The sequence below is a fragment of the Euprymna scolopes genome, chromosome 6 (assembly GCF_053919585.1).
Source record: "Euprymna scolopes isolate OS-2025 chromosome 6, ASM5391958v1, whole genome shotgun sequence".
In the NCBI taxonomy this organism is placed as follows: Eukaryota; Metazoa; Mollusca; class Cephalopoda; order Sepiida; family Sepiolidae; genus Euprymna; species Euprymna scolopes.
This window is the reverse complement of record NC_136487.1, coordinates 156,790,243-156,934,421: the sequence shown is the minus strand read 5'-3', so window position 1 is coordinate 156,934,421 and position 144,179 is coordinate 156,790,243. Positions and strand designations below refer to the sequence as shown.

General features: G+C 34.0%; 1 protein-coding gene across 2 annotated transcripts; it reads right to left on the bottom strand.

The window, feature by feature from the left end:
- Positions 1 to 23,135: 23,135 nt before the first annotated feature.
- LOC145278075 (nicastrin-like) lies at positions 23,136 to 142,012 on the bottom strand. Of its 2 annotated transcripts, none has more exons than XM_080130328.1 (15): positions 141,865 to 142,012; positions 129,051 to 129,149; positions 112,813 to 112,936; positions 104,616 to 104,743; positions 102,723 to 102,865; positions 98,989 to 99,246; positions 97,026 to 97,178; positions 94,628 to 94,840; positions 86,803 to 86,972; positions 83,729 to 83,909; positions 79,318 to 79,405; positions 73,824 to 73,969; positions 64,580 to 64,688; positions 61,558 to 61,661; positions 23,136 to 23,406 (listed from the first exon to the last, which is right to left on the bottom strand). In XM_080130328.1, the coding sequence occupies exons 1-15, from the start codon at positions 141,926 to 141,928 to the stop codon at positions 23,293 to 23,295; spliced, it is 2,094 nt and encodes a 697-aa protein (XP_079986454.1). In that variant the 5' UTR covers positions 141,929 to 142,012; the 3' UTR covers positions 23,136 to 23,292. The 2 variants fall into 2 exon arrangements, with proteins under 2 accessions (XP_079986454.1, XP_079986453.1); XM_080130327.1 differs by lacking the exon at positions 23,136 to 23,406 and adding an exon at positions 30,712 to 30,970.
- Between the last annotated feature and the right edge of the window lie 2,167 nt (positions 142,013 to 144,179).

The following is a 144,179-nucleotide window of genomic DNA, read 5'->3' as shown; positions in this document are numbered from 1 at the left end:
TAGCTGTTTTGTCCGTTAGGGTAAACACGTATCATAAGTTTGCAAACACAATATCCAAGAAAAAAGTTGAGATGGCGAAAATCTATCTCTTCCTCGAATCTTAGTTCCAAAGAAGAATATATGAGTTCAATCGACAATACGATTGTATTTGAATGATAATCCGCAATTCAATTGATTCAAATCTCAATCTTCGATGAGGTCTGATTCTCGGAGATAATGTTTGTACACTGGGCTGTATCGCTTCTTTTCGCCAACTGTTTATTTCTTATTTTCAAATCCCTTCGTGGTCCGCTTTTCCCGCCACAAATGTTCGCTGTCTGGTTGCCATGACAACGTATTTCCGCTCATTACGGCGATATTCACACTCAACCTCTGCCCCACTTCCCTCAGCCAAGTGTCTGCCACGCCACATCATTTACAGAGAGAGGGGGTTGTCTGGCTCATTAGGTCTTAGCAAGAGAGAGAGATAACGAGATGTATATAGAGAGATTGAATGTTAGCTTTGCTCTGACGTCACAGTGTTCTGATTAACTCATCACACTTGTACCCCCTCGACGTACATACCACCGACAAATCCATCTCGTAGCAAACTCTTATATTTTAAATCCTTCAAAAAATTAATTAAAAAATAATTAACCAAAAAGAGTTTTGCAAATACATGATTTTTCTTAAAAACAGTTAAAGTGATTTATTTTTTCATATTGATTTTGTTAATTTAACAAAAAAAAGTTAGAAAATCTTTATAAAAATGTGACTGACATGGTTGATGCCAAATTGTCTCTCTGCCGAATCGGTGATGCTGTCAAATCGGCTGAGCTGAATTGGCCAAGCCGAAACGTCCCATTCCCCAAAACAAGACTTGTCAAAGATTTAACCAAAGTTCCAGCGGTTGTGTATATGACCTTAAACTATATCCATTGTGGGCTTTGGAGAGTGTGGAGCCATCCTTTAATTGCCATTGCTCCCAGGTCCACTCTGACCCGGAGTTGTAGTACCTGTTAGGGTTTCAACTATGGGTTAAATAGAAACCGACATAAAAATAAAAACAAATATACTCTATTAAAAAATTGTTCTTCAAAATCACTGGATTCAGCATTAAATAACCTGAAAAGGGTTGATATGCCGTAAAACAAAAACAACCAACCAACCAAAGATTCAGCAAATGCTAGTTATCTTGGGTTTCTTGTTGCTTTTGAATGTTACTCTTTTGTGGTGAAGAAATGCTGATGTGTAGTTTATAAACCGTGCTGCTATTTTAGAAAAGTCTTGGCTGTTCTTTGATTAGTTCATTCATATCACAGTTTAACGAATGAAACTGCAGCCAGTAGAAGGTGGAATGATAAAAGTGTTACCCTAGAAAAGACAACATAATTCCATTTCCGTTTGATGAAAACTAGCTTTCTTTCTTTGTTGCAGACCATCCACTAGTTGACCAGTTGTGTACAAATCGCAAGAACAATAGGAGGCTTCTATCATGTCTGAAAGTGACACAATGTTCAACGAGCAAGATCAGAAGTGTGCCACTGTACAACTCATGCTTTCTACCAATCCAAGTTATGACAACAGGACCATTGCCAGAACCCTCAAAATGTATCACTGGATTACCACGAATAACAGGAACATGGCCAGGATGATGAAAACAAAGTTTCTGACCACAGTTATGGTCTTTGGTGTGGTTTCAAGTGAGGGCCACATCATGCCACCTCACATCTTCGAAGTCGACTTGAAAGTCAACGCTGTTATATTATAAATAAGTGTATGGTGGCGAGAAGGAACCAGACAAACAATATAGGTTTAAATTTTAAATGATTGATTTCTCTATCGTTTATTCAAAAAACAAACTCAACGAGAAAGCAGAAACAAACAAAAGTGTTCAAAGTTCGCAAAGATGTGAGAATGTTCAGGAAAGAAGATTTTTGGCGTAAAGTTAATGTTTGTAACTTCTTAGGAGAGAAAAGTCGGGCGCTAATATGAAATTGTGATGAAATACGAAATATAAATGTTAATTCTTGCTTTTGGTGCTTCCATGTGGAGAAGTTGAAGAATGATGCGCGAAAGTGGTTTTTTAACGCCGGGAAGGAATCCGACGGAGCTGATGATTACTCCATACTGGTCGACTGACTGTCTCTCGGCTCGACTGACTCGTTTGTCACACAGGCTGACGTTTTTATAGTCATGACGCGAACGTAGGTGAAAGCAAAGAGAGGTTTGATCATTAGCTTGCGTTTGCCTTTTAATTGTATTTGTATTTTGTGTTTTAATGCGTTGTGGGGAATCGTCAGTTTGGTGTATGTATGCATGTGTTATATCGATTTAAAGCTAAGAAAGTTGTGAATGTAATCTAGACAGTGTTGTATTGTTGCAGTGTTTCATGGAATAGATATTTGCTTTTATATGCTGCATGAGTTGCGTTTACTGCGATGTTTGTATTTTGGCTTTTCTTTTGATATGCGGCTTTCTCTGGCGGTTTTCTTTGTTGAAGTGATGTGCGAGCTATTCTATTGATGTGTGTACATGAAAAAATGGGCTTTAAAGTTGTTGTGTGTATTTAGTCAGTTCATATGCATTGCATCGACGAACGGATTTTCCTTAGCGTTGCCATTATTGTCGCTGACGCAGCTGCTGCTGCTGCTGCTGCTGCTGGTTTTTAGTTTATTCATGTAAATATGGAGGGATATGCGAATATAACAACACCAAAGTGTACCTAGATGTGTTGAAGAGTGTGGTGATCCCCTGGTGCAATCAGGTAGCCGCTGGCAGACTCTGGATGTGGCAGCAGGACTCAGCGCTGGCCCACAAGTCTAAAAAGACTCAGGCTTGACTTCAGAAGTAGTGCTACGACTTTGTATGGTTCTCTCACTGGCACTCCTCCTCCCCCGACCTTATCCTACTGGACTACTTTGTTTGGTCTTATGTCGAAAACATGACCAACATGACCTCCCACAACACTATAGCCAACCTGATGGGTGCCATCCGCAGAGTATTTGCCAAGCCCCTGGCTGGTATTTTAAAAATCAAAGTCCCAGCAATTTTGGAACAACTTTATTGATTATTTTCGATAGTAGGCTTGTATAAAGAAATGGTTAGTCATGGAAAGAGTCAATATGTATAGACGTAGATAAAAGATTAGGCAGAGCTGTTGAAAGAGATGTGTGCTAGAAGTAGTTAGTAGTAGTGTGTGTTATATGTATGGACGGACACAAGAGATTAGACAGTCCTGTGAGAGAAGAGTTCGTGTATGTGCAGTTGAAGTTATCGTTTCCTGGTTGTGACGATGGATTCTTTGTCTCTTTGTTGTCATCAAACCCCAGGTCCAAAGGCTTAGGTGGGTTGTGTGGCATCCCAAGAGAGTAGTTGGGGATTAGTCCATGCCATGTGAAGATGTCTTCAGCCTGAGAACCAGAAAGAAAGAGAGAGAATTGCCGTGTGTTTAAACATTTATAAATTCAGTCATGTAGTCAGCTGGCCTGAGAGCTAGCCTCTGATTGGACAAGGCAGAAAGGAAGTTGACTGCTACAACCAATCGGCAATGATGTTACAAAACAAAACATTCAAAATCATATGTTGCAACTACATACATCGGTATGGACACCTTACTTTCATCTTAGTCATGCTAAGAGAAGGAAATAAAATTTTGGAAAATCAGTTTTTAACTATGACACTTGCATGATTTTCAAGATTACACATCATTCAATAAGTCCTAATGAATTGAACAACAACTTTTAGGCAAAAATTGACTTTATGAATCTCCTTCTAGGGTGATACATCGATTCCAATGTTTTACAATTTAATGCCTTTTTTTTTTAGAATGATTTGTCTCTGGCCTCAAAATATACCTCAGTTTCCGATATCACTTCTTCATTCACCTTGTTGGCAGGACCATGAATTCGTTGACTGTAACTTCATGAAGAGGGGCAACTAACCTTCCGATAGATAACCACTACTGCCACCCTAAAAATTTGGGTTTACCTGTAAGTAGAGACTTGTGATGCCTTTTTCTTTTAACTGTTTTTTTTTTTTACGTCAAACAAGGCACAGTGCCACTAAATTATAAGTGGCTACTACTTGGGACCAGACTTGTAGGAGTTGGGCAGTGAGATCACTGTTCGTATTAGATTTGAACTTCTGCAGTATGCAGTCAAGGAAGCAGGGGCCTGGGAAAGAATACCAGTTTGAGAAAAGAAGTTATTTGAGTAGAAAGGATTTTGCTGCTTGTCTGGTTTGTTGGAAGAATTTATGCCGAGGGGGTACTAGTGTTTGAGTTCGTCCAAGCAAAACAGGCACAGAGATATCACATTTCGGTGATGGGACAAAAGTTGGACAACAGTGCAGGATGTATCAGGTTGGCAATGAGAGACTAGTGGTAGATGTGGCAACAATATTCTATGCATGGATGAATAGTGGCTTGGTAGAGACACAGGATACTCTCAGGTGTGACTAACCTTTTAAAGATGGGATCCATTTTTCAATTTCAGTTCTTACTTCAGATATTTGAGAGATTAGAGACACTCGATCCAATCAACTGGCTGGTCATGTCATTGTGACGTTGCCAGTAGTTTAATGTCAGTCAAGAAAAAGAACTCGCAATAACAAATTGTTTGGGTATATTTGCTGATGACGCCACGCTCTATAACAGGCACAAGGGAAAAACAAATGAACTAATATCTAAGGAAATCGCAGAAACACTAGAGAAAGATCTCCAATCTGTAGTGGAATGGGGACAAAGATGGGTGGTCACATTCAATCCTACCAAGACTTAGCTTGTTTCCTTCAATAATTACAAGAAACCTTCTCGACCACCAATAGATATGACTAAAGATGTATTACCTGAAAGTACTTTTTTCAAACTCCTCACAGGGAACATGAGTTGGAACAGATACATTGATAGCATTGCCAGGTCTGCTGTGAGGAAGGTGGGCTCTCTCTACCATGCTAGAAAGTTACTTATGCCTGAAAGTATCCTGTACCTGTACAAGGCTACAATTCGTCCATGTATGGAGTATTATTGTCACATTTGGGATGTTGCAATGGTGCATCTGCTACTAATCTCTCACTCCTGGACAGGGTCCACAAGAGAGTCGCCAACCTAATAGGTCCTGAACTGTCACATAAGTTTCAGCCTCTGTCCCATTGATGAAGTGTTGCATCCCTCTGCGTGTTCTACAAGTAATGGTGGATGCTCCGACAAACTACAAGCACTTGTACCCCCCTCGACGTAAATACACCTGACAAGCAGCAAAATCCCACCCCTACACAGTAGAGATCCCTAGGTGTAAGAAAGCCTTCTACTCTACTAGTTCCTTTCCCAGAACTCCTAGACTTTGGAACTCCCTTCCGGGTTCCTGCTTTCCCGACTGTACTGATATGTAGAAGTTCAAGTATAATGTGAACAGAGATGTTGCTGCTCAACTCCTTACATAGTATCCCTGCAACTTATGTCCCTGATAGTAATCCCCCCCCCCTACAATAAAGTGGCACTGTGCCTTGTTTGGGGTGAAAATAGAATTTTAAAAAATATATAAAATATTTTTTTATTTTTTGCTTCGTGTTGCGCGCTTCAGTCAGGAGACAAGAGGGGGAGAGCAGGAGGTGGGCAGATTTCAGTGACACAGCAGACGTGCATCTCATGGCTAATAGAGCACTCTGACTGACTCCTCTTTCTTGCCTCGCATGTTTATATTGACCTGTTCTCTCGCAGATGTTTAATCCCAGCAGTTGTAAGTTTAACCTCCAGCGACATCAATCGGTACTGCAGACTGCCAGCATGTGTGTGTGTGTGTGTGTGTGTGTGTGCAGTTTCAATACACAACATCATGCCCTAGTATCTATAAATTCATCCCATTCAGTTTAATTCTAAAAAAATAAATAAATAAATAAATTAAAAATAAAAATCTTATGTCTCCTTTCTACTTTCTACCCAAATAGATGGGTATAGGTCGCTGATAGTTAATCATGTTGATGAAAACTGTTTTCTGAAAATAATGCCCCTACCCTCTTTCCAAGATTTCCTTCGAAGATTAATTCTTTTTGGGAGCAATGTCTTCTAAGATCAATGTTTCCACTCTCACTGGGAAATGTCATTCTACAAGTCACGTTTTCTAAGAGCAATGTATTTTTTTCTTTTAATAGGAATCGTTCTAGACAACGCATGAAGCCACTTCATGGAAGGAGCTAAAAAAAATAAAATAATAATAATAATAATAAAAAATAATGCTCGAAGGTTAAAACTTGCCAACGGTAAGTGCTAGATGAAATCGGCTAACACTGGCATTTGCGGTGACTTCAATGTCCACAATGTGGAATGGCTGACCCACTCAAATAAGACAGCTGATGAGGGGAGGTTCTGTCATGATTTTGCCATTTGCTATGACCTCACTGAGATTGTTCACAGGCCCACCCGTGTGCCCGATACTACCGGTCAGTATACAAGCCTTCTAGACCTTTTTCTCTTAACTTCCCCTGAGCTATGTTCATGTTCCGTTCTATCTCCTCTGGGATCCTCCGACCACTCCGTTGTATCAGTTAAGATAAAAATGAAATGTAATAAGTCTTCAGACGTACCTCTTCACCGTACTGTATACCGATACGCTATGGCTGACTGGGATACTTTCCGTACATTCATATCTGATCTACCTCTGTATTCCATGTTTAAAAAGGATGTGTCCTCTACAGTATTAGACTTGGCCGAATGGTTAATTGTAGGCATAGACCAATTCATACCATCCAAAAATACCAACAAAAACCTAACAGCCAGCCATGGTTCTCCCCAGAATATGCTGCTGCCATCGCACACAGAAATCACTTTTTCCATAGCTACCAACGTAATAGATGCACTGAGACTAAAGCTGATTTAAGGACTGCCAGCAACCACTGTAAAAGAGTAATAAAAAAAGCAAGAGAGTTATATGCTCAGTCTGTTAAATCCAAAATAGCTGAGCAGTGGCTTGGTTCCCACCAGTTTTGGCAAATAACAAACAGGATCCTGAACAGAAGCGTGCGTTCTATCCCAACCATTATCAATGGACCAGAGGTCATCTCGTCAGCATCAGACAAGGCCAAACTATTTGCCAAGAACTTTGCAGCTAATTCTGCCCTATGCGACGAAGGCCATCAACTCACCGTATTTCCTCCTATAACACACAACACGCTATGCAACATACAAATATCTATGTGTGAGGTCGCTAAGCTAATCAAGGACCTTAATTCCAGTAAAGCAACTGGCCCTGACGGCATTCCAATTATCGTGTTAAAAAAGCTTCAATCAGAACTTGCTCCCATACTTACAAAACTGTTTAAACATTGCCTTAAGGAGAAATGCTTTCCAACACCCTGGAAAACCTCATCAGTATGCCCTGTATTTAAGAATTCAGGTGATAAGTCATCTCCCTCTCAGTACAGACCAATAAGTCTCCTGTGTGTCATGAGTAAGTTTCTGGAATCCATATTAAATAAAGAAGTAGTCAACAACCTCAGCAGAAATAACTTTCTTAGTGACACGCAATATGGTTTCCGTTCTGCTAGATCTACAGCAGATGTGCTAATGGTTATATCTCATAGGATTAGTGAATCTCTTGACACTAAAGGCTTCGTTTCTAGGGCAATTGCTTTGCTCTTGACATATCAAAGGCCTTCGACAAGGTATGGCATAAATGCCTATTTAAAAAGATTTCCAGCTACGGTATAACTGGAAATGTTTTCTCAATCATTAAATCATTTCTCTCTGATAGGCTCACAGAGGTAGTGGTTGATGGGCAAAAATCAGAGGCCCGCAGTATTAATGCTGAAGTCCCTCACGGGTCCATCCTGGGCCCAACTCTCTTTCTGATCTACATCAATGATCTCCCAAAACACATGCTTAGATCATTCGTTGACATCTATGCTGATGACACGATCATCTATGGCAACACATGAAAGGCCGCAAATGACGAAGTTCTCTCTGACTCTCTCTCCTCTGATCTTGAGTGTGTGGTACAGTGGTGGAAGAGGTGGCTGGTTATCTTTAATGCATCTAAAACCAAGCTCCTATCTTTACATCATCAATGCTCTCATCCCCATCTGGCATCAATTGAAATGGATGGCTCTTATCTAGGGGAGGCTCCATGTTTTTATAAGCTTCTGGGTTTGACCTTTACTCCTGATCTGAAATGGAACACGTACATCGAGTCTGTTGCCAAGGTAGCTGGAAAAATGGTGGGATCCTTCTACCACTCCAGAAGATATCTCATTATTGATGCAATTCTCCCATGCCAATCTTTCACGATAAACACCCGTCTAGCTGAAACCACTGTCAATAATTTTCTCCACTCTTTATCTGTGTCTAAATCAAAACGTAGATTCCATGAACAAAGCTTCTTTCTTAGAATTGCACGCATGTGGAACTCTCTACCGCTTGCCTGTTTCCCTCCTAACTTCAACATGGATGTCTTCAAGTCCAACATAAACAAATTCCTGATGAACCGCCCCCTTAAGTAATGACACTTTATCAAATCTCCAATACTAACGAATACTGCAACACTATCCCATTGATTACTGTACACACAATAACCCTTATCCCCGAGTGGCTTCTGGGCCTTGATAAGTGATGACCTGCATGGAAATAAAAAAAAAAGATTCTGATCAAGAAAAGAGCAACTTTTCCTAGTCAGAAACATCTCTCCTAGAATGTGAGAACTGAAGGACAAAATAAACCCAGGATCCACTTTTTAATCTTTTCAAATGACACATTCTTAAAGCAATTTTGGAATTTTTTTTTTTTTATATTACATTTTCACCCCAAACAAGGCAGATTGCCACTTTGGTGTAGGGGGCTACTATCAGGGGCAACAACTACTGGAGTACTATGTAGGGATTTGGGCAGCAAGATGTTGGTTCACGTTGCACTTGAACTTCTGCACGTCAGTACAGTTGGGGAAGCAGGGACCTGGAATGGAATTCTAAAGCCTAGCAGTTTTGGGGAAGAAACTACTGGAGTAGAAAGATCTTTTACATCTAGGGATCTCTACAGTGTGGGGGGTAGGATTTAACAGCCTGTCGGGTTTGTCAAGGGTGTTCACGTTGTGGGGGCACAAGTGCTTGCAGTTCGTCAGAGCATTCACCATTAAAATACTTGTAGAAAAGGCAGAGGGATGCAACATTTCGTCGATGGGACAGAGGCTGAAGCTTAGATGCCAGTTCAGGGCCTATCAGGTTTGCGACTCTCTTTTGAACCTTGTCAAGGAGCGAGAGACTAGTAGCAGATGCACCAGCCCAGATGTGACAGCAATACTCCATACATGGGCGAATGGTGGCCTTATAGAGGTACAGAATACTTTCGGATGTTAGTAGTTTTCTGGCACGGTAGAGAGAGCCCATCTTCCTTGCAGCGGCCCTGGCAATGCTTTCAATGTAATTGTTCCAACTCATGTTTCCTGTGAATGTTAGGCCAAAGAGTTTGTAAGATGTACTCTCAGATAAAGAGTCGTTGGCCATTGCTATAGGTGGTAGAGAAGGTTTCTTGTAATTATTGAATGAAACTAGTTTAGTCTTGGTGGCATTGAACGTGACCATCCATTTTTGCCCCATTCCACTACAGATTGGAGGTCATTCTCTAGTGTTTCTGACATTTCTTTAGATATGTGTTCATTTGTTTTCCTGTTGTGCCTGTTATAGAGTGTGGTGTCATCGGCATATATACCCATCTCAGAGGCAATTTTGTCGGGGAGGTCATTTATGAATATCAGGAACAGTAGAGGTCCAAGGATAGACTCTTGGGGAACTCCTGCATTTATATCATGTTGTTTTGATATACGACCGTCGAGGACAACCTGGATTTTTCTCTTATCTAAGAAGGATTTAATTATGTTAAGTATTCTCCCAGTGATACCGTATGATCTAATTTTCCTGAGGTGACCCTCATGCCATACTCTGTCAAAAGCCTAAGATATATTTAAAGCTACCGCTCTGCCCTCCCCTGCTTTGTCCAGTGAATGGTATATATGTTCAGAGATTACAGTTAGGATGTCTGCTGTGGAACGGGCTTGTCTAAATCCATATTGTTGGTCAGTCAGAAATTTAACATCTGTAAGATGATGAACTAGAGCATGGTTAATTAAGGTCTCAAATATTTTGGCACAAAGTGGGAGGAGGCTAATGGGGCGATAATTTACTGGGTCAGTTCTTTTACCAGAATTCTTGAATACTGGTACCAGAGAAGCAGTTTTCCAACAGCCTGGAAAGCAAGATTCATTAAGGCATTTGTTGTAGAGTTTGGAGAGAACTGGAGCTATTTCAGCTGAGCACTTTTTTAATAGCACAGCTGGGATGAAATCGGGTCCACATGCTTTTGAAGTGTCAAGGTTTTTTATGATAGCATGCACCTGAGCAGGGGTGATTTTCAGATCGTCTAGTGTGGTATCTGTCCGCATAGGAAATTCAGGTAGGTGGTGGTTGAAGGGGTCCAGTGTGGAGTTTAAGGCAAACCGACTGGCAAGCATGTTAGCCTTCTCGGTTGCTGAGGAAACAACCTTGTGATTTTTGGTTAGTGGGGGAATTGTTGATTGCCCATTATTTACTACACTGTTGTAGATTTTTCAGAAGTCACGAGTTCCTAGTTTTTGTGCTTCAATGCGTTTTTTAGTGGTTTCCGTAAATTCTCTCTTAGCTGTCGCTATTTCTTTCTTAACATTACTTCTAGCTTCTATGTACTTCTGTCTGTTTGAACTGGACTTATGTTGGTTAAATCTGCGGTATGCATGCTGCCTTTGAGCAATGGCAGTAGTGCAAGTTGAACTAAACCATTGGGGAGAGTGGGGCTTGCTATAAAATTTCCGCATGGGAACATGTGCTTTGATTGCAGTTTTGAACCATTCAATGGTCTCATTTGCACACTGTTCAGCAGGAAGAGAAAAAATATTTCCCCATGGGGCATCTCTGATAAGATCTCTGATGGCTTCCCAGTCAGCCTTTTTATAATATCTTGTTGTTTTGAGCACTGGCTCTTCAGTTTTAGCTCTAGAGTTTAGGGCAATTTCAACCATTATCACTGCATGATCAGTGCCCCCAAGTGGGCTGTCGGCATTAGTTATACAATCATCGGGAACTGGTAAAAAACAGATCTAGAAGTGATGCATGGTGTTCTTCCTGGTCAGGGAAAGGGGTTGGAAATGTAACAATTTGTGATAGGGAATGAGATATAGAGAAGCTATGAGGTGTGCTGCCCGTTGCATCTGTGTAAATAGAGAATCCAAGCCAGTTTTTGTGGTGGACATTAAAATCACCAAATACATGTACTTGTGCCCTAGTGTCGATGGAGAGTGCTGTGTCTATGCTGTCAGAGACATTGTTTATTATGGTGCAGTCTTGGGTCGAGGGAGAGCGGTAGAGGAAGTAAAAGTAGCTAATGTTGTGTTGCATGTTTAGTCTAAAGCACATAAAGGCTTCATCATTCGATTCTAGGTTTGTTTCTCTAGTCAAGGGAAGGGTATTATGAATGTAAACTCCAAGTCCGTGCATGTGTCTGTCAGAGTCCTTACGGCAGAGTGGGAGATATCCAGGCATGTTAAAGTAGTTAGAGGGGATGGAGGAGTGTAGGTTAGTCTGACTTAGCACTAAGATATCCGTGGTATTTGTTAGGAGAAATGCTTCAACATCAGCTAAATTAGTTCTAAGCCCATGGATATTTGTGAATGCAAGCCTCAAGGGAGGAGGCAAGTTGGATTTGTTTGACCCTAAGCCTGGTTTAAGCTTATTTTTAGATTGTACTGTCGTCATATTTTTTTAAGTTTCAGTTTAGGCAAGGGGAAGCTGAACAGGAGGTTATGCAGAGCATCAGACATGTATCACAAGTATACCATCAGTTGACCTTTCTTCAATTAGGATTGTGGCCTCAGGAAAGCCCCCCGGGGATGAGTGGAGGGTCCCTTTCCATCTTTCCATGCGCGACATGGCACTACAAACATCCCGATATTTTACAACTGTTAATGGAGCAGCCGCTCTAAGCGCTACCAAAGAGTTAGGGCTCCTGTACTACCAGTCGGAAACAGCAGTCAGGAACTGTCAATCCGGTACTCTCAATCCATCAGAGGAAGGTCAACCCAATCTAATTGCTCAAGCGTATATGGTACTCAAGCACTCTCAAGTGCCCAGTTTTAGGGGTGGGGTGTATCGGTAGTGGGAAAAACGGCGTTCATTGCCCTAGACAAGAAACAAGATCTACCACTGAGTGTTTCAGTCGAATCACTGTGATTCGATCTTTGTGCCTGACTAATAGGCAAAGAAGGAGTATGGAAGCCGGGCGATAGACAGAGCCTATCTACTCCTTAAGCAGTTTAGGTTTGCAAACCAGTAATTTGTTTGAGTCACCAGCTCTAGGAAGGTTGTCATCCAAGACTGAAGAAGCCTCCCTCCCCTTTGGTTTAGATTCAGAGTTTACTTTCTCCTAGACGGATGATCTGGGAAGATCTGTGTCCATCAGCACTGAGAGGGTTTGCTCCGCGCTTGGGTCCTAATCCAGGTATTTCTGCGACCCCGCGTGGTTAGTTAATGGTACTGGGTTAGTTTGTGGAGGTTATATCTATGCTGAATAGTTACACTCCTCAAAGTGATTTAGGGACTTTGCTACTTCATTGTTACTGGATAAAGGGGGTGAGTGGAGCTCATGCAGTGTAAGCAACTATGATTGTAAGAAGGCTTGTTAGAAAGGAGATAATGTGGTTTGAGGCTTTCCCTTTATATCTTATTTCATTTATGTTAGCTTAGGTCTAGAACAATGTAACAATATGAGTAGGTATTAAGAATTGAACTACGAGTTGTACCCAAACTATTTTAGATGACAGGAGGGTTGGGATGTGAGTGCAATATAGTACGGATAAAACAGTAAGTTTCGAGTCATGTATAATTAGGTAAATAGATATATAGGCAGGTTTTCAATTGATGCGAATAAAGTTGAAGTTGTAGGTATAAAGTGTGTTTCTATTATTGAGGGAAGATAATTTTAGCTTTCAAGTAAGAGTCATAGACATTTAGCATAACAAGGAGTATCGGTTCAGTTTTGTATTAATCGTTGCAAAACTATCTAGCAGGAGACATAGTTATGTAATGCAGATCGCTTTGCTTCCGAGTACATACTTTGGCTGTTAAATACCTAACTGAATGAACTCTAATGCATGTCTAAGAGGTAAAAATGTATAGATGTTTAGAGATGACTAAGCAGTTAGCATGTGAGGGTTAGGGGCTGGAAGTTAAAGATTCCACTACAAAGGCGTGTGCAATGTAGGAGTTAAGTGGCGGCTTGGTGAAGGAGCAGATTGTTAGCGTTCAAGAGACAGGGGTTATTTACTTACGAATAACAGTAGATCTCCATTAGGATTAGAGTTTCAGGTAAGGTTTAGTTTGAAGAAAAAAAAAATTTTTTTTTTTTTTTTTTGCATGCAGGTTAGACAGAGGTAGTTGTCATGGAGGTAAAATGTATATTGGGATTTCGTAGCTAGCCGTTAGGTGTTTTTTTTTCCAGTTATAAGAAGAACTAGTTCATATGGTGATTTAGAGTTCCTATTCTGTATTTATAGGCAGGTATTAAGACCAGGCACAGAGCATTGCATCTACTCAGAAAAATAGCCCTAGTATCACAGATAAGATACTGTATATTTCAGTTACAAATATAGTAAAAGTTAAATTATAAGCTATGTTCAGTGGTTTGGTATGGATATCATGGAGGCCATTTTATTAATACAAGCAAGCATATGGTAATTGCAGATATTAAGTATACTACTTAATAAAGTTCTGTCTTCTACAGTAGAAAAAAAAAAAAAAAAAAGAAAAAAGCCGGGTGTTTTGGAGTTCAGATAATATGCAAATTTGGGAAATGTTCAATTTCGTGGGAGACTTTTTTTTTTTTTTTCTCAGTTAATATAAGAAAAAGTGTTGAATAATAGTAGTATATTTGTCAAAAAGATTTAGGAAAGATATAAATAAGAAAACAAGACAAATATTCACGATAAAATCAATGCTGACAAACAGGCCCCCTCTTCCTGGTGTTTTGATGAAGTAACGGATCAAAAGCATAGACTTTATAACAAGGAAAACACACCCGGAATAGGTGTCCAGAAAGGAGATTGCAATGTGCGAGGGGAGGGCATTTGTTAAATTTGTCAATTTTTAATAAAAATTTTTTTTTTTGCGTCTTACCATGGCTGTTAATAAAGTTCTTCTGTCATCGAAATAAGCTAATATATAAGGATTCCCCTCCCCCTACTACCTCGATGTGACATGGCAAAAACAAGAATAAATTTAGTCAGGAAATTATTTTAAAATAAGGGAGTTAAGAATGGTTAAGATTTGTCTGAGAAATAAAAATAAAATAAAACTAAATAGAATGATATGAGCACAAACGAAAAAAAGAGGGTTAGATTTGATTGACGTTTCCAAAAAAGTGCGAAAAAAAAAAAAATAAAATAAAAAAAATAAAAAAATGTACTTAGCTAGAATTACATGCGTAAATTTTCCAGTCATCTTGCACTTCTCCTTGCCACTGGACTCAAACAGTGCTGATTAAGGAGAGGTGTGGTTGATGATTGCACAACGCTTGCCTCAGAATTTCACCTTTACAGGGAGTATTCACTGTCTCTCGAGACTGAACAGAGGCATTGATCATCTAGAACATAAAATATGACTTCCTATAAACATAACAATGAGTACATGCGATATATTTTAGAAATCAAGAATTACTATGCATTCAAGATAAAATTTACGCATTATGATAAGGAGCAAAGCAGTTCATACAAAGAGATGCATCACACTTTTGGCAATAAGTTAGTGGCTGACTATTGCAAGACTCATTTAATATCACCACATTTCGGCCAACCTATCCTCCGGCCCTCCCAAGGTGGTTAACCCCGACAATCCAGGAATGCTAAACCCTGCAACTGCATCCCCAGCAATTACCACCCTCCATAGTTGAAGATAGCAGTTTTATAGCAGGCCAGAGGATTACTTGACCAAAACATGGTAAAACAACAACTATGGAAGGCAGTAATTACTGGGGACACAAGAGATTCAGCACTCCTGTATTGTCATAGTTAACCAACCGAAGAAGGCCAGAGGACAACTTAGCCGAAACGTGGTGAAAAAACAACAACTATGAAGATGAGGGTAACAGTCTGCAAAAAATGAATACACAAACTATGAAGCCTCATTTCAAAGGATTCCAATTCCAAAAAATAAAAAAAATATATTTTTACCAAATATTAGGGCGAGCGAGGTAACATTATGACTATGTTCATGTAGGTAAAAAGTATTCCATCATTAATATATACAAGTGAATTAGATGTTTTAGCCGTTTAAAAATGTGCAAAATTTATAAACTGTTGACTTAGAGTGTTTATATCAATTTGATGGCTGAATATCGTTAAATTTGTGCTAAATTTTTGCATTAAATACTAATCTCTGTTCTCCTGTAAGAGATGTCTCCCTGATTCTACTTTTGCTTTTTCTTGCTCATTTTCCGGAATAGTCCCTAATCCGAATTCATAGCAGTGAGCCTACACCAGTGGACTTTTTTTTCCCTATCAAAACGGGCGTTAACAATGTTTGTGTTTTTTCAATGTTTAACAAATTTCAAACTATTAAGGAATAATATATATATATATATATATATACCAAATTTCAAACTGATATAAATTATTGCACAATAAAAATAATTAAATTGAAACAAAAATTTTCAACCTGTCAACTTACAAGAGAAAGTAATTAACTTCTAAACCAAATTTGGAAAGGAGGGAACATCGTCATTTCCAAGTTCAATGAAACCAAATTCTTGATGTTCTGCTCCCTTAAATAATCAAATTATATGATACGCTCTTGTCTCAATGACCACCTTACACTCATTAACCTTTATCCTCGAGTAGCCTTGCAAAGTAACGATTCTTTAAAAAAAAAAAAAAAAAAAAAAGTCTTAAAACTTTTGTCATATCATTTCAAGGACATCTTGTTCAGGTATTATTGATGAACACTTTCTGCTCCCCAAAGTCATTCTCTCTCGAAAATCAGAACATTGTCTCCTTTACAACTGTACTTTGATTTTTTTTATTTTCCATCTTTGTCATCCCTAAGAATCTATATTTATCCATCCCCACCTTCAATATTATCTTGTTTTTTCCCTATCATTTATTGTATTAACATCTCCAATTAATAAACAGACTTTTTTTTTATATATAATCCATTGTGTCATTGTTGTTCCTTCAGCATAATATGTTTATAGTCAACTTCTATGAAACCCAAAGTGGAGTTTGGGATGTATAACACTGGTCAACAACAAATTTGTTGTCTATGTTATGTTGTGAGCAAAACATTTTTTTTTCTCTTAAAAACATATTTAGGATGATATGCGTTGACAAAAAAATCAGCTGATAATACCGCAAAAATGTAATCAATTTTGTCAGCAAGGCCTAATTTTTTTCAAATCAACTTGGCACAAAAACCTGACCTGATGGAGAGAAACGGATGCCAATTCCTGACTCCGCAGTGTAAAAATACCTTCAATCAGTTGTAGAAACCTGGACAACATTCAAAAAGTAAAAAAAAAAAAAAATTGTTGCTCAGTGTTATCAGACTTTAGTCTCATTTTTCTTCAGTGCTTATCCAGTTTTGCCCGAATATTTAAAACTGCTCGTAAATAGAAACAAAAAAAAAAAAAAAAAAAAAAAATAGCACAAAAAAGTACTTATGTGTAAGGTTAAATTTAACAGTATACCAAAATTTATGCAAATTCCTCAAGTATATTTTTAAACAAGAAACAACACATTTTGATCACAAAATGTCTCACCCATCATTTTCTGCTTATATTAGTCAACAGCCAAAGACATAATTAAATAGTCATCATCATCATCATCATCATGATAATCATAACTAGAATTTTATTTTATACTAGCAGGCTACCCGGCATTGCTCACTTGTAAGATACGCTTAAATATAATTTTTTTAATCATGCAAATTACATATTTATTATTATATCACCTATTATACTGAAGCTAATATATAGTAGTGAGATCAAAACTAAAAAAATATATATATGACTTGGATGCCATCAGCTAGAATCAAAAGCAAAACATAAAACTCTCCACCCTCATTCCTTAACCTCTGATCCATGCCCATATATATATATCACCTATCATCCCTTTTTGAAAAGATGGAATCGTCTATCATCTAAGACAAGATTCAAGCAAGAGTGCACGGTCCACAGAGTTTTATAATCATAGATGAGTGGGTGGGGGGTAACCTTGCCCAGCTGTAAAATATGCTTAAATAGATTTTAATTCATGCAAATTTTCTATCTATTATTACAGGGCCAATTCTCTATTGAATTATATATACATTATATAAAAGTCACTGTGTGTGTGTGTGTGTGTGTGTGTGTGTGTGTGAGTTCTTTCCTCATAAGTTCCAAAACGGCTGAGCCTATCTTTTGCAAATTTCACACAAAGGTAATTTATATGTCTGGCAGTGTTCTTAGATATGTTTTGTACAGAAATTTATCCGATGAATATCAAAAATCAAAACTATCTGATCTTAAAAATAGCTTTTATCTATTAGATAAAAAGAGGAAAATATTTTATGTTACACCGGTCAAGGGAGATAATAACATTTCAGCAAATCATTTCTTAAAAAAAAATAAATAAATAAAAGAACATCTATTTTAATCTGGAGATATAGCTTACTGGCAGAGAATTTAACTACAGATTGAACGATCGCCTGTTCAAGTCTCAGTGTACGTCACATTTTTCTTATTAATGAATTCAATTTACGATAAAAAACGTATTATTTAAAATCATCGCAAGTCATTTCTTCGTTTGCATATTTTAAGATATTAAACATTAATTAAAAGTAACTTTTCCAGGGCATTCATCGTCAAACCCAAATATCAGCTGACATGATATTGTAAACAAACACAAAGGGAATTTGATGAACGACATTATCATTATTTCATTTTTTAGTTTTTTTGCGAATTAGTCCACTGGGCAAATTATTCCTCGTAATATATAATAATCAATAAAAGATTGATTCTACAATAATACATACGCAATCTGCATAAATGAACATGTTTAAGCGTATTGTACGACCGGGTAATGTCAGCTAGTGTGTGTGTGTGTGTGTATATATATATATATATATATATATATATATATATATAAGTACCGATTTCAAAAATTAAAAAAAAAAAAAAAATGACTTGAGTGTCATCAGCTAGAATCGAAACCAAAAACATTTATTGCTCGAGCCATGTTCCTTACCATTTGAGCTATCGACAAATAGATAAGAAAGATTTAAAATTACATCATTTAAAGCTATGAATGAGTTTGCGCGTGCAAAATAGAAATTGAAATGAACAGTTTGCATCTCATTCACATATTTTTGTATGCGTCATTAATCCATCCAAACAAAGATTTTACTCGTTATAAACCATCCTTGGTGTATGATTACTATTTCCTGTTAATTTTAATGTTATGTGATCTGTAGTTTACAAGTTTATTTTTGGTGTAAAGATAGTAGTTTACAAGTTTATTTTTGGTGTAAAGATAGTACACTGAAAATCACAAAATTATCAAGTATTTCTTTTTATTTTAACAAGAAAAAATACATTTTAACAACAAAATGTTTTGTCAACTTCTTACTGCTTACATTAGGGTCGACAACCAAGGGACATAATTCAGCATTTAAATATCACACAAATAATTCACAGTCAACATAATAATATCGGTTGCTGATTTTATTATATAAAAGCAAAAATATTGGATGAATTTGCATAAATTTTGGTGTAAAATTTTTTTACCTATTAAGTATGTTCATAAAGTTTTTATACAATTATAATATTTCAATATTGAAGTCAAACTGAATAAGTACAGTTTTTTTTTTTTTTTTTTTTTTTTTTTTTACACTCCTATTTGAATTTGTGAAAATATTTCATGTGCACTCTGTGATACATATAGCCAGTCCGTAATAGGTGTAAATTTGAAACAGAAAAAGGGCATAAGATGAAAGTACATAACTGGGTTATTCCCCTTTCTCCCTTCCCTCTTCAATGGAATGAAAGGCTGAATTTGTGCCAACTGTTTCCAATTGTTCATTGTGCAAACTAATTAACACACAAATTTGTCTTTGCTCATCTTCAAAAAATTCAGTTTAATTATTTTTTTTTTCGTTATAAAATTTTAACATTCTTTTACAATTCTGTTAACAATTAAAAATTTGGTCTCGTTTTTGGAGAAAAATTGCAAAAAGTACAAAGAATGAAATTAAAACTTAAAGCATCATTGGAAAAAGCTTCAGAACCACAAACTCGGATTTCTGAACATGCAATATTTATGCGGTTCTTCTACAGAATTCACCCTATATTCAAACAAAGAAGTACAATCTGTATGATTTACGTACATATCCGTGACAAAACAAAAATATCATATTCCAAAAATCATATAAAATCGATCAAGTACTTTTATTTTTAAATAAGAAAATAAAATTTTCTGAATAACTGAAGCACGACAGTCTTGTCTGCCATTTTGAAAACAATCTAAAAAAATAAACAATCCAAACTTGTAACATCTATATTGTAATGTCTATGTGTTGCCATTAATGGCTTAAAAATCATTTTCTTTACAAAAATAAAACTACTTGATCAGTTATGATTTTTTGAATATATTTTTGTTCTATCACAGGTATATACACCATAGATTTAATTTTTATTTTTGTTTTAATATGGGAGGAATTCTGAAAATAACATTTTCTCCTGATAAAATAAATAAATAAATAAATAAATACAAGAAACATTAAAACATTTTTTTAAAAAGAAATTTATTACATAATTTTTCTGTTCTCAATCAGATGAAAATTGTGACACGAACATAATTGTCCAATGTTTTTGTTATTCCTTGGAAATAATCATAAATTTATGAAATACCACGAAAAAAAAAAAATATGAGTATCTTTGTTATTATGAAATGACCATTGGTTTTTCTGGACTTTTTCAGGTCAAGCAGCAGCTGAATTGGGGGTGGAAAGAGATCTGGCATATTTTATGGCATATAAATCCTTTTCAGGGTTATTTTTATTTATTTATTTTTTTAAAAACTTTTTTCAACCCAAACAAGGCATATTGCCACTTGGAACGTAAAGGATTTGGGATTGTGCCTAACGGGGAACCAAAGGGGAGTTGAGCGGCGAGATGTCTTGTTCACATTACATACAAACTTTTGCAGATTAGTACAGTCAAGGAAGCAGGAAACAGGGAGGGAATTCCCAAGTGTAGCAGTTTGTAAGAAGAAACTATTACAGTAGAAGGCTTTCTGTCATCTAGAGACCTCAACAGGAAAGGCATAGCTATATTATATAGATGTTGGGGGTGAGTCACACTGTTATACCCTTTTCAATTGGATCGATGCATAATTGAATGCAATAGATTCAATAGAATTTGAACTGTGAGCCATTTCTGTTGTCTGAAATGGAATCCATGTAACTGCTCGCAATAAGGAAACTTTGTAGGATGTGTGGAAGGGATGAGGAGAATTTGTTGCATATTTTCAAGTTGAATAAAAGTTACGAGTGACCAAGTGTTTAATAAATAAAAATAAAGACCTCAGTTTGCGTCCAGAATTTCTCCGATATTAAAAAAAACAAAAATAAAAAAAAAATCTGTATGATGTATGTATTCGTGAAAATTTCATATTCCAAAATTTATGTGAATTAATCAAGTAGTTTTATTTTTAAGCGATTAATGGGAATTCGTAGGCATTACAACATAAATCTTGTAAATTTGGATTATTATTGATTTATCTTTCATTTTTTTATTTTTAAAGATTATTTTCAAAATTGCGGACAAGATAGCTGCTCTTTTGTTACACATAAAATTTGAATTTCTTTTTAAAAAATAAAGCTTACGTGATGTTTAGAACATGACATTTCCATTTCATCACAAGTACATACATCATACAGATTTTTCTTTAGGTTTGTTTTTATGTAAGAGTAATTCTAAATAAGCCCCACCCCAGCCCTCTCTCCGAAAAAAACAAAAACGAAAAAAAAACAAAAAACACAGATCAAGGGGGAAATATGATAAAATGAATGATAATGATTTTCTGCTGAAAATTTTATTCATCTTTGCCAATAAACTGACCCCTCCTACCCACCCCCTGAGTGTGTTTACCCATCCAGCTCCACAATGGCCACTTCAAGACCTATTTGGATGGCGGCTATTAAGTGAACATAGTTTACAGAAATGTATACTTCATTTTGTGTGTCAAACGCTCAGGATATTTAGTAGAAATACATTTTTTTTTCAAGTATTCCGATTCTGAAAGCCATATAGTAAGGAATTCATTACGACACGAGATACAAAGTGGGAAAGGAAGCAAAAAGAAAAAATAAATCTAGCAAAACTGGACCCCCACTTTGCATACAAGTTACCAGAGATAATTTCATGAAGTCATCATTAGAGCTATGACAAAAGAATATTCTTATTGTTTTGACTCTTGAGTATATATCCGACACAGTTAATCAATCGAGAACCACATCACTATCTAAAAACATAAGATATTAACTGATATATACTCGAGTCAAAATAATGAACAGAATATTCTCTTGTCATTGCCCTAGTCATCATATAAGCTTAATTTAATATAAGGCCGACATAGTATGAGGAAAGAAGGGTGTAATACGAAGGGTGGGAGATTAGAGTGTCTGTTTTTGGAAAAGTGTCAGGCAACTTAGAAACAGAAAAGAACGATTTTAGCCTCAAAATAAAAATAAAATAAAATAAAAAAAATAAAAACAAAATCTCAAAACTTTTTTTTTTTTTTTTTTAAATAAACCAGTTGCATAACTTCAGTAAAGCTAAGAAATCCATATTAAATTAGTAAACATGGCTTTTATCTGTTTAAATTTTTTTCATTTATTCTATTGAATCTTTAAGAATGAAATAGTGATGATCACATCAGAAAGGAAAAACAGTTAAAAAAAACAAAAACAAAAAAAAAAACACTAATAATGGAAGAAAAATTAACGTCTATCTCTCTCATATATATATATATGTGTGTGTGGACTGATGAAATGAAACTGACACTAATCCTAATGCGGGTTTAATTGGTTTCCCATTTCACGTCATAAATTTAAATTTATTGAATTACTAAAATTTGATATATATATATATATATATATATATATATATATATATATATTAAAGCAAGAAAAAATTGGTTGCATGGACTATGTAAGTTGTTTAAAATAATGTTTTTTTTTTCTATGCTTTTTAAACTTAACTAAAAATGCAGCAGAAACAATTTTGCCGACTTGCTTATCACGAATGAAACAATATTGTAACGTGTACCTTTTGAAAAACAATAAATTACCAACAGTGAAAACTCAATCTTTTGAAAAGTATTCTATTACACTATATATGCTCTGGAATCACAAAAGATATTCATGGAGCTTGGACTCTTCTACCTTTATATTAAATCTATTACGATTGGTATATACAAACTGATTGAAATTCCAAGTAAATGATCAACTCCTCTCTCTCATATATATATATATATATATATATATTAAATTTTTAATTATATTTCACTTTTTATTTATACCAATCCTTTAATTTATGAAGTTCAATATAATTACAGAACATATAACAAATAAATGACAAAAGCCTATATTGCAAATTTCAGGATTGGGGCCATCTTACAATTTATTCCTTTAAGTACGACTTGTGCATGTCAACGTACTTAAAGGAATAAATTGTAAGATGCTGGACATACTGAAATTTGGAATATTGACTTTTGTCATTTATATATATATATATATATATATAATTAACTATAACCAACACTCTGCAGCATTCTCACCAGGCCGACCTTTACATCGTTCAGGCAATGAGTCAAACCCATCTCCACGCGACATTCACACTAGGCAGGGAAAATATGTGGAATTTACGCCACAGATTCATACAAGAACTGTCTTTGCAATATTTTTATCAGAATGTTCAATGATGGTAGTTGATAATTTCAATCCAGATTTTAAATTTAATAAACAAAATAATTATAATTCTAAAATAAAGAAAAGAAAAAAAAGGAAGTGAAAAATAGTAAAATACCCCACCCCCTCCGCCTTCAAAATTTACATGCTTTGTTTCTTCGTTTTGCTTCCAGAAAAAAGAAGTCCATTTTTTTTTTTTGTTTTCATCAATATTTTTAACTTGAAGCATACACCTTTGGATATTCCTTGTCCAGAAGGATCCATAATTATTTGTGGAAAAGTTCAGGTGATCTGTGGCTGCAATTACTAGTAATAAGCATACCGCATGCCGCCAAAAAGAATATCAGACTTTTCTGCAACAATGTAGATGATCAGAAAAGAGACAATAAGCACAATAATTCCCAGCAGGAGAGTCAAAGTCTGTAAAATAAAAATAAAAAATATTTAAAAAAACAAAAAAAAACATAAGAATTTCTTGCGGTGTGGCGTGGGGGAGAATATTTATACATAAAATTATTAAGCAAACCAAATTTTTCTTTTTGTGTACGGCATTCATCCTAGACGGGTTGAACCAGCCTCCCGCAAAAGAGGAAGTGCAAAGGGAATATCAAATTCACAAGCGGTTACCAGTCACATGTATACCCTGGTCAGGGGAAGATGACGACATTAGGTTCTTGCATGTCTTGCAGTGTCGAAGTTTTTACAATTCTTGCAGTGGCAAGGTTTTTACAATTCTTGCAGTGGCAAGGTTTTTACAATTCTTGCAGTGGCAAGGTTTTTACAATTCTTGCAGTGGCAAGGTTTTTACAATTCTTGCAATGGCAAGGTTTTTATAATTCTTGCAATGGCAAGGTTTTTACAGTTCTTGAGTGTAGAAGTTCTACATGCAGTGTCTAATATTCCTAAATGGTCACTCATTTGGCACTGACCAAGCCCAATGTTGCCAAAAATAAACTCTTGACTGAAAGTTGGGACTAAATTTGCATTATTGTTTATTTCAATAATACTGCAAGAAATATTTATACTTGCTCTGACTGGCCCAGATTAGCTGAAAGCAGTTTACTTGAACGACGAACCAAAGTTGCTCGAATAGCGAATGAGCAATAGCAACAAGTAGTCGTATATGTCATGTTTAATTTAGTCACACAAATAACAAAACGCCTTTGAATGTTATTTTCATAAAGTTTCGGCCGATGTAACTTCCAATCTTCATTGAACTTGAGAATCTATGCAGAATACGGAAACAATTTGTAGTAGATAATGCCAGACACATTTTCAACACTTGAACGGCTGACCAAATTAAACTTCACTAAGTTTATAGAGGATAAATTGTTAATTTCATAGCCATATTTGATATTTTAATCATTAAAGTGAAGTAATTCAATGACAGATTTTAGGTATGTTTTCTGTTTTCTAAATTTTTAATGAATAAAAAAAAACATTCATAAAAAAAAAAAATGACGAATAATTTTTAGAAAAGTTTTAGAGTTATTTCCCTTTTCATTATTTCAGAATTATCTCCCTGTAAAAAAAGTAAATGTTTTTAAACGTTTTTTTTATTGACGTCTTTATTTACCCCCCCCCCCTCCCCCATGAGAGTACAGTGAGGCACAAGATCCTCTTTTTTTATGTGGGTGAAAATCAGTGTTCTCCAAAAGGAGGCATAAGAGTAAAAAACAAAAATGGGTTTCAGGAGTTGGAAGGAATAAAATCGGTGATACGAAATTTCACAACCAAACTTTAAGGAAATTTTTTTTTTATTTTTAAAGATCTTGATATGGAATGACTCTTTGTGATTCTCCAAAATTTGAATATTTCAAATAGACAATCATGTAAACTGGCTTAAAAATTCTTAACTTCTCATCTTTTAAAAGTGGGAAAGTTTTGGAAAAATTATATATTCGAGGGTTGTTCCAAAAGTACAGTTTTCTATTCATTTTTTTTTTTAACTCAAAAAGTTGAAAAGTTACAAAGATGGCATTTTTCTACATAGTCATCACCATTCTCAGTGACACATCCCTACTTCTGATGCACATCCATCATAGAGACTGCTTTTTTAGAGTCTCACATCGTCAATATCTGCAACAGAGAGATGAAATTTTCAGGTCATAAATGCATAAATTCAGTCATCAAAATAATGCAATTTGTAATCCTCTCTGATCCATTCAGGCAGAATAAAAAATAGGAGGCATTACTTTTGGACCACTCCTCGTAGAATCTTTATTTCGAACTTGAGAATCTGCATGGAATTTTGAACAGAACCCATTATTTAATCGATGAGGATCGCATGCTCTTGTTCTGTCAGCCATGACTAGGTAGAAATCCTAAATAAAGTTACACTCTTCTAGAGTTTAAAGGTTCAATTCTCAGTGTGAGCAACACTGAAAATATAATTGCAAATTATTTAAGACTATATGTAGCCCCTCACATGCAAGTGGCTATACGCCTTGTCTGGGGTGAAAAAAAAAAAAAAATATATACGGGATCATTTTTCATAATTTTTGGAATGCACAGGATGGAACGATAAAATTGTTGCCTGAAAGAAAACAACACTACAGATTTATTTTAAAACAACACTACAGATTTATTTTAAAACAACACTACAGATTTATTTTAAAACAACACTACAGATTTATTTTAAAACAACACTACAGATTTATTTTAAAACAACACTACAGATTTATCTTAAAACACCACTACAGATTTATCTTAAAACACCACTACAGATTTATTTTAAAACACCACTACAGATTTATTTTAAAACAACACTACAGATTTATTTTAAAACACCACTACAGATTTATTTTAAAACAACACTACAGATTTATTTTAAAACAACACTACAGATTTATTTTAAAACAACACTACAGATTTATTTTAAAACAACACTACAGATTTATTTTAAAACAACACTACAGATTTATTTTAAAACAACACTACAGATTTATTTTAAAACAACACTACAGATTTATTTTAAAACAACACTACAGATTTATTTTAAAACAACACTACAGATTTATTTTAAAACAACACTACAGATTTATTTTAAAACAACACTACAGATTTATTTTAAAACAACACTACAGATTTATTTTAAAACAACACTACAGATTTATTTTAAAACAACACTACAGATTTATTTTAAAACAACACTACAGATTTATTTTAAAACAACACTACAGATTTATTTTAAAACAACACTACAGCTTTATTTTAAAACAACACTACAGATTTATTTTAAAACAACACTACAGATTTATTTTAAAACAACACTACAGATTTATTTTAAAACAACACTACAGATTTATTTTAAAACAACACTACAGCTTTATTTTAAAACAACACTACAGATTTATTTTAAAACAACACTACAGATTTATTTTAAAACAACACTACAGCTTTATTTTAAAACAACACTACAGATTTATTTTAAAACAACACTACAGATTTATTTTAAAACAACACTACAGCTTTATTTTAAAACAACACTACAGCTTTATTTTAAAACAACACTACAGATTTATTTTAAAACAACACTACAGCTTTATTTTAAAACAACACTACAGATTTATTTTAAAACAACACTACAGATTTATTTTAAAACAACACTACAGATTTATTTTAAAACAACACTACAGATTTATTTTAAAACAACACTACAGATTTATTTTAAAACACTACAGATTTATTTTAAAACAACACTACAGCTTTATTTTAAAACAACACTACAGATTTATTTTAAAACAACACTACAGCTTTATTTTAAAACAACACTACAGCTTTATTTTAAAACAACACTACAGCTTTATTTTAAAACAACACTACAGCTTTATTTTAAAACAACACTACAGCTTTATTTTAAAACAACACTACAGCTTTATTTTAAAACAACACTACAGCTTTATTTTAAAACAACACTACAGATTTATTTTAAAACAACACTACAGATTTATTTTAAAACAACACTACAGATTTATTTTAAAACAACACTACAGATTTATTTTAAAACAACACTACAGCTTTATTTTAAAACAACACTACAGCTTTATTTTAAAACAACACTACAGCTTTATTTTAAAACAACACTACAGCTTTATTTTAAAACTACACTACAGCTTTATTTTAAAACAACACTACAGATTTATTTTAAAACAACACTACAGATTTATTTTAAAACAACACTACAGATTTATTTTAAAACAACACTACAGCTTTATTTTAAAACAACACTACAGCTTTATTTTAAAACAACACTACAGCTTTATTTTAAAACAACACTACAGCTTTATTTTAAAACAACACTACAGCTTTATTTTAAAACAACACTACAGATTTATTTTAAAACAACACTACAGCTTTATTTTAAAACAACACTACAGCTTTATTTTAAAACAACACTACAGCTTTATTTTAAAACAACACTACAGATTTATTTTAAAACAACACTACAGATTTATTTTAAAACAACACTACAGCTTTATTTTAAAACAACACTACAGCTTTATTTTAAAACAACACTACAGCTTTATTTTAAAACAACACTACAGCTTTATTTTAAAACAACACTACAGCTTTATTTTAAAACAACACTACAGATTTATTTTAAAACAACACTACAGATTTATTTTAAAACAACACTACAGATTTATTTTAAAACAACACTACAGATTTATTTTAAAACAACACTACAGATTTATTTTAAAACACTACAGATTTATTTTAAAACAACACTACAGCTTTATTTTAAAACAACACTACAGATTTATTTTAAAACAACACTACAGCTTTATTTTAAAACAACACTACAGCTTTATTTTAAAACAACACTACAGCTTTATTTTAAAACAACACTACAGCTTTATTTTAAAACAACACTACAGCTTTATTTTAAAACAACACTACAGATTTATTTTAAAACAACACTACAGATTTATTTTAAAACAACACTACAGATTTATTTTAAAACAACACTACAGATTTATTTTAAAACAACACTACAGATTTATTTTAAAACAACACTACAGCTTTATTTTAAAACAACACTACAGCTTTATTTTAAAACAACACTACAGCTTTATTTTAAAACAACACTACAGCTTTATTTTAAAACAACACTACAGCTTTATTTTAAAACAACACTACAGCTTTATTTTAAAACAACACTACAGATTTATTTTAAAACAACACTACAGATTTATTTTAAAACAACACTACAGATTTATTTTAAAACAACACTACAGCTTTATTTTAAAACAACACTACAGCTTTATTTTAAAACAACACTACAGCTTTATTTTAAAACAACACTACAGCTTTATTTTAAAACAACACTACAGCTTTATTTTAAAACAACACTACAGATTTATTTTAAAACAACACTACAGCTTTATTTTAAAACAACACTACAGCTTTATTTTAAAACAACACTACAGCTTTATTTTAAAACAACACTACAGATTTATTTTAAAACAACACTACAGATTTATTTTAAAACAACACTACAGCTTTATTTTAAAACAACACTACAGCTTTATTTTAAAACAACACTACAGCTTTATTTTAAAACAACACTACAGCTTTATTTTAAAACAACACTACAGCTTTATTTTAAAACAACACTACAGATTTATTTTAAAACAACACTACAGATTTATTTTAAAACAACACTACAGATTTATTTTAAAACACTACAGATTTATTTTAAAACAACACTACAGCTTTATTTTAAAACAACACTACAGCTTTATTTTAAAACAACACTACAGATTTATTTTAAAACAACACTACAGATTTATTTTAAAACAACACTACAGCTTTATTTTAAAACAACACTACAGCTTTATTTTAAAACAACACTACAGCTTTATTTTAAAACTTTTATTAAAAAAATCAATTCAGGTAACTTGATTATGGAGTAGAGCTAACATCCATTGAATATAGCCAATTATCACCTCGATATGGGTCCAGAACTGAAAGCATGGTTTTTCCACTAGCGATAACAGAAGCTTGGCGAATACTCGGTGATCAGGCTGACTTTGGTGTTGTGAGAGGTCATGTTGGTGGTGTTCTCGACATATGACAAAACAATGTAGTCCAGAGGATTCAGGTCAGGGGAGGAGGGGGGCAGTGAGAGAAGGATACAAAGTCGTAGCACTCTTTCTGAAGCCAAACCTGGGTCTCTTTGGACTTATGGGCCAGCGCCAAGTCCTGCTACTACACCCAGGGTCTGCCAGCGGCTACCTGATTGCACCAGGAGATCATCACACTCTTCAGCACATCCAGATACACTTTGGTGTTGATTTTCAAGCCAACTTTGAAGATGTGAGGTGGCATAATGTGGCCCTCACTTGAAACCACACAAAAGACCATAACTGTGGCCAGAAATCTCGTTGAGCTGTGCCCTCAAGTGTCGAACTGTCCAGATTTGCATTTTGAGGGTGCTGGCAATGGTCCTGTTGTCATAACTTGGATCAGTAGAGAGCATGAGTTGTACAGCACTGCATTTCCGATGTTGTTGAATACTGTGTCATTTTCATACATGATAGAAGGCCTCTACCACTCTTGGGATTTATACACAACTGGCCAACTAGTAGATGGTCTACAACACCAAAGGAAAACTAGTTTTGATCAAATGGAAATGGAATCATGCCATCTTTTCTATGACGACAATTTTATCGTTCCAGTACATAATGTTTTCACCTGAAATGTAATTATTTAAAAGATCACTAATCTATATAAGCACTCATTAAAAAAAATTTTTTTTAGTAACAATCATTTTGCTTTAATTTACATTTTTTTTTTTTCAATATCAAATATTGAGTACATTTTCTAGAAAAAACAAAAAGCAAAACATTGAATTGTTTTAAATATATATACACAATTTCTAGATTTAAAATTAAAAAAAAAAAAATTTATATTATACTTACCACATTTACTTGGCTTCTTTTTTTTCACACAAATATATATATATATATATATTTTTGCCGAATGGAAGGGATAGAAGAAATGAGTGGAAATTGGAGTGGGGTTTAATTTTTTTTGGGGGGGAGGGATGATTTTTTTTTGTTTTATTTTGTTATTACACTTGTTTTTTAACAATTTGTTAGATGTTTTCAATAGAAAAAAATTAAGAAAGGTATTTATAAGAATGAAGAGAGTAAGCGGGTTGATAAAGTTGCCAATGATGAAAGGTTCTGATGGAACAAATGAGAGAGAGAGAGAAAGGCATATATATAAAAAAGGGAAAGGTAGTTTGCTTGAAGCATTGCTGGTAAACAAATATATAAGTGTATATGTAGAATATCGAGCTAAGAGGTAAGAACAAAATAGACAAACAAAGGTTTATTAAGATTATAAATCTTCAAATATTTATTTTTCAAAATCAATCACATATAAAAATCAGTAAATCTTAACTTGTTGTATAATATAACCGAAATGGTGAAATGTCTTCGATATTTCGAGAACAAAACGTATTTAAAAAGAAAAATTAATTAAAAAAAAAAAAATAGCTGTGAGAATTAAACATTTACCAATTCGGTTATATTAAAACAACAAGTCCATATTTACTGATTTTTATGCGAATGATTTTGAAAAAGAAAAAAAAAAAAAAAAATGGACATACAAAAATCAACACCACCTTTGTTTGTCTGACTGTTTTTGTTCATAAGTCATGTCATTTCAATACCCCGGTATTCTACATTGCTACATCATTCCTATGCATATATATATATATATATATATATATATATATATATGTGTATGTGATAGAGGAAAAAAATTTAGTTTCAAATAAAAAAAAAAAATTTTAAAGAAAAAGAGTCAAAGATAGCTGGGTGGGAGTGTGAGGTGTGAAGTATAGTTTCTAGCCATCATAAGCCGGGCAAACTGGTGCCGCAGAGAAGACAACCTCTGCACGGCTGTTCAGAAAATAGACGATTCCCATAGCCAGACACAGGAGGAGGACACCGACAAACAGAGTAACTGCCTGGAAGTAAAATGAGCCAGCAAAGGTTTGCAATGAGAATTATTCTTAGATACATTATATATATATATATATATATATATATATATATACACACACACACACACATACATGTATATTTTAACCACATTTCGTTGAATATGAAATATTTTGTGTCTATTATATTTGCTAATCACTTTTAAAAATTCAATCATGGTCCTGCAATTTAGGTAAATAAAAATTTTCAAAAACCATTCTGTTTTCTGGGTACTTTCCTCACCTATGGAACTTTTGAATAGTTATCCTTTGATAGAACTATAAGATATGCTATCTAACGTGAAAGAAAATAAATCGAGAGATTTTTAGAAAAGTCACAAGATTTTGGAAAGGTTTTCATTTACCTTATACTTTCATTGGACTTTGTTACAATTTGGAAATAAGGATTAACACTCGATAGACACAAAATGTCTAGCATATTCAACTAAATAAGTCTGAAACAATCAATACTAACTACAGAAAATATGCAGGGTAACCCTCATCTTCCAAAAGGACAAAAAAAAAAAAAAAAATGCCATCCATAGAATCATTAATAAAATTCACAACTATTTCTGCAATCCAACCATATCTGGTACAAATAAACTTCAATTTATGTTTGATTTGTCCACCAAGTTTTACTCACGAAAGTCTTTGTTTTATCACTTTTCAATTAGACTAGCAGAGCTACCCGGCATTGCCCGGGGCAAAAGTATAATATATTTCTATTAAAACTTCTACATCTTTACCTTTCTCTCTCCATCTCTGTAGCTTTTTCTCTTTCACCCCCCTCCACCACCACCACCACCACTCTCCTTCTCATCCGTCCAGCCCATTCCTCTCTCTGGATGCACACACATTTATAGATTCCTCAAGGAATGAATCTACATAAGGGAAGTAATTCTTTGATTAAAAAAGAGTAACTACACATATATAACGGCTGAACAATGAGAACCACACTCACTGAACTTTAACCAAGTTTTTGCTTGTCAGGTTATTTCAAATCTAATATATATCAAAACATTATCCTTGAACTAAAGATGATGATCACAGGCAAATTAGGGCAGTGCTTAGTTCAACATGTGTCAGAGTTTATTAATTTTTTATGTTGCATCCACGTGTATTTATTATTAAACAGTGATAAAACAAAGACTGCTGTAGATTCTTGGCTGAAACTTGGTGGACAAGTCAATCGTAGACATAAGTTTATTTGTATCATGTATGATCGGATTTCACAAACAATTGTGCATTGTATTAATGATTTCATGAGCGCTTTTTTTTTAAGGGTCACTCATATATATATAAGACAGAAACAATACAAAAAAAAAAAAAAAAAAAAAAAAAAAAAAAAAAAAAAAAAAAAAAAAAAAAAAAAACAAGCAGGTGAGAATATCGATCGAATGGCAGCTGACACAACCCTGACTCAAAAAGCATCTAGAGTGTGGACAACACTAAACAACCAGAAAGAATGAAGATGCCCCCCCCCCCAAGTAATAGTATTAACACACTAATATTGTCAATCCATGATTGTTTTATTAACTGTTATCGTGTTTTATATATGTTATAGATTAAGGGATGTCAACCTCTGGCACGTGTACTGAGTGTGGCCCATAAAAAAAAAAAAAAAATTTTTGTTTGGCTTGCAAGCAAATAACATTTCATGCTAAGAATAGTTTTCTTAAAAAAAAAAATTAAAAAAAAAAAAATCTACAATATTTAACCTTTTTTTTTTGTTTTACTTAAATTCACTCCAAAACAAATCAAATTGCTACTGAGACATAAAGAGCAAATACGAATTAGGGATCCATACCTACAGGGACACTAAGTAAGGAGTTGAACAGCAAGAAGTCTGTTCATATTGCACTTAAACTCCTACACGTTAGTACAGTCAGGGAAACAGGGAAAGAATTCCAACGTCTAGAAGTTCAAGGAAATCTAAACTATCAGAGTAGAAGGGAAGGTTTCTCTGGTATCAATTGGCTTCTACAGTGAAGGCATCAAATTTTGCTGTGTGTCAGGTTAGTTGAGGGGTATAACACTGACGAGGGCACTAGTGTGACGAGTTCATTAGAAAAAAGTACTTGTAAAACATGATATCATCAATAAAATTCACAATACTTTCTGCAATCCATTGGAATTTTGTATGAACCTTTGCTAAGGTACAGCAAACTAAGTATTATGGTATTCCATCAATATACAGTTAATAAGAATTAATAGCGATTAATATTTTAATGCAAAAATGAGTACAAATTTAACCATATTCAACCATCAATTTGGTACAAATCACTCATTCTAAGTCAACAGGCCATAACTTTTTCCCCATTTCTAATGGACTAAAAAGTCTAGTAGCTCATAATACACAGCATACTATACTCTGAAGAAGTTCACATTAATTGAAACATCAGCTACAGGGTGACCCCCCCCCCCCTCCTCCTCAAAATACTACCCACCGATGGAAATAAAATATAATTTACAATCCTTTCTGCAATCCAACCATATTTGGTACAAATAAACTTTTGTTTGTGGAGGACTTGTCTACCAAGTTCCAATCATGAATATCCCACAGTCTTTGTTTTATCGTTGTTTGACGATAAGCACACGTGCAGAATTGTCTATAACTCTGACGCATTCCTATCTCAGCACTGCATGGATATAGAGCGATGGTGCTTTTTTATTTCAGGAACAGTCTGTGGACCGTTTTATTAGGCATTATCATTGGGATATCCCAGCAGTACTCACCCTACATGGATTGAATCGGCTTCCTCCAAAGAAGGAAATATCAAGGAGTATGAAATTCACAAGCGGTCATGGAAGATGATGATGTTAGGGTTTTACAGTTCTTGCAGGGAGGTGTTGACACCCTCCTACATACAGCGCCTGGTATTTTTAAATGGTTACCCATCTGATACTGACTAGGCTCAACATTGCTTAACTTTCATGATCTAACAAGAACAAGTGTGTCAATGTGACTGCGCCATACCTTTGTGCTGTATTTTGCGATATTCCATGGATAAAAAATCTGAAAGAGGAGGGGGTGTTGTTTAAGGTCTGATGAAACAGATTCTTGATCGCACCTCTTACTGCCGAGACACACAGCATTGAATGGCAATCTAACAAAGACTGTTGGATATTAATGACTGAACTTGGTGGACAAGTCAAGCATAGACTGAAGTTTATTTGTACCAAATATGGTTGGATTGAAGAAAAGATTGCAGATTTTATTAACGATTACATGGGTATTATGTCTTGGAGAGGGATGACAGGCACACTATATTAAGATGACAGGTTTCATACAGATTTTTAATGTCCATTTTCAAGGACTTTTCAAGGCCTTTTCCAGACAAAATTCAAGTTTTCAAAACAAAATTTGATAAACAGTGATAAACCAAAAATCTTAATTGACAGGAAAACTCATTTTCATATACAGACAAAAATAAGCCATTGTAGATTGCTCTACGTTGTCTTCATTTTACTTTTAATCTTGAATTTCCAATATTGTGGATACAAGAGCTTTGTCTCTTTATCACGAAACTACCAATATTATTACTAGGTCTATGACAACAGCATATTCTTTTCATTGTTTTAACTCTCGAGTATACATTAGACAGAGTTAATCAACCGAGAACCACATAACTCTATATAAAAGCATATAAGATATCAACGGATACCCACTCAAGAGTCAAAACAATGAAAAGAATATGCTGTTGTCATAGCCTTAGTTATCACATTGGAAAATATCAGTTTCGTGATAAAGGGACATAACTCTTCTATCCACCACAATACAATCTATTTTCAGAACAATGTATTTATTTTCAATATTTAAAAAATAGTTTAATGATATTTTTTATTGATATTTAAAAAATAATTTAATAGTATTTATTTCGATTTTATTTTTAATATTTCAACATAAATTTTTACTGGACATAAAGAATACAATTTTCAGGACATTTTCCAGATTTTCAAGGTAATATTAGAAATAAGGCCTTTTCAAGGCAGAAGTCAAAATTCAAGGACTTTTCAAGCTTGTGTGAACCTTGGATGACTTCATCTGAACAATCAAATTTGATGCAAAAAATCTACTTGACCAATTCAAAGTATCTTTTTGCAGCCGACTGGACACTATTTTCATGACAGAAAATTTAATATTTCAGCAAGCTTAATAAATGTCTCTTGCACCTTCCATATTTTGTACTAGCAGTGTTCAACTTGACCATTAACCTACCAAATGCAAACGGACAGTTCATCAATTTCAAAGAGTCAGCCTAATTTGATCCCTTTCCAGCATTTTTTTTCAAGATAGCCAATAAAGCAAGGGATGAAAAAATATACAACAAATAAATGTTACCAAAGGCAAGATAAGTTACTCTTCCACCTATGTGAACAAGTCTTTTGTGTTTTAACTTATTTTAAAGTGTTTTTAGTTAAAAATAAGTAATGTAAAGCCTGTTGAATTATCCAAAAAACAAAGTGATGGCCTAATTTGAGCCATACTGAACCATTGATAATCGCTCAAAAATCGAAAATTAAACGAAATACCGATTGAAACACATCCAATTAATGTCACCAATTGTGCAAAAAATGTAATGTTCTACCAATATTTGGTTTAATTTTCAATTTTTGAGTGATTACCAAAGCGCGACTATGTCTTTAATGATTAGTTTTTAATGAGACCACCATTTTTTTTTTCATTTTAACTCATCAGGCTTTATTTTTTAATAAAAAAACACACTTTAAAATAATTTTAATGATTAGTTTTTAATGAGACCACCATTTTTTTTTTCATTTTAACTCATCAGGCTTTATTTTTTAATAAAAAAAACACACTTTAAAATAAGTTCAACCACAAAAGGTAGATAGAATAACTTATCTGGACTTGGGCAACATTTATTGCATATTTATTTTCTACCTCCTTATTTTTGTTGGTTATTCTGAAAACATCACTGAAAACTCTTACCTTCCAATTACCACATATTCTTTATTTGATGAAAGAGTACAAATGTTTTTTTTTTGGGGGCAATATCTCAGCAGTAGTAAATATCTGAACGTAATAGCCGCTTTTAAAATTGATATTAAAAGAAAATGTTATACTTCAATACTCTATATATTCATAAAAGTGAGAATGTATGCGTGAGGACACTTCTCAACCTATATACGCACAAATTTTTGATCTACAGATTTGGTATAAATTTGGTATATAGGGTATTCAGACACGTGGAAAACTTTTTAATTGGTTTTCATTTGGAAAAAAAAGGCTGCTAAAGGGTTAAAATTAAAAAAATTAGTACTTGTGGGTAATCAGATTTTTATCTGTCTTTAACTGTTTCATGACCGCATATATGCAACTCATTCACATTACGTTAAAAATAAGTAGGTGTGAAAACACTGTAAACATTGTCAAGCTGGCCTAATGGTTATCGCACTTGACTCGCTGTCTTTAGGTTTTGGTTTCGATCTCAGCTCAAGTATTTAATTTTTTTTTTTTTTTTTACTTACAAAAAGTGAACTGTTTAGAAAAACAATACTTGCATACACCTGTTTCTTTCCATTTTTATTTTTACTTCATTTTTTCTTAAAGGAATTTAACATTAAGTTTGATACTGGGTAACGTTGAATACATCTAGTATTCATATAAAAAAACATCTGTGAAATTAAAAGTACAAAAAACGTATCAATCAATATTGATTGAAAAAAAAAAAAAATGAAAATGCCTCATTATGGAAATAGAGCAAAGGATTTCTAAGTTCAGGTTAAAAAATACAAGATTGCATGTCTGTATCCCAGCTTCAAACATTCTCATTTCAAAGCGAAACCAAAAGGTACACCTGAAATGTGTGAGAGAACGTTATTTGGACTGATGCATCATGGGATAGATTTCATTTCAGTGACGAGTCCAAGTTTAATATTTGATTCTGACAGCAAAACTTATGTCGTAGAACAAATAAAAAGCTGTTTTCTCAATGTGTCAAGAAAATGGTGAAGTGCAATGGTGTGAAGAATGGTGTAATCTGCAGGAGTTGGCTCTATTATCCGCATGCACAGTGATTTCAATGCCGAGATTTACAAAGGGTTTTTTTGGTAACATATGGCACCAAGATTACACCACAATCTTGATGAATCTTATTTCCATGCAGGACAATACACCTTGCCACAATAGTTACAAACAACTATTGAGAACTGAACAACACTGCATCATCCAACAAAACAGAAAGCAATCGAATAACAAAAACTGAGTCTAACAAATGCCGAAAATAATATCTACCTTCATAAACTTACTTCTGTCTCAATGAAAGAATTGGATATCATTTCTTATTGCCATTTTTGCCGGTTTTACTAAATATGTACGACCAAAATTATTCCCAATCATTATATGACTGACTTCTCCTGCTGTTTGTCATAGAAACGTGTAAAGTTGTGTGAATCAGTAGGGACCCAAATTGGACAATTTAGTTGTGCCGGATTTTGATCATACATATAAAATTCTACAACTAAATTGTACGATTATTTGCTACTGCTACTGTTTTTAAAGTAACTTTTACATGGACGAGCTACTATTGGGTTCTTCGATGCAAAAAATCTTGTATTGTTTACAAGAGATACAACAGATTTATTCAAGTTTCGGTCAAGGTTATTTTTGATAAGTATCTTTAGCATCATACCTTACAATATTTACAAAAAAATAAACTATTTTTTTTTTTTAAATATACTGTCTTAAGCCAGAAAGTAAACAAAGTAAATAGAAATACAACTATTTATGTGTTGAGAGATATTTCAAATTTTGTTACAAATTTTAATTTCAAAGATTTAGAATGTAGTTTTTGTTAAAAAAAAAAAATCAAAATTAAAGAAAAAAAAATCACTTGGGTTTATTTAAGATTTAGTTTGAACCTTTTTACTCTAGTTTAATTAAAAAAGCAAAAACAATTAGCAGTAGTCGATAATATAACTTAAAAACGTGTTGGAGAAAACTTAAAAAAAATGATTTCATTTGCTTTTTTTTTGAGGGGGTGGGTCAATGTGCGCTACTTGACCATCCTTCAAAAGGTGTTTATTCTGAAAGCCGTTCTTAACATGAGGAAGTTAGGCATATTTATTCTGAAAGCTGTTCTTAACATGGGAGGTTAGGGGTGTTTATTCTGAAAGCTGTTCTTAACATGAGGTTAGGGGTGCTTATTATGAAAGCCGTTCTTAATATGAGGTTAAGGGTGTTTATTCTGAAAGCTGTTCTTAACATAGGGAGATTGGGGATAGTAATTCTGAAATGTATTTTCTTATTTTCAATCTCCCCATGTCGAGAATGACTTTCGGAATAAACACCCTTTACAGGTTCGACAAGCAACACATATTGATCCTTTTTTTTTTTTTTGAGAGTCGCGTTATCATAAAAAAGAACTTTATGCAATATTATTTTAAATAAAAAAGAAAAAGAAAAGAAAAACAGAAAAAAAAAAAAAAAAAATAGTTATTTACTTGCCTCCCCATGAGAGCAGTTTTACACTAATGTTTTAAATGTGGGGAAAACTAGTTCCCTTAAAAGAGGCACACGGGATTGGAAACATTGCTTCAGTTTTCAGGGATTTATTCTACTTTTTAAGGAGATTTTCTAGTGTTACATTGCTATTGTGCTACAAAATTATTCAAATTACAAAAAAAAGATCACTTGTAAAATTTAATTTGAAAAAACAAAAAAAACAAAAAAACCAAAAAAAAAACCAAAAAAACAATAAAAAACTCTCGGCTGAAAGTTGTGACTGACTAAATTCGTTTTGTTTTTATTTCAATAAAGAAATAAACTTATTTATTTATTTTTTTACAAAGATTAAAAATAAAAAATGTGGCACACTGGGTTGAAAAAAAAAAGTCTCAATCTTTAAGAATTTGCCAAAAATAATTGCAACTGTGACTAAGTCATTTTTTATTTTCATAACATTTTTTGCGTTGATGGACTTAGTAGATCGCTTGTGTAAGGGGAAATATTTATTAAAAAGCGGGAGTTTTTTTTAGTAAATATTAAAAAATACTTAAAGATATTTGCCAAAAATAACCTCTTGAAACTTTTGAGTAAATTTGTTTTATTGTTTACTAGCGGGGGGGGGGTATCCAGCGTTGTTCGGGTATTTGTAGGTGTGTGTGTGTGTTTTTTTTGGGGGGGGGGGCACGTGGGCTCGAACCCGGAGCCTTGAGGCCTATAGAGTGAGCCTCAACACCTGCGCTATGGCGACAATGTTAATGTAAGAGCGATTAAAGTGATTCAAAGAGGTTTGATTGACAGGTGGATGCTGAATGAGGTCATCACAGGAGCGTTACGATGACGGGGCAGTTTTTTTGGCGTTTATTTACTTTGTTTCACTGCAGGACCGTTTTTTTTCATTTACTGCGGGGCAATTTGGGCTTCCACAAGATGATGGCAGAGGGGGGGGGGGAAACCAGCTCCCCATTGAAAGGGGATTGTCCAAATTGAATAGCAATTGTCTGATATAAGGAAAAAACCACATTGATCAAAGCTGATTGCTTTTGGACGTTCCCGGCGATCGTGCTGGGAACAATGCAACAATCTTCGTATTAGTTTCGCTTTCATTATACGAAAAAGGCGAATCTACATGTGCCAATCAAAAAATGTTGAATATTTAGCTTTTGAAAGTCGGGCAAATTAAATACACATGTGACCCCCGTTCGTAACTCGTAGATATTATGATTTCGATGTGATATAAAAAGTTTTAAAAATGAGCGACGGCCTCGAGAATCCGCTGGAAAAAATCCTTTTGCAGACATACACAAAAAGCGAACATACATACATACACACACACATTTTCACTTTTATATATATATATATATTACAAGAATGTTTTATGATATTTTATGCTGGTGGACCCACTCGATCGTCTGCGTCGAAGTTGCTTTGATCAGCAGCAGTGGCAACTAGTTGTACAATGATCGTACATCATTTTTAGTCATACATATTTAATAAAATCCTTGTTGCCATTGTCATTTGCCCGGAATTTTATGTAAACTTATTACAGTGTATAAAAAAAATGCGACAGAATAACATTTTTTTTTTTTAGAAGCCCATTCTTAACAAGGGAGGTGAAAGCTTTTTGTAACTATTCTGTACTTTCACTTAACATTTTAAGAAACAAAAAAGTACTGTATGAACTTAAATTTAACTTCAACATCATAAAAACATCATACCAAAAAAATAGCCTGATCCATATTCTGCCTAAGTACAATAACATATTTACACCAATGCAGCAAATCAGGATTGCGTAAATGAATAAAATGCTTCCTGCTTTGCTCAGGCTTGGAACAAAACATGACGTTTGATTGACAGTTGTTACGACAGCTAATGCTCACCAGTCACCACAAGTAAATGTCAATATCTGCAAGTAACTACCTCAAAACATCAGTAACCACCAATGACCATCCTTACCATGAAATAACAGTAACTATCTTAAAAGAGTACTGGCTATCAGTTACCGCCAATCACCATCATAACCACCAATGGCTGCCACTGGATGACAGTACCCAACAATTGAAGACAGGCGATTTGTCTGCCAGTGCCTGCTCCTGTCAAGAAGTGACAGTAACTACCTTAAAAGAGCATCGATCAATCACTGTCAATTATGACAGTGACCAACAGTGCTTGCCATTAGGTGACAGTACCCATTATTGGATGACAGGCATTTTCATTTCATAGTAGTATAATGGAGGCGCCGCACACACTGGTCATGATCAACAATGACCAATAGTTGCTGAGTGAGCCAGTGCCCACCAGTAAATGCAAGTGACTACCTCAAAATGTCAATGACCAGTAGTGCTCGCCATTAAAGACAATTTCATTTTGGAGAAGTCCGATGGAGGTCAATACTGGTCATGGCCACCAGTGACTGACAATGAACATCAGAAACCAACAGTAACAGCTTTAAATTCAGTCAGAGCCCAGCAGTAAATGTAAGTAACTGCCTCAAAACAGCACTAATCGGCAGCGACCATCAGTGTCCGCCACAGCCATCCAGTGACAGCCAGTGCACAACAATGCTCAATAGTTGAAGACAAACAATTTCTTTGGAGCAGTCCTGTGACTGCCAGTAAACGCTAGTACCCGCAAGTAACCACCCTAAACCACTCCTAATTGCCAGTAACCACCAGTTACTTCTGCTAGCTGCCACTGCCAGACAATGCCCAACAGTGGAAGCCAGGTGTTTTCATTTTGGTCATGGCTGCCAGTGCTTGCTATTTCCAAGGGCCAACAGTGGTCCCCACTAACAACTGTAGTTTTATTTGTTTTCAGAGGGTGGGGGTTCTTTACTGAATCTTGTTCTAGTTTTGTGTCATTTCCACTGAGCAACGCCATTACATGCTAGTATATATATATATATATATATATATATATATACATATTATATTAGTAATAAAATTAAGTTGAAAAATAAATTTTCAATGATAAGACATGTTGAAAAAGCTTTGACCAGAACTTGCCCCCATACTTACAAAACTGTTTAAGTGTTGCCTTAAGGAGAAGTGCTTTCCAATACCCTGGAAAACCTCATCAGTATGAATTTAAGAACTCAGGTGATAAGTCATCTCCCTCTCAGTACAGACCAATAAGTCTCTTGTGTGTCATGAGTAAGTTACTGGAATCCATATTAAATAAAGAAGCAATCATTAAATCATTTCTCTCTGATAGGCTCATAAGAGTAGTGGCTGATGGGCAAAAATCAGAGGCCTGCAGTATTAATGCTGGAGCCCCTCAAGGGTCCATCCTGGGCCCAACTCTCTGATCTACATCAATGATCTCCCAAAACACATATTTAAATCATTTGTTGACATCTATGCTGATGACACGATGATATAACTCAGCAAGGATGGCAACTGGAAGGCAACCTAACGGCTTGGCAATGATAGCAACTAAGAGGTAATCTATTGATTCAATAGGAATAGCAGCTGGGAGGCAACCTAACGGCTTGGCAAGGATGGCAGCTGGGAGTCAACCTAACGGCTTGGCAACGATAGCAACTAAGAGGCAACCTATTGGTTCAATAGGAATAGCAGCTGGGAGGCAACCTAACGGCTTGGCAAGGATGGCAACTGGGAGGCAACCTAACGGCTTGGCAATGATGGCAACTGGGAGGCAACCTAACGGCTTGGCAATGATAGCAACTAAGAGGCAACCTATTGGTTCAATAGGAATAGAAGCTGAGAGGCAACCTAATGGCTCGACAAACCAAATGTTGCTAAAAAAACAAAATGTTTTCATTTATAATGGGAAAAGGGTAAACTATTTTTAATATGTTTTATAAATCTCTTTATTAATAAAAGACTATGTCTTACATGTCTCTGTGTTTCTCACCTATATGTAACTTCAATGAATATACATTTTAAAAAATTTAGTTGAATATTTATCGAAATTAAATATTTGTTCTCTCTTACTGTAAGGATCTCAAGTCGTTTTCTTTTTTCTCCCGAATATATTTTCAACTTGGGCGGTGGGGGGGTGAAAGGGGGAAAATTGAATAAAGTTTAGTATTTTTTTGCCATGACATCAAATAGTTCTCCATGTAATGCTTATTTTTAACAATGTAAATCAAAATTCAGCCCCCCCCCAATACTACCATTAATCCTTTCCACAATCAGACCTTATTTAAGAAAAAAAATATCAGCTTATGCTTTAGGTATCCACCACGTTTTCATAAATGTTCAACATTCTTTGTTTTATCGTAGTTCAATTCGATGCAAGGACACTGTCGTGATCATCTTGTAAGTAGGGGGTAAATCATTAAATCACTAAAGTTAAGCAAGATTGAGTGATCAGTATCAGATGGGTGACCATTTGAAAATACCAGGTACTGTATGTAGGAAGACGGTAACACGTCCATGCAAGAATTGAAAAAAAAAAAAAATAGAAAAAAGTCTTCTACCCTGATCGGAATATAAATGCAACTGGGGACTGCCTATGAATTTAATATTCCCTTGACACTTCCTTCTTTGGAGGAAGTCAGTTCAAGCTTGCTAATATCATACATAAATCAGAACAGTGCCAAGATGAGCATAATAAAGTTATCAACAATTTTCACATATCAAGACATGCTTGTCACTGAATAGTGATCAAACAAAGACTGGTGAACATTCCTGACTGAAACTTGGTGGACAAGACAGAATAGACTCAAGTTTATTGCTATCAAATGTGGTTGGATTGCCAAACAAATTGTGAATTTTAATAACAATTTCATAGGAAGCATTTTTCAGACGTCATCACACACACACACACACACAAATATATAAATAAATGACAAAGAAAGTTTTTGACGTTTCAAATTTCAAGATATCCATCTTACCATTTATTTCTTTCAGCATGTTAAAATATTCAGTTCTTGACAGCACCTGTTTCATAGCACAGAATCATTCATGTAATTAATATGTCAATTTTTTCATTTATTCTGCCTTTAACTCATCAGAAAAACAGGAACTAGTTGAAAATAAAAGCAATATGGTCATGATTACAAAATCTGAAAAATTGGAAGAGAAGTTGCAATTGTGTTTTCTTTTAGGTACACCATCTTTGAATTCTCTTTTCTTCTAAAGTTGATGAATTCCTGTTCTTCTGATGAGTTAAAGGCAGAATAAATTAAAAAATTGGCAATAATTACATAAATGATTCTGCGCTATGAAACAGGTGTTTTCATGAATTGAACATTTTAACATGCTGAAAGAAAGACATCTTGAAATTTGAAATATAGACTTTATGTCATTTATTTTATATGCTTTGTAGTTACATTGAGCTTCATAAATTAAAGGATTGGTGTAAATAAACGGTGAAATATAATTGAATAAGCATATTTTCCCCATAAACACACATGCACATTATATATTAGTTTTGGGATGACTAAATTGGAATCAAGAATAAAAAAAATCTGATTTTACGGTGCATCATAATCAGAAAAATTTGTGCTCATTTTCCGATGCCAATAACGATTTTTTGTATCTTATTTTTCTTTGTTTAAAACTTCATTTTCAATTGCTAGGACTAATGCTGAAATGATATGTCGTGATTTTAAAATACCAATAAAACTAAACTCTATATATCCTCCCCACAAGTGTTTTCTTTTGCATTTACAAAAACAAATATTACAGGTGTTTTTATGGTAATCCGAAAAAAAAAAAAAAAAAAAATTTTTTTTTTTTTTTTTTTTTTAAATCTATAGCTAAATATTTAAGAGATTTTAAGAGAATTGGAATCAGGAATTTAGAACAGAATCGGCAATTGTATCAGAATTAGGAAAAATGTTGGAATTACCCTGTCACTAATATCGATGCTTTTAAAAATGTTATGCAACATTTTTAAATGCAAGGAAGTGTCAGCAAAAATGGTTCTAGGACAATTGTGCACTGAACATTTATGGCACAGGCATTTGCATCTCAATGCAAGCCTTTGATATTTTTTGAAGCTTAAAACAATTACCAAAAGTTTTCAGGAAAAAACAAAAAAAATATTAAAATTTTTTACAAAAAGAAAATAAATGAAATAAAATATTTAAAATTGTTTTTTTTTTGTTTTTTTTTGCGTAAAATGCAATGACAATATTTTTAATCTAGAGATAATATTTTTCAAATAGTTTAAGTTCTAAGTCGTTATGTCTGGAATTTGAATGTTTCAATTATATTGTCAGCCATTTTTTGTTTTTCTAACTTTTTAAAAATATCTTAATCTAATTACTTCATCATTATTAGGATCGTAAGGGATGGCTTATTACTTTGAATATTTCATAATCATATAATAAAATGTTCAGCCTATTTTATTAAAAAAAATTTCTTTTTTATTATAATTATATAATTATATCATAATTAGCGATAAAAACTTTAGTTCAAAAACAAAAAACACTGATTTGCTACAAGGCGTTTTTTCTTTAGAATAATAAAAGTTTGGTTTGTAATTAGCAACTATTTCAAGAAAAATAAAATGGTTGCCAATTAACAACTCTTCCAAAAAAAGTAGATGACTCTTAAAAAATGAAAGTAGTGTCACAAAATTATCAAAGATATGCAGTGATTCAGATGTGTATTTGTCTAGTATTCAAATGTTGGATCTATTAAAGTTTAAAGACGTCAGCAGGAGGGGGAAACATGAACAGCTTTCAGTGGATATTGATTGACCTTCACACGTCTTCTGTAAACAAATACAAGTTGTTAATTTTTTCGTCAACAAGATTTATTTGTTAACTAGCCCGAGTGACAACGTTGCTTGGGTGTTTGGAGGTGTGTGTTGAGCAAAAAAAAAAAAAAAAAAAAAAAAAAAAAAAAAAAAAAGTGGTAATAGGCAGGCAGGCTCAAACCCATACCACAAAGGAGGAAAAGAATGTAAAAAAAAAAAAAAAAAAAAAAAACATCTTTGCACCCATCGCCAAACTGGAAGTGACAAATGTTTAAATTAAGGCTAGTCAATCGAAAAGAGGGGATTACTTTAAAAAATATTAGCAAAAAAGCGATCCCTCCCTGTACAAAAATGCCCAGTTGAAGGTGAAGGAATTAATGTTTTTAGCCAATTTTTCGATATTTGTCGTTCGAAGGGTAGAGTTTCAAAACGATACCGATCTCGTGAAAATCTGTCGCCTCTGTTGAAAGTCTTAGGCATACATACATACATACATACATATATACATACATACATTTAAACAGACAGGTGAGATTTATATTATAGATGTACTTAACTTTTTAATTTAAAAAAAAAAATGTAGGGGGTTTATTTTTAACTTAAAAAAAAAAAATGTAGGGTGCATTTTTTCTTTAACTTAAATTTTAATTAAAGAAAAAAAAAAAAAAGAAAAAAAAAAGAGATTTTACTTTTTAATAGTGAATAGTAAAGGCCAACTGAAAGCTGTTCCAATTGTTTTCTCCTCCTGCTGAGGTCTGTAAACCCTAATTGATCCCAAATGTTCAGTATGCAAATGTCCACTCGCAAAAAAATACAATGAAAATAAAAAAGCTGCTGTCATTGAGCAAAAACAATAGCAAGCAATGAATCAAATTAAATAAGAATTATAATACATTTCATTCAATAAAAAAAAAGCAATGATAATAACAATAATAAAGGCATTCATTATTATTACAATAAGTCAATGTTAACAAAAGATTAAAAAAAAATGATAATATTATTAATCATAACAACATTAGTCGATGCTGATTATCGATCCAATCAAGTTAATATTTAAAATCAGACATAAACATTTATTTATGAAAATAAGACTTTAGCCTAAAGTTAAGCAATGTTCAGTCTGATCGGTATTACATGACTGACCATTTAGTAGATGCTATAAGTAAAGTTTACTCAGGTGTATTGATGGGTATCAGCCTTACTGGAAATATAATTGGCAACAGACAAGCAGTTTGTTGTGTGATTCTGTTTAACATTATAAAATAGAAAGAAACACTGGATCTAAGAACTTTTCACACTGATAAAGACACTACTACTACTACTATTACTATTACTAATAATAAAACTACCATAAAATTTCAAGTTAACTTCCCCCACTTCCAAAAGCAAAAAACTGTACTGACTGACACTACACCAAATCGCCACGAAAGGTCAAGGAGGACGATGAGGATGGAAAGACTGAGAGAAAGTACCAATCAGACCTCCATTGGATAAGTGAGAGCTGAATAGGACCTTGAGGAGACTTATTGCCATTCAAATTCCAGTGAAGACCAATGGTTGCTGCCAACGAGAAATCAATAATAAATGGCCATTGTGATAACGCAAACTAATGTGCAAAAGTTATCGTAAGATATGGTAGGTACTGGAAATCTAGGGAGACTTGTCACCCAGACTCTGGTTGCTGTCAGTAAGTAATCTCTGGTGTACAAATAATAATTAATACAACTATTAATAATAGTTAATACTACTACTACTAATAATAGTAGTCTTACTACTATTAATAACTTATAATTTTCTTGGATCTCCTGGACGCTAAATCAACCCAATCTTATTAAATAAGCAGTGACAATAGGCGTAGAATATAGATTTAAATAAGTGATGTGAAGACAGGTGTGTGCTAGATAGCAAAAAAAAAAAAAAAAAAAAGCATCAAAAGCAGCCAGCACCAGCATTTCTATAGAGAAAAACAAAAAAACTACAAATGAACACGTGAAAAAAAGTATACACATATATGTCATTGTTACTGCTGGTTTAATATTATTAGACTGGGTGGTATTCAGGAGAGTTGGAAAAATGTACAAGGTGTTGCATAACAAAAAAGTATAATTTTTCATAAATAAATGCTTGCGAGGATGTAGATAATTATAATAGGATGAAGGAGATTTTCCCCCAAAACATTCTATGGAATCTCTTTCAAATTGCATTGACAGCAATTAAGATTGTAATAAGAAAAAAAAAAAAAAGGAATAAGAAAAAAAATTATATTAATGAAAGATAAGAATTTGCATAACTTATTCCACTGTCGTTTTAATTTGCTTCAGGTTGTGCTTATTTGTTACACTTCTGCACTATATTGTCTTCTATAAATTATCTTTATAATAAGTTATTATACAAGTAAAATCCATGTTTGAAATGCTAAAATATTTACATAATCAAATTCTGTTATTCTAGTTATCATTTTCTATCCTCTAATAATATTCTTCATCATTTAACTGACAATTTATCCATCTTATTAACATTTTTCCATGAGTGGCTTTCTATTTAGATAAGTGGTGACCCATTAAAACAAAAATCTATTGGCAAATAAGGATTTAAAAAATTTGAAAAGGAGACAACAAATATTAAACACATTCTAAAGAAGGCCAAAGAATGTGTCTACCAAAATGCTAAAAATAACAAAAATGAAGATAACATATCAAATCAGCATTAACTAACACATTTTTATTCATTCAAATAAATATTTGCATAAAAATATGATGGAAAATTAGTAAGTTTCCATGGATACCAACAAGCTAGGTAGCAGAATTAGTATAATTATGAAGTGGGCGATATTCAAAAGTAGAGGAGAGTGTTAGGAACGGAGATGTATTTGAAAAGGATGCCGCTTGAGATCACGTCATAGTCAACAGTTATTTCCCTTGAACCATATTCAAGTTATCTCCCCTGCTAGACAACATAAGAATGAATTCTATTTGAAAAGGCAATAAATCATGTATGAGATCCATAAAGAGGTCACCAGTTCTGTATACTCAATAGTTATTTCCTTTGGGCCTTATATAAGCTATCCTCTCCGAATTAGACTACATAAGAGAAAGAGTCTTATTTGGGAGAAAAAAAAAAAAAAAAAAAAAAAAAAAAAAACTTGCATCACGAACGTGTGAAATCTGTAGAGTCTTACCCTCTTTCTGACGGTGGCTTTTGAGCTAAACGGATGTGCTTCTTCTGTCAAGACTCAAGCCCTACATTTTTACAGATCCCACAATGCTGATATCGTTTTTAGCAAATCTCAGTTCTGATTGTAGTCTAGACGAAACTTCCAGACAGCTAACCATCTTTTAGCATTGTCTTTGTCCCCTGGTTGCAGTATCTAGTCTTGTAATGGTTCCCAAATAATATCAAACTAAGTCCTATTCACTTTACATCACTGATTTGAGATTATGGTATAGTCAACAGTTATTTCCCTTGAACCATATCCAAGTTATTTCTCCTGCTAGATAATATGAGCACGAATTCTTTTATTTAGAAAAGAAAAAAAAGAAAGAAAAAAAAGAAAAGGAAAGAAAAAAAAAGAAAAGAAAAAAAAGAAAAAAGAAAAAAAAGGAAAAAAAAGAAAAAAAAAAGAAAACAAAAACTTGCATCAGTTGCATCACACATGTGAAATAAAAATTTTATGAGTAAGAGAAGAATGACTATCGCGTCACGCGTCACCATCTTAAAAATAATCTTAAGAAACATGGGAGATAGCTCAACAATAATTCTATCTTGTGAGATTTTTTGTTGTAATGCCTACGATTTTCCATTAATCACTTAAAAATGATTTCCTTTATAAAAATAAAACTATTTGCTCAATTTATGCGATTTTTGGAATATAACATTTTCGTTTTTTTCACAGATATGTACATCATACAGATTTGTCTTTATTTTTTTTTTTTTAATATAGGAGGAATTCTGGACAAGAATCAAATGAAACCTATTTCACACAACATGATCTGTTCCCGTAATCATATATATGATACTAATTTTCAACACTCATAATAAAAAATACAAGCAAAAACTAGTAAAATGAAATTAATTCATCATAATTTTTATTCTATATCAAAGAAGGACCAGGGTTTAAATCGCATATAAACATTTTACACTCCATAAAACCGTCGAAATTTGATTTGAACATCGCAAAACGAAAAAAAAAAAAAAAAAAAAAAAATCACAATGGCAGCAAATTTTTCCTAAATATAAGAAAAACAGCCAAATTAAACATTAAAAATATAGGGAGGGGAAAAAAAAAATCTTAGCACAAATATACATCTTACCTTGCTAATGTTTTGGTTCAATCATTAGTCAAGTGAAATATAACAGTAAAAGTTTTACATTTAGCTTGAAATTTGATGAAAAAGAAATTTAATTTTTGTATATATATAAAAAAAATTGTTACATCTGAAATGCATAAAACTTACAGTTATCTTTCGTTGACTATGGTAGCAGCTAACTGTAAACATTTTGTTTGTTAATAAATTAATAAAAATAAACATTATTGAAATACGTTAAGTAATGTTTTACATGAAATAAACTAAATTCCATTTTTTAAAAAAAATAAATGTATTTATTTCTAATCATAAGATTACAAAATAATTTTTACTTTTATTTATAGAAAAATATTTTCCATTTGACCAAACAGAAAGTGATGAAATGTCCTTGTTAACAATTTATTAATTTTCAATATCATAAATTGTAACAAAAAAAAAAGTAATATTTAAATCATTTCTATTAAATTCTTCTTTATTCTAAGAAATAATTATTTTTAATTCCTAAAACTAAGCATTATTTAAATTTTAACAGAATCTTTTGGAAACTTATTTCAATTCAAAATATTTGTATAGAATTATAAACTAAAAGCCACTTTTTTTATTTAATATTAACAGATTGTAAAATCAGCCGTAAACAAAGAAATTTAATTAACACTGAACTTAATTGTTTCAGTTACTTGGCTTAGAAATTATATGCTTGTTCTAACAATTAAAAAATGAGTAATATAGGTTATGCAACAATTTTAAAATTTTTAGATGCAAAGGTGAACAAATATTTTTCACTTGTTCATTGCTGAAAAATGGCATTGATTAAAAAAATTTTTCTTTTTAAATTATTAACAGTGGATTGTCTGTTTATTCATAATAAATTTTAAGAGGCAATTTCTATATTTTTTATGAACTCTGAAAAATTCAATCATTAAAAAAAATAAGAAATTATTTTGAAAATATTTTGAAATTTTGCAGGCGAAAATTATACAATGTAAATAATAAAATGTTTTGTAAAACATAAAAAAATATTTTTTATATATTTTCCAACTTTTTTTTTTTTTTTTTTTGAAAAATCAATAAAAATTGTATAAAGCGGCAATGATTGTGACACCAAGTTGAATATATTTTATTTCATCATTCTAGTATATTTTAATATGTAAAAAAAACTAAGATCCTCCACCAAACTTCTGATAAGATAGTTTTTTGGGTGAAAGGGGCAAAATATGAGAAGTTTTTTTGGATATCATTTTATTTCAGTTTATATATAGTTCAGCATTTTTTTTTTTAAGTAAGTCTGTAAAAAAATTAACAAAATTATAAATTATTTGATTTTTGAGAGAATTTTAAAAATCATGTGGTGTTCATCGTCTACGTCAAAATACGTAGAAATAAAATTGGGTTCCATTTTTCCGTTTTTAGTTTTTTGGGGAATTTTCAAAAATTCACTGGTTTTATGGCGAGTAAGAAAAAAAAATTGTTTTTTAGAATCTTTCTTTTTGAGATTACTGCAAAAAATATGATGAATCAATGTTATTTTACAAGTTTTTACTGCTATTATTTGTTATGGGAGAGGGGAGGTGTCGAAAAATCAGCCTTTATTAGTGTCTACATTATTTATATATCCTTTTCTTCCACCTCTTTAATATGTAATCCCTATTCTACAAATCAAAATTCACTAAAAAAAAAAAAAAAAAAAATTACTGCCACCAACCAATCATCTGTAAACGTACCCTACTACTTATTTCACCCCCTCCCACCCTGACACTATCTTTTCCCTTGCATTTTGGATCTTTTTTCTACTACTCCTCCTTTAAATATATTCAATTCTTTCATAATATTCATGATTCAACTGTCAATCTATTCATCTCATTAACTCTTATCCTCCAGTGGCTTTAAACCTGAAGTGGTGACTTATTAAAAAAAAATTTAAAAAATACACCTTCAACTTAAAATGTTTTAATTTCAAACTGAATAAAAGTGTAACTTAATCAGAAAAGAAAATATTTGTATAATTTTTTTTTTTTTAAATTGGTGATTTTTCAGAATAGTTAAACAACCATAAAAGAGACGAAAAAATAAATGTTACCAAAGGCAAGATAAGTTACTCTTCTACCTAATTAGATAATATTTTTGTTTTAACTTATTCTAAAGCATTTATTTAGTTACAAATATAGGCGACATAAAACGTATTGAATTAGAACGAAAAACAAATTGGTGTTTTCAGTCGAGCCTCAACAATTGCTAAAAAAAAAATTGAGAATTAAACAAAATTCTGATAAAAACACATTCAATAAATGTCAGCAATTGTGTTAAAATGTTATTTCTACCCGTGTTTTGTTTAATTTTTGATTTTTAAATGATTATCGAGGCTCAACCGAGATCACCATTTTGTTTTCATTCTAACTCAAAGTACCTTTATTTTTAACAAAAAGTCACTTCAAAAATAAGTTACAACATATAAAACTAATCCAGGTAGGTAGAAGAGTAACTTACCTTGCCTTTGGTAACGTTTATTTGTTGTGTATTTATTTTTTCACCATTTTATTTATTTTTTGGCTTTGTTGTTTATTCTTGAAAATCTTTGTTTCAATTGTGATATGACAGGTATAAGAAATGTTGTTATTCTTTTTTAAAAAGAACTTGTAGCGATAAACAAAACAAAAACAAATAAAAATAAATAGTTGCATACCAATTTTGTTCATGCAGTGCATTCCGTTAAAAACCAATACTTTTGCATGCATTGTTCATACCAAATCAATCAGACATTCAACTATTAGTTTGACGAGAAGGATCTTGTGGAATTTTTAATTTTGATTTCAAATCATGTATTTTCAAATAAGTTTTCGTTATAATACCTTTACTTTATATATCATTTCAAAGAGTGTTTTTCGCTCTATCTAATCGTTTAAATTATAATTGTTTTAAAACAATTATGTCTTTTCAGAATGTTGAATACAAGATGGAAAAAAGCAAATTTCCATAATTTTCTTATTTCAATTCAAGCTAGGCTGAAAAGCTGCTGAAACAGCTCACGGTATCAATAAAGTATTTGGCCCAAAGAACCACTACTGAATGCACAACACAATGGTGGTTTCAGAAATTTTGTGGTGTCACGTATACAATGATTTTCAACCATTAGATAGAGATTAGAAAGACAAAAAAAAACTTGATAAATAGGTGCCTCACGAATTAAACGCTGTTATAAAGTGTTATTTTCTCTTCTTTTACGCAACAGAAATGACTCGTTTCTTAACCGGGTCGTGACTTATGATGAAAAATGGGTTCTTTATGACAACTGTAAAGGCTCAGCTCAATGGTTAGACGCTGACGAAGCTCCACAACACTTCCCGAAGTCAAAGTGCACCAAAAAAGGTCATGCTGACTATTTGGTGTCTGCAACTGGTCTCATCCATTAGTTTTTTGAATGCAAGCAAAACCATTACGGCAGTGAAGTACTATGAACAGATGGATGAAATGCATCAGAAACTTCGACAACAACACCCAGCATTAGTCAACAGAAAAGGCCCAATTCTCCTCCATGACAATGCCTGATCGCACATTGCTAAACTGACCCTGCAGAAGTTGAATGAATTTGGCTACAAAACTCTGCATCATCTGCCATACTCTCAAGACCTCTCACCTACCGACTACCACTTCTTCAAGCATCTTGAAAACTTTCTGCGTGAGAAATGCTTCAAAAACCTAAACGATATCAAAAACGTCTTCAGCAACTTCATCGTCACCAAAACGCAAGATTTTTACGTTACTGGCGTCGGCACACTTGTTTTGCGTTGGCAAAAGTGTGTTGATTCTGATGGTGCTTATTTTGATCAATGAATTTTTGTCTGAGCTGAGATACGTTCATCTGAATTTAAAAGTTAAAAACCACAAGAACTTTCTTATCAACCTGATACAATTTATAAAAACCCTTCTGGAGTTTAATTTTTGTAAAAGATAAATAAGTAATATTTTTATATAGAACTTAAAAGATTGAAAAAATATACGTTTACATGAAGTATATAAAGGAAAAATAACTATAAGCGTCCGTGCGTGTATATACAAATAGATATACACTACCAGGCTGCCCAACATTGCATGGTCATAAGATATGCTTAAATATGACATTTTATCTTATGTAGAATGCCTATTTATTATTATAAATTCTCTATTGATTATTATATTGTACCTAATATATGGTAGTGATATCAAAAGTAAAAAAAAAACATGACTTAGATGCCATCAGCTAGAATCAAAACCAAACCATACAACTCTTCAGCCTCTTTCTTTAGCCTGAGCTACACCCATACACCTATAGTTAAAAAAATAAAGTTATTTAACCTATGAATGTAGATTTGTACATGTAAACAGGTTTGGTCAAGTACTCCCGCCATGGTCAACTGTTTTGTTTTTAATTTTGACCCCTCAGCAGATATCAAAAGTATGCTACGGGTACAAATAGCCTATATATCAATTTCCTAATCTGTACATCAAATATTCAGAGACGAATTTGGTAGAGACTTTTTGCATACATGCCGAATAGACCGAACAGACCAGGTCACTTAAGAATATATATGTGTGTTCTAGAATGTTTTCATCTTAAATTGTACACAATTATGTGGAATGCAGAAATTACGTATAAATAGAATTCAGCGTAAGAGTGAAATGAAGCGAATCATCTAATAAGAAACCATAAAAAATGAATACGTAATTAACGCTCAGTTTTAAAAAGAATATGCAAATTAGTTAACTTTCATATAGTCGCTCGCATATCCATGACTGAGTATATTAAAGTTTGTTCTAATAAATTTTAACTAGTAAAAGTAGGCTTTTAACATCAATGTCAGCGCAAGAAAAATATTCAACTTTATAGATAAAGCTATATTATTCCAATAAATAATTATACTTTTTAAATACTTACAGATATAAGTGTTTTATGCTTATGCTATCATCAGTGCAGAAAGTGGTAATTACTGCTGATTGTGGGACTCAAATCCAGTCAACAAAATCAACAATGGCTTTGCTAGTGTTGTTCTCTTCAGCCAACAGGAATTAAAATTTATATGGAAGTGAATTAAGATACTTATGAAGCCATGGAAGTAGATAAGGACCATAAGCGTATTCGACAAACAGGAAGTTTGGAATGATGCATGCAGCTAATTGACCACTTTATTCACAATTCACTAAATAGGGCTCAACTTTAATCTTAAAGGGGCATTATAACTATAATATATATATATATATATATATATATATATATATATATATATATATATATATATATGGTAAACAACTGATGATCCCTTAAAAAATAAATTATTGGTATTATAGTAAATTCGAGAGCTAGTTGATGCAGTGATTGCAGGTGATTAAATGACTTGCTGACTAGATGGTTTTCTAACGAATGATAAAAAATATTTTTTTGTATAGTTTTAAAGGTTAAAAACTTCAAAGACTATATATATATATATGAAAATAGAATGGAGGTGGAAGGACCTGAATACTCAACGTTTCACCCAATTTATGCGGGCTTTTTTAAGAGGGATGGTCATTGACGAGAGGGTCGGAAGATTTGGGACTATATATGATGATGGGGGAGAGCAGCATGTTTTCTTTATGTAAATTAGATGTCTATATACATATATACATTTTATGATTAGAGAAAATAATAAATTAGAGTAAACTAGCGTAGTGATTTGAAAGATTACGTCTAAAATTGAAAAGTAATAAAATAAATTGATAAACTAAGACGAGAAAATTAATTGGGCTAAAATATCATAGAGATTTAAAAGATTGCGTCTGGAAATATAACCGTGATAGATTAAGTAAATAAAATGAAACGAGATTTTGAAGGAAGTTTTTAAAAATTACAGACAATTGAATTGGGATAAAATAGCGTAGTAACTTGAAAGATGGCATCTAAAAATAATAGAAAGTGATAAAATGGCATCTAAAATAGACAGTGATAAAATAAAATGCAGTAAATAAGTAAAATAAAAATAATAAAATGAAGTGAATCATGAATGGTTTTTTTTTTTTATTTAATTTTTAAATTAATTAATATATATATGATCATCCCCCTTGAAAAAGCCTGCATAAATCGGGCGAAACGTTGAGTATTCAGGTTGTTCCACCTCCATTCTATTTTCATATTGTCGGATTTAATCCAGCTTAACAATCTAATATATATATATATATATATATATATATATATATATATATATATATACTAAAACTTGCTGCTATGGTTTCAAATGATCTGAAATAACAGCAAGGGGATACTTGATTCCAAATATTTCTCATATGTTATACCTCCCCGCTTTTGGAAATAGGGTATGATTATGAATATCTCCAGCATCAAATAATTCATATATACACTGTGAAATTTACTTTATTTATGGAAACCAACGAGGGGAGATATAACATGAGAAATATTTGGAATTAAGTCTTCCATTGTTATTATTTCAGATCATTTGAAACCATAGCAGCAAGTTTTAGTTTCCCCTCCATCAAGGCCAGAGGTTTTGGAGGCAATATCAGATATTTTGTAATTCATATGCAAAACTAGGAAAACAAATGACTATGATTGAAACATTTTATGACTGTAAAAATGTGTGCCAAAAATAGGCTCTGGATGATGGATAATCTCTTCAATGTGCGATCTTGAGGGCTAATGTCACATAGTCCACTACACAATTCAGGCCATTACCTTTCCAACAAGCCTTCATTTGTTAAATTCTGATCAATAGTTACTGAGATTTGGAACTTATAAAATTGCCAAAAAAGGTGGTATATCTATATATATATATATATATTCTCTCATTCATTGCAACATAATCACACCTTTGCCTTTAAACAAGCAAAAGTAGTTAAATTTATTTCAAATAAACTGCGCCGGAGACTTCTTGAATCTGCACTTATCGCAAATTCAAGCACAATTAAACATATAACATAGCACCATTAATAAGTAAACTTTTATTAAAAGAACATTATTTAACTGTAGACTGGTTAACCTTCTCAGACCATTCAAACACCCCCTGTAATAATTAATACATATAATCTCAATCAATAAATTACATAACAAAAAAAACACTCATTTCATTTCTGTTACAAACCTATATTTGAATTTCAACAGATAAATTTTTTTTTTTCCAGTAAGAATATTAACTGCGTTCATATTTTTTAAAATTACATTAACGACTATATGACGTCATTAAAATTTCCCTCTCTTTAACAGCGCCAGCCCCCCCCCCCTTGAATTTCCAATGTCTTTTTCCATTTTTCTAAATAGAACTGCGTCACACTTTGCACGGGAAACATTTTCAAATATTTTGTACTGGTATTTTTTGTTTCTTAATCTCATTCATCCAGAGGAAGTCTCGAAATAAAGACGAAACGTTGATGAACACATAATACGGTGTGTTCCTTTTTATTTCTCTATTTTGTCGGAATACTATTTCCATTATTTTAATCATATATATATATATATATATATATATATATATATATAAATATGGATATATCTATACTGGTAGCCAAATTGAATATTGAAATGCTCATATCTTTGGTTCTATGGGACAAAACTACATGAAAATTTGCAGGCTTTACGAAGATTATAAGACTATTGTATGGTTAAAATTTTATGACATTTGGTACAAAAGAATCTATATTTTGAAATCAATAAATATGCCCAAATTTGCTTACATTTGTATACACAGTGTCCTGCAGGCCAGCTTCAGTTTTGCTGCTTCCGTTGCCTCCTCTGTGGTCTGGCAAGACCACTAATATATATAATTATTACTATAATAATTTTTAATACCTACAGGTACTAGTGTTTCATCTTTTCGGGAATCATCAGTGTAAGGAGTTAGGATTACAGCCGGGCGGGAGATTTGCACCCAGCCACGAAGCCACCTTTGACTCCATTAGCAAGGAACAAACCACACGGCCAATGTTAATCGCAAGAAATACAGTTGAAATTTAAACATTATTAAATGTCAAGACGTCTATCCAGAGTGATATAATGATTATAACATCATGATTTGCACATGCAAGCTTAAGTGACTGACTTACATTTCAAATTCAAAGTGCTCAATAATAACAGAGTTCTTAAAAGCGCTGACATGATTACCACTATAATAATTTTTGATATATATATATATATGAGCAAACAGTTAATAAAACATGTTAAAAAACACTTTGAAATGAGTTAAAAACATATTTAAATGAAAAGGAAACACTAAATAAGTGGATAGTCCTTAATCTGCAGGGTTTCGAAGAAATACTTTCCTTCACATCAGGGGGTAGGAATTAGCAAAATGCGGGATCGGATTTTGCATGCAAAAGTATTTGATGAAACAACAAGCAAGTCAAAGATCTTACTTGATAACAAAAAAGTGAAGCAGAGGGAATATGGTGAAGAAAAAGGTGATTTTATATATATATATATATATATATATATATATATATTCCCTTATGTTTTAATTTTCTAAACATTTTTTTATGAAGATGAAGCATCCTACTGGATGCCAGACATTCACCCACTATTTCAGTCACTCCAATCAAGAGATCATTTTAAAATTCTAACCATCTTTGAGTGCAATTGCTTGCATTTCTCTTGCATTCAGTTCACCAGGTGTATTTGTATTACCTTTTCAGGAGTCCGGTTGCTCCTACAATTACTGAAATGATGGAGATCTTCCTAAGATTCCAGTTTCTTTTCATATCATACATAAGTCCTCGGTATTTCATTATCTTCTCCCTCTCACTTCTGTTGTCTTTAGGGACACTTACTTCAACTAGGGTTGCTACTTTCTCTCTCTTGTTCCATATGATTATATCAGGTTTAACAGCTCCTCTTTCTAGGTATGTAGCTGTAGAAATTTTATATATATATATATATATATATATATATATATATATATATATATATATATATATATATATGGTTTAAGTTTGCTAGCAAATCAATTAGATTACTTGTTATTTATATATACTAATAGGGCCCGTGGAAATTCCCCAGAATGAGAAATATATTTAATCAACAAATGTCTTGATGAAGTTGATATTTTTCTGGACAGCGCAAAAAATTAGTTTTGGGACAGAATAACCAATAACATACAGCAAATATGAGTTTATTAACATTTCTATTAAAACAGTGTTGATTGTGTTTTAATTATAGAACTGACTCAAATGAGATAAATTAATAAGCACGAATAAATACTCAAAGTAATATTGTGTTACATAGTTCAATACAAATAATAAAATCACATTGTAAAGAGACAATCCCTAATTAAATCCTTCAATCCAGCACCTTCTGACAGATAATGTTCTTCCTTCTTTTGCCCTGTTTCTTTCAAATGTTCACTTTTTACCCTAACATTTCATCGTCTTCTTTCTTCGGTGAAGATATGCTACATGTGAAGATATGCTACATGTCGAAATTACTATGAGTTTCTTTCTCACACTATTACAACAATGGTAGTATATTATTATTATTATTATGATATCCAACAATAACACTACATCAAAAGGAGGTCACTCTCATATTCTTGTATTGGATATTTTAAAGCCAAATTTTGCAAATTTGGCCTTTTTTTTGAAGCAGTTTGGCCTTCAAAAATTGTATTTGGCCTTTTTTCAAAACATAATGTAGGGACTAACTAAGGAAGGTTAGTTGTTTTTGTATTATAGAAAATACCATAATACTTAGTTTGCTGCACCTTATTATAGAAAATTTCAGCCAGATCAGCCCAGTAGTTTCCAAGAAAAAGTGAAATGGACAAATAGACAGACTAAGAAAAATATAAGCTATATAGCAAAGAAATAGGAGTCGTTATTGGCCTTCTGTGTATGTGTGTGTCTATAGAGAAAAGGACGCACAAACAAATAAGAATATCTGAAGAATGATTGTCTCACCCGCCATAAAAAAATCTCAAGAAACAAAAGGAGATGACTCAACAATAATCCATATTTATTAGATTTATGTTGTAATGCCTACGAATTCCTATTAATCACTTTGAAATAATTTTTTTATTTAAAAAGAAAACTGATTGATCGATTTATGTGATTTTTGGGATATAATATTTTTGTTTCATTAGGGGTACGTGCATCATACAGATTTTTGTTTATTTTTGTTTTAGGAGGAATTCTAGCCAAGAACCAAGATCTAATAGTGTGATAGACTTAGTTTTGGAAATCTTATCGCAGAAAAATGATCAATCTGAGGATAGGTATTATATATAAAAAAAAAAAAAAAAAAAATTAAATGAAAAAAAAAAAAAATGAAAAAAAGAAAAAATTACAACAACAAAGGACTACTTCAGAACCAAGCGAGGACACTAATAACAAAAATCAAAAACCTGAAAACATTCCACTAATTGAAATCTTTCTAGCGAATAAATTACCAGTCCAAGGATAGGTATTATGAAAAAGAGTTGGTTTTTATTTAGAATTCAACCTCATTAAAAAAAAAAAAAAATGTAGAAAAATCTGTTATTGTGACAGAACAAAAATGTTATATTCCAAAAATCACATAAATTGTTCAAATAGTTTTTTATACATAGAAAATATTTTGACGGACCTGAAGACCCCCCCCCCCATCTCTATTTTTTTTATTTTCATCTTTTCTTTCAATTTTTTCAGCAGATTATTATCAAATGGACACTTGTTTACCAGATTATCAAAGAAAGAAAAAAAAAGGAAAAAGTCAATATTTAAATATTTGTAGGAATTGCTCAATTTCTAATGCAACGTTCTAGTTAATCGATCATCCATTTAAGAACAACTTTAAGTTTCTAGGCCAAATTTCATGAATTTAGCCTTTAAGCCAAATTTTAAAAACAGGTAAAATTCGCAAAATTTGGCTTAAAAACATCAAGTTGTTCTAAAATGGATGATCAATTTACTAAAACGTTGCATTAAAAACTGAGCACGCCCTACAAATATTTAAATATTGACTCTACTTCTTTTTTTTGATAGACTAGTGTCCATTTAATAATGTGCTTAAAAAAAATCGAAAAAAAGACGAAAATAAAAAAGAGGGGGGGGGGCAGGATTCTTCAGGTCTGCCAACGAGTTTAAGTAATTTATGGTATAGTCTAGATATTACAAGACTGATTTTAAAATATCAGTAGTTTGAATTGAGTTGTCTTCTGTTATTAAATATGGTGGATCAAAAAATCTCACTCATAAAATTTGATTTTCTTAGTTAAAAAAAAAAAAAAACTACTTGATCAACTTTTTGTGATTTTTGGAATATGACATTTTCGTTCCATGATAGGCATGCACATCATAGCGATTTTTCTGTATTTTTTCCTTTTTTTTTTTTTAAATTAGGTTGAAGAGCCAAAATGTTTTCCATATTTAGAAATCCCCTTAAGTAAAAAGACAAAAGAAAAACAGAAAAGAAATGCTACAATAACAAAAGACTACTTCCATACCAAGCGATGCCACTAATAAAAAAAACAAAAAAATCTGAAAACATTCCACTAATGTCGGTTTGTGTCCAGAATTCCTTCTATATTAAAAAACAAAATTTTTTAAAAAATCTGTATGATATATATATACCTGTGACAGAACAAAAATGTCACATTCCAAAAATCACAAAAACTGATCAAATAGTTTTACTTAAACCAAAGAAAATCAAATTTTTTGAGTAAGCAAAAAGGGAGAGTCCCACATTGCCATTTTGAAGAAACAAGGGCAGATAACTCCACGATAACTCAATCTTGTAATGCCCACGATTTCCCATTAATCGCTTAAAGTCATTTATAAATGATTTTCTTTATAAAAAATAAAACTACTTAACTAATTTATGTGATTTTTGGAATATGATCTAATTGTTCTGTCATAGGTATGTACATCATAAGGATATTTTTATAGTTTTCATTTTAAATGTAAGGGGAATCCTGGACAACCACCCTAATGTCTAGAAAAAAAAATGTGAGAAAGGTGAAAAGGAGAGATGATTGTGATTAGGTGAAAGTGAGGCTATATCATATGCATGTGAAGAGTGAGAGGGGGCAGGAAATGGAGGAAGAAGAGGGTGAGGAGATTGATCCTTGCAGGAAAAGTGAAGAAAGAAAAAAAGAAAATGAAAAAGAAAAAGAAACAATAACCAAAGAAAATAATTTTGATCTTACTTGCAATTTGTTGCTGGGTATGAGGAATACACGTACAGACATAGCATTTTGCAACCAAATACTCTCTGTCCAGGTGGAGTACTCACCCGAGAGCCAATCATAACCTGAGGAGAGAAAAAGAATAAAGTGCAGACATGAAAGAAAAAGGTTTTTTTTTTTTTTTTTTTTTTTTTTTACACTAAATAAGGTTTCTGATAATCGGGTGGGAGGCGAAAGCCTTTCATCAAAATTTAGATACCTTCGATTTTTACAAAATATTAACAGCAGGTATTTGATATTGATTAATAAATATTCTTATATTTCAGTTTCTTTTGAACATTTTAAATGGTTTTAGTTGGCATAATAATATAAGTATTACTTCTCCTTTGAAACATTTCATTAAATTTGATCCATCGTAATTAGACATCAATTAAACAAAATTCCCTGAATTTCGGAAGATCTTTAAGTTTAAGCCTTAAATGTCTAAGGCTTAAGCTCAAGAATAAACTGAAATTCAAGGAATTATGCTGAATTGTTATCTAACTGCAATGAAAATCTGAAATAGTTTGTATTTTTTTTTTTTTTTTTTTTTTTTTTACAGCAAATCAACGCTTTTTTGTTATTTAATGCTGAATCCGGTTATTTTGGTCAACGTTTTTTATGCTTCAAGATTTGTTTTATTTTCAAATATTTATTCATGGTGTTTGATTTGATTGTTTTATAGCATATCAACCCCTTTTTTTTTCGTTTGGTTGTTTTGTAGAGGAAAATTGTTGTTTTTGTATTAGCTTTTGAGAACATGATTGAGTTTTTCAAAGGAAAAGGAAAAAACAAAACAAAACAATAATATCAATCTTTGGTGCATTTAAGTCAGGAAACCAATATCTTCAGACAGCCTGATCTTGTAGCATCAGAAATTTGAAATGTTTGAATTTTCAAATGAGATGTTGTACTGACATTGTACCCTCTAAAAACCTTTCAAGAAGCTTACCCCGCCTCCTGAAATTTGGGGAATATTGATTGTTGCCTAACATCATTTCACAAAAAGCAGAGATATCTGAATTTTGATGAAGCTCCCCCCCTACCTCTTTTGCATAAAACTAAATTAAATTAAAGTCTATAGTTGAGCCCCTTATAAAAGTTCATTTTTTATACTATACTATTTTCAAACAGAATGAATTTAAATAGAATCATTACAGAGCTAAGTAATAATTGTAATTAGGGTTTATGTTTAAAAACTTAAGTTAAAATTCAAAATATTGGTTCAGCTAACGTACTTCCTAACTTCTGGCATGGCTACTATCGGAAACGGTGAAAAGACAAATCAGTTCCTTCGCTCTTTTTCTCTCATGCCTACATCTCCCCTGTACATGTACACTTTTTTTTAAAAATGTTTTTTTCCTGATTATTCTTTTTTATTTAATAATCATTGAAAAGTTTTCTCGGTTTTATTTTAAATAAGAATTATTGACATTAGCTTTTTTTTTTTTTTTTTTTTAATTATTGAAAACACTTTTAAAAATCTTTTAAAACTATTTTGGGAATATTATGTATTGGATATGTTTTTTTTAATGATGTTTGAAATTTTGTTATTTTGATTTCAATAATTCTATTTTTATACTTTCATAAACATATATTTATTTTTTAAATGAAAAATTTTTTTTTTTATAATTTAAGAAACATATTTTTCATAAAATTTAAAATAAAATAACATTCATTTCTTTTTATTTTGTTATTAAAAGTGCAAATAATGAATAATTGTGTTATTTTTATCTGTATAATTTTGCTAATTTCTATTGTATACTTTTTAATAATGTCCTTTTCTTATATTTTATTTGAATAAATAGCTTCACAATGGAAATACTGAAGAGCAATAAAAACAAAAGTGATTTGCCTTATCACCACTTCCGGTAGTAGCCACACCAGAAGTTAGGAAATATGTAAGCTGACTATAATCAAAATATTTTTTCTTAACATTGTATGATGCGGTTATTAATATTAATAATAGAACAGTACAGCATAATCATGTTGACACACTGATTCTCACTAAATCAACAAAGTTAAGAAAAAACAAAAAAACTTAATGTGATTAAAAATGGCTTGTTTTTGCGCACATTATATATAATATATATTGGTATAATGTGTGCAAAAAGAAGCTATTTTTAATCACATCGGCTGAAAGTCCCTTGAGTGTCATTGATATTATCAGGCTATCGCCTATTATTTCACCCAAGAGTTTTAAGGCCTTGGCAGTTGTTTCTGTCCTTATAACATAGGAAAAATGTTAAAATATTTTTGACTACTAATGGCGGTATGACTCCAATGATTTTGACAATCATTTTTATAACCACAGTTATGACAATCAACCAATCAGAAGCTTCAAATGTTATAAAAATATCGAACTTTGGATTCAATTCAGTTTGCTGTCAAACTCTGTCTCGAAATGATTGAATCATGACTACATTGATTCTTTGCCGCCATCTTTGTTATTAAGAATTACTCAATACTCGAGATCGTGACTGCATTGATTCTTCGCCGATTTGATTTACTACCGCCATCTTTGTTCAACATAATGTCTCAACACTTAACGCTGAACCTGGCCAGTATCAGATGGGTGACCATTTGGAAATACTATGTATGCGGATATGTATACCCTAGAGAGTTGAACGTCTGCCATGAACAATTGCAGGTCACTCTTGGGCAAGGTGTAATACCTGTTAACCACCCTCTGATATTCCAGAAGGTTACCATACAAGGTTAAGATGATGCTTCTCAGCCGTGGTGAAAACAATCCATCTAAGAGAAGAAAACGTTGATGAAAAAACAAACCCGATAGAGCCTATTAGCCCCGTAAGCCAATCTTTTAATGATGGTGCCACACGCAAAAAACGAAAGAAAAAAAACAAACCCTGCTTCCAATTTGTTATGAGCCAACATGGAAGTAGCAAGGCTCTGAAAACTGTCATGAGAATGCTTACATCGGTGTGTAACTTGGTCTAAATGGAGATAGCAAAACATAATAGAACAGAAAATGTTAATTTACCATCAATAACAAAAGCAGGGGAGACAGCTTCGCTGTAACGAGTCGCGGCCACTAAACAGAAACCTTCTCGAGGTTTACCACTTCCTTGCATCCAGTGAGCTTTTTTAGTCTGTTAAACAGAAAAAAAAAATCATCCAGTAAAGTTGAGACAATTCTCTAAGATATAAAAGTGAAAATTAATTAAAAAAATAATAAAATAAAATAAATAAATACATAAAAATAAAAAAAATTAAAGAAAAAGTTACTATTAATTGAAATAAATGTCTGACCGTGAACAGAGCCAAACTGGAAAAGAAGTTGATGATAAAAAATATAATGCAGCTTTCGTGTACAGAGCTATATCGATCAAAGAAATAGGGGCCATTTTATTCTTTGAGTGGAATCCACTGTGAAAAATTTCCCCCACTCTTTATCTGTACCTAAATCAAAATGTGGATTCCATGAACAAAGATTCTTTCTTAGAACTGCACGCCTGTGGAACTCTGTTCCGTCTGCCTGCTTCTCACCGGACTACAACTTGGATGTCTTCAAGTCCAACGTTAACAAATTTGCAATAATCCTTATTTTTTTTTATTTTTTTTTTTTTATTACATTTTCACCCCAAACAAGGCAAATTGCCACTTTGGTGTAGGGGGCTACTATCAGGGGCAACAACGACTGGGGTACTATGTAGGGATTTGGGCAGCAAGGTGTCGGTTCACGTTACACTTGAACTTCTGCACGTCAGTACTGTTGGGGAAGCAGGGACCTGGAATGGAATTCCAGAGTCTTGCGGTTCTGGGGAAGAAACTATTGGAGTAAAAAGCTCTTTTACATCTAGGGACCTCTACAGTGTGGGGGTGGGATCTAGTAGCCTGTCGGGTTTGTCGAGGGTGCTCGCGTCGTGGGGGCACAAGTAATTGCAGTTCATCAGAGCATTCACCACTAAAATACTTGTAGAACAGGCAGAGGGATGCAACATTTCGTCGATGGGACAGAGGCTGAAGCTTAGATGCCAGTTCAGGGCCTATCAGATTTGCGACTCTCTTTTGAACCTTGTCAAGGAGCGAGAGACTAGTAGCAGATGCACCAGCCCAGATGTGGCAGCAATACTCCATACATGGGCGAATGGTGGCCTTATAGAGGTACAGGATACTTTCGGGTGTTAGTAGTTTTCTAGCACGGTAGAGAGAGCCTACCTTTCTTGCAGCGGCCCTGGCAATGCCTTCAATGTAATTGTTCCAACTCATGTTTCCTGTGAACGTTAGGCCAAGATGGACTCTCAGATAAAGAGTCGTTGGCCATTGCTATTGGTGGTAGAGAGGGTTTCTTGTAATTATTGAATGAAACTAGTTTAGTCTTGGCAGCATTGAACGCGACCAACCACTTTTGTCCCCATTCCACTACAGATTGGAGGTCTTCCTCTAGTGTTTCTGCCATTTCTTTAGAAATGTGTTCATTCGTCTTCCTGTCGTGTCTGCCTTATCCCTGAGTGGCTTCCGGGCCTTGGTAAGTGGTGATCACTGTGTAAAAAAAAAAAAAAAAAAAAAAAAAAAATCTGTCTCTTGGATGCGATATTTTTAATTTGCAATCAGTAAGGTTATTCTGCTAACAAATGTTTAGCAACGTGCACCTTGTACAAAGTTGAAATGGAATGAAAAAAAAAAAATTGCAACTGTCTTTATTATATACTAGCCTGGGTTCCTGGCGTTGCCCGGGTGTTTGGAGGTGTGTGTTGAAAAAAAAAAAAAGTGGTAGTAGGCAGGCAGGCTTGAACCTGTACTGCGAAGGAGAAAAAGAACGTTAAAAAAAAAAAAAAAAAAAAAAAAAGTGACGTCTTTGCTGTTGCACCCATCGCCAAACTGGAAGTGACAAATGTTTAAATTAAGGCTAGTCAATCGAAAAGAGGTGATGACTTTCGAAAATATCGGTGAAAAAAGTGACCTCTCCCTGTAGAAAAGTGCCCAGTTGAGAATGAAGAAATTAATCTTCTTAGCCAATTTTTTGATATCTGCCATCTGAGGGGTCAAGCTTTAAAATGATACACATCTTGTGAAAATCCGTCGCCTCTGTCAAAAGTTTTAGACATACATACATACATACATACATACATACATTTAAACAGACAGGTGAGATTTATCTTATAGATAAGATTTTCTGGTTCTCGTCCTGAATTCCTCCTACATAAAAAAAATAAAGAAAAATTTGTATGCTATACATATCTATGATGAAATGAAAATATATTCCAAAAATCACATAAATTGATCAAGTAGTTTTATTTTTATAAAGAAAAATCATTAAGTGATTAATTGAAATTACTAGGAATTATAACATATTTGGTAAATATGAATTATATTTGAGTTATTTCTCTTTGTTTCTTGCCATTTTTTACAAAATGGCGGGCGAGATCGTCAATCTTTGGATACTTGTAAAATTTGATTTATTTTGTTTAAAAATAAAACTACTTGATAAATTCACATGATTTTTGGAATATGATACTTTCATTTAGTTACAGGTACATATGCTATACAGATTTTTCTTTTTTTAATATATGGTGAAATTTTGGCCAAAAACCTGCTTTTAGATATAATGAAAATAAAATTTTGGTTTGGAATACAGATTCACACTCTGCTTGTTTCTAATAGCAACTGACTTGAAACTATTAAACACAAATGAATAAACATCATCTGATAATATCCTGTACATCTACAAAGCCACAATTTTCTAACACATGGATTATTGTTGCCACATCTGGGCTGGTGCATCTGCCACTAGTCTCTAACTCTCAGGTTTCAAAAAAAAAAAAATCTTCCAACCTAATAGATCCTGCACTCTCGGCCAAACACCAACTTCTATCCATCATCACAATGAGTCTGTTTTTGCAATTACTTTAATGGAATATGCTCTGATGAACTCGCAGGACTCCATACATACTCCAGATTAACCAGACAAGCTGTAAAATTCCACCTCTTCATTGTTGAGATGCCTAAATGCTGGAAAGCCTACTACTCTAATAGTTTCAATGTTTGACTTACTAAACTTTGGACTTTCCTCCCTGTTTCCTGCTTGTTTGACTGTACTAACATGCAGAAGTTTAAATGTAATGTGAACAGATATCTCGCTGCCCAACTCCCCACAGTCCCCTGTTAGATGTGATCCCAAATAGTAACACCTTTACATCCAAGTGACAATATGCCTTGTTTGGAGTATAAAATACACACACAAGTGCAGCCCGACTCTTTTTTTTTCTTTTAGGTTTCATATGAGAGCCAAGCTTACTTATTTCTTGATATTTAACTTTATTTTGGTTATTTTCAAAGTTGTTATGCTATTGCCAATAAAGGTAAGTTTTTGTTTAATGGCACATCAACCCTATAGGTCATTTCATGCCATGAAATGTGAAGAAAGTATTCTTCATTGAGTCTTTAGGTAATAAATTGTTTTTAATTAAGACTTAGTATTTCTAAGTCTTTTTCCAGGGTTTTTTTTTTCCTTTCAAATGTGTTCCAAAAGTTTAAATTTTCTTAGAAAATCTAATATTTTATAAGGTTTTCCAAATATTGCTTGAAGGTTTTGTTCTTTGAAATATTTCACACAAATATTTTCATATTTTTTGCATTCCATTAATATGTGGTTAATGGTTAGTGGATGCTGACAGGTTCTACATTGGGGGATATCTTCTGCTTTCAGAAGGTATTCATGAGTTAGTCTTGAATGACCAATTCGAATTCTGGTAAATATAGTGTCTAATTTTCGTATTCGTATTATGGTCCTATCTTGTCCAACATTCAGTTGTATTTCTCTAAGTTTGTTGTTTAGTTGTTCGTTCCATAATTTTTGCCATTTGGTTTTTATATAGGAGTTGATTTTGTTTTTCCTATCCGTGTATTGTATTCTTATGTTTGATGGAGTCAAGTTTGTTGCGTCCTTAGCCAGTTTGTCAGCTTCTGAATTTCCTTTTCTGCCGACATGACTCGGTATCCATGCTAATATTATCGTTTTATTTTCCTTTACTTGGTGTTGGTATATTTCCATAATTTCCAGGATGTACGGATGGTTCATGTTCCTTTCTTTCAATGCCATTAAGCTGGACATGGAGTCACTGAGATAAGAAATTTATTCTCGCTAGACTCTCGGACTAATTCTAGAGCCATCTTAATAGCCTGCGGTGTATATAGAGGCATCGTCCGGTAATCGGACTTGCTTGTGTGTATTATGAATTTTTGCTGCTGCTCCCACTCTTTCAGTTATTTTTGAGTCATCTGTATAGATGGTTTTGTATGTGGAGTATTTATCCCTGAGTTCTAGGAATTTGTTTTGATAGGTTTGGTAGTTAGTCTGTTTTTTAGCTGTTTTAATAGTCATGCCAATATATGGTTCTGTGATTGTCCATGGTGGAGTATTATTAATTGTATAAGTTTGTATGTTTTTTGGTTCTTTGTATCCTTCTATAATAGCCTTTTTAAGGCGATATCTCAGGTTTAATAACTGTAGGTTTGCTGGTATAGAAATCTTCATACATTGATGTATATACTTTTTTCATGAGCAGGATTTTCTGGTAGACTTTTAAGTTTCAGTGTATATTGGAGCAAGAGTTTTTCCCATCTAAGGTGGAAAGGGAGTTCATTAGCTTCTGTGTGCAGGCTTTGAATAGGTGATGTTCGGAAGGCTCCTAAACAGAGCCTGAGTGCTTGGTTTTGTATGGGTTGAGTTTCTCTAGATATGATTTCCTTGTTGAGTTATATATAATGCAACCATAGTCCAATTTAGGTCTAATGAGTGCTCTATATAGTAGGAGCATGGTTTCCCTGTCTGCTCCCCAGTTTGTGTGTGATATTATCTTTAGTACGTTTAATGCTTTTTGGCATTTTTTTTAGTGCTTCTATATGTGGCTTGAAGTTAAATTTGTTATCCAGGATCATCCCCAGATATTTGGTTTGCTGTACCATTGGTATTGAATTGTTATTAATTTTTAGTTGTGGGTTATGATGATATCCTCTTTTTTTGCAAAAGTGCATGCAAACTGTTTTGGTTTTTGAGAAGATAAACCCATTTTCATCAGCCCATTTTGTTTAGGCATTCCTGTAATTTTTTTTCTATTGTTAACATATTAGGGGGTGAATAAGTGATTGAAAAGTCGTCTACAAAGAGGGATTTATCAATGTTTGTGGTCACTACTCTACCAATACTCTTGATTTTTAGCAGGAAGAGTGTAACGGATATTATACTGCCCTGGGGCACTCCCATTTCTTGTTCATGCACTTCAGATTTTTCTCCTCCAAGGCACACCCTAAAAATACAGTTTTTAAGGAAATTTTGTATAAATATTGGCATCCTTCCTCTGATTCCCTGGTTGTGCAGGTCCCTCATGATGCCGTTATTTCCATGTGGTGTCGTATACTTTTTCTAAATCAAAAAATACTGACACCACATGGTGGTTTCTGATAAGTCCATCTCTTATGTAGGATTCCATCCTAACCAACTGATCCATTGTGCTCCTTTTTTTCCTGTAGCCACATTGATGTTTGTCTAATATCTTATTTTTTCTAATATCCATACGAGACGATCGTTTACCAGTCCCTTCATGGTCTTGCAGATACAGTTAGTTAGAGAGATAGGGCGATAATTTGTTGGATTCGAGGGGTCTTTGTCAGGTTTTGGGATTGGTATGATTGTGGACTCTCGCCAAGCGTTAGGTAAGTAACCCAAGAGCCAGATATTATTGAATATGTTTAGAAGAGTATTTAATGAAGATTCTGGTAGTTGTTTCAAAAACTGGTAATGGATTTCATCTGGTCCGGTAGCAGTATCTTTGCTTCTATCCAGAGCGCTTTTAAGTTCGGATATTGTGAATGGTAAATTATATTTTTCTGTATTGTTTGAGGTGAAATTCAGTTTTCCTTTTTCTGCTTCTATTTTGTAGTTTTGGAATGTTGATCTATGGTGTTTGGGTGAAGAGTTTTTGTTTAGTTGTTCAGCAAGTAAGTTTGCCATGTCCTCTTTTTAAGTGCATTTTTCACCATCAGGTTTTTTTAGGTGTATAGTGGGGTATTGGATTTGTTTCCCATTAATTTTCCTCACCATGTCCCATACTTTCTTGCTTTATTGTTTTATTATTCAACTTAGATACATAATCTTGCCAGGTTTCCCGTTTGGCTTTTTTGGTTATTTGTCGTGCTTTTGCACGGGCTTGGCGGTAAATTTCTAAATTTGTTGTGGATGGATTTATCCTGAATTTTTTAGGGCTTTTTTCCGTTTCTTGATTGTTTCTTTACACTCTTTTGTGAACCATGGTTTATGCTTACTATTTTTCTTTGAAGTTTTGGGGATTGTCTCTTCTGCTATTTTTATTAACCTTTGAGTGAATGTTGCTACTGGGTCAGGTTTCTGAAGTATTTCATTATTTGTGCTTAGCAGATTCCTGAATGTGGACCAGTCAGCTCTCTTTAGTTACCATTTTGGTGCTCCATTTTCTATTGTGGGATTGTTTGTTTTGATAATTGGATAGTGGTCACTACCACACTGTTCTTCATGGATGTCCCAATTAAAGTCCATGTAAATTGTTGGAGAGCTGAGTGTTAAATCTATGGCTGAGGTTGTTCCTGTAGGTGGATGTAGGTAGGTGTGCTTGCCGTTGTTTAGTATACATATGTCTGTACTTTCTAGTAGGTCTTCTATTATTTTTCTGTTGTGGTTTGGTTGTCTGTCTCCCAAAAGATGGCTGTGTGCATTAAAGTACCCCAGGATTAGGAATGGTGCAGGGAGCTGTTCAATTAATCTCTCTATTTGAGTTTTCCCTAGTTTATATTTTGGTGGAATGTAGATCAAGCAGATTGTGAGAGTTTAGTGTAAGGTAGCTCTTACTGCTACGGCTTGAAGTTCTGTATTTAGGTCGTTTCTCGTGGGGTATTGCTTTTTTTAACATAATGGTTGTACCGCCTATTGGTCTATGGTCTATGTGTGAAAGGTTGATTTTATTGTATACTTCATAGTGTTTAAAGGATAGTTTGGAATTTTCCTTCAGTAGAGTTTCTTGTCAACATATGATATTTGGATTGTATTCTTTGATTAATTGCTGTAGTTCTTCATAGTTTGGCTTCAATCCTCTACAGTTCCATTGTAGAGCTGCTATGTTCCTAGTTTTTTTATTTTGTTCTGCCATTTTTATTTATTTCGGAGTGTAGGCTTGCTTTTGTCCCTCTGATGTTCCATTGTTTTTGCCTTGTCTTCTGTTTGGACTTTTATTTTGGTTCTTTTGTTTGGGGATCTGGAACTAGAATTAGTATGGGACTTTATGTCCGTTTTGTTTTGGTTTTTCTTTTGTTTTGATCGTGATCGATGGGGGGGTTTCTTGATTTAATGTTTCTGTTTGTTGGTTTGGGTATTCTGTTTCCATTTCATCTTCAGATTCAGTTTGATTTTTAGGAATTGGGGTTCTAGTTCAGAAGTTTGAACAGGACCTTATAACTGTTTTGTTTTGGTTTTTCTTTTGTTTTGATGGTGTTAGATAGGAAGTCTCCATTTCATCAGGTTCCGTCAAATTTTCTAATTTTTGTTTTATTGGTTTATTTTTTGGTTTTGAGAAAGTTTGTTCTTGGAGACATTGGCCTTTAAGGGGGGGGGGGAGGTTTGGGTTCGGGAGGAGACAAATACTTTATTGAGTTCTTTTTTGGTTTCTTGCTTTAATTTTTCCAGTTTTTGAGGAGTATTTTTGTATTTTTAAGTTTTTTTGAAAGTTAAGTTCATTCGGTTCTAGCTGTACCAGTTTTTCAATTATTTGGTCGTATTTATCAGGCTGGTTGGTGGGATTTGTTTTTTCTGTAATTTTTGCATAACTTTTGTTTTTTATAACTCCTTCCACTATTGTTTTCGCTTCTAGGTAAGAAATATTACGTTTATGTTTTGTGGCTAGGATTTCTTTTTCAATTTTCCACCATTCACAGTTTTTGGAATAGGCAGGATGCTCGCCTTGGCAGTTTGTACATTTGGACTCGCGAAATTCTTGTTCATTGTGACTTACTTCTTTAGAGCCACATTTAGTGCACGTGGGATGACCTCTGCAGAATCCCTATGGTGACCGCATTTTTGACATTTGAAACATCTCAGAGGACCTGGGATGTACATTTCAACTGGTTCTATGGTCTAGCCAAGTTTAATTTTAGATGGAATTTTTGGAATTTTTTAAATGTGATAATATAAGTGTGGGTTGGTATTTTCTCTGAGTTTTCTTCTGGTGAAGCAAGTGATAGTTCCCGGCTTCGGATAAATCCTTTAGATGGATTTAGTTTATTGTGTGGGGTGACTTTAATGTTAATATTATGGAAAGTTTTCATGTTTTTTAAATTTAAGCTTTGGTTTATTGTTTCAATTTCAATTAATAGGTTACCATCTCTTGTTTTTTTTTTTTTTTTAATCATTTTTGGGTTTATTTTCCTGCTTAGCACTTTTTCGATGAGAAAAGGGGATAATTTTGTCATCGGTGTTTCATCTAGTGATTCTATTACATAGTATTTAGGAAAGTCTAAGTTTTCCTCACTTTCTGAGTCCGATAAAGCATGTTTGGGTTTTTTGTTTTGTTTTGACATAATTATGGATAAAAGTTTCATTACCCGTGTTCCCCACCCACCTCGGAGCCTGATATTGGGACTTGTCAAGGGGGGAAACCCATTCGCCTTGACAGAGTCAGGGTTACACAGGCAGTATACTCAGTCAAGTAAGAAATACCGAGTATCTGTCATTACCCAATTTTCACTACTCAAATCTAGCGTGAAAAAAGTTGTGATTGCAGCCATGTCGGGATTTGGTTCTACACTTTCTGCTGATTGACCCTTGGCCGGCGCTTTCAAACGTCTGCTTTGGGGTGAAGTTTTGTTGGTTTTTATGATTTTGTTTGAGAGGATTTCTTTTATTGATTTTAAAATTCCCAGTATAGTCCAAACCATTGATAGTAGATGTAGGGCTTAATCTGACCAGCCGATTGATCCGATCGGGCCCCTCCGACCGCCCGTCTAACCGAGGTAAGGGCCAAAGTGATGTGTTGGGAAGAGGAGGCTTATAAACTTATCCTCCAAGACCTTCAATCACCAGGATTCCATTCCAAGGTGTCACGGGTCGCCACCCATGGCCAATAGGGACTTTTACTCTCTGCAGGGGGGGGGGGCAGGCAGTCGGTGTATTCTAATGCCCCACCGACAGGGCCTATTGTCAATAAAACTGAATATATTTTTAAAAATTTAAAAGAATAGAAGTTAAAAGAAAGGCTTACCCCATTTGACTTGGATTTACATTGACTCTTGGTGACATTTTCAAGTTTATCTCCAAGGAAATATGACAACATTGTCTCCGTAATGTACGTCAAGGGTTTGATGTTATGCTTGACACTTACATACAAATTCATCTCTGGAATTTTTTCTGGAATAAAAAAAAAAAAGAAATTTATATAATAAGCAAACGCATATGTTTTCACCTTTCACACATGTCAAAAAAAAAGAAAGAGATGATTTTGGTGAAATTATGATTGGTGATTAACCCAGCTCCAACTTCTGTCCCATCACTACAATATCACATATGTGCGCCTGTTTTACAAGTACTTTAATGGAATGTGCGTTGACGAACTCATAGATTTCTTACCTCCTCGATGTACATACTCCCAACTAACCTAATAAGCAGCAAAATCCCACCCCTTCATTATTGAGTTTCCTAGATGCCAGAAGGCCTTTTGCTCTAATAGTTTCTTCCCTCAAACTGCTAGACCTTTGAATTCCTTCCTTGTTCCCTGCTTCTTTGACTGTACTAACATGCAAAAGTTTAAATGTAATGTGAACAAACATCTTGCAGCTTAACTTCCCACTGTCCCCAACAGGTAGCCCCTTATGTTCTAAGTGAAAGTATGCCTTGTGACATTTTCAAGTTCATCTTCAAGGAAATAAGACAATATCGTCACCTTGATGTTTGACACTTACGTACACATCTATCTCTGGAATTAATAAAAGTTAGCAGAAATTTATATAATAAATTAAGGAATTTCATGTTTGTATGTACGTTATCACCTTTCACGCATTAAAAAGAAACAAAGATCATCCAAGCAGCAAAATGGTGATTAATTAGATATAAGCAAGGTAAAAAAGTTCTGCCCTTGCCTACTTCAAAATGAATTGTTCTAAAATCTAACAGAATATCTGTTATAGTGATAAAAAGGGGAATAACTCTAATGAAAGTTAGTTCTGGATTACACCCCTTGAAGACTGGAGAGTTCTAGAGAAGAGACTAGCAAGATGGCGACATCGCCGAGCACTCAATATCATTGTATAAATAATTTAATGTTTCTACCATGAATAAAATGGGGTTTTACTAAAAATGTCCGACCAAAATTATGCTTGATCAATGTACGACTGACTGCTCCTATTGTTTGTTATATAGAAACAATGTGTAAACAGAACAGTTTGCCGCCAATTTTGTGTCCGTTTACAAAGATTAAAATCACGATATACACATTACTAAACCTTGTGCCTAGAATACATATTCAAATTTTGATCAAAATATATTACATGATTTTGATTCTAAAAATGTTTAACATTTAAGTCTTGAGCTAAAAGTGTGTTAATAAGAAACTGAAATTCAGGAAATTTTGCTTAGATGCACGTTAAATTAAATACAAATCCGAAAAGTTGAATTTTGAAATAGGAGGCGTTACAAATACCCACCCCAACAAACAAACATATAAAAAAGAAAAGAAAAAAACAACAACAAATAAATTAATTAAAAACAAGCAAGCAGGGTCCCCCTCCACAAGTGAATAAATCCGTTCTGGCAAAAGTTTACTTTCATCATGACTAATGTTTGTGCAAAATTTAAAAAAAAATCCAAGGCATGGTTATTAATTGAGAAAAGTGGGAATGGACGAACGCGAGTGAATTACTAGGTCCGATCCTTTCTTTGTTGGGGGACCAATAATTATTTGTTAAAATAATTTGGAAAGAAGATTATGATTTCTGTTTAGAGGAACTTTGGAGGAATCTTGAATTTGTGCTGAACGGTCACACCGTTGATGCGGAACTTTATTGTTAGTAACTTAATCACGTCTAGGGTCATACTAAAAATGTACATCTACTTTATGTCCATCTAATTGCTGCTGCTGATAATGATTATGAAGCAACTTCGTTTAAAGCCACTTCCAGTGTTTGCCAGTGGAAATTATCGTGTGCTATTTAAAAACTATATATTATCTTTGTTAAAGAAAATACAATAATGTTCAGACAAGTGATCTTTTCCTAAGAATTTTTAAAATACAATAACAGATCTGCATAAAATAAAATTAGAATTATATTTAGTAATTTACACTAGTTTTTGAGGATTCAAAAAAAAAGAAAAAAAAAAAAAAAAAAATCGAGTTTTCGATCATTCGCATGCTCATTGTTTTGTTTTTCGTTAAACATATTTATAAAAAAAATGCTTTTGTTTTTTCAGAATTAGGGAAATATTTAAAAAAAAAATACAAGTCAAAAGTATAAAGAAAAACACTCTGACCTACAAAAATGCCCGGACAGTCCCATCGACATTTTCAAGTACAGGCGCCTCGGGCAGCTAGCAGTTATCTAATGCCTTTCAAAGTATTCTAAAACGGTTTTTAGTCATATGTCAAATATAGAGAAAAAAAAAAGCATAACGGAAGATTAGGTGACTCGGTGTGAGCAAATAAAACGCTATTGTTTCAGTTTTTTTCTTTTCCTCCCCCACTGTTTTGTGTTCGTTTTTTAGTATTATATTATAATACTTATAAAAATATATTACTTTATGAAATGTTTATTTATATTTGGCAAGGTTGACTTGAGATGTCCACAAGATAGCGGCCGTGAACGAATGTAAAAAAATGGAAATGGAACGGAATGTACATTTAAGTGAAACGAGATTATCTAGGGTTTAGGTGTTAATACCATGCAAACGGTAAATTTGCGACGCGCTTGAATATCAGATTCATTGCCAGTGAAATCATCATCAGCAGCAATTAGACGGGCATAAAGTAGACATACATTTTTAGTAAGACCGATCACATCTATGATAAGCTGGTTGAAAAGTACCCAAGTCTATTAACTCTGAATTTTGGAGTTTCTAAGTGATGCTCTCCTGGAGATTGAAGGTTTCATCTTAGTGTAAGTAAATACAATTGCAGAATACTTCGGACTTCTACCATGTCATGGTTGACTGAACGAGAGCATGCTACCGCTGTGGATTAAATAAAGTGTACTGTTCAAAATTCCGTGCACATTTCAGGGTTCGATAGAAATAGTTTCAAGTTCAACAAGATATACCTGAAGATGGTTGGCAGTTACATCAGCAAAAACATTTAGCCAGATGAGCCGAGTAGTTTCCAAGAAAAAAAAAAAAGAAGACTTTTCTGTTTATTCAAGGTTTTTAAATTCTTAATGGTGCTTTAATATTAATTCCCATACTTTTAAACAAACGCATGATAAAAAGCTTACTAGAGAGCTTGTTTACACCTCATACGTTAACAACAATTTGTTGTTAATTTGCAGTTTTTGATTAACTTGCTATTTTCCTAAAAATAAACGCATTCTCCAAGTGAATGGATGTCTGGCCACGTGTTCTTTTTTAACGGACTTTTCAAATAGTCATGCTAATTAGGTGCCACCTAGTGTTGAATATGTGGGTAGACAATTCCATTCAAATAAAGTCGGGAATGATTAGAGGAAAAAAGTATATACATAAACAAAAAAAGTTTGCTTTCTTACTTCAGTTATGCATGTATTAATCTATTTATCTATTTGTTTTTCTTGTACACTTTCCCCTCCCCTCAAAAAAACTATTGTTAAAATTATTATTGAAATTTATTGTGTTCGACACTACCATCTATGGCAACACTTCAAAGGCCATAAATGACCAAGATCTCTGATTCTCTCCCCTCTGATCTTGAACACGTAGTACAATGGGGAAAGAGGTGGCTGGTTAATTTTAATGCATTTAAAACCAAGCTTCTATCATTCTATCAATGCTCTGATCCCCATCTGGCATCAATTGAAATGAATGGCTCTCGTCTTGGGGAGGCTCAATGTTTTGACAAGCTTCTAGGTCTGATCTGAAACAGAACATGTACACCAAATCCATTGCCAACGTTGCTGGAAAAATAGTGGGATCATTCTACCATTCCAGTAGATATCTCGCTGCTGATGCAGTCCTCTACCTGAATAAGAGCCAAGTATGTCTAAGTACAAGTACTATTGTCACATCTGGGCAGGAGCTGCTAGAGGTATCCTATCCTGCCTTGACAGAGTTCAAAATAAACTTTGTAGCCTAGTAGGGGATGCTCTTTTCTCTTCCCTGCAACCTCTTTCCCATAGAAGAGACATTGCAAGCCTGTCTCTGCTCTAATCATTATTTTCATAGCAACTGCTCATCTGAGCTCCAATCTATGATCCCCCTCCTTGCCAAACTTTCACGAAAAACATTTGTTTTGCTGAAACCACTATCAATAATTTCTCCCACTCTTTATCTGCGCCTAAACCAAAACATAGATCCCATAAACAAAGCTTCTTTCTTAGAACTGCATGCCTGTGAAACTCTTCTGTTTGCCTGCTTTTCAGCTGACTACAATATGGTCATCTTCAAGTCCAACATAAACAAGTTCTTGATGAGCTGAACCCTTAAGTAATCCAATTTACCAAATTTCCACTATTAACGATTACTACGATATTGTCCCATTGACTACCGTGCATTCGTTAACCCTTACCCTCAAGTGGCTCTGGGGCCTTGATAGGTGACTCCTTTGTAAAAAAGATGAAAAAAAAAAACAAAAAAACAAAAAAAAACAATAAAAAATCACTCAAGATGAAAACAGTAGTTTGAACAATCCAAATACAAATTACTCAAGTCTTCTTTACTGAAAATGGCTGACAAGTTTCAATAGGAGAATACAAAGGCATATACTACCAAAAAGATGTAAACTATCAAATAATATGGAAATTCTACCACTCAGCCTACTGTCCAACCATTATCCCATCTGAATACAATTCCAATTTATTCAGCAGTTTATAGTGGATCACAGACTCGAGTCTGTCAACGGAGCTGATTGTTTGGTTGTTTTACAGCAAATCAACCATTTTTAGGTTATTTAATGCCAAATCCAGTCATTTTGAGAAACGTTTTTATGCTTCAAGTTCTTTATATCTTCAAATATTTATTCATGATATAAGGTTCAGCTGTTTTGTAGACAAAGTGTTTTTCTTTTTGACTTTGCAGAACATGATTGAGTTGAGGAAAAGGAAAATATATAATAACATCAATGTTTGATACATTTTAGATCACAAAGCCAGTATCTTCAGACAGCCTGATTTGGTAACACCAGATGCCCTAACAAGTTTTATCACTGCAGGCCAATATGAACCTGGAAGCAATGGTAACTAAGGAGCAACTTCGTACTCCCCCTGAAATGGGGACTCACACTACAGAATGTCTTTTGAAGGACCTCCAAATAGGTGGGGGTTGGAGAGAAAGAAACATATATACAGAGAGACAGATGGCCATTTTATTATGAATCGATGAAGTTGAAGTCCTTCAAGAATTTTTCGATGAAGGATTCATATTCTGACAAAATCTGAAAACTCGTAGGTTATTGGCAGAAAATTGCGGACAATTATGATCTTTATTTTGAAGGATAGTTATTTTCGAATAAATTTACACAAGTCAGAGCTCACACATGTTTCTTATCAACCCCGATTACCATGAGAGCAAACAGAAATACTTACGGAATCTTTCACTCGTTTCTTCATCTAAGATCATGTGAAACAATGGACAATTGCTGTTGAGGATATAGCAGTACAATAAATGGCTGACCTGAAAAGTAAAACAAAAAAAAAAAAATTGCTAAGTTTGTGGAAAGGGAGTCATGTTCAACTCGATATTTTGTAATATTTGTAAGTATCGCATACCCCCCCCCCAAATAACACAGTGGCATTACAAATAGGTCGAGAGATGATAATCAATTTGTGTGCAAAGACAATGGAGACTGAGAAGACCAAATACATTGAAGACCTTGCCAAGGCTGCTGCAAAGAAGGTGGTCTCCCTCTACCATGTTAGAAAACTACATACACTTAAGCAGTATCCTCCACCATTTGCCCATGCATGGAGTATTGTTGCCATACCTGGGATGGTGCATCTACAACTAGTCTTTCCCTATCAAACAAAGTCTAAAAAACATCTTTAATCTAATAAGTACTTCACTATCAACCAAGCTTCGGCTTTTGTTCCATCGCTGCAATGTTGCTTGCTTTATTTATTTTTGTATTTTCACCCCAAACAAGACACAGTGCCACTGATGTAGGGGGCTACTATCTGAGACATAATTTGCAGGGGTACTATGTAGGGAGTTGAGCAGCAAGATGTCTGTTCACATTACACTTGAACTTCTTTAACTTCTGCATGTAAGTACGGCCAGGAGAGCAGGAACCCAGAAGGGAATTCCAAAGTCTAGCAGTCCTAGGGAAAAAATTATTAGAGCAGAAGAAATCTAAGGATTTCTACTGTGTAGAGGTGGGATTTTGCTGCTTGTTGGGTTTATCGGGGGGTATTTACATTGTGGGTGTACAAGGGCTTGTAGTTCATTGGAGCATCTACCATTAAAATAGTTGTAAAACAGGCAGAGGGATGCAACATTTCATCGATGGGACAGCGATTGAAGCCTAGCTGATAATGTGGGACTTATTAGGTTGGCGACTCTTTTGAACCCTGTCTAAAAGAGAGAGACTAGTAACATATGCACCAGCCCAAATATGGTAACAATATTCCATACATGAGCAAATGGTGGCCTTGTACGGGTACAGGATACTCTCAAGCATAAGTAACTTTCTAGCACGGTAGTCCACCTTCTTTGCAGCAGCCTTGGCAATGTCCTCAATGTATCTGTTCCAACTGACAAACTTGTAGCACTTGTGCTCCTGTCTCCTGATGAAAATATCACCGATTAACCAGACCAGCAGCAAAACTCCATGCCTTCATTGTAGGAGTCCGTAGATACCATAAAGCTTTCTACTCTACTAGTTTCATCTCTCAAATTGTTAAACTTTGGAATTTCCTCCCTGTTTCTTGCTTACTTGACAATACTAACATGCAGAAATGTAAAAAGATATTTTGCTGATAAAATCCCTGTCCCTATAGGTATGATCTCAAACAGTAACCATGTCCAAATGCCTTGTTTAAGGTGAATAAAAAAAAAAAAAGGATAAAGTGTATTTGGATTATGAAGCTATTGAGGTTGTTCATGAGTTTTGTTACTGTGGTGATATTGTTGTAGTATAGGGAGGAGCAGGTGTTAGTGTGATCATGAGAGTTAGGAATTGGTGGAGTAAGTTTAGGGAACTTTGGTTATTACTAGGGCTAAGACAACAGCATATTCTTTTCATCGTTTTGACTCTCGAATATATATCTAACACAGTTAGACACAATTAATCAACCGAGAACCACATCACTCTACATAAAAACATATGATATCAATGGATATATACTTGAGAATCAAAACATTGGAAAAGAATATGCTGTTGTCATAGCCCTGGTTATTACTAATCAGCAGAGCATTACCATTACTAACAAAGGAAAACGTCTATCAGTCATGTGTATGCAGTGTGATGATGGATGGAAGTGAAACTTGCCCAGTGAGTGTTGAGGATATGTATTGCATGGAGAGAAATGATACAATGGATATGTAATATGAATCTTAAAGGCAGGCCTAGATCTGCTGATGTCAGAGGAAAATTAAATCTAAGCAGGAGACTTCAATGGTATGGTCACATTGAAAAAATGAATGAGAGTCCCTACGTTAGTAGGTATGGAACATTCAAAGCAGCAGATTCAGTGAGCATAGGAAAACCAAGGAAAACATGGGCGGAAGTTATAAAAATGGACAAGAGAAAGAGGAATAAATAAAGACTTGGTCAGGGATAGGTTAATTTGGAAGTCGATTTCTAAAAGCCATCCAACACATGCCAACATATAAAACAAACATTAAACGAAAACATGAAACAAATGTTCAGTTATGAAACGTTAATGCCTGTCTGTAATCAAATCTATGTCAAAAATCAAAATTTATTTTGAAAGATTTTAAACGAATCATTATTAATGCATTAGCTGTCCGTCCCCAGTTTTTTCCGAGAGTGCTTTTATTCTTATTTTATTTTTTTTTAACTATATGTTTCTTTTTTTCTAAAATATTTATTTTATTTTTAAATATAATCTCTATTATTATAGAAAAGGAACTGTGTATGTGTGTGTGAGTTCGTTCCCGACGGACTCCTAAATGGCTGGGTTGAATTTTCTTTTTCAATTTAGCACAAATGTACTTTATGTGCTTGGCAGTGTTCTTCCATAGATTTTGTATTGGAATCTTTTCTTTTTGCAAAAGAATGCGTGGACAGACCTCTGTTCAAAATTAGAGAATGCATTTATTTTTTAGGAAAAAAAACAAGCGAATCACAAACCGCAAATTAATAGCAACAAATTCCAATAATAAATTTTAACAATAGTATTATACATTTAATAAAACAGAATCAAATAAAAAAATATAAATTAAAAAGTGAAATTAATATAATTAATATTAACATTTGCATCTAATAAAAAAGAAAATAAATATTGCAAATTCACAACTTATTTGCTAAAAGCGTCTATCTTCAATGCATAATTATTAAAGATCATCTTAGCTTGATTCAGCTCTGCGTTCGACAAGATTAAAAAGAAAACTTTGTAATGTCATCGTTTGGCAGTTGGACTAGTGTGCCATTATATGGGATATGAAATGCAGAGGAGTGGAGAATAGAATTGTTGGATCTATGTTATATTTTATTTTTATCAGCTTGCGAGATAAAATGAATACATTTCAACTTGCCAACATATTTCTGTACACATTATTCATCCAAACAAAGATTTTACTCGTTATAAATCATCCTTGGTGTATGAATACTATTTATTGTTAATTTCAGTGTTATGTGACCAGTAGTTTAAGAGTTTATCAGTTAAATATTTACATACACGTACATGTACTGTTTTATTTATATAGATAAGAAAATCAAATTTTGTAGCTAAGCAAAAAAGTGACGCCATCTTGAAAACAGGCTAAAAACAAGAGAGAAAACTCCAAATAATTCAAACTTGTGAAATTTTTAAAAACCTGTTTTGAACATGGGAACATTGCAAAAATTCAAATTTGCTTAAAAATTATTTTCTTAATAAAACTAAGACTACTTGATCAATTTAAGTGATTCACATGAATACAGTAATACCTTGAGATACAAATTTTATTTGTTTATATTTATTCATATCCGGCATATCTAAAAAAAAAAAAAAAAAAAAAAAAAAAAAAAATATTATTTCTATTTGAATTAAAAGAAACAGAATTAATCTGTTCCAAGGGTAAGAAATTTACCCAAACCAATTCAAATTAACAGAAAGGATGAATAAAAAAAAATAAAGACTAGTAACCAATTTACCATGGAGACAGGGATGAGCGGTTAACGAAGGTGAGTTAGGAGGAGCAGGTAGGGAGAGAGGGCTGAGATGTTAATAAATATTAATAAAATAAAGGAAAAGACATGAGAATCATAAACACACAGCACAATGTTTTCTATGCGCAGACACCGAACACACTGGGACAGAGAAGTTCGGGTAACCTCGGGTGTTAAGTGAGCATTCAGATCGACTTGGGCAACCGAACAAACAGTCACCTACTGATGGCGTTGCATGTTTTCTGAAGTCCTATCTTAGAGCATAAATATAGATACAATGTATCATCATATTAAAAAAAAATCTTATCTAAGTGCATTCCTATCTCGAGGTATTACTGTATAATATTTTATTTCTGTCATGGTTACATATTTTTCTTTGTTTTATTTAATATAGGGGGGATTCTGGATAAGCACCAAATATTTATATGTAGATCAAATTCTGTTAAATAATTCATCTGATAATTCTCAAAAATACCTTTTATATTACATTTTTTTATTATTTCTAAATTCATTGTGCCATGCTAATTTTTCTGCATAATCCTAAGGAGATTTAGATGGCTGACATCTGGGCATTGACGTGATACACGTGTCTCGTTCAGATATTATATCGTAACAATTGCAAACGGTTTTCAAAATAGGATTTGAATCGCAGTTGTTAAACTTACCGTTGTGCTGTTGGCATGTATATGAGAACCACTTTTGTTGGTTGCCAATTCATAGAGAGTCCGTGCCAGGATTGTAGAGATGTTAGTCAGCAAAATGGCTTGCTCGGTAATGGGGGTGTCATTACCAGAAGGAGGGAAAACTCCTATAAGTTGACCTATATCGAACATACTGTTATAATATCTGAAAGAGAGAAAAGAAATGGTTAGGTTGCGTTGGATACAGATAGCCTTAAAACAAGCAATCCTACTTCTGAAGTAAACTCACGCAAGATCCCTGTTCAAAAGTGACATGTAGGGGAAACATGAACAGAAGATGAGAACACCATTTTTTTTTTTTTTTTAACTAGGGAATCACTGTTTATCAAGGATCAAAGGCCACTTGAGGATAAGGGTTAGTTATGTTACTTCAAGGTTTTCAATCGATAGATTTCATTTAGAAGCAAAGCGAGATGAAAATCTAAAAATGTAAGCCCAATAATCTCTATATAAATAAAATGAACTCATTTTTTCCCGTCTGACTTTGACATTAATAGGATTAAAAATCAAGATATTTCATGCAAATATAATATGCACAAACGGCAGAACAATATCTGAGGTGTGTTATAGGCTTATTATTTCTCAAATTCCTCGATAATCTTAGATTTCTATACTTTTTCTGCTGAGAAGTCACGGCCAAAATCGGTTAAGATCAATGGAAGTGGTAAAATATTTTCTCTCTAATAAATTCCTCCTCCCCCTGCCACCACTTAACACCGTTTGGGGATCGTTCACAAGGAACAGTTGAGAAGAGAAGACCGGTTTGGCTTTGTAGTTCTTTCATGTGAAGTTATTTAAAATCACTAAACTAAGCTGTAGTGCTCTGTGGCGTAGTGGTTAGCGTGCTGAACAATTCACATTATATTTTCACGTTCGCGCCGACCTACCGTAGTTGTTTTTTTTTTTTTCCTAAACAACTGGAATGGACTTTTCTTGGTGGCCGAACTGTTAACGTTGCAGATGTTTTTTTTGTTTTTTTTTTCACACTTTATTTTCCTACTTTTACTCATGACTCCGGGTTTGATCCTTCCTACTTACCTACCATAACATTTTTTAAAACTCCCCCCACCCCGTCCCGGAAACAAACACTCGGGCAACGCCGGGTACCCCCCGCTAGTATATAATATCAGAATGTGCCCGGATGAATTTGTTGCACTTGTGTCTCCTCAATCTATCCCCAACAAACCCACTTAGCAGCATAATCTCACTCCTTCACTGTTGAGGTCCCAAAATGCTAGAAAGCTTTCTACTCTAATAGTTTCTTCCCTCAAACAGCTAGACTTTGGAATTCCCTTCCTGCTACCCGTTTCCCTGACTGTATTGATATGCAGAAGTTTAAATGTAATGTAAACCAACATCTTGTTAATCTTTCCTAGCCATGGTCCCAAATAGTAGCCCCTTAAATCCTCGAGTTTGGCAAGATACATACGACGAAGGTCGGAGGTTACATTGACTGAAACATTGTAAAAATGAGACTACAGATGAGAATATTCATCCAAATGACTAGAACATTTTTTTAATAATTTGTTTACATTTTAATGAACATTTTTGTAAAATGCAATCTGTTTTTAATAAAACTATTTGATCAATTTATGTGTTTTTTTTAATGCCAAAACTGAATATCATTGATTTGTAAATTAATTTAGAACAATTAAAACAAACATTTTTCAAATTTAAATTTGAATTAAAGCAAAACCAGCATTGTAATGACTACAATTTACTGTTAAAATCGGTAAAAAAAAAAAAAGAAAAAAAAAAGATTTTCTATATAAATATTAAAAAAAAAAACTATTTGCTCAAATTACGCGATTTTTGGAATATAATATTTTCATTCAGTGTTAGATATGTACATCAAAGATTTTTCTGTATTTTTCAAATTTTTTTTAAATAGGTTGAACTTGGATTTTTTTTATTTAAAAAATGCTTTTAGAAGCTGCAAGAACATAAATACACAATAGATAAGCAACTATATATTAGGTTATTTTCATTATTTGAACTGCTGTTCTGAGATGTTCTTCTCACAATGTTTTAGCTTGTGTAACTTCTGGCCATCTTCAGGTGCATCTTCTCGAATATGGAAACTAAACCCTTTATTTAATCCATGAAGTAGGTTGTTCAAATCCATTAGCTACGACAGAGTGTAAATCTTTAGCAATTATTTTATCCTTAGTTACAGGATGAAATGATAAAATTGTCATCCTAAAAAAGACATGATTCCATTTCTGTTTGATGAAAACCGGTTTTATTTTTTTGTTGCAGACATTTACTAGTAGGCCAATTGTGTACAAATCCCAAGAGCTGATTATTTACTCAACACATTTATCCATTGTGCCATGTGTTCATGTGGATTAAAAAAAAGGGTCGCGTTTGAAATTCTATACAAATTCTTGAATTTGACAAAAGACACCTGAAGAAGGTCAGAGGTGACATTGAAATTAACTTGGTTAATGAAAGGTCATAAACACTTGAAAGCAATTGTTGAACAAAACCTACGACAAAGTGTCAGAGAAATGTCTACAGCACTTGATGTCAATATTTCAATGATATCTGAACATTGGAAAGAAAAAAAAATTGGTAAGATGAAAAAGCTAAATGTTTATTTCTGAAATTGGTCATTATTTGCTGAATAACTGACAAGAAGGTACCCATTAAGTTTATTACTTCGGCAACTTTGCATGAAAATTTTACAACAGTTTTGTCCCTTGGATCATGTAAGGAATTGCCTCCCCTTGTATGGATTCAGCTGACGTGTTTTTAAGTTAATACTTTAGAGTTACTCCCCTTTATTTCTCCGTGTCTGCGTGTGTAAAAAACTAAGACATGTTATATGTTAATTGGTTTATCTTTTTTGTTAACCGTTGATACAACGAATATTGAATATGAATTTTATTTGAAACAAGCAAGGTGTATTTTTTTTATTCAATTCATAATTAACTATCAAAGCTTATTAATTGGGTCGTAAACTAAATGAATGCCAACAAAGAAAAGTTGATAAACTCATAATTGGCCAATTTGAACATATTCTAATGCAGACTTACATATTGCTAAATTCCTTCTCATGGTTTGCAAACACCACAGTTGGTAGGATGGTCTTGCGTAGGAATCTTTGTGATGATGATGGTGGCAGAGGTTGAGAATTGTTTGGTTCAACAATGGAAACGTTCAACTGCTGACCAATTCTTTGAATCTGCTCCACTAAATCCTCAATCTGAAAAAAAAAAGGAAAAATAGTATTTGTCTTTTTTAACAAAATAAACATGTACCTATACATATATACAGATGAGTGTTGTCCGGAATTCACCCTATATTAAAAAACAAAAATAAAATAAAAATCTGTATGATGATATGTACCTGTGGCGAAATGAAAATATTTCTAAACTCAAAGGTGCTTGTTTACATTAGTGATCTTTTAAACCAACACATTTCAGATGAAAACATTATTACATACCTATGTGTCATGGCAAAATTAGCATGAATTCAAAAACTTATGAAACATGATCCAGTAAAAAATCAGTCACAATTGTTCCCAGATAATGTGTTTAAAGATGGCGGACCCTTACTTTAAATCAAGGTTTATCTCCTTGTTTGTTTGTTTTATCTCCTTGTTAATTTGATGCTCAACTATTCTACATAAAAACATGTGATAAAACGCGATAATTCAATAAATTCTATTTTTAATAGATCATGAAATGCTGAAAAGATTACGGACATAAACAAGCATCAAATCACGTAAATTGATTAAGTTTATTTTTACAGAAGAAAATCAAATTTTATGAGTATCAGTCCTGCCCACAATTTAAAAAAAAAAAAAACGTCATGAACTAAAGGGAGAGAACTTAATCATACTTGTAATGCCTTATGAATTCCCATTAATCACTTAAAAATGATTGTTTTTATATATAAAAATAAAACTACTTTATTTTTGAAATATGATATTTTCATTTCTTTTATAGAGCGGGGTGTATATTAGTGTTGTCAACCATTTTTTGTTATAATTTAAGGTTGTACAGCATGTCCAAAAAGTCACTGAAGGGCTTTGAACTTAAATAGATTATTTTTGATATCTTTCTGTAATTTTAACACAATCTGACTAAGATATTGAGAATTTAAAAAAAAAAAATGCAAAATTCAAGCAATCCTTATGAAAAATGTCTTTTAAATGTTGCCCATTTTCAGCTTCACATATTTGTGCTCTTTCCCAAACATTATTTATGACAAATTGCAGAATCTCTGGATTACGATTTCTCGTTCCTGATGTTTTCCTTCAATTCTTGCAAAGTTTGGGGTTTGTTAACATTGACTCTCTCTTTAAGATATCTCCACAAGAAAAAGTTGAGGCTAGTCAAGTTTGGGGAATATGGTGGCCATTTGACATTGCCACAGCGAGAGATAATGTTGTCCCCAAAGCAATTTCACAACTTGTATACATTGTTCAATGCTATAATTATCCATAATTAATTTCCAAAATATTATCTGTAAAATATCTAGAGAAAAAAAATAATCGTTAATGGTAAAATGACAAAGATTTTCAACTCTTCAGTGACTTTTTGGACACCCTGTATTTCCTTTGTTGACATTCTATTAATATGTTTGACTATATAAGATTCTTGAAATTATAAACACATTAAAGCGTGTTCACTTTTCAATAAACGTTTGTGGGTAATATGTGTATGTTCTACTGCCACCTCTTCTTGCATTTCTATAAGTCTAGGGGGGGGCACTCATTAATAGTTGGACGAATATTGTGTAATTTATCATTTTAGCATTTATTCAAAGATTCTTGCCACTTTCCTTTGATAATCATGTTTATCAAAATTCAATAATCAGTGCACGAAATCCCAGTATTGATAGGTAATGACTACAATGCATTATTACATTTTTTCTTTTTAAATGGCAATCATGCCAGAAAAGGTATAAAACCACTTGATGTAAAGAGCTTAAAAAACAAACAAAAAAAAAAACTTAAATTTTAAAAACTAACCAAAATATGAGTAAATGTAGAGATTCCATAAAGTTGGTCTGTCTGAAAATGCAAAGGAATTAAATTTTTTAATGTACAAATCAATAGAGCATGATATTTTTTGACCAGCTGTTGTTGGCATTGGTTTCTCTAGGTTTTTACATAAGTATTTACAAAAGGGATCACATGAAAGTTGCCAACATCTATAAGTGAAAGTGGACCTATGGAACAGTCTGGATCCAAACCTGACACAACTAACCCACCAAACTATATCATTATCCACTTTACAAAGTTCCTGTTAAGCCATTCTCTTAAATAATCAGCCCCCCCCCCTCACTCTCCAGTATAAAAACCCCCCCTCAAAAACCTCCCACCCTGCAGAAAACTGACAAAACTATGATTTTGTAGATTTATGGTGTGTGTCTTGACAACAGAGTTAGTTCTTACTCCTTGCTATTGAGGCTGAAAGTGTCCAGACTTGCAAAGATATGGACATGTTGAATAAAGTTCTGGATGACTAAATAGATGCATTCACTGCTCAGTTGAAGGTGATCAAGAAAATTGCCTATATATATATATATATATATATATATATATATATATATATATATATATATAAACAAAAATAAAGAAAAATCTATGATCTATGCACCTGTATTATTTAGTTTTTGGTTTTTAATATAGGAAAAATTCTGGATAAGAACCATTCTTTTTTTTTTTTTTTTCAACTTATGTTTGTTCCTAATTTGCTTATGAAGCATAAGAGGTTAACAACTTCAGTTGGGAGTTATGTAGCTTGTTCACATTACATTTAAATGCCGTATGTTGATACAGTCAGGAGAAACAAAGAGAGAATCTCAGTGGGGAGGGATTCGAGTTAAGGAGCTATTAGAATAACAAAAACTTCTCTGGCATTTATGGACATTTGCAGTGAAGGGGTGAAATTTTACAGATAGTCTGGTTGGTTACCACCCCTCATATTTATAGACAATATCATTGATTATCTGAGTGTGTTGATGCCTCTTCGGGGTTTTATGTTGCGAGTAAAACAGTTGCATTTGCGAGTGATTTTTCAATGTGGCGACTAAAAATAACAAAATGCTCATCTTTTGGTGATTGTTTTTTGTCACAATCTTTCTGATTGAAAAATGTCTTTTCAATCTTTATTTGTTTTTTAAATAAATGCAACAAAGTCAAATTATTTAAACAATAAAAGTTTAATAGAACAATATACTCTATTTTTTTTTTTAATGAAGGCTGGGTAAAAAACATCCATAAAAATTCAAATTTTTATATGTTCAAATCTCAACATAAAATTCAGTGCATATTTAGAATTACACTTGTTTAAAAAAAAAAAAAAAAGCAGAAAAATCTTATGATGTATGCATTTGTTATGGAACGAAAATGTCATATTCCAAAAATCATATGGATTTTGCTAGTAACTTTCCTAATACTTGTACAGATTTTGAACAAAATGTATCCAAGCATCCACTCAGCTTTGTCTGAACCATGTCCCCACGAGATTATGCTGAGCGTCGCCGATGATCAAATCTTAATAACAGTATTAAACAGAAATAGTGGAAATCGTAGGAAAAAAAAACAAAACAAAAAACACACACACAGGCGCACAATGACCTACCATAATTTTGTTTTATTATTCATTTAATTTTTCACGGTAAACATTTTTTTATGCAGTGATGGGAGGGTACTCTAACCATTATTTTGTATTTTTGTTGTTTTCAGTTTTGATAATGTTCAGCAAACAAAAGTTTTTTTTTGTTTTTTTTTTCAAAACAAATTATGCATTTTTAAAAAAAAAAGTTTTTGAAAGTTTTTTTTAAAAGGTTAAAAAAAAACAAAAATTTTTCATTTCCAATTTTTTTTTTCTTTTTATTATCAAGAAAATTTGAAGAAAAGGTTTGTGCACCTCCAGCCACATCCATCGCTTATGAAGCCTCCCTTTGCAATGATGCATCTAATGCCACATGTAACACAATTCTTTTTTGGTGTCCGATTAATTTCTTACTTTTATCTAAAAAAATTACTTCTTTGGGGATCTGTTTGTCTAACATTAATACATTCATTAGAGCTGTTAGTCTCCATGTTTTTCATGTAATATCTAGTTTGATTTTATTTATTTATTTTTCTTCCAATATTTATCCAAAAGTCATCTGCTCATTGTGATTGACTGATCGACGTCTCAGATTACATGCAAACTTAGATATGTCCAGTTTAAGTACCGTCTTTTTAATTTGGCTAGTAAATAAAAATATTTAGTTGTCAAAAGTAATTAAAGGTAGACTTGACTGTAGAGCTCCACTCTTACATATTTGAATAAGATTAGTGGAGTATGATAGACAATGGCATAATGCTTTCATCACGGAAATGATGGTTGATATTTATTATACAGAGTATTTGCATCTGGCAAAGTTTGGTATCGTCTATCATTCTTCAGAGAATTCCATTCAATGGTTTCTGAAATTTTTTTACCATAATCACTTTGGTTCTTGTCTAGAATTTCTATATTAAAAAATCAAAAATCTGTATGATATACGTACACATGATGGAATTAAAAAATCATATTCCAAAAGTCACATAAATTGATCAAGTAGCTTCATTTTTAAATAAATAAATCAAATTTTATGAGTACCACGGAGTGACCGTCTTGCCTGCCATATTGAAAAAAAATGTCAAGAAACAAAGGGAAATAACCCAACAATTCATACTAGATTTCTGTTGTTATACCTAGGAATTCTCATTAATTGCTTAAAACTGATTTTCTTTTTATAAAGAAAACTACTTGATCAAATTATGTGACTTTTGGAATATGATATTTTTGGTATGAAGAGCGTTCCAAAAATTATGCCTCCTATTTTTTTTTTATTATTCCGTCTGAATGGATCAGAGGTGATTGCAAATTTCATTGTTATAATGATTGAAATTATGAATTCATGACCTGAAAGTTTCATCCCTCTGTTACAGATATTGACACTGAGACTAAGAATGCAACCTCTGTCATGGACCTGCGTCAGAACAGAGATGCGTCATTGAATTCCTCGATGCAAAAAAAATTAAACCAATCAACATTTACTGGCACTTGTTGAACATTTACGAAGCCGATGCAGTTGATATCAGCACAGTTAGGAGAGGGATTTGTCGATTTCAGAGTGGATATCAATGAAGCGTTTGGCCCAGGAACCATTACTGAACGCACAGCACAATGGTTGTTTAAGAAATTTTGTGACAGTGATGAGAGTCTTGAAGATGATTAGCAGTGGTTGGCTATCAGATATTGACAACGATCCATTAAAAGTATTAGTTGAAGCCAATCCATGCACAACTGTTCGAGAACTTGCTTCTGAATTAGGAGTAACATATACAACACTTTCTAACCACTTGAAAGAGATTGGAAAGACAAAAAAACTTGATAAATGGGTGACTCATGAATTGAATGACAAGCAAAAGAAACACTGTTATAAAGTGTCATCTTTCCTTCTTTTACGTAACAAGAACGACCCGTTTCTCGATGAGGCTGTGACTTGTGATGAAAAGTGGAATCTTTATGACAACCAGCGATGCTCAACCCAGTGGTCAGATGCCAACGAAGTCCCACAACATGTCCCAAAGCCAGAGGTGCACCAAAAGAAGGTAACGCTGACTTTTTGTTGGTCTGCGACTGGTCTCATCCATTACAGTTTTTTGAATGCAGACGAAAACATTACGGTGGAAAAGTGCTGTCAACAAATGGATGAAACGCATCAGAAATTTCGAAAACAACATGTAGCATTAGTCAACAGAAAAGGCACATTTCTCCTCCATGACAATGCTCGACAGGATGTTGCTAAATCAACCCTGCAGATGTTGATCGAATTGGGCTATGAAACTGCCTCATCCGTCATACTCGAGACCTCTCACTTATGACTACTACTTTTTCAAGCATCTCGGCAACTTTCTACATAAGAAATGCTTCAAAAACCAAAGCGATATCAAAAACGCCTTCATCGTCACCAGAATGCAAGATTTTTATGCAATAAATACACTTGTTTTTTGTTGGCAAAAATGTGTGGATTCTGATATCACTTATTTTGATCAATAAATTTGTTTGAACCGAAATATGTTCACATGAATTTCAAAGTTATAAACTGCAAGAACTTTCCTGTCAACCTGATAATTGATATTAGACCTTTTTAATGATTTTATAAATATTTGTGGAAAATTTAATTAGGACGCTGAAAATTTACACAATTTTTGGCACTTTTGCATTACATAGATGCCGCTTTTTTTTTTTTTCAGTGTTTCACTATACTGTCGCCAGGTGGCACTTCTCGGTCAAAGAACAGGGGACAATAACTCATTTCATCCATTCAAATTGTTTATTAATTTAAAAATTAAAAGTATCTATATATTTATATATATAACTTTGTTGACCCTTTAACAGGTGCCACAAAAAATTAAAACTATATTTTTTTACAGTGACAATTTTATTTTAATTCAAAAAAATGTTTTGGAAAAAAAAATAATAAATAAATAAAAAATAAAAATCCAATGTTGCTTTTACTTGAAAGATGTTTCATTTAAATTATTAAATTGTCCAGAAAAAAAAAATCCAATTTTACATTAATTCAAAAATTGTTTTCTTAAAATTATATTTTCTTACGCAGACTTTTTAATAAATGATTTTACAATTATATATTGAAACATTTTTATACAATAAATGTCTTGGTTTTTAAATGTTTTTGTGTTCAGAAAAAGTAATCTTGCTTGTTATTATTTGCTGTGTTATTTAACCAAGAATAAATTGGAGTTATCGCCCCCTAACAATGGCTCTGTCCGTGTAATGCAGAAATGCCCATATATATATTTTTTTTTTTTTTTTTTTGTTAAGTGTTCAAATGCAAATATGTTTCTTCTCTTTGTCTTATATAGCCTGGACAACATTGGGTACCCTTGCTAGTTTAATACAAGGGGAAATTCTGTACAATAAGTGTCACTTTCACTCACAAAGTTTGGGTGGACTTGTGGCATATGGCTTGTAGACATTTATGAAAAGGTGCTGCGGAAGTCAGAAGCTGTAATCAACTAATTAGAATACATATATGCAACCCAACTCATCCAATATGTTGAGTAAAACATCGATAATTTTGATAAAATGTCAGGCATAGACTGAAGTTTATTTGTCCCAAGCACGGTTGGATTGCAGAAAGAATTGTAAATTTTATTAACGATTCCATGGGTGACATTTGGGGGAGGGGGGGTACCCTGTGTAATGGGTATTTTTAGCACTATTCAAAGACGTTATATCTTCATGTTCTTCATTTGAATGATACTTGTTATTCTGGAAACATGGTGAAGCTGAACTGCTGTAGAAGCTGAAATATCAAAATCATTTGAAGAAAGATTTTCTGGCTGAATGGAATACAACTGTTAATTTAAAATTAAAAAAAAAAAACAACAACAACAACAGTACTTGTAACTGGAGAGTTTTGTTCTCTATTAGGTTTCATATCAGTCTACAAACCGAGAAGAAGAGAGGAGGAAAGACTGTGGGACTTTCATGACTGAATCTTGGTGGACAAGTCAAGCATAGACTGAAGTTTATTCGTACCAAATATTGTTGGATGATTGTGAATTTTATTAATGATTCTATGGGTGGCATTTTTTAGGTTCACCCTAACCTATATCATGGTTCAAAAATAATCTGGGTAGATGTTCTTTTAATTTCCAACATTGAACACCCTGAGAAAATTTTTTTTATCTGCCTCCTAAGAGAACTAACCCTCTTTCCTCTTCCTCTCCCCAATTGGCAAAAGTTGAACTTTTTTGTTTTAAAATGCACTTAATAGCCTCCTCCTCCACATCATTTGGGGTGGGGGTTGAATGTAAGAATTTTGTTTCTAACCTACCTGTTTGGAAATGTTGATTTTGCTGAGTGGGTCTGAATGGAGCCAAACTTTGGCCTCATTTGGCTTCTGGTACCCAAGTTGGCTGACTTCAATAAAATGAGACAAATGGTCAAGGTTGAGGGCATGCAGTCCATATTTTCCTTCGTTATTCAGAAAGGCGCCAGTTTCCATATCATACACCATGCGGCTGGAACCAATATAATCAAATGCTTCCTGCAGCAAAAATGGACAATAAATGTTGTAAATTATAATTTGCATAATTTTAACTCCACTTCTGTGTATCTGTGTATATAGTTCTTTAACAACTGCTAAGATAGCAAAAAAAAAAATAAATAAATAAATAAAAACAACAGCGTTTTGAAGTTGTTATCGCTGAAAAATACCAATAACAAAATCTTAACTTTATAAGTGACTAGCAGGGGGGTACCCGGCGTTGCCCGGGTGTTTGTAGGTGTGTGTATGGGGGGTAATTAATAACCCTGCTTAAATAGTATAAAAAAGACGATGTAAAAAAAAAAAACAACCCAAAACCAAAACGGAAAAAAAGATGGCATAAATAAACCTGTGTATGGGGGAGGGGTAAACTAAAGAATAAGCGAAGTAATAATAAAAAAAAAAAAAAAACGTTGCCCGGGTGTTTAAAGGTGTAAAAGAAAAAGAAGAGGGATTGAACCTGGAAAGCCTTGACGACGCGGAGGTGGAGACCAAAGCCAACTACTTAACCGTCTTGACTACGAGTGAGAGTAATTTATTAGCTGTTAAGTTAAGCCTTATAAAGCTAGTAAAAGAGGTTTTATTGACAGGAAGACACTAAATGAAAGGATCGTTATTTTTAGCTTTCACTTTCCCCCAGATGATGGTGGGAAGGTGGGAAAGCAGCGCACGAAAGCCGAGAACACAACGATTTAATTTTACTGTATTTATACTTAAATGCAGGACAAACAATGGACATAGCGAAATAGCGTGAATCTCATAAAAGTCGACGTAAATAAATCTAGAGACGACCCGCGTTCTCAAATCCTAGATATTACGATATAGGACCCAGATACACAGTTTTAAGCGATAGTAACAACCCCGGGAGCACGTGCGAAAGAAGCCTTTTGAAGACATACACGAAATGATCACACACATTTTGCCTTTTATATATATAGATAAAAAACTGTGCTTAAAGTGGTAATTGACGGATACTGACGTCATGATTCGATCCTGACCTGTGCTGACGAAGGCTAAAAAGTCAGAAACATGTGTGTCCATAGATATACTTTTATGCACGGGAAAAAAATATTTAATAATAAAAAAAAAATATGTCCCATAAAAATAAGGGCGATCTATCTCTCTCTATATATATACATATATATATATATATATATATATATATATATATATATATATGATCCCTGAAATAATATTAGGACTATTGTGAATTTGTAAAAGCAAATTGATTCAACGATTGGAGGAGATTAACTAATTTTTGAATGAAGGACATTTTTTTCTTAAATTTTAGTTTAAACTTGTAGTTTTAAAAGTTAAAAAAATAACTTCCAAAACTAAACGGTAAGATGAGCAACATCTTAGAATTTAGAATATAGACTTTCTGTCATTTATTTGTATATGCTCTATAGTTATATTTAAAAAAATTGACATAATTATATGAATGATTCTGTGCTACAAATCAGGTGCTGTCAAGAATTGTGCATATCAACCTACTTAAGAAAATAGCGGTAAGATGGTCGAAATCTTGAAATTTGGAATATAGAACTTTGTCATTTATTTGTATATGCTCTGTAGTTACATTGAGCTTCATAAATAAAAGGATTGGTATGTATAAAAAGTGAAATATAATTGAATAAACATATACAGTGGCTGCAATAAGTACAATACAAAGCAAAAAGTTTATTTTTATTACACGAAAATAAAAAACATAAACAAAGTGCTATTCTAATGTATTTTTGTACGATAAATACAAATCTTGTATCAAAAATCTTATATAATTACGCATTCAGTAGATAATTACATAAATGTCATATCAAAGGTTCAAAAAGTTATAATTTTTTTTTGTAACCCATCTCTTAACAAAAAAATAAATAAAAAAAAAATAGTAACATTTCTTTTGTTGTTATACATTATTTTAGAAAAAAAAAAAAAAATTTATGAAACTTATCGTAGGTCAATATTTAAATTTATTGTATTTTTATTTTCTTAATTAATAAATGTTTTTCTATCTTGGAGATTTTCTTTTCTTTTCAGCATTTTAAAGTTTGATAAATATTCGGCATATTCAGTTTAGATAAGCTGCTGGAATATGCTGAACTCAACATCCACGGAAAAATAGGTTGTTCTCTGCATAAGGACCCAAAATCAAAAGCAACAAATCAATATATGCAAAATCAATACTTACTCCCTGGAAAAATGTAAAGAGAATAGTTTTATTATCAGTGATTTCATTTTTGATTTTACCAATGGCTTCGGCAGCAGCAAGGAGAACAACAATACTTGTCACTGGGTTATTTGCACTTCGATTTACATTTTCAAACAACGTCATATAGTCCATCTAAAAAAAAAAAAATGAAAAAAAAAAAAGTGAGACATGCCAGTCACTAAAAGGAAGGCTAAAAAAAAAACAAAACATCAGAAAACCATAATACATAGGTATTGAAAATTCAGATATGACTGATCACATATGGAGAAAAAAAAATGAGTTATAGTAAAAATTTTTTTTTTTACTTCTGGTTTCTGATGTTTATTTGGTTGGATAATTAGACTTCTTAACATGGCAAAGGGAGAGACTTTCACATAATCTGAGAGAAATATAATAATTAATCAAAAGGGACCATATCTTGCTTGTCACTGTCATCTCGTCTACAGAGCAGAAACTGGGACTTAAAAAGAGCAGATAATCTTGACTATAACTAAAAACTTTGAGATAAAGTAAAAATTATAGAAAGAGAAAAACAGTGGAGAATAGGACGTCTAAAAAAGTGCTATTTATGTTAGGTGACAGAGACCTCCTAAATTGACATAGGACAGTATAAAATTAAATACAATACAGAAATCAATTATAAATTGTAGAAAAAATAGATATGCTTGTATATATATATATATATATATATATATATATATATATATATATATATAACAGTTGGAAATAAGTCATACACCACCCACTATAACTATGCGATTCCTACAGCCAGATACCTAGAAAACGGAGTTATTATGTCTGACATAGTAATATTCAATACAAGGAAAGAAACAAACTTAGAAGTTAGTGACCCCAACGAGGTTTGATTAAAGAGAGCCGAGGTGGAAAAGATAACAAAATATCAAGGTCTTAAGTACGACATGAAAAGAAATTGGAATCCTAGGAAGATCTCTATCATTCCAGTAATTATCGGAGCAATCAAACTCATGAAAAAGAATTTCAAAAACTATCCGGCAAATATACCTAGTGAACCAAGTGCAAGAGAAATACAAACAACTGCACTTAAAGGGATGATTAAAATCTTAAAAAATATCTGTTGGAATGTAACAAATAATAGGTGAATGTTTGGCATCTGGTAGCTATTCCCAGATAGAACAAAATAAGAATATTTAAAAAAAAATAAATAAATAAATAAATAAGTACTAATCAATGATGCAAATAGCTAATCGGGGGGGGGGGACCCCAAATCAAGATGACCCCTACCCCCGTGTGTGGAGAAATGATAACACAAAACCATACTAAACAGCACTCATCTTAGATGGGTTGAACCATCTTCCTTCAAAGGAGGAAATGTCAAGAAGATATCAAATCCACAACAGTCCTCAGTCGCATGTATATCCTTATCAGGAGAGATGATGAGGTTAGGTTTTAGCAGTTCTTGCAGAGTGATGTTTACATCCTCCTGCATACAGCACCTGGTATTCCCAAATGGTCACTCATCTGGTACTGGCCAGACTTAACATTGCTTCAGTGATCTAATGAGAACTGGAGTGTCAACATGATTATACCATGAAAACACAAAACACATAAATTAAAAACAATTTGGATGATGTGCTAGTGATGAATGGTATAAACTTTTTTTTACCCCAAACAAGACATATTGTCACTTGAACGTAAGAGACTACTGTTTGGGACAAAGAAAAGGAACAATGAGAGGGAGTTAGAAAAGGAGCAAAAAGTGTAAAAAAGAATTAAAAAAAAAATTAAAAAGGAGTTAAAAAATACTTTTTTTATATCCTTTTTTACTCCTGGAGTAAAAAGAGTAAAATAAGGAGTAAAAAAGAAAAAGAAAATTAAGAGTAAGAAATGAGTTTAAAAAGAAGGAGTAAAAAAGGAAAACAAATTTATTTAAAGAAAGAAAAAGAGCAAAAATCTTGCTTACTCTGCAAGCAGCAATAATAACGGATTTTTTTTGTTGAACTTCATTTTTCATTTTAGGGTTGACAAATCCAAGCACATTTTTATCTCCCAGAGGATCACAGTACTGACTCATACTTGTTGACAGGCTGGTAAAATGGCTGGAACGACGGATGCAGGTGATGGAATCTTTGGCTGCATTCATTGCATCCTTCAACTCCGCAGCACACAGCGGATATTGATGGGCCAAGTGATCATCAGGGTTGTTGTATTTCTTGTAACACTGTAAAATAAAAATATTTGTTTCAAGTTGAACTGTTAAATATTAAGGTGGGTACGTTTGCTGGTGGATATATTAACTAGTACATATTGCGGAGACAATTATGATGTTTATGTCAGATTACAGGGCTACTCTGCGTTGTTTGAGGTAAAAAAATGTAATCTATTTCTATTAAAACTTCTTTCTCTCTACCTCTCTTTCTTTCATCAACTTCCTTTCTCTTCTCCAGCCAGTCCATTCCTCTCTAGCTGGACATACACAACTCTCCTTTAGGTACTTGTACAGTTTAATCAAGACATTAAAAAATGAAAATATCGAAAAAAGGTTATATTGTACGTATCCGTTTTGCACCGAAGATCTCCGAAAAAAAATTTCACTTAATTTGATCGAGTAGTTTTTTTTTTTTTTTACAGCGGAAAAACACGTTTTTATGAGAGCGCGTTGAAGGCAGACATCTTGTTTTTTTTTTTTTTTTTTTTTTTAATTTTTGTTTGGAGTTTATAAACACCACGGGGAGATAACTCCAGTTAAAGCGCCAACACTTCATCTTTAATAACTAGCTTTTTCTTCCTAAAAATCAAACCTTTTACTCGGTATCATAACAAATTGTTTCTTCGCTGTATAAAAAAAAACAACTTGATGAAATTAAGCGAAATTTTTTTTTTCGGAGAACTTCATTCCATAACAGATACGTACAATTTAAACTTTTTTTTCGATATTTTCATTTTTTAATGTCTTGATTAAACTGTACAAGTACTCTCCTTTATATAACAGATTCTTTGAATAATGAATCAGCATTTTCTTTTGTATTGTTTGGAATCTTTGAATTACTCTTCTCATCTTGAGTGTCATTTTCACAACATTTTGGTCAATGTAACCTCCGACCTTCTTCAAGGGTATCTTGTCGAACTCGGGCATATTTCTATTGAACTCAGGAATTTGGGCAGAATTTTGAACGGAACCATTTATTTACTTCTCGGGGGTAACATGCTCTCGTTCTGTTAGCCATGACACGATAGAGATTTTAAGTAATCTTCCATTGAACCTTCAACCTTCAGGAGAATATCAGTTTTACCATTGATTTTTCCAAGTACCCTAGCCACTGCGTCATGAGTTCTATTACAAATTTTGGGAGCTTTAAACCTATCATATTATTGTTATTATATATATATATTATATATACAGTAATAATAATTAGTAATAAAGTGATATTCACAACTAGAAATAAAATAGGTTTAAGGCTCCCAAAATTCTGCAAAGACTTGTGGCTCAGTGGTTAGATTACCTGGAAAAACCAATTGTGAAAGTGATACTCTCCTGAAGGCTGAAGGTTCAATTTTCAGTGAAATACATTTGCGAATTACTTAGGACATCTACCCCTTCACAGCTGATGGAAGGAGAGCATGTTACCCCCATGAAGTAAATAAAGGGTTCCATTTAAATTTCTGTCTAAATTCCTGAATTCTATAGAAGCATTCCTGAGTTCGTCGAGATACATCTGAAGAGGTCAGAGGTTACATCGACCAAAACATGAAAATGACTCAAGATGAGAAAAGTAGTCTGAGGATTCCAATACGAATAATCGATCCTCATCTCAAAAATTCAGAAACGTAGCACTTTTTCCTCTAATAACATTGAGAAAACTGACCCCTTTTATGAAACCTGGCAAAGAATGAATACTCTTGTTACAATTTTAGATGTTATTCATCCAGGGCAATGCTGATCAAGAACATACCAACTTCGTTGGTTTTGTAGTTTTTAACTTTTAGCTGGGCATACAAACACACTCACAGATAGCTGCCCTTTATATAATAGAAAACAGGAAACATGAAACCAAAGGTCATGAGAAAACAGATATGGACTACAGAAAGTTGTAGTCAAAGCATCGTGACCAGTTTTGGTGAAAGGTCCAATATAAAATACTTATTGACTATACTCTGGTAAAATGATAACATGATTAAGCAATGCACTTAAAACCTAATTAACTCTCTCTCTCTCTATTATTATTTGACTTTTTAGTCAAGAACCAATCATTTGCAGTTGTGTCAATGAAAAAAACACCTATTAACAATGCACAAGTGAAATAATATAATTAAGCAATGTGCTTAAAATATGGATAACCCTCTTTCTCTATCACTATTTTTCCTTTCAGACATTTGTGGTTGAATAATTCTTTTGTTCTTTAAGAAATGGTTTGTATAATTAATTGTACAATTCTTGTAAAAAATGCAAAAAAAAAAAAAGTATCAATGATAATAAATATAATTGTACTTAAATTAGTAATAGTAGCAATAAAAGCTGCTATTATTCATAGTAGCAATAAAAGTATTTATTTGTAGTAGTAATAGAAGTATTTATTGTTAATAGTAGTAGCAGTAATAAAGTTTTATTGTTAATAGTAGTAGTAGTAGCAGCAGTAATCTATATATATAAAAGGCAAAATGTGTGTGACCATTTCGTGAATGTCTTCAAAAGGCTTTTCTCGCACACGGTTCCGGGGTCGTTACGATCGCTTACAACTGTTTATATGGGTCCTAAATAATAATATGTACGATTTGGGAAAGCACGTCACATCTAGATTTATTTACGTCGACTTTTACAAAATTATTACTATTTTGGCTTCTCGCATGTTGATGAGGTTTTTCGTCTAAAAAGCGAAACTAATTCAAAGTTAACAAGTCCTCGGCATTGCGCCGGGAAATGTCCAGAAGCAATCAGCTTTGATCAATGTTGTACATCAGACAATTGCTATTCAATCTGGACAATTGGGAGCTGGTTTCCCTCTCCCCAACATCTGTTGGGAGAAAAAACAGTCAAATTTGGGTAAACATCTGCGTGACTTCTATTTGACCTTCTTAATTAGGTCAAATGGAAGCAGCAGAGTTAACTTTTATTGCGCACGCCTGTTTTTATAGTTCAATAAATAAATTCAAACCTGTGTATGTTGTATGTTGCGGTGGCCTAATGGGTAACATTGCCCTTTTTTTTTTTCACACATTAATTTCCAACTCAAAGATATGGGTTCGATTCTCATACTTACCAAAACAGTTTTTTTTTTTTTTATTATTAAATATATTATTAAATATTATTAATTTAAAAATTTTAGAAAACCAAATGTTATAGAAATATTTTATTGAATTATTATTTTTCTTCTGTGTAAAACACACTTTTCAAAGGAGACTGTTGCTTTTTTCTTAATTAAATGTTTTTTTTTTTGGTAGTGTTAACACCAAAGGGGTCAGCCCCTTGTGTAGAGAGAAAAATGATACATCTGGTGTTACTGACACTTGCTGTCAGTCTAAAATGATGTGTATGTTTGTTTCTCTATGAAGGGCTGACCCCTTGGGGCGAATACCATCAGAAAAAAAATAAGTCTTTGGAAAATGTGTCTTACATTGAAAGTCTCAGAAAAAAAAAAAAAGATTTCAATCATTTAACAAAACTTTATTTGGTTTTCTAAAATTTTAATTTGTACTTACTTTTTCTATAATGTACTGCACTTCAGTTGAGTTTGTAAGTAAAAAGATTGGGATGCTGTAGTCAACAAACATCTGCCCTTCGCCTGGAGGGTTCCATTCGACATTCTTACAGCTTTTGTAAACTGTGTCATTATAATAGAGCCCTTAAAAAAAAAAAAAAAAAAAAGTAAATATCAATAATATGCATGCGTTTCATCTGTTTAGTTGCATGTTATATGATTTCATAGATAACTTTTACCCACAATGCAATAGTAGTTAATGCAATTAAAACTTTTTCTGCAATTTTATCCTAATTTTCTTTAATGTAGAAACCTGTTTTTGCCGGATACATAAGTATATCAAAGAGTTTCCTTGGAACTGCGATTTTCACGCATGTCCCATACTGTAGAAATGTCAAATTATTTCTTTAGAAAAAGAAAAGACCTTGAAAACTTTTCATGTTAACTTGTGAAGAACATCCAAAATATCCGTATTATTTGGACTTGTGAGAAATTAATCTCACTCGTTTTAACTCCAAGACTGTGGCAAAATAAGACAAAGTACAACAACGGCCTACCTTAAAATTCAATACAAATTTTATCAGTTCTTCGATTGCAAAAAGGAATGCCCATTTTGCCTCCGAAAAAGAGCTGTTAACAACCTCAAAAGGTGATAGTCTTATCTTCAACAGTAACTGAATGCAGGTTCGTTTGCTTTCGAAGATCGTTATTACAGCCGTTTGAAAGGGTTGATATAATGCCTTCTGATAAAAAGACACAATTCTCATCTTGAGACGATATTATAGAAGTTCATAATTAATGTTCATTTGACGGAAAAGTCCTTAATGACAGGTCGAAAATTCAGACCTTAAAGTCTCTGGGAGACCCATATAATGATACCTGAGCCTAATTATTTAGGCTTAAAATAAAATCTCAAGGAGACAAAGGTTAGAGGCACCAAATGCCTCATGCGGTGAGTGAGTTCCATAGATCCTTCTTGTACGGTGGTCTTAGTTCACCTGAAAAAGAACGCATGCAAAAAAACCCGCTTAGGCGAATCGCCCCACAGCAAATACAGGTCGACCAATTTGATTGATTTAAAACAAAGACAATGGAAGGTATGATATAATTGTCAAATTTCTAACAGATTCTCCAAACTACCGTTCTCATCTTGAGTGCCATTTTCACCATGTTTCGACCGATGTAATCTCTGATCTTCTTCAGGTGTATCCAGGTGATACTAAGAGTACAATTGCAAATTACATAGGACTCCTACTGAGTCATAGCTGATAGAAAGAAAGAGTATTGTTCAAAATTCTGTGCAGACCCCCCCCCCCCGTTTAACAAGATACACCTAAAAAAGGTCAGAGGTTAAATCAACCGATAGCGCTCAAAATGAGAACAGTAATTCAAAGTTAATTTATTTTTATTTCGGACTATTAGTCTCATCTTTATTAGTTGTTGTTTTTGATCTTTTTATTGGTTCACAATGTTTCGGCCAAGTTGGCCAAAACGCTGTGAACCAATAAAAAGATCAAAAACAACAACTAATAAAGATGAGACTAATAGTCTGAAATAAAAATAAATTAATATATAATGCTCATCTCAAAAAAAAAAAAAAAAAAATGAATTCCAATTAAGGAATAATATATATATATAGTAATTCGAAGATTCCAAATAATACAAAGAACGTTATTGTATTGGATTTTCAAAGTCAGACCCAGGTAACATTTATGCTAATAAATCAAATTTTTCTTCTGACTGGCCAATTTCTATTTGCTATTGTTGTAGCATGTTATTAATTAATCCTCATCTAAAAAAAAAAAGAATGTAACACTCAAAAGATCATACAGAAATGGATTCAAATGAAAAAAATAAAATAAAATATAAAAAACTGTGAAAAACGTGTACGTACCATAACCATCATTGGGACAACTTTTGTCAGAAGAAAATCCTTCGGGTGGCAACTGGGCTGTACTATTGGCCTCGATTACCAAAATACCATTGACCCTTTTTGAATCGATCAGTTCTGTGATATTTTGCCTTGAAAATACATGAAAAATTCCTTATTAGACATGAATGTGAAGATTATTTGTATCTATCAGTAAAATTGGTTCTTGTTCAGAATTCCCCCTATATTATAAAAAGAAATAAAGAAAAATCTTTATGCATGTAGCCCTAACGAAATAAAAATATCACATTCCGAAAATTATGTAAATTGATTAAATAGTTTTATTTTTATAAAAAAAATCATTTTTAAGCAATTAATGAGAATTTGTAGGCATTACAACATAAATCTCGCAAGTTTGAATTATTGAGTTATCTCCCTTTGTAATTTTTTTTTTGGGGGGGGGAGGGGGATTGTTTCAAAACAGCAAACAAGACAACCGTTCTTCTGTTACTCATGAAATTTGATTTTCTTATTAAAATTAAATATACTTGATCAATTTATGCAAGTTTTGAAATATATTTTTGTTTTGTCAGGGATAGATAAATCATACAGATCCTTTGTATTTCGATTCTTTAATATAGGGTGAATTCTGGATAAGAAACAAAATTATATTTCTTGAATCAATGCTTTTAATACTTGATAAATTAATTGGTTAAGTTGTTATTTATTATTAATCAATTATTTATTAATATAAAAATGCAATAAAGCTAAATAAAATTTTTTTAAACAATTTAATTATGAATTAAATCCATCAGAATGCATTTCTGTTTCTTTGTAAACAAAGACGTTTTAATCTTTTGTTTATGTAAAAATAAAAAGCATAAATTATTTTGTGACCATTTGAAAGGAATTCGAAAGCATTTAAACTGTCAAGTAGAAAGTTTTATTATTAGAATTATTCAATACTTACACCTTATAATTTTAAACAGCATTAACTTAAACGAAATTATTAACACATTGACTGTAACATCGTTTTCTAGAAATATGTCAGTGGGGTCACCAAGATATTTTTGTAATTTGCATAATATTGAAGCTATATATGCTAAAAACACATTTAATTTTAGGTTTTAGCAATAGTATGCCGATCAAGTCACTACAATAAAAACAAGTAAAAACAGACTGACTCCTACATGTAGACATACAAAATCGGTTCTAACAAGAAAAGAGATTGAAACATCTTTAAGAATCCTATTGTGGCTGGGACTTAATCAAAAAGGCTCCATTTCATCATATTGGAGCAATAGTCCCCCCATTTCTTCTAAAATCAATCAAAATAAGTTTGAATTATTTCTAAACTGTTTCCATCTCTTCTACAAAAAAGAAATTGCAGAAAGGAAATAGCTTAGGAAAGATACAACTCTTATTAGATCTTCACATCAGAAATGGCAAGTCTGTATATATTCCACGAAGTGATGTTGTTGATGAAACCCTGGAGAGGAAGATTAAAATTCCATCAATTTATTCGGAAAAAAGGCTCATAAATATGGAGTAAAGTCCTTGAAACTGTTCACTGAAATGTTTTATCTGTCTATTTATTCAGGAAAGTCAAAATTGGGTCAAAGGGAAGTAGATTAACTAAGAAAATTTGTGTCTACAATAATTGCTGGCAGCATTGGTAATGAACAGAAGCTATGTTTTATTTATTTATTTGCAGATCGTTATCCTTTTTTTTTTTCCAAAAGAGCCACCATTTATCAAGATCTGCAGGCCACTCGAGGATAAGGGTTAATGGGTGTACAGTAGTCAATCAGACAATATCGTAATTGTTAGGAGTGGAAATTCTGTAAATTGGATTACTTAAGGGGACAGCTCATCTAGAACTTGTTCACATTGAACTTGAAGATAACCAAATTGTAGTCAGCTGAAAAGTAGGCAAACAGAAGAGAGTTTCACAGGTGTGCAGTTCTAAGAAATAAGTTTTGTTCATGGAATCTACGTTTAGGTTTAGACACAGATAAAAAGTGGGGGAAATTATTGATAGTAGCTTCAGCTTCATCATGCTTCGGCCAACTATTCCTCTGGCATCTTCAGTTGGTTAACTGCAACAAGATAGGAATGCAAAGTCTCTTGGAACCATAGAAACTCAACGTCTATCCACAGCCCCTGAAGGTGAGCATTATCTGAAGATAGCGGTTTCAATCCTACACAAAACAGGCCAGCGGATTAGTTGGTCAAAACATAGCGAGACAACAATTCTGGATAACTGAGGCTACAGATATTGCATTCTTATCTTATTGTGGATAACTACCTGAAAGGCCAGAGGAATAGTTAGCTGAAATGTGATGAACCAACTATGAAGATGAGGATAACAGTCTGCACATAAATAAATATACAAATTACTCATCTCAAAAGGATTCCAATAAAAAAAAAAATGATATATCATGAAAAGAAGCTGCCAACAAATATTGTTGATGCTGCGTCATTGCAAAATGTTAACATGGCAATCAACATGTTAATGAACAAATGTAACAATTAGATTTGGTTTTTATAATCTAACTCGCAGGGCTACCCAGCGTTGCCTGAGCCATATAAAAAAAGAAAAACAAAGTTGCGTTTGAATATACCTGCTATTCTTAGGATATGAATAACTTTTTGCTGACTATATATCACTTTTTATCCCAGGCAAATTTGATTAAATTATCTATATATTTATAAAAGTGAACGCGTGTGTGTCTGTGCGTGTACATTTCCCTACACAATAACTATCAATTTTAAGTCTGCAGACTCCAAATTTGATATACAGGGTACTGAGATTTGGGAAAAATATTTGTAATCCATTTTCAGCCAGAAATTTTACTGTTAAGGGGTCAAAGTTCAACGATTTGACCTTTGAGAACTCTACCAAATTCCTCCGCCAATTTTGGGTCTAAACACTTGAAATTTTAGATATAGGTTCCTTGGACATGGCTCTAACTTAATAACTTAATTTGAGCCCAAAACAATAAATGTTAAGGGGTCATAATAGAGGTCAAAGTTAAAAAAAAAAATTGACCTCTACGGTCTCTACCAAATTACTCAGACAATTTCTGGTCTAAACATTGGAAATTTTACATAAAGAGTATTCAGAAATAGGGCAAGCTTTTTAATCGGTTTGGGTCGAAAACTTTTAGTTACAATATATAAATGTATGTATGTATGTCTGCTTAAAACTTTTGACAGAGGCGACGGATTTTTACAAGATCAGTATCATTTTGAAGTCCGACCTTTCAGATGACAAATACGGAAAAATTTGCTAAAATCATTAATATCTTCACCTTCAACTGGGCACTTTTCTACAGGGGGGGGGGGTCGCTTTTTTCACCGATATTTTTTAAAGTCATCCTCTCCTTTCGATTGTCTAGCCTTAATTTAAACCTACGTCACTTCCGGTTTGTAACAGTAAAGACATCAGGTTTTTTCCCCCGTTCTTTTCCTCCTTTGCGGTACGGGTTCGAGCCTACCTATTTTTTTTGCTCAACATACACTTCCAAACACCTGGGCAACGCCAAGCTGAAATACTAGTCTTGAATAAAATTGTATAACAAAACATAGTAATGTTGCTCTTCTTGGACATTGCAGCCTCTTAACATACTTGATCTATCAAAGATATTGAGCACATTTTTTATTACTATATACGACTTACCAGACACAATATTATACTCTTGTGGCAGAATGATGTAACCCCTTTTGATGGAGCTGGGGGGGGCTTCTACATTAATAAACCTTATGCCTAACTTGGTCTGTACTTGTGAGGTACAGATGTGTTAAGCAGGTGTTTGTGATTTTGAAAATGTTCTGCTATGACTCGAGCCAAGAATGACAGTTTGTTTATAATATTGAACCAAGTCAAAACGATATAAGACCTTAGAATTTGAAAGGTCAAATCCGAAAGAACTCATGGATACAAAAACAAAACAATGTTTAAACGTTATTCATGAATGTCCCTATCTCTCTCTATATATATTTCTCTCTTTCACTCCCCTTCTCTCTTTCAATGAAGAAAGAGAGAATTAAATATAATTCTATGGTTTTAAACAGTTGAAGCTTGGGTTTTGAAGTCGGCAGATGCAACATAGCATGCATTTGGTTTCAACTGGTCTTGATAAATATATGCTCCTCATTGTTAAATCTTAAATTATTTTTTCATAAAAATGCATTTGTTCACTATTTTTGTATAAGCGTTAAATTCCAGCATGCCATTGATGCTGACGATGGAAAGATGCCTGTGACGATCCAATGAAGGCAAGAAGCAACTCATGCCAGCCGGTTGTAGCCGACGACCTCTCAACCCATTTTTGTTGATGTTTCCAACATGTGCCTGTCGTTAAGATATTGTTTATTCCCCCCAAGGAGCTGGTTGCGTTTCCAGGACGTTCCCCAAACAAGTAACTCTCCCCGGGAAGCGATAGTACCATATTCTCACGACCTCCAATAACACCATATACATATTGAGCATTCTTATTACTATATATGACTTACCAGAGTAAGAGTTTCTAAGAGTCTATACTCTTACAAACTCCAATTACACCACATACCTATCAAGCACTCTTATTACTAGATAAGAAAATCTTTCTCCCGCATTTAAACATACTTGCTATAGTCTAATTATTATTATAATAAATCTTGGGCAACACCAAGTATATATTTCGATATTTTTTATTAATGTCTTGATTAAATTGTACAAGTACCAAAAAAATGAATACAGATTAAAAGAATGAAAAATATAAGAATAAATTTTGTTTGTAGTAACACAAAAAAATAAAAAATAAAATAAATGAAAAAAAAAAAAATGAGTGCAGAATAAAAGGACAAAAAAATATAAAAATATGTTGCTGATTACTTATAGCTTAAATGCAATTAAAAAAAAAAAATGGTCATCAGCTAGGATTGAACCTAAAAACTTCTCTCTCCCTCTACATTTGGAGACGTTATATAGCAACTGTGTCAGGGGCATCATGATATATGGCAGGGAATGCAGGGTCCTCATCTAGTCCTCTTGCCCGTCTGTGGCAGAATAGCAGATCCATGATTAAATGGATCTGCCATTGTGAAATTTGACCAAATCCAATGCATGGGATCAGATAATTTGCTGAAAGCACTACATTCGAAGGTCGTACATCAAAGGTCGTAAATAACAAAGTTTTCTCTGATTCTCTCTCCTCTGATCTTGAGCGCGTGGTACAGTGGGAGAAGAGGTGGCTGGTTACTTTTAATGCATCTAAAACCAAACTCCTATCTTTACATCATCAACGCTCTGATCCCCATCTGGCATCAATTGAAATGAATGGCTCTCGTCTTGAGGAGGCTCCATGTTTTGACAAGCTTCTGGGTTTGACCTTTACTCCTGGTCTGAAATGGAACACATACATCAAGTCTGCTGCCAAGGTTGCTGGGAAAATTGTGGGATCGTTATACTGCTCCAGAAAATATCTCACTACTGATGCAATTCTCTATCTGTATAAAAGCCAAGTACGTCCAAGGATGGAGTACTGCTGCCACATCTGGGCAGGAGCTGCTAAAAACAGCCTATCCTGCCTTAACAGAGTACAGAATAGACTTCATGGCCTAGTGGAGGATGCCTTTTTCTCTTCCCTGCAACCTCTCTCCAACAGAAGAGACGTTGCAAGCCGGTCTTTGTTTTATCGTTATTTCCATGGCAAGTGCTCATCTGTGCTCCAATCTCTGGTCCCCCCTTGCCAATCTTTCACGAGAAACACCTGTCTGGCTGAAACTACTGTCAATAATTTTCCCCACTTTTTATCTGTGCCTAAATCAAAACGTAGATTCCAAAGCTTCTGTCTTAGAAGTGCATGCCCGTGGAACTCTCTTCCGTTTGCCTGTTTCCCACCTGACTACAACTTGGATGTCTTCAAGTCCAACATAAACAAATTCCTGATGAACCACCCCCTTAAGTAAGACACTTTATCAAATCTCCAATACTAACGATTACTACGATACTATCCCATTGATTACTGTACACGCAATAACCCTTATCCCCGAGTGGCTTATGGGTCTTGATAAGTGGTGACCACCATGTAAAAAATAAAAAAAAGCAGAAAGGCTGTCCTAAGGACCAATCAGTTATACGGTGATACTATATACTATTCCCCAAGTGTTAGGAATTAAAAAAAAAAAAAAATGTTCAAAGATATAGGAAGTTGTTCACCAGGGTGCACAAAGGAAATAAACTATGATTGTTAATCAAGGTGTGGCAGTGATTGGAAGAAAATGATCAAACAACAGAAGTCAATATATTTAGAGTTAGTTTACGGGTAGTTTTAGGAGTAGCAATGAGTTTTGCAACAGTTTACAGACTGTCTTGGGTTTGCGACAGTTGAGGACAGTTTTTCCAGTTGAACACAGATCATGGTTATGAACAGATAGAGGTGAGCTGATGTCAACTGACAAAGAAGCCTCAAGAGACTCTGTAGATGTGGATGTTGGTGGTTAGAGGGTCGTTTTCCGTGATGGTGTTGCATACGCATCCACAGCTCAACTAATAAATACGGAATGTGTCGAAGTTTATGTTTTTCTTTTGAATTGTTTTATTTTTTTATACTTATAAATCCATGTGCACACACTGTGAGAGAGGACAACATGGTTAGAAGAGAAGATACCAGCGAAAACAACATGGGGGGGAGGGGGTGCACCAATTGTTGTCAAGTAAGAGAGCATGTCGTTGCACAATACTGATAACACTAACAAATTTCAGGTTAAACAAACGTACATACCACAAAATACCTGTTTCAATGTAAGAAATGTATTCTGATACTAAACCTAACCTTTATTTCTCTAGATTAGGCACTATTTTCATGTACTATAAATCATATTTCATTACTAGCATGAATACCCAGCATTGCCCGGATCGACATGAAGTTCCGTTTGGACACACGTGCTATACTAAGAATATTGAGCACTTTTTCATTATTATATGTCAGGTCCATTGTGGGCAGCGTTGATACCCCCACAACAATTTCAAAGATAAAAGATACGATAATCCTACTTAAGAATGAATTAAAACATGAAAATGTAATCACCCAAAAAAAGAAGAATTAATGACAACCTCCCCACCAGATATTTCGGCAGAAGGGACATGAAGTTAAATTATTCTCCAGATATTGAGCACTTTCTGATGACTATATACCAGTTTTAGCAAATTTCTTTAATGCTGCCTCAGTCTAGAAAGATTTCTCTATACGGTCTATTGCAACGAAAACAAACTGAAAATAATTCAGTTATAAAAATAAAGTAGAATTTGTTTTAATCGAAATAAACTTTTTTATGTTATAAAAATGATTAGTTATGATTTATTGTGTTATTAAAAGAAAAAACATTAGTAGCTACGATGTAAAAAAAAAATAATACGTAATCCTTGAAATAATAAAACCGTTTTGTTTTTATTTAATTAACCGCCGATAAAAAAAATGCCAACAGAAATTAGGAACCCATGGTTTTTGGAAAATCTACAACAGTGTAGTAAATAATGGGTAATCAACAATTCTTCCACTAACGAACAATCATAAGGTTGTGTGTACAGCAACCAAAAAGGCTAACATGCTTGCCTCAAACTCCACATTGGATCCAGCAAACCACTCCTTGCCTGACTTTCTTTTGCAGACTGACACCACACTGGATGATCTGAAAATCACTCCTCCTTAGGTGCATAATATCATAAAAAACGACGAGGCTGCTCAGGCACTTTTTGCAGATCAGAGTGCCCCTCCTCTGGGGCGCTGACTTCTCAATCCCACTTTCAGATCCCAATGTCACAGTTCTTGCAGCGGGAGACAACTATATACTCCTCTTTAACCCACTTATGTTGGGTGTCATCCTTCCTTTTTTATATTCCAACAATAGTCTGTCAACATGCCAGGGTTTTATTTTACTTTAAAACGTTTTGTCCATCACTGAAATGTCCTCATGGAATCTTGCCATCTTCATCACTCACATCATTATGATTGTCTTCAAAATTCTTGAAAATGTCAATTTTGCAAAAAACTGTTCCTAATTCAACAAAAAGAAGTCCAGAAATGGATTTTCTAAGCCATTGTGCATATAAAAATGACCACAGATGAAAATATCTGAATTCTAGACAAGGCAATAGCACGATGAAAAAAAAGATTTGGCTCATCCAATCAGAGCCTTCAATATCCTCAGTTTTTTTTTCCAATTTATTTCTTACCTATTAAAATACTCAGCAGCAATTAACATGATATAAGGAGGATGTGGTCCCTCATTTAAGATCCAATCTTGATCTTTTGAAGTCTTCACGTAATGAACAATACCAATGTTCCCTTTACTCTCCGCTACAATAGAAAAAAAAAAAAAAAGAAAGCATTTCAGAATTATTAAAGCCGAATCATTAAAAATAAACAAGAAGAAAAAAATAAATAAAAAAAATATCAATAAAGTTAGACAATTCTTTCTCTATAATTAATATAATTATGGGAAAAATGCAACAAAAAATATCTGCTTTTTTAAAAATGATTTTATGGTATTGTTTTTGTTAAATATTCATTTATATTATTATTAATCTACATTATTAAATGAGGAATTATTTTGAGTAAAAATTTGAGTTTTGTTTCTAGATAAACATAACATTAGGTCAAATTCAGTGACAATTTTTGTTTTGTTTTGACTACTCTGCATAATGTTGACACTTTTCAAGTGCGCTTTGCTCAATTTTAAATGCATAACCAGCAGGGAGACACAACGTTGCCTGGGACCGAATGATGATTAACAGATGTTGCACATCCCCATATTATTTTTATTGTCATCAAAATTGGTGACATCGTCCATTTTTCAATCAAACTGATTAATTGCCTGCTCTAATTGGAAACCCGTTGTTGTATAATGGGGTTTGTATATATATATATATATACGTGCGTATGAAACCGATACTCATGTATCGTCTAGTGATTATAAATTCTTATTGTAGGTGTGTGTATGTTTACACATATTCAGACAGATTTCACATAACATGGACAGGGTAACAGTCAAGTTCAGGACGAGTTCAACAAACATGACACATAAGCACACAATGACTGATAACGGACTACTAACCTTAGGTTGTAGCTCCCTTCATCCCTTTTACACAGCAAGAAAACATTTCCCTGTGAAGCAGTAACAACAGGACTTCTTTTTGTTTTTCCTAACTCATTCTCATTTTCACAGAGGTTTCCAACACTTTTTCCCATTAGTCTTTACATTGTCTCTTAGTAAACCCAGTCAAATACTTCCATGACTGACAAAGTCAACCTCCTCTCGTAGATGACTTCTACATTCTCTTATTTGTATCTCTCGTCTATATATCAAAACCTGCTCTTCCCACTTTCTTTGTTACCAGGTCAATTCCATTGTTTTTAGTCGCGTGCAAGCGAGTCTATAAGTCACTCCGTCGGTCTGTCTATCCGTAACACTTGTGCTTGGCCTTTTTGGTTAAGATCAAAGGTCTGTTGTCAATAGATGCTGTTCTTAGCCTTTTAAGCTTTTCTTGGCCTTTTGGCCAAGATGTGCCTAAGTTTTTTGTTCAGTGTTGATTTTATTTTTTATTAAATTTAACAACACCCCCCCCCCGAGGGCGACTCCCTCCAAAGGGGAGCAAAACCAAAATCGGTCGTAGCATCTCACTCCGACCACAAAAAGGAGGAGGTGCCAGACCAAAAGGACAATAAAGGGGACAGCGCTCCCCAGGAGGGCTGCTCTCCCAAAGAGGAGCAGATCAAGAAAATGAGGGGGCATACCGCCTGGACTTCACAAACGAGGAAGGGGCAGATGGCCTCAAAGTAAACAAAAAAGATCATGCTCCTCAAGAGGCCGACTCCCCAAAACGGGAAGCTGCTCCCGAAAAAGACTCTAACCAAGGAGAATCAGGCCCAAAAGACACTAAAAAGGGAGCCGCCCCCAAAAAATGCGACACTCCCACAAAAGGACAAACTAAGAAATCTGGGGAGGCAGGAAGCATCGCCAATAAACAGGCAGGGTCGACCTCCATAAAAGACCAAAAACGGTCTAACCCTACCAAAGACCCCATACTAACACCAACACCACCAAGAGGGTCTGCGTGGGGGAAGACCATAGAAAAACAACTGTCCCCTCAAGAGTATAGAGACCTGTACCTGACAAAGTACAGACAATACATAGAGGGGACAGATATAAAACCCATACCAGGTGCTTGGGAGGCGATTGAGGGCAGAGTCCTGTCCTTTGCCATTTCCGATATACCGGAAAACCGCCTCCTGGGGATGAAGAAGGAAGACATGGCGGGGCTCCTCCACAAACTTCACATCCCGGTACTATATCTGTACCAGAGGAGCTTCGCCGTGTGGGACATCCTCCTACCCACCAAGGACGATGCAGAGAGACTCTCCCTCCAAGAAATAAAGCATGGGAGAGTCAAACTAATACCCGAATACCAGGGCAAGAGAAGGACTCGGGTGCAGGTATTTAATGTGCCAACCCAAATACCTGCGCAAGTGTTAGGATGCCTCTTCAGCCAGTACGGTGAGGTGGAACAGGTAACCCCAGTACGGTCAAAAACTGGGACTCACCTGGGCTGCTACACAATAGCAATGAGGCTGAAGAGGGAGGGTGTTCGAGCGATACCACCACTGCTGACATACAAAGATGTCAGCATAACAGTAGTGGTGGAGGGCCGTCGTCCACACTGCTGGTTCTGCCAAAAGCATGGCCACATAGCTAGGAGCTGCCCCCAAAGGGTAACCCCTAATCAAACAACCCAAAAGTCGGTCACAATCCCTGAGACAGTGCCCGCGCCGGAACAGGCGGCAACAACCCCTGCAACCGCAGCACCAACCCCAGCTCCAAGGAAAACCCAAACCACCCAGGAGGCCAAGGGGGAAGAATGGAGCCCGGTAGTGAGACAAAAACGGAAGCACATAATCCCTTCTGCCACCGTCCCACCACCAGTCCAAAAATCGAGGCAGCAGCCTCTGCAAATGCAGCAACAACAACAGCCACCGCAGCCGATGCCGTGAAACAGCTGCAGCAACAACAACTACCGCAGCAGCAGAAGCATCAGCAATGACACCAGCAAGAGCAGCAGCAACAAAAACAGCTGCAGCAGTAACTAGAGGAGCAGACACAACCAACGGTCCCCACACCAATCGAGACGGGGATCAAGCGGAGAAAACACTGCTCCTCTGAGGATGAATCCGCAAGTAAGAGGGAGAGGAACTCAACCTCACCTCTCCCCGGTTCATTTGAAAGAATAAAAAAGAAAAACAAAAGAAGAAAAGAGGAAGAGAAGGTGGCCCCCCCCCCACTCCCTGTGAACATACACCACCCCTAACAACAAAATCCACTTCCACCCCCAAACCACACACTGCACCAACACTAGACACCGCACCAACACCAGACACCACACCAACACCAGACACCGAAACCAACAACAAACATGGCACCAACACCAGACACCGCACCAACACCAGGCACCACACAAACACCCGTCCCCACACCAATGCAGACTGAGCTACCATCCCAAAAAGAAAAGGAAAAGAATGAACCGAGGGAAGGGAGAGACTCCTCTGCCTCTCGCAGACCAACCAGATTAAAAATCCTTGCCCCTGAGGAACTATGTTATGTAAACCCTCTATCTGTGACCACAGACATTTCCCATCGGCAGAGGAAAAGCTTAAAACTTCTGCTCGATTACAAACAGATAGAGGGGAAAGATGTAAATATCCCCTCAAATTTTCCGGACGCCCCACTCCTAATAACTTTTGTCAGAACTCCAGAGGCCTGCAAGACCAACTTGTGGACAAGGCTGCAGGCCGCTGAAGGGGCATTTCTGGGAATCGAACTGGTGAAAAAAAATGACCCTTCTCTTGACGAACTGTCAAAACAATGCAAGGGAAGGGTCCCAGTGTTGGTCCAGCCGTCACTCTACAGAGCCATAAAATTAATTTATCCTTTGGATGTCGGCGGCATTGCGAGAGAAGGTCAGGATATGAAAAAACCTGACCACCTTGAGCATGGCACATAACGTCGGCGTCCTCTCCCCAGCTGACTTCGGAGCTGAGTGTGACACACCCTAAGGTAAGTACCATGGCTTTGTATTTGGCTAGTTTGAATGCGAGGGGCTTGAGATCATTGGGCCAGGCGGCTCACCTCCGGTACGACCTCTTGTCTCTGGGAGTGGATGTGGCTGCGATTCAGGAGACGCATTTCATTTCCTCTGTGGACTGTCAGGTGCTGGCCCGAGATTTTGAGGTTTTCTCAGCATATGGTAGCCCACGGGGGAAGGGAGTTTCCGTGCTGGTTAAACGTACCCTGTCGGCGACGGTCGAGGTTGTCCATAGAGATGCGGTGGGCAGGCTGGTTGTGGCCGATGTTGCCGTAAAAGATTCTGTGTTTCGGGTGATCGCGGTTCATGCGCCCAGCACCGCTCGTGAGAGGGTCTCATTCTTCAGTCAGCTTGACGTGTTTGTAGATTGTCAGAAGCGAGTAGTGCTAATGGGAGATTGGAACGCCATCTTAGACTCCAAGATAGATAAGGTAGGAGGTGATGCTAGAGGATCGGAGAGGTGCGAGTCCAGCCTGGCTGATCTGATGGCTAGATGTGGTCTGGTCGACAGATTTCGGGTTGAACATCCGGGGCGGGAGATGTGGACGTGGACCAATAGTGTTTCCTCCTATCTAAACACTTACTTGGACAGGATGTTAGTTAGGAGAGGCAAAGTAGACTTCTTATCTTGTCCCACGTTCACTTGGCTAGGCCAGACAGATCATAAACTAGTTATGGCCTGGCTGAAGCTAGGAAATAGGCCTAAGTTAGTGGCTCACTGGAAGTTAAACACTTCCCTTCTGGAGATACAAAACTTCCAAGAGAAGCTAATAGAATTAATTCAAAAAGCACTAGTGGGGGCGGTTACTGGGAGTAAATGGTGGGTAGGTCTAAAAGCTAAAATTAGAACCTTCTCTGTCAAGTATGCCCAGCACCTCGCACTAGATAAGGCCAAGACGAAGAAGAAGCTAGAGCGGAAACTAGTCCGGGCTACGGGGGAGGGTGATAGGGTTAGTCAGGAACTAGCTAAGCAGGACCTTCTGCGTGAGAATAGCGAGCGTTATGAAGGTCAAGTAGTCAAAGCTAGGCTTAAAAAGGTAGGCAATGAAGCAGTCAACTCCAACACTGACGCGCGTCATGAAATTTCTAGGCGTGGCTCGGACAAGTACATTGCAAATGTAAGACATCCAGATGGACGCACCCTCGAATCGACTCCGGAGATCTGCGAGGGGTTTCAAGAACATTTTGAGGAGCGTTTTACGCAGCAGCCCGATCTTCCAGTCCTTGAGTTTAGCGACTATTTTGCTGACTCTCGGCGGCTAGAGCGGCTAGTTGTGAGGGCCGAGTGACGGAGAGGGAGGTTTTTACTGCGCTGAAGCAGGTCAGCTGTGACAGATCGCCAGGACTCGATGGTCTGCCATATGAACTGTATTTGAGGCTGTCGCCCATGTTTCTGCCTCTTCTGAAGGATGTGTTCAACCATTGGTTTGCTCAGGGATCCATCGCGGGGCAAGTCACCAAGGGAGTGATCACATTGCTGAGGAAAGGTGACGGGCATGGTGGGGAAGAGTTAGACGATTACAGGCCCATAACTCTGCTAAACACAGAGTTGAAGATTTTGGTCAAGGTCCTGTCGAATCGGCTGCAGGTGGTTATCGGCAAGTTAGTTGAACTGGAACAGAACTACACTGTGAAGGGGAGATCAATTCAGAACAACTTGCACCTGATCCGCACGATCCTAGAGGGAGGGATAGATGATGACACGGAAGCTGCGCTGATCAACTTAGATCAGTCCAAAGCTTTCGATAGGGTCGACCATCGTTTTTCGTTATCTGTCTTAGAGGCCACCGGTTTTAAACCGGACTTCTGCAAGTGGATCTCCGTGATGTATCGACAGCCCACAGCCGTCGTGCAAGTCAACGGAAAGCGCTCGAAACCGTTTATCATCTCTCGGTCGGTTCGTCAGGGTTGTCCGCTGTCGCCCCTGCTCTATGTCCTGGCTTTGGAGCCCCTCCTCCGCAAGCCGAGACGTGGAGAGACAAATTCGGCCCTGCGCGGAATTGCAATACCCGGTGGCTCAGCCACCAAGGTATCCGCGTTCGCCGATGATGTCACGGTCTTTGTGTCGAGCTTCAGAGACATCGAGATCGTGTTGGAGGCGCTCGCTCAGTATGAAAGAATTACAGGGACCCAGATAAACCGCAGCAAGTCGGTAGGACTGTGGTTGGGCGCCTGGAGTGGCAACGCCAACCTCCCGGCGCCCTTCAGCTGGACAGATGGCCCGGTTCGGATCCTCGGCATGTGGTTCGGACCGGGTCTCCAGCTTGACAAAAATTGGTGGGAGGTACGGTCAAAAGTGGAGGCTGCAGCCAATTCGTGGCTTCCTAGGAAACTTTCCTTAAAGGGTAGAGCTGAGGCGTGTGCTACTTACGTCTTTCCTCTCATCCTTTACCGACTGGCCGTACAACACCTAACAGCTCTTGTCGAACTCTTATCCTCGCTTCTTTGGCACAGAGGAAGACACTGGGCGAGCAGACAGGTCTGTATTTAACGTCCGTGTGAGGGAGGCTTGGGAATGCCGGACTTGAAGTGTCATCGAGATGCTGAGAGGCTGGCCTTCCAGAGCCACTATATGCAAGATGACCAACCGTGGCACCCCGTGGTTACTGCCGCCTTCCCCGACCTTGTTCTTGACCCTTCTATCGAGAGCCGTTGCAGGCCACGGGGAGAATCTGCCTACATGAAAGAGTGCCGAGCCACGCTAAAACGACTACCAAGGTCCAGCGACCTTGTGATTGCTACCCGTAGGGAACTCCACAGGGATCTAGTGAAGGGGGCTGCTGACGACCCGCTATGCGCGCGTTTGGGTTGGCAGCAGAGTGAGATCCGCTCCGCGTGGAGCTGGGTGCCAGGTTCGAGTCATCTGAACAATTCAGAGTTCTCTCTGAGCTGGTGATTGGCCCGAAATGCACTTCTACTCAACAACGTACAATGCAGTTCCGGGTTTTTGGAGTCGCCTGATTGTCCCCGTTGTGGGACAACGGCCGTAGAAACGACTGATCACGCTTTCTTCAATTGCCACGAACTCCGCCAGTACTGGTCATATGTCAGTGAGGTGACGGCTCGCATCGATCCTGAGCATCCTCGCCCAATTACCGTATCCAATGTCGTGGACAATATGAGGCCACCGTGGGACCGGGAAAGACAAATGGTCTACGTTACAATCCTGGCCGTGGCGAGAATAATGATTTGGATGTCGCATCTGCAAGGTTGCCGGGAGGGGGGGGGGTGCCTTTTTCTGATCAGGATCTGATCGCTTTCTTTAAACACCAACTATGGGTGAAGATCAGATGTGATAGAAGAAGGCTGCATTTGACAGAAGATGGATACAGGTAGCAAGTCTGTGTGTACGAAGAGGAGCCAAATTTGAATACGTGTTCCCCGCCTAGGTGTGGAATGCGCAGTTCCGTAAAGTAAAATTTAACAAATAGCCTCTCAGCTAGCTGTGTGTTCCATCCCTCCCTGATTAGGAAGCCTCCAAGATCCCCACCTCCTCCTTCTTGCAATTTTTGTTTTCACCCCTCCTCTAAATTGCACTCATCTTGGAGAAAGAAATACAAACTAACCCCCATTCCTTACCCACAAAATTTTCCATTCACCCCCATCTAGAGGGCAAACCTAGTGGAACGGGCAGTCTATCAACTAGTCGGGGTTGGGAGGGTCCTACTAATCACCCCCCCCCTTCTACTAATCACCCCCTTCCTACTAATCACCCCCCCCACCTTTTTTTTCTCCCCGCCCTCGACACAAATGAATTATTGTACCATTTTTATTGTTATCTTTTTGTTTTTACACGTCAATAAAAAATGTTTTAAAAATTGGGAGTTAAATAGGATGTACCCCAGTATGAAAGGGTGAATGCGGTATTATGGTGAAAGATACTAGCTGGGAGAAACTTTTGATTTTGTTTAGTTCTAGAGTGACAAGGATGACCTACAACACCCACAATCCCCCCCTTTTGAGTTGGCCATGTGCCTAAGTTTTTTGTCCATTGTTGATTTTCAATGTATTTTTAACATGAATAAAGGATTTAATATCTTAAAGTGTAGTATCTGTTCTTACTACATGCTGTACTTATTGTGATATAAATTGGGGGATCACTTTTCTGTATTAATTTAATGTAAAATGATCACCCACTTTACAACCAGTCAGTCTCAAAGCTATTCAAGTCATTCTCCAGATCATTCAAGTTGTTTTTGAAGGATTCCAGTTATTTTTTAAGCATTCAAGTCATTCTTAAGGTCATTCAATTCATCCTTAAGTTTATTAAAGTCATTCTAAATCATTTACTTTTTATTTATTTAAGTCATTTCAGCCCATTTTTCGGTCATTTTAGTTTATCTTTAAGAATTTCATGTCAACCCTACATTCATTTATTCATTCATTACACGAGAACATGCAACTAATGGCTATCGGCCTTGTTTGTTTATAAAATTGAATTCCTGAATCTATTTTATTACATAAATATCTGCAATTATTTTGATTATTGATATTTATCGAAGACATTCCGATACACAACCTATCTAAGAATAACTGCCAAAAACAGAGCACACTTATGTGAAACTTCATAAAAATAGGCTCAGTCGTTTTGAGGCCTATAGGGAACTCTCTCTCTCAAACACAAACTCCCTTTTATACAATAGTTACTAACTGAATTTTTAATGGAACAGATTCATCATTTATTAATACATGACAAAAACAACATAAAAACAATTTTTAAGGCCTATAAGAATTGCGAGACAAGGGAGGTTGCCACTCTGACTTTGGGTTAATGATAGGCCCAAGGAAAATTATGTGTGAACATCCTGAAGACTTGATAGAAACAAAAAAAAAACAATTTTAGAATTTAGAGTGGGAGTTGGTTTCACATAAATGTAAAATAATTCACCATTTCAAGACGATCCTAGCGTTTTAGGACAGTTGACCAATTTATTTGGGGGGGGGGATAAATCGTGCACTTTTCTTTAAACGTTTTTTATGCTTTTTTTTTTTAACGTTTGTATGAGCTCACAGAGGAAGTTTGTTTAGTGGGGAGCTCTGCCACTTGTACTTAGAGTTATGGTTTTAGGAAGAGGCTTGCCACTCGTACCTAGGATTAGACATAGAATTAAGTGAGTTTTTTTAAGAGGGTGTTTGATACCCATTGTGAAACTTTACAAGAATTATGACAAGCAGACAAAAATAGATGTTGTTTAAAAAAGTGACGCCCCTCTAACAGAAAACATGATGCTTGGAAAAATATCAAGTATTTTTTTTTTTTTTTTTTTTTTTTTTTTTACAAAGGCATCACCACATTATCAAGGCCCAGAGGCCACTCAAGGATAAGGGTTAAAGAGTGTACAGTAGAAGTTGGTCAATATAGTAATCATTAGTAATGAAAATTTGGTAAATTTAATAACATATGGAACGGCTCATCAAGAACTTATTTACCTTAGACTTGAACACAACCATATTGTAGTCAGCTGGAAAGCAGGAAAACGGAAGACAATTCCACAGGCGTGCAGTTCTAAGAAAGAAGCTTTGTTCATGGAATCTATGTTTAGGTTTAGGCACAGATAAAGAGTGGGGGAAATTATTGATAGTGTTTACAACTAGACGAGTGTTTCTTGTGAAAGTTTGGCGAGGGGGGACCATAGATTGAAGCTCAGTTGAACACTTTCCATGAAAATAACGATACATCAGAGACAAACTCGCAACATCTCTTCTGTGAGATAGAGGTTGTAAGGAGGAGAAAAGGACATCTCCTACGAGGCTACGAAGTCTATTTTGAACTCTATCAAGGCAGGACAAGTCCTTTCTAGCAGCTCCTGCCCAGATGTGGCAACAGTATTCCATCCTTGGACGTACCTGGCTCTTATATAGATAGAGAATAGCATCAGCAGTGAGATATCTACTGGATCGATAGAAAGATCCCACCATTTTTCCAGCGGCCTTGGCAACAGATTTGATATACGTGTTCCATTTAAGATCAGGAGTAATGGTCAAGCCCAGAAGCTTGTCAAAACTTGAGGCCTCCTGAAGACGAGAGCCATTCATTTCAATTGATGACAAATGTGGATTAAAATGTTGATGATGTAAAGAGAGAAGCTTGGTTTTAGATGCATTAAAAGTAACCAGCCACTCCTTTCCCCATTGTACTACATGCTCAAGATCAGAGGAGAGAGAATTGGAGAGTACTTGCTCGTTTACTGTCTTAGATGTGGTACCATAAACGGTAGTGTCGTCAGCATAAATGTCTACAAATGATGTAAGGATATGATTTGGAAGATCATTAATGTAGATCAGGAAAAGAGTTGGGCCCAGGATGGATCCCTGAGGGACACCGGCATTAATACTGTGAGCTTCTGATTTTTGCCCCTCAACTACTACTCTTATGAACCTATCAGAAAGAAATGATTTAATAATTGAGAAGACTTTTCCAGCTATACCATAGCTAGCGATCTTATGAAGTAAACCTTTATGCCATACCCTATCAAAGGCTTTAGATATGTCAAGAGCAATTGCCCTAGAAAGATTGCCACCGTCGAGAGATTTGCTAATCCTATGCGATATAACTGTAAGGACATCTGCTGTAGATCTAGCAGAACGGAAACCATATTGAGTGTCACTAAGAAGGTTATTTTTGTTGAGATATTTGATTACTTCTGTATTTAACACAGATTCTAGCAACTTACTCATGACGCACAGGAGACTTATTGGCCTGTACTGAGAGGGGGATGAGCGATCACCTGAATTCTTAAATACAGGGCATACTGATGAGATTTTCCAGGGAGATGGGAAACTATTCTCCTTAAGACAACGTTTAAACAGTTTTGTAAGTATGGGCGCTAGTTCAGGTTGAAGTTTTTTGAGTACTATAATTGGAATACCATCAGGGCCAGTTGCTTTACTGGAATCAAGGTTTTTGATTAGCTTGGCAACATCACGTGCAGATATACGTATATCACATAGCGTGTTTTCTGATACAGGAGGAAATATTGGGGGTTGGCGGTCTTGGTCGCAAAGGGTAGAATTAGCTGCAAAGTTCTTGACAAAGAGTTTGGCTTTGTCTGATGCTGACGAGATTACCTCAGGTCCATTGATAATAGTTGGGATGGAGCACACGCTTCTGTTCAGGATTCTGTTTGCTATTTGCCAAAACTGGTGGGAACCAAGCCGCTGCTCAGCTACTTTGGACTTAACAGATTGAGCATACAACTCTCTTGCGTTCCTTATTACTTTCTTACAATGGTTGCTGGCAGTCCTGAAAACGGCTTTAGTTTCCATACATCTATTACGTTTGAAGCAGTGGAAAAAGTGATTTCTGTGCGCAATGGCAGCAGCACATTCTGGAGAGAACCATGGCTGGCTGTTAGGTTTTTGCTGAAACTTTTTAGAGGGTATGAAATGGTCAATACCTACAATTAACCATTCAGTAAGGTCTAATACTATAGAGGACACATCCTTTTTAAACATGGAATGCAGAGGTAGATCAGATATAAATGTACGGAAGCTATCCCAGTCAGCCTTAGTGTATCGATATACTGTACGATGAAGTGGTACGTCTGGGGACTTATTACATTTCATTTTTATCTTAATTGATACAACAGAGTGGTCGGAAGATCCAAGAGGCGACAGAACAGAAACTGAACATAGTTCAGGGCAAGTTGTGAGAAAAAGGTCTAGTAGGCTCGCATACTGGCCGTCATTATCGGGCACACGGGTAGGTTCCTGAACAATCTGAGTGAGGTCATAGGCAATGGAGAAATCATGACAGAACCTCCCCTCATCATCGGTCTTGTTTGAGTGGGTCAACCATTCGACGTTGTGAACATTGAAGTCTCCACATACGTGAATGTTAGCTGAAGGATAAGTAGAAAGGACTTGGTCAATTTTCTCAGATATGCTTTGAAAGATAGTAACTCCGCTGTTGTGGGGGCGATAGAGAGTAAATATAAATGCAGTAGTGTGAGCTAAAGCAACCCGGAAGCACATATAGGGTAAGTTAGGATCTTCCCTGGAGATGTCCCTCCCACATGGAAAGCTATCTTTAATATAGGCACATATTCCATGCCCATGGCGATCTTGGGGGTCAGATTTAGAAGTTAAGTTAGAGTATCCTGTAATTGCAAACTCATCTAGGGAAATAGCCTGTCCAATGCCAGTTTCACTTAAAAATAAAAGGTCTGGTTTAGTCTCCTGTAATTGGGTTTCAACCTCTGGAAGGTTAGAACGTAGACCCCTGATGTTGGAGAAGGAGACATGGTAGTAGGGGTCTACGTTGGAAGTTGGAGAACCGGGTTTAATCGTGTATTTTTTCTTGAAACTTGTCATGATGAAATTTTGGAATTTGTGGACTAGGTCGACAGATTTACTTAGAGCAGGACAGAGAGGGGAAACTAAGAGAGAAAAAGAAACGAAGAATTTTTTTTTTTTTTTTGTACCACATGATAAGGTAAAGCCGTAACAATTACCCACTAGTATGGCATCGAGAGGCCCCACCAGAAGCTACTGCATGGTCCAGATTCCATTCACCAAATGGCAATACAGCAGCCCCAGTACTTTGCACCTGCTGATAGGACAGCCTCCTTAGTGGTTAATCCAAGGTTCGGGTCCCTGACTATCAGGCGGATAACGTCAGCCCAGACAAAACGTTTACCTCCAGCACCCTTACTAGTGACATGGCTACAAGGATAGACATAGAAACAGAAAATTTCCACCAACTCTGCCAACTGTTCGCGCAAAAATACTGCCAACCTAGAAAACAGCTTTTTCTTCTCCCTTTGTCAGAAAAATCACTCATTTAAAAAATGAGGACTGAGGGACAAATAAGAAGAAGCGAGAGTAACAGGAGCTGCCGATAACGCATCCACAATGCGTTTTCTACTCTCCATTAAAAAAAAAAAAAAATAAAAAATAAAAAAATAAAAAATAACTATTAAGTATTGTACTTATAAAAGTCCAACGGACCTGTTTAAGGGAAAGTATGGTGATAGATTCCCCTCCCACGAACTAAAAATGAGTACAATTAGGTAATCTATTTTTGCAATCAACTCGGTAGATAAATAAACATTTATGGACGAAAAAAAAAAAAAAAAAAAAAAACAAGAAGCTAGCATTTAATACAACAGAAATACATAAATTAAATACTGAAATAAAATGTAGTTATTAATATTTGAATCTTAAAATAAAAAGTGCGAATTAGTAGAGAAAAAAATCACTTATCACAACAACGCATTCCGTCTCCAAACTAGTGAAGAATTTAACTTTTAATAACGTTCAGAAGATTTTTTTTTTTTTTTTAAATTTTTAAAAGTATTTAAATTCTATTTAAATATAAAAAAAAGAAACAAGTTTTTGCTAAAACTGGCAAATTGTTAAAAATTTTGAATTAATGTTATTTTGATTTTTAATTGCATTTCATGTCTTTTCCTACCGTTGTTATTTTTTAACTGAGCACCTCCTACAAATATTTAAATATTGATTATTTTTTATTTTATTTTATTTTTTTTAATAATCGGGTAGATTAGTTTCCATTCGATAATAATTCACTGAAAACATTTTTTAAGGGACAAAAATTAGAAGTGTGAGTACCGTTCGTACACGTGAACAAAAACATCATATTTCACATTTTCACTTGTTAAAATATTTTAAAATTTACTACTACCCAATTTTTTAAAATATTTGTATGGTTGATAACAAAATAGCTCTAACTAAACATGTAAGAATTTTTTTTATAACCAGATTTGCAATTAAAAAAAAATCGATTTGGAATAAAAATAAACAACAAAAACAAACGTCTGTTTACACCATGTTATCGCTGCTGCTGCTTCTATCACTACTATTATAGAAGTCTTGATTCAAATTCATAACGATTTTTTTGGATATGTTTTTAAATTGCTACGTACCACTAGAGAAACCCCTGTCCAATCATCTTTTTAACGAATAAACATAGTAAAAAGATTGTTTTATTTAATAGTGAGTGTCCGAAGAAAATTTTTTTCAAAACTTTCAATACTCATCATTTTGAAATCTTTTCTTTAACACAACAAAAAAACGAGTGGTCCAATGAATTTCGGACACTCGAAATTATTAAAAATGACATCTCTTTTGGCCAATTTCCAAATTTCATTAAAAAATTCTTCACAGAAACACGGTACGAATGTTTAGAAATCAGGAGGGGGGGGTCGTTACAAAAACTTACCGAAAATGCTGTTTTATGATGTTCACATTTTTATCACTTTATTTGCTTAAAACTCTAAAAATATATAATATATGTTATTATTTACTAATTCAGTGGTATTTTGAAGACTTAAAGTGCTTTGGTTTTTAAAAGATGACTATTTTAGCAGAAACCCCTTGAAATCTGTGATTATCCAAAGCGTTTTAACGGCCATGTGTATTGCTAGTTAATGGGACTTGTATATTTCGATTTGGTCAGAGAAAACTCATTTTGTAAGCTTGCTATTTAACCTAAGTAAATAGGTGACACTTGCAAATAAATAAATAAATAAACAAACATCTGTTATTTATTTTTTAAACTGAATGTGTGTTTGTTGTTTAGAGGAAGAACTCCTTTGTTGCAGAGCTAACAGAATTGGACGAAAACTTTGGAACAATGGATGAGACGATCCCGGTCTGTGTAATCAACATAATTTGACTTTCAAAATCCTACTTAAAAACGCAAACCACAAATGCAAATAAAATTGGAAAATAAAACTACCTGATCAATTTATGTGATTTTTGGAATATGATATTTCTGTTTTATCATGAGTATTGTTGGAATGATTTATCAGAATCAGGAATTGAAAATATCAAAACATTTTGGGGTATTGAATCAGTATCAGAAAAAATTGTGCCTATTTTCTGATGCCTAAAACGATTCTTATTTCTTTGTTTTGGTCTAAAAGTTCATGTTCCAAGGCTTGTATTATTGACGAAATAAACATTTAATTTTAAACTACCAGTAAAACTAAAATCTATAGGTCACACGCATAAGCATATTTTTTTTTTACGTTTGCAAAAATACATTTACATTTTAAATTTGTGAAAATATATGCACATATTACATGGGTTTACGTGGTACCCCCCCCCCCCCCCCGCAAAAAAAAAAAAAACAAAAAAAAAACTATGTTTCAAAATTTATAAAGAATCGGAATGTATCAGAATCAGGAAAAATATTGGAATCATTCCATCATTAGTCATGAGTACATCCATCCTATTTTATTAATATAAGGGAAATTCTGAGAAAGAATCCAATTTCCTTAAATGCACAATGCACATATTCAAATCCAGGTTAAAAAGCTACCAGAAAATACATTCATTACGAGATAATAAAAAAACAAAAACAAAGCATGATTAAGATGGTCATATGACCAACAAGTGTTATTGTATACCACAGACTTTTTTATGATGGCCAGTCACAGATACAGTTTTCATGACATCTGTTGCTTGCACTAAAATAAAAACCGTTATCACAAACTCATAGTTTTAAATATTAAAAAATCAATCATTATCAGTTTAGATCAATAACAAATTGAACACAAGATTATAAAGTTAGTTTCATAGCTAGTTGAATAAACTTATGCCAAACTAGGTATATCCAAATGTTGAATCAGATAATAGGAACACGGGTAATCAATGACGAAAAAAATAAAGATAAATAAAAAAATAAATTTAAAAAAAATGAAATTAAAATGACGACTCAACTCAGAGGCATTAAAAATATTTTCTTGCCTCATTTTTTTCCTAGAAAAATAAAGCCCACAAAAAACATACCATAGTATATTATTTTTTTTGTCACATGTCAGCCAACACATTGAATATATGTCCCTAACTTTAATCTATTATACTTAAGCTAAACAAATCATGATTTGTTTTCCTATAGATTTTAATCAAAATACATTCTAAAATATTAGTTTTGGGATTGAGTTACGTTTGAAATGACTTCCATTTTAATTTTTAGTCAAAATTGGCAATTAAATTACCTAGTGACCAATATCTTACTAAGATGCTACTTATCACTGAACTCTCAGTGTGCATGAATTCAAATATATTTCAGCATATTTTATGACTGGGCAAGTCCACATCCCCCACAAGTGAATAATGAATTGTAATTTATTTCCTTCCAGAAAATATTTTGTCCACGTCGAAATTATTTTCAAATGGTCGTTATCTATAAAATAGAAACTTTCTCTATTGGTCCATACAAAATTATTTACCTTTGTTTTAAACAAAATTAAAAAAAATAAATAAAAGCAAGATTTAAAAAAGCAAAGCAAAACAAATTTCAAATACGCTACCAGGCAATACCGGGTCGAGACAGATAGCATTTGATCAAATAAAAGATAACTTACAGGAACATCCAATTTGGTTTGTTGCATTTAATCGTCGGAAGCAAGCTTTCTGTCCCTTGATGTTCACATAGATCTTGTCTTTTGTTCGCACAGAAAATCCTAATAAGAAAAAAACAAAACATGAAAAAATAAGAGGTTAATGTAGTTTTATTGAAGCATTTATGTAAAGGATTGACACAAACTGAAGCAAATTAAGATATGATGCTTGAACAAGCTTGTTAATATTAATACAATATATATATATATATATATATATATTGTTATACTTTTAATATTGTGTTGTGTTCTTACTTGCATCAGTGTAATCTGATGCAAGTTCTGTATGATGTTTTGGGAAAATTATTCTTTCTCAGACGTGTTTGACTTTAGTTTAAATGTGCATAAGGGTGCTATTGTAAACGTGAGCAGTTTTATGGTAATCAAAATGAACCTGAAATTAATTTTATCTTTTTTAAATCTAGTGTTATTCTTTGAACTTAATAATGTAAGGCTGTTGTTAATATTCAATATTATTTTATTATTTCATGTATTCATAACTTTAATTGCATATTTTATTTAAGTTTTAATTTATTTTCTGCATTCTTAGCTTAGCTTAGCATGGTTAAATTAAACTATTTAAAGGGAGACAACTTTGCTGTAATGATTAATTAATATATAATGTATATATTAATTACAAAGTTGTCTCCCTTTACATAGTTTAATTTAAACATGCCAAACGCACGCATGTACGCACACACACACATATACACATAAAAATAAAAAGACATGACAAATTTTTTTAAAATTCACTCATAAATAATTTTCATAACAGAATGGATTTTAAAACTTGTTGAACTTCTCTAAAGAATTATTTTTCATGGAAGCAGTACACCTTATCACAGCAAGTGAAATGTTTGAGTTGAGGAATTTTTTGCAGAAGTTGAGTTTACTTGCCTCTCCCACAAGAACAAAGACACAGGTTGATTTTTTATGTGGAGAAAAAAAAAAAAAAAAAAAAAAAAAAACCCTAGCTCCTCAAAAGGAAGCACTCTAGATTTGAACAAAAATTTAAATTTTCTCAATCTAAAAGGATTTTCTTTCACTGATCAAGTATAGCACAGACACACTTTACTTCTTGTCAAAAGGCCATGAAAACAGGGGTGATTTTTTTTAAAAGACTTTGTTAGACTATTTCCAGATGACTAGTGACCTCTGATACTGATAGTTAATGGAGAAGATTTTTTTTTTTACTTGATAGGTAACCATTTATCGAGGCAAGGAAGCCACTCAAGGATAAGTGTTAAGTATTAGATAGATTAGGTGAGCCAACAAGATCAGTCATGGTGGAACTTGGGTAGGGTTAGCTTATATAAAAGAACGATTTAATAGGACTTTACTCACATTAGATTTGAAGACAACCATGTTATAGTACACCAGGAAGCAAACACAGTATTGCGTTTCATAGATGGACGGTTCTAGGAAAGAAACTCTGCTCATGGAATTTTCGTTCAGTTTTAGACACATATAGAGAGTGAGGAAAGCAGCTGGTGGTTGGTACAGCAAGGCGAGTATTTGTTGCGAACGTTTTACGAGGCAGAACCATAGATTGGAGCTCAGTCGAGCACCTGCCATAAAAGTACCGAGAGAGCAGAGACAGGCTCACAACATCTCTTCTGTGAAAAAGAGGAAATAGGGAAGTGAAAAAGGTCCTCGCTTACTAAATTTCAAAGACAGTTTTGTACCCTGTCAAAGCAGGAAAGAGTACTCTTAGGAACTTCGCCCGAGATGTGGCAACAGTACTCCATCTTTGGGCGTGATAAACTATTGTACAGCTAGAGGACGACGTCGAGAGAGGTATTTCCTGGAATGATAAAACGTCGACAGAGAGGTATTTCCTGGAATGGTAAAACGATCCCACCATTTTTCCAGTGATTTTGGCAACAGATTTTTTAATTTATTTACTTTCTTTATTAATGAGCCACCATTTACCAAGGCCAAAAGCTACTCAAGAATAAATATGAAATGAATTGCGAGTTGGATGGTGAAAAATACTATGAGAGGATTTAAAAACAATGAATGAGATGGGTAAAAGTTACTTAAGAGGATAGTTTTTCAAGTTTTTCTCGTAGGATGTCATGCCTGTAACAATGACATCCTCAATCAATGCTGAAACAACTGTCAATATGGTTAACATTGCATCCATTATTAGCTAGAATATGGCTGGAGCTCGTTTGACTTCAAAAGGAAGGCAGTTGAATCTCGACAGTCCCTTATGTGTGTATGTTGATTGTCGGAACCATTTTTTTTTGACTCCTCATAAAAAAAAAAAAAAAAAAAAAAAAAATCAACAACCTGTTCGAGGTTCTCATTTTTAATTTGACTTAGCCAATAATAACAAATTTAGAGATAAATCTTACAATCAGATTCCATACTTTAAGATTCAATAAGGCCGAGAAGTAAATTTTAATACATTTGATAAAAAGTTGTTTATCTTTTTATTTCTTTGATGTTAACTATACTGTATGATTATCAACTTTTTAGTGATTAAACAAAAATAGATACTTTCTTTTAACATTTAAATTTAAAAAGGAAATATCTTTTGGAAAAAATTTAACCCTTTGTGCCAACGCTGTCAACTGAAATTTTTATTTTCTTCGAGTACACATCAATACCCTGGTATCACATAGTCCTTCCTTTGCAATACATGTTGTCACTCGGGACCCACACATTGTATGTAGATGCTGTCACAAGGAAACAAAGACAAGGAAAAAATTCAACTCATTTTATTTCCAGTTGAAACGGACATTTATTTACAGGTACTTCCAGAATAATACCTTGTCTCTTGTCCAAAAGTTTTCTGGTACTCCAATATACTTACCAAGACTTTGCTATGTCAAACACGTGGTACTCTGAGTTTCTCCGACCATGTTTAGGATACATCTTTCTGTTGCTCTCAGCCCACACGTGTAACACGGATATCCTATTTTATTCACTGCGACATCAACTTGCACACGGCTCAGTCATTTGCATACAGCTGTTGCTGCCATACGCACATCAGCGCTCTGTTATGCAGATTACATGAACAGAGCTTCTTTCCCAGAACTGCCCCCCTTTGGAACACTTCTGCTGGCATGCTTCCCGGCTGAATACAACATGGTAGCCTTCAAATCTAATGCAAACAAGTTCCTGTTAGGTCGTCCTCATAAACAAACAAATTCTACCCAACTTACATCATTAAGGATTGCGTCACAACCATCTTACATTCATTAACCCTTATCCTCGAGTAGCCTTCAGGCCTTGATAAGTGGTGACACCCCCTCTCCTCCGAGTAAAAAAATTAAAAAAAAATATATTTTTGGCCTTAGAGTTGGGATTCATTTTACTATATGATTTTAACTTAACTGATTCTTTCTTGACTGAGTAGTATAAGACAGAACGAGTACTGATTTTCTGTATTTCTCAAAGTTCCTCAATTTTATATCTCTTGTTCAGGATTACTAGTAAATTTTTTTTTTTTTTTTCGTATTGCATATTTTGCCTTAAAGGACGGTTATCTTTACGATCATTGTTTTGAGTTCACTTCCGGTTGTCCCTCCTCATGTTAATATATTCATTTACTTTTTTAATGATAACGTTATTATTTCTCATAGGGGTGGTTGGGGGCCTTCCCTTACCTATCCTGTACTTTCACCTAACAGTTTAATGCATAAAAGATATCGTAAAAAAAAAGAATCAATTAAGAACAAAAAAGCAACCAGAAACAAAGTGCAACAAGTAATCATAAAGATAACTCGGCAGAAGAAGAGTTAATGAAAAGTATGCTTATTTATGCTAGAGTCCTGTTTGTTTCTGTTGAAAAGCAGAAATATGGAGAAGTGTCCGTTGCTCGTTTTGTCCTACGCTATGTGATCAACAACGTTTTCTGGTTAGGAAGTGGATAATCATTTTACATTATATTTGTATAGTAAATTGAACATTTTAAAGTTTGAAATCTACTATATATTCTTTTTGTAAATTGTAGGATGTTTCCAGAAGAAGTGTGTTGATAGTTTGGGGGCAAAGGGTAAAAATTAGCCTTTTCTTTAACTGGCTTTTTTCATTTTTAATTCATCATTTTTGATGGCCTGTATTTATTTCTAAATAAATGGGAGTAGAATTTCAATTAAAAAGAAACAAAAAAATGTAATTAAAGTCCAAAGTCAATTTCAGACATCAAACAAGTGTAAAACCACTTTTTAGTACATATAAACTGAAATTGATAAACAAAATAAATATTTCTCACAAAAATCTGTCTCTTGTACATCATTATTGTTGTGTATTTATTGGCTTTTTTGATGCGAAACTCACATACAAAGTACCTTCAGTAAGTTTCCAGACTTTTTTTTTTTTTTGAACAGGCATTTAAAATTGTTGTAGATTCTTGAAAAATTCAGTATGTTATTGCCATACATCTTATTAGATGACTGACCAATTTTTATGATTTCAGGTTCAAATGAACAGCTACAGCAGGAATTGGAATACACCCCAGTAAAGCCTGATTGTCACAGCTGGTGAATTTCAATAATGCAATCTGAACGTGAGGACAATTTAGAAGAACAATATGCAACAAAATTCTTTTAAATTTGGGGAAAATATCACAGAAACATATGGAATGCTTGAAGTTACTTTTGGGCCATAAATAAGTATATTTTTCATCAACCCTTCTTTTGTCAGGTAATCTTTATAACTACTTTTGGACCATCAAGCATCAGTTTTTTGAGTGGCATAAGAGATTCAAGGAATCTGAGGGATGATGAGAGGTGTGGAAAGAGTAAAGTCAGAACACAAGAGTTGATTAGCCAAATAAAGAATTTCATGGATAAAGACCGTTGTGCGTCTACAGAGACAAAAAGTGCACAGTTTGATATTAATGTAGAAACTGTATACACAATTATTTGTGAGAAACTAAGATGCAGAAGATTTGCACAAAGTTTGTCCCAAGGGTGCTCAGAGATTTTTTTTCACACAGAGGTTACCACTTATCAAGGCCCGGAAGGCACTCAGGTATAAGGGTTATCGTGTGTACAGTAATCAATGAGATAGTATCGTAGTAATCTTAGTATTGGAGATTCGATAAAGTGTCTTACTTAAGGGGGCGATTCATCAGGAATTTGTTTATGTTGGATTTGGAGACATCCAAGTTGTAGTCAGGTGGGAAACAGGCGAACGGAAGAGAGTTCTACAGGCGTGCAGTTCTAAGAAAGAAGCTTTGTTCATGGAATCTACGTTTTGATTTAGGCACAGATAAGGAGTGGGGAAAATTACTGACAGTGGTTTCAGCTAGACGGGTGTTTTTCGTGAAAGATTGGCAAGAAATCGGAGCACGGAGGAGCACCTGCCATGGAAATAACGATAAAAAAAAGACAGGCTCGCAATGTCTCTTCTGTGGGAGAGAGGTTGCAGGGAAGAGAAAAGGGCATCCCCCACTAAGCCACAAAGTCTATTTTGTACTCTGTCAAGGCAGGATAGGCTGTTTTTAGCAGCTCCTGCCCAGATGTGGCAGCAGTACTCCATCCTTGGACGTACTTGGTTTTTATGTAGATAGAGAATTGCATCAGTAGTGAAATATCTTCGGAGCGGTAGAAGGATCCTACCAGATTTGACCAAGATGGACATCAAGACAGTTCTTCACCATCCCTAAAGCCCTGACCTTGCCCCTCTGTAACTTTTGGTTATTCTCTAAGCTCAAGGAAAACCTTAAAGGGTGTCGTTATGAGGCAGTTGAGGAGATGAAAGAAAGGGACCTTTCATTTACCAGCAATGCTTCAAGCAAACTACCTTTTCCTTTCATTATCTTAGTTGTATATTACAATGTCTGGTGATGTAACTTCAGAATTTTTTCAGGTACCTCTCTGTACTAATAAAATTAGGAGACCAAATCTCGTGTGCTTGTGCTTCTCGCCTCTATGCGACTTATTTTATTATTTATTAGACTTGCACTTATAATGAAAATTTTAAGTAAAAAAAAAGACAAAAAAATGCAGAAAAAAGTCTTCATGATGTATGTACTCGTCATAGAATGAAGGTGGCATATTCCAAAAATCAAGTAATTTGATCAGGTGTTTTTTTTATTATTTAATTTAAATAATCAACTTTTATGACTTGCTCGATGCGGGAAAAACCAGCCATATTTGATTGAATTTTTGGTACTTGCACAGTTTAATCAAGACATTAAAAAATGAAAATATCGAAAAAAGTTTGAATTGTATGTATCCGTTATGGAACAAAGTTCTCCGAAAAAAATTTCACTTAATTTCATCAAGTACTTTTTGTTTTATTACAGCGAAAAAAACGATTTGTTATGATACCGAGCAAGAGGTTCGATTTTTAGGAAGAAAAGTTAGTATTAAAGGTGGGGAGGGAGTGTCGGCACTTTACATCCTTGTGGCATGTTCAATAAATTCCATGATGGCTGACTTCAACGCGCTCTTATAAAAACGTGTTTTTCTCCTGTAAAAAAAAAAAAACAAAACAAAAAAAACTACTCGATCAAATTAAGTGAAATTTTTTTCAGAGAACTTCAGTCCAAAACAGGCACGTACAACATAACCATTTTCCGATATTTTCATTTTTTAATGTCTTGATTAAACTGTACAAGTACCGAATTTTGAATTCATCTCTGGTTACCTCCCCTTTAACAACCTCTCCAGAAGCAACTGTTCATCAATGGCTGCTAAAAATACTTAATCATTAAAAATCATAAAAACCTACTTGATCAATTTTTGTGATTTTTGGAATATAACATCTTCATACCGTGACAATTATGTCTATATACATACATATGTCTATGACAATTATCTACACGATGGTTTTTCTTTTTTTGTTTTTCTAAATAAGCGCAAGTCTAGGTGTATCGGAATTTTTGACACCCCTAACAGAAAACTGCAAATAAAATATAAAAAACTTGTAATTTCTCTTTTTAAAGTGGGTTGTTTATTTTCTGTATGGAATATACTTCCAAAATAAACTAATAAAGTTGTTTGAAAACTAATAGAAATATTATTTTTTTATTTTTTAAAAAACAGTGTTTACAAAGTGCCAGTGGGCGTTCAACCAGCCATTTTTTTTTTACGTATCAAATCAATTGAATTTTACAAGTTAAATTTTTTCAATTTTTAAACTTTAAAAATCTATCAAAATTTTTCTATATGTTCAATTTTTACGATATTTTCAGGGTCAATGTGAAATTTTATGCTCTTTCCAATAAACCGAATATAATATTTTAGACAAATGTTTTTTCTAAAATTCCCCTCCCCATTTTGAAATGTCTATTAAAATTTAAATAATTTACTCACCAAAGTCTTATATATCACAAATTGAAGATAAAAGATCAATAAATAAAATATTCTAATTTAAAAAAAAAAAAAGTGTTTTTTTGGAAATTTACCTGTAAAGTCCAAAGTATAAAAAAATCAACATGGTTTTAAAACCACGTTGATTTTATTTTTTTTTAAATGAAAGCTCATGTTATGCTTATATTGTCAAGTCAATACTGGACGCTGACCGCAATTTTTTCTATTTCATTCAATGTTTTCTCTTTTTAGATATTTTTTAAAAAATTCACTCGATAAAGTAGAACTAAGATATAATAATCAAAAACTTGTGTATTACATTAAGAGAATTAAAAAAAAAAAAAGAAAAAAAAGAAAACCAGTCGCCTGGATTTTTTGTGGAACGGCAAAAAAAAAAAAGTTAATGTGTGCTTTTTTCATCTATGGAGGCTCAAAAATACTAATTTTGGTTAACAGCACACAATAAAAAGATATTAATTATGGCGTTTATAAGTCACCATGAGATAATCACGAAAAAAATCAGAGATTTCTCTCCCTTTATTTGAACAGTCAATAAATCTGAGTTCGCGTTTTTTTTTTTGAATCCTTGTTTAAAAAAGTATTTTATTTAAAAAGGACATGGAATATAAGTATAAATATGGATAAATTCTTAACAATGGAAGTACCCATTGAATAGAATTTTTTATAAGTAAGTAATTTTTTGGAATTTATATATATTTTTTATAATCGAACTAAGTAAAATTTTGTTGATTTTCTTGAAATTTTTTTTAAAGAAAACCGATTAAAAAAAACAAAAAACAAATATTGCATGATTTGCTATTAAACTTTTTTTTTTAATTTGGTCTTTGCTCCTTTAATTAAAAAAAAAAAAAATCAGAGATTTCTCTCTTTTTATTTGAACAGTCAATAAATCTGAGTTCGCGTTTTTTTTTGGAATTTATATATATTTTTTAAATTTGGTCTTTTCTCCGTTAATTCTGTCTTTCCTTTAATTGAAAAAAAAAAATAGGGTTAGAATTACATTTTTCAAGTAGTTATAAGCTTCGAAAGATAGTAAGTTGATTTATTCAAGTTCATATACGGCATTTTTAATGGCCGATTCTGATACACCTAGCACAAGTCGTAATAAGTACCCAATTACTTATTAAAATTAGAAACAAATTATGTTAAGCTTCTTTTAAATGGTACAGAAGTTATGATGATAATATTAAACGAAGTTACAGTTACACCGTGTTACATATGGGGGAGGGGGGCATTGTCATGCGTTGGAGTTTTTTTTTTTTTTTAAATAAAATTGTGTAAAATATTCAAACGAAAAATTAAAAAAAAAATATACTATTTTAAATATAATTTAGTAACGAAATAAAATCCACCAGGATGCATTTCGGTTTCTTTGTAAGCAAGTTAATTATTTAAAAACTTTTGTTAAAAAAACTAGTATTCTTTGGATTATTCAGACTACCATTCTCATCTTTGTTGTTATAATATTTACAACGTTTCCACCGATGTAATCTTCAAACTTTTTTTAGATGCATCTTTTACAACTTTGGACTCTTCATGCCGAACTCAGGAACATACATGGATTTTATAAACTGAACCCTTCATTTAATTCATACTGAGTGGATTGTTCTTATTCTGCCAGCCATGACTGGGTAGAAAGTGTTCATGTCTCCACCAGAAATTGTAGAAATCCATTCTTAACATGGAGAGGTGGGGGTGGGGGGTGGGGGGGGGTCTTAAGCTTCTCTTGCTGCGGACGGATCTTTCCTAAAATGAAAACGGTTATAGTCAACATTGTTGGCTCTTCTTGACTTCTGGTGTCACTGTATATTTTGCTGGATTATTAGACATGGTCAAGCGGATAAGAAAGCCATTATGCACTTATGTTACTGTGCTATTTTTAAAATAGTAATCTCAGGTTAAATTAAAGTTTTACAATATCTTTTTTCATCTAATTGTTAGCTGAAAGTACAGAATAGTTACAAAACGCCCTCTCCATGTTAAGAATGGCTTTCTAGCAAAAACTTTTTAAAAATTATTTCAGCACGGTAACATAAGTACATACATACCGGCTTTCACGTTATCTGAGAGGAAGATAATCATTAATCAAAAAGGGGCCATGTCTTGCTTGTTACTATTGTCCCATCTGCAGAGCAGAAACCGGAAGTTAAAAAAAGCAGACAATCTTGACTGTAACCATAAAAACAATTTGATGGGAATGTTGAACTGTACAAGCACCATGTTAATTTATATTATCTCTAGCTTAATATCAACCTAGTTTGAAAATAAGCACTTGAAGAAAGCCGAAGGTTACATCGGCTGAAACGTTGTGGATATCACAAGGAAAATGAGAATGCCGTAGTAGTCGTCCGAATATCCGCATATCCCCACCTTTGGCTCGCCTTTTTTCACGAATTTGTCATACTCTCGAGGCAGTTTTCAAAGCTTAACGCCTACTCAAACTTTATTTGTGAAAATGTTTGGTCGATTTGTGATCTTTTAAACTAACACATTTCAGGTGAAAACATTATTATACAATTACATGTCATGTCAAAATTAGTATAGATTTTTTTTTTTTTTTTTACACAGTGATCACCACTTATCAAGGCCCGGAAGCCACTCAGGGATAAGGGTTATTGCAAGTACATTACGTTAGTGTGGAGATTTGATGAAGTGTTTACTTAAGGGGGATCGAAATATCGAGTTTTATCGTATGTTTTTATGTGGTTGCAGTGCGACCAATTCAGTATGACAAACTGACTCATCTCCCTTGACTTCATTTAAGGATCAGCCATTTTAAACACAAAATAACATGATCGTGGATGATTTTTTTTGTTAAAAATATATCCAACATATCTACTGGATCATATTTTTTTGGCTTTGGGTGGGGGTGGGGGTGGTAATATTTTAAATTTATATTAATTTCGACATGACACACAAGTACGTAATATTAATTTTCACCTGAAATGTGTTGCTTTAAAGGATCACCCACCAATCTACAATATCGAATGTTTTTACGAAAACAAATTAAATACGATAAATGAACGTATTTATGTTATCGTACCATTCTTAATATGGGGAGAGGAAGGTGTTGTGTAACTATTCTGTACTTTCACCTAACAATTTAATTAAAAAAAAGGGGGGGTGAAGCAATGAAGCATCTCTTTAAAAAGGTGAATTAAAATACTGAAAACATACAAAACCCAGAAAATAAAACTACCGAATACAGGGAATCTGAACAATTTCGAGAAAATTTATATTACGGATAAAGTTTAATATCAACAACTAAATTTGACCTGATATTTTAACACCGTTTATTACGGACTTTGAGTTGACAAAATTATCTATAAAAAATGTTAATATAAGATCAATTTATTCAAAACTGTAATCCGATTAACATCCGTTTTTTAAAACCTTTGACTATCAATCGAGACTCACCCTTTTTTAAGTCCCTTTCTTCGTCTGACTGAACTATTATTTCTCAGCCTTAAAATAAACATTGCTTTTATTTTCATATTCAACAGTTCAACAGTATAATTCATTACATTAAAAAAAACTTATCCAGGTAGGTAGAAGGGTAACTTATTTTGCCTTTGGTAACATTTATTTGTGTATTTATTTTTTTCATCCTTTTTTTGTTTTGCTAGTTTTTGTTAAAAAAAAAAAATCCCAATACAATAATCGAGATGTTAAAAATGAAGTTTCTAAATTATCTTTGTTTATTTGTATCTAAATAAATGATGTCATCAATAGAGTTATTGATTTTACGTGCTTATGCACTTATGTTACCGTGCTATTTTTTAATAGTATTTTCACGTTAAATTGAAGTTTTATAATATCTTTGGGTCAAAATGCGCTAAAGTACCAACTAGAGATTTACCTTTTAAAAGTTGATTTTTAAAGGTACTCGGGTCTGTTTTGAACGAATATCACACTGAAAATTGTCGCCGACAAGTAGCTTTTATGATATTATTATGAGGTCTTCCTTATTGTTTTCACTGGTCGCCATGTTTGTTCTTGCGCATACAGCACTCAATTTTTGCAAATTGAATGCGAATCCGGATATGGAATCTGTACAATTGGTGCCCCTTCCAACCACTAATAACCCTAAGTCTGAAGACTTAGGGTTGGGTTAATAAAAGGAACAACTGTACAGATTTCACATCCGGCTTAGGGGCAGCATAATAGACTCTAAATAAAGTTAATGTCGCCATATTGAATTTTTGCTTTTGGACGATATAGATTTTTGGATCCTAAAATAAATATTTACCCAAATATTAATTAATATTAATCATTAAGATTTAATATCGATTCTTTTTTAGAACTTCATGCAGAATATGGATCGCGCTATTATTTATACAGGATTTTCAAGTTGAATTAAATTTTACTCTATTTTTTTGTTTATTAAATTGTTAGGTGAAAGTACAGAATAGCTAAAAAAAAAAAAAAAAAAAAAAAGAAACGTTAACGTTATTATTTCAGCACGGTTTGTATTCTGTCTAAGTATCCCTTAAAAAACACTTAGTGTTTGAATCTGCAGTTTACGGACCGTGCTGAAATAATAGTTAGAAACCCATTCTTAATATGAGGATTTTTTTTTTCTTTTAATTCTATACCTGTTTTTATGCAGAGAAGGTACCATGCTGAAACAATAACGTCATTATTTAGAAATCCATTCTTAACATGGGAAAGGTATTAGTGTTTTGCAAGTGTTCTGCCTGCACTTTCAGCTAACAATTAACAAAAGATACCGTAAAAAAAAGAAAAAAAAAAGAAAACGAATTTAACTTGAAAAAACATATTTAAAAATATCATGGCCCGTAAACTGCAGAAGTATCTATACTTTTTAGTAAAACACTAAATTCTCTAAAAAATAAACATTAAACAACGATAAAATAAAAAGAACCATAAATATTAAATCCTTATATATATATATTTTTTATTTTGTTACATCTTAAATTTTACTGTAGTGTTGGTTGATCTTATAATTGGAGCCCTGTAACCTGTGTCTATTCTCTTAAAAACAAAAATGAGATTCTAGGCTTTAGAATAATATGTAAACAGCATGAAAAGGTAGGCGGTAAATAGAACTCTCAATATTTAACATTTTAGAGTTGATGGGCTGGGGGGGGGGTAGTTTCGCTTATAAATATAAAACAAAATGACCACCCACTTCCAGGCCATTAGGCGGTAACGATCACTTATTTCTTGATAGCGTTTTTAAGGACCGGTCTTCATTTTCTTTTTCTCTCTTGATGAATTAGTAAAGGATGCAAAGCTACAGTTTTACCGTAATTTTAAAAGTACGCATAGAATAGCTGTCATTTAAGGAAGAGAATTTCGGACGCTGAAAACGTACACAACACCCATTAAATACGGCTAAACGAAACTGGTGTTCTTCCGTATGTTTACGAGTAGCAAAAGGTATAAATTGATGGAGTATGATTGAATTTGGGAGAGCCACAACGATCGATTAAAAAAGGCGATAAAATATCAATACAAACCTCGATGGAAAAGACAAATGAGAATTAAAATAAAAAGCGAATAGTGAACATGGACCATCCCCATGACGAGCGATAATCCAAAACAAGGGGGATCGCTTAAAGTTAACTTCTTGTAGGAGAGAGCTTCAAACAAGGGAGGTAATTCTGATTATTAGTCACTCTTTTTCTCATAGGTGTATTTTCAATTATTTGAGATGTTTATCTTCGATGTTCGGTCGCTTGAAATCAACAGAGATTCGAGCATTCCTATAATGAGCCAGTCCCTGTTGATTGTGATATAATGCTGCTGCTGCTCTTGTGCAGTTCTAGGAGGTCTATCCTCCCAGGCTTTGTCTTCTCTCTTTAAGAAGGGGTTAGTTTATCTAATAGTCTAAAGCGCTCTTACCGGGGAATGCTGATAGGGCTGTCTAGGCACTTTTTGCAGGTTAGAGTGAATCTCCTTAGGGGGCTGACTTCTGAATCCTATTTTATGACCCTGATGTCTAAGTTCTTGCCTAATATTGTGGAGAACTACACCTTTGAGATTTCTTTTTATACCGGCCCATGCATGGCCATGTTCACATAATCGTACGTAGCATCTGAACAATTCGGCTCCAGTCTCCTATCTTGTTGAGATGAAATATGGGTAAATATGTAGTTTAGCGGCGTAAATTATTTGACAAACGAAAAATTATAAAAACTAGTTATTTTTATATAAAGCACATTATTAAACCCAAAGGCTGAAATAAAACCAGAAAAAAAAATTTCATTTTTATTATTTTTTTATTCTTTTTTTTTATAACATTAAATGTACGACATTCGAAGCTGCCGTATTGCTTTTAAAATTTGGTCTTTCTAAGGTTTGACAGATTATTGGCCTTTTTAAGGTAAAATTTGGCCTTTTTTACGTTCTTTCATAACAAAAAAAAAAAAAAATATGACGGCCAAAAGCAGGGTTTCATAAAAGAGCGTAAAAAAGGCCAAATTTGGCCTGAAAAAGGCGAATCTGTCAAACCTTAGAAAGGCCAAATTTTAAAAGCAACATGGCGGCCTCGAACGTCGTACATTTATTCTAATAAAAACAAATTTTTTTCTGGTTTTATTTCAGCCTTAGAGTCTAATAATGTGTTTTATATAAAAATAAATAATTTTTATAAATTTTTGTCTGTCAACTTATTTACGCCGCTAAACTACACATTTACCTGAGGTATGATTCGGCTCAATCCTAGCATGTTCACCATTCCAGGCATTATGCCCTCCCTCTAGAGATTGGTTGGTTAATAGCCAGTCTCCTTAGACATGCCTGACAACAAATGCTGACAAGTTATTTTTGCATTCTGGCAGAGTGCCCCTGACTATGATTTTGTAAAATGACAGTGCATATAAAAGGGTACTCATAAATCTTGCCCCTTTCAGTTCTTCCTCGTTATAATAGTGAAATTCGAAAATTGAAATATTGAATTTCATGTGAAATCAATGGTATGTACTGAAATTGTCATGTTGCAGTAATGAACATATCCAAAAATTACCAAAAAACGATGAGGTAGAAATTTAATTATTAATGAAAATATTTTTCAGAGTCAATTAGCAAAAATTGAGTTTTGCAAAAGAAAAAAAGAAGAAAAAAAGAAGAAAAAGAAAAGAAAGAATAAAAAGAAAAAAAGAATAAAAAGAACCCGAAGAATTTGAATTGTAACAAAAGGGAGGCAAATATTTTCTGAAAACAGAAAATCTTTGGCCAATACAGCAAAACTTAATTTTCGGTAATTGTCTTTGAGAAAAACACTATCTGAAAACTCAAACACTTCAGATTTGCATTAAATTTTATCTGTATCCATTAGAAACCAATTAAGCAAGATTACTTGAATCTCAGTTTAACTTTAACGCCCTTTAAACTTAAGCCTTAAATTTTAGACATTGTAGCGACTCGCCACAAACATTAAAATGGCTAGACAAGGAGTTCCAGTTGCACATACATTTGTTATCTACACCTACGCAAATTATGTAGGTATAAAAACTGAAACTTGCTAATTGTCGCGGGTGTAGTACATAGCTGTACCATATGACAGTGTGTCTACTTTTCATCCAATCAGCGTTCAAAGAAAGCAAATTTCAAAAATATTTTTCTGATAGGCTTTTGCTAGAGCCTATAAAAAAGGCACTGTGCACACAACTCAGTCAGCCAAGCTTAGCCCAGCATGCTGTAAACAGCATTGACTCCGTCCTTGTGACATTAAACTCGTGTGCACCCGTCATTTAATTCTCCACGTGGAAATGGATTTCTACCCTTATCTGATGTTTTTGCTGAAGTTAGCAATTGAATTCTGGTCGTTTTA

Coding starts and splice junctions, on each gene's coding strand:
- LOC145278075 (XM_080130327.1), bottom strand. CDS start 141,928: ATGGGGATGGTCCATGTTCACTATTCGCTTTTTATTTTAATTCTCATT. Junction 79,406..83,728: donor TACATGCCAACAGCACAACG/GTAAGTTTAACA, acceptor TTTACTTTTCAG/GTCAGCCATTTATTGTACTG. Junction 30,971..61,557: donor TACCCAGCAACAAATTGCAA/GTAAGATCAAAA, acceptor TTTTACTTCCAG/GCAGTTACTCTGTTTGTCGG.